The sequence below is a fragment of the Coregonus clupeaformis genome, chromosome 6, assembly GCF_020615455.1.
Source record: "Coregonus clupeaformis isolate EN_2021a chromosome 6, ASM2061545v1, whole genome shotgun sequence".
NCBI lineage: Eukaryota > Metazoa > Chordata > Actinopteri > Salmoniformes > Salmonidae > Coregonus > Coregonus clupeaformis.
In genome coordinates, this window is record NC_059197.1 from 37497448 (window position 1) to 37602445 (window position 104998).

General features: G+C 42.8%; 4 protein-coding genes across 11 annotated transcripts; 1 reads left to right on the forward strand and 3 right to left on the reverse strand.

Moving 5' to 3' along the window:
- The first annotated feature begins 2006 nt into the window (after nucleotides 1-2006).
- LOC121567886 (complement C4) lies at nucleotides 2007-36672 on the forward strand. 2 transcript variants are annotated; one of them, XM_045220367.1, is made up of 40 exons: nucleotides 2007-2244; nucleotides 2430-2625; nucleotides 2719-2908; nucleotides 4567-4637; nucleotides 6342-6427; nucleotides 6507-6589; nucleotides 6676-6763; nucleotides 6941-7046; nucleotides 7204-7330; nucleotides 7475-7590; nucleotides 7804-7983; nucleotides 8169-8366; nucleotides 8826-9020; nucleotides 9220-9366; nucleotides 9688-9820; nucleotides 9982-10053; nucleotides 12305-12511; nucleotides 13057-13177; nucleotides 13442-13512; nucleotides 13707-13846; nucleotides 14026-14229; nucleotides 16249-16300; nucleotides 16399-16482; nucleotides 16717-16920; nucleotides 17019-17251; nucleotides 17626-17730; nucleotides 17995-18163; nucleotides 18535-18749; nucleotides 20159-20314; nucleotides 20414-20473; nucleotides 20584-20677; nucleotides 20783-20963; nucleotides 21083-21170; nucleotides 25773-25847; nucleotides 25978-26080; nucleotides 26252-26341; nucleotides 26459-26551; nucleotides 26640-26723; nucleotides 26913-27054; nucleotides 36432-36672. In XM_045220367.1, exons 1-40 carry the CDS (start codon nucleotides 2183-2185, stop codon nucleotides 36571-36573), a joined length of 5163 nt encoding a protein of 1720 aa, XP_045076302.1. In that variant the 5' UTR covers nucleotides 2007-2182; the 3' UTR covers nucleotides 36574-36672. The 2 variants fall into 2 exon arrangements, with proteins under 2 accessions (XP_045076302.1, XP_045076303.1); XM_045220368.1 differs by lacking the exons at nucleotides 25978-26080; nucleotides 26252-26341; nucleotides 26459-26551; ... (1 more) ...; nucleotides 26913-27054; nucleotides 36432-36672 and having other exon boundaries at nucleotides 21106-21170.
- A 1814-nt stretch (nucleotides 36673-38486) lies between these two features.
- On the reverse strand, nucleotides 38487-66640 carry LOC123481318 (tripartite motif-containing protein 3-like). Of its 4 annotated transcripts, none has more exons than XM_045220372.1 (16): nucleotides 66469-66640; nucleotides 56684-57109; nucleotides 53126-53304; nucleotides 49770-50010; nucleotides 49068-49219; nucleotides 46536-46716; nucleotides 45628-45798; nucleotides 45148-45444; nucleotides 44686-44950; nucleotides 43892-43995; nucleotides 42923-43090; nucleotides 42520-42688; nucleotides 42022-42081; nucleotides 41710-41780; nucleotides 41068-41208; nucleotides 38487-40926 (listed from the first exon to the last, which is right to left on the reverse strand). In XM_045220372.1, exons 3-16 carry the CDS (start codon nucleotides 53269-53271, stop codon nucleotides 40774-40776), a joined length of 2319 nt encoding a protein of 772 aa, XP_045076307.1. In that variant the 5' UTR covers nucleotides 53272-53304; nucleotides 56684-57109; nucleotides 66469-66640; the 3' UTR covers nucleotides 38487-40773. The 4 variants fall into 4 exon arrangements, with proteins under 4 accessions (XP_045076307.1, XP_045076308.1, XP_045076306.1 ...); XM_045220373.1 differs by having other exon boundaries at nucleotides 56661-57109; XM_045220371.1 differs by lacking the exon at nucleotides 56684-57109.
- Nucleotides 66641-68854: 2214 nt separating this feature from the next.
- Nucleotides 68855-78062, reverse strand: LOC123490339 (inverted formin-2-like). Its single transcript, XM_045220375.1, has 12 exons — nucleotides 77795-78062; nucleotides 75770-75831; nucleotides 74548-74650; nucleotides 74190-74275; nucleotides 73916-74016; nucleotides 73633-73703; nucleotides 73371-73478; nucleotides 73210-73280; nucleotides 72949-73066; nucleotides 72465-72629; nucleotides 72043-72194; nucleotides 68855-71904 (listed from the first exon to the last, which is right to left on the reverse strand). The coding sequence occupies exons 1-12, from the start codon at nucleotides 78050-78052 to the stop codon at nucleotides 70452-70454; spliced, it is 2748 nt and encodes a 915-aa protein (XP_045076310.1). The 5' UTR covers nucleotides 78053-78062; the 3' UTR covers nucleotides 68855-70451.
- Nucleotides 78063-86571: 8509 nt separating this feature from the next.
- LOC121568162 (arfaptin-2-like) lies at nucleotides 86572-100219 on the reverse strand. 4 transcript variants are annotated; one of them, XM_045220378.1, is made up of 11 exons: nucleotides 100009-100219; nucleotides 99421-99522; nucleotides 96006-96038; nucleotides 95224-95332; nucleotides 94668-94763; nucleotides 93363-93464; nucleotides 92534-92649; nucleotides 92028-92249; nucleotides 89665-89822; nucleotides 88251-88425; nucleotides 86572-88089 (listed from the first exon to the last, which is right to left on the reverse strand). In XM_045220378.1, exons 2-11 carry the CDS (start codon nucleotides 99511-99513, stop codon nucleotides 87934-87936), a joined length of 1260 nt encoding a protein of 419 aa, XP_045076313.1. In that variant the 5' UTR covers nucleotides 99514-99522; nucleotides 100009-100219; the 3' UTR covers nucleotides 86572-87933. The 4 variants fall into 4 exon arrangements, with proteins under 4 accessions (XP_045076313.1, XP_045076320.1, XP_045076324.1 ...); XM_045220385.1 differs by lacking the exon at nucleotides 96006-96038; XM_045220389.1 differs by lacking the exon at nucleotides 94668-94763.
- Nucleotides 100220-104998: the final 4779 nt, after the last annotated feature.

Consider the following 104998-nt stretch of genomic DNA (forward strand, 5'->3'; position numbering starts at 1 on the left):
TTACCATCACCTTTATGATTTCAGGATTTTGTTGAATGCATCTAATGCCTGTGTGAGTTTATACACATGTATGTAATGTATATATACAGTATCTCACAAAAGTGAGTACACCCCTCACATTTTTGTAAATATTTGAGTATATCTTTTCATGTGACAACACTGAAGAAATGACACTTTGCTACAATGTAAAGTAGTGAGTGTACAGCTTGTATAACAGTGTAAATTTGCTGTCCCCTCAAAATAACTCAACACACAGCCATTAATGTCTAAACCGCTGGCAACAAATTGAGTACACCCCTAAGTGAAAATGTCCAAATTGGGCCCAATTAGCCATTTTCCCTCCCCGGTGTCATGTGACTCGTTAGTGTTACAAGGTCTCAGGTGTGAATGGGGAGTTAAATTTGGTGTCATCGCTCTCACACTCCCTCATACTGGTCACTGGAAGTTCAACATGGCACCTCATGGCAAAGAACTCTCTGAGGATCTGAAAAAAGAATTGTTGCTCTACATAAAGATGGCCTGGGCTATAAAAATGCACAAGAAAGCCCGCAAACAGTTTGCTGAAGACAAGCAGACTAAGGACATGGATTACTGGAACCATGTCCTGTGGTCTGATGAGACCAAGATAAACTTATTTGGTTCAGATGGTGTCAAGCGTGTGTGGCGGCAACCAGGTGAGGAGTACAAAGACAAGTGTGTCTTGCCTACAGTCAAGCATGGTGGTGGGAGTGTCATGGTCTGGGGCTGCATGAGTGCTGCCGGCACTGGGGAGCTACAGTTCATTGAGGGAACCATGAATGCCAACATGTACTGTGACATACTGAAGCAGAGCATGATCCCCTCCCTTCGGAGACTGGGCCGCAGGGCAGTATTCCAACATGATAACGACCCCAAACACACCTCCAAGATGACCACTGCCTTGCTAAAGAAGCTGAGGGTAAAGGTGATGGACTGGCCAAGCATGTCTCCAGACCTAAACCCTATTGAGCATCTGTGGGGCATCCTCAAACGGAAGGTGAAGGAGTGCAAGGTCTCTAACATCCACCAGCTCCGTGATGTCGTCATGGAGGAGTGGAAGAGGACTACAGTGGCAACCTGTGAAGCTCTGCTGAACTCCATGCCCAAGAGGGTTAAGGCAGTGCTGGAAAATGATGGTGGCCACACAACATATTGACACTTTGGGCCCAATTTGGACATTTTCACTTAGGGGTGTACTCACTTTTGTTGCCAGCGGTTTAGACATTAATGGCTGTGTGTTGAGTTATTTTGAGGGGACAGCAAATTTACACTGTTATACAAGCTGTACACTCACTACTTTACATTGTAGCAAAGTGTCATTTCTTCAGTGTTGTCACATGAAAAGATATACTCAAATATTTACAAAAATGTGAGGGGTGTACTCACTTTTGTGAGATACTGTATATACATATGTATTGCAAATAAATATACCGTTTGGATGTTTTGGGAATTGTCAATGTTAAATGCATATGTGCTGTAAGTATTTGTAACATAGACCTAAAGCACAAAGTGGTCTGCAAATAAAGTATTTTCAACAAAATCAGACTGCTGACTTTTGAAAACCAGATGTTGTGTTTGTATTTGGTCTGTTTGGGAAAGGCTACATCCCAAATGGCACCTTATTCCCTACATAGTGCAGTACTTTTGAGCAGAGCCCCTATATATTGCACTACTTCAGACCAGGGCCCATAGGGCTCTGGTCAAAAGTAGTGCACTATGTAGGGAATAGGAATCCATTTGGGACACATCAAAATCTTGTTTCTGGGAAAACACGTGACTTATTTCATAATGTTCCTTCTCCAATGCCAAGACTGGAGTCAGAGAAGCTGAGGGGAGGAGAGGTAAGTGGGCTAGAGGGGGTGTTGATGCTGAGACTGCATCCCAAATGGCGCCCTATTCCCTATGGACTATGGTTAAAAGTAGTGCACTATGTAAGGAATAGGGTGCCATTTGAGATCCGGCAACCTATTCTCTGGGAGCTGCAGAGCCCAAAGGGAGAACCTCCCACTCACAGACTGGAACAACATTACAGACATAGCTGCTTTACAGATAGATAACTTCTACAGTATTTTGTTTTATTTTCCAGTGCAAGTTTGGGGTTGAGACAAGAAAAGAAGACTCTTGTTCCAGTGGCATGATACAGATCAGACGGTAAAGCAGAAAGATGAGGAACACACTGCTTTTGATCATGGCTGCACTGACTGCAGTTAGTGGGCAGAGGCCAATGTGAGTTATGTTCTATCCATGCTAATTATTTCTAGAGACAGTATATTTTACTTGTATCATTGCTCATTGTTAATGCTCATTTTCTGTCATGTTGCAGTCCTAAAAAATTACCACAATTTGTGTGTGAGCGCGCGAGTGCTTGTACGTGCATGTTTGTTTGTGTTCATGTGTGCGTGTGTTTGCAGATGTCTCATCACTGCTCCGAACATAGTCCACTTGGGAGTGGAGGAGACAGTGACAGTACAGCTCCAGGGAGCTACCAAACCTACACAGATCACTCTGTACTTCTTGTACCAAACCGCCAATAATAAAGTTCTGTCTGAAAAAAAGCATGTAACTCTCAATGAAGTCAATGGCTATCAGGATGTTGTGAAAATGAGGGTAAGTATGCAGAAGGCTAACCTCTTTTCATACCCTATGGAATTACTCGAACATGCATTTATATTATTTTGCCTCTATTCTCATGTTTTATAGGTCATTCCTAGCCTGTACGAAGAGGTAATCAAAAGCATAAGACAAAGAAAGAAGGTTGTTCCATTTATCCAACTGGCTGCAGAGACCAAGGATGCTTTTCTTACAAAAAAAACAACAATCCTTTTGTCAACAAAAAAGGGTTATGTCTTCATTCAGACAGACAAACCAATCTACAATCCAGGAGAGAATGGTAAAGTGTAAAATTACATTATATACAGTGCCTTCGGAAAGTATTCAGACACCTTGACTTTTTCCAAATGTTACGTTATAGCCTTATTCTAAAAAGGATTACATTTTTAAAAATCCTCAGCAATCTACACATAATACCCCATAATGACAAAGCAAAAACAGGTTATTAGAAATTTTAGCAAATGTATTACAAATAAAAAACAGAAATACCTTATTTACATAAGTATTCTGACCCTTTGCTATGAGACTCGAAATTGAGCTCAGGTGCATCCTGTTTCCATTGATCATCCTTGAGATGTTCCTGCAACTTGATTGGAGTCCACCTGTGGTAAATTCAATTGATTGGACATGATCCCACAGTTGACAATGCATGTCACAGCAAAAACCAAGCCATGAGGTTGAAGGAATTGTACGTAGAGCTCCGAGACAGGATTGTGTCGAGGCACAGATCTGGGGAAGGGTACCAAAAAATGTCTGCAGCATTGAAGGTCCCCAAGAATACAGTGGCCTCCATCATTCTTAAATGGAAGAAGTTTGGAACCACCAAGACTCTTCCTAGAGCTGGCCGCCCGGCCAAACTGAGTAATCTGGGGAGAAGGGCCTTGGTCAGGGAGGTGACCAAGAACCCGATGGTCACTCTGACAGAGCTCTAGAGTTCCTCTGCGGACATGGGAGAACCTTTCAGAAGGACAACCATCTCTGCAGCACTCCACCAATCAGGCCTTTATGGTAGAGTGGCCAGACGGAAGCCACTCCTCAGTAAAAGGCACATGATGGCCTGGTTGGAGTTTGGCTAAAAAAGGAACCTAAAGACTCTCAGACCATGAGAAACAAGATTCTCTGGTCTGATGAAACCAAGATTGAACTCTTTGGCCTGAATGCCAAGCGTCACATCTGGAGGAAACCTGGCACCATCCCTACAATGAAGCGTGGTGGTGGCAGCATCATGCTGTGAGGATGTTTTTTCAGCGGCAGGGACTGGGAGACTAGTCAGGATCGAGGGAAAGATGAACGGAGCAAAGTACAAAGAGATCCTTGATGAAAAACTGCTCCATAGCGCTCAGGACCTCAGACTGGGGCGAAGGTTCACCTTCCAACAGGACAACAACCCTAAGCACACAGCCAAGACAACGCAGGAGTGGCTTCGGGACAAGTCTCTGAATGTCCATGAGTGGCCCAGCCAGAGCCCAGACTTGAACCTGATCGAACATCTCTGGAGAGACCTGAAAATAGCTGTGCAGCAACGCTCCCCATCCAACCTGACAGAGCTTGAGAGGATCTGCAGAAAATAATGGGAGAAACTCCGCAAATACAGGTGTGCCAAGCTTGTAGCGTCATGCCCAAGAAGACTCGAGACTGTAGTCACTGGCAAAGGCGCTTCAACAAAGTACTGAGTAAAGGGTCTGAATACTTATGTAAATGTGATATTTCAGTTTTCTATTTTTAATACATTTGCAAAAATTTCTATAAACCTGTTTTTGCTTTGTCATTATGGGGTATTGTGTGTAGATTGATGAGGGGGAAAACAATTTAATCAAGTTTAGAATAAGTCTGTAACGTAACAAAATGTAGAAAAAGTGAAGGGGTCTGAATACTTCCCGAAGGCACAGTATGGTTTTAGTTATACATTTAGCCTAATACCCATTTTTCCTTTCCCAGTCAATTTCAGGGTCTTCACGTTAGACAACTATCTGCTGCCTGTCGAAGAAAGCATCAATGTCAAGATATTTGTACGTTTGTAAAACATTGAAAAAGTTATCCTTTTTAGATAAAACTATAATAAATATATTCACGTCACCAAATAATCGATTAAAACACACTGTTTTGCAATGAAGGTCTACAGTAGCCTCAACAGCACTCTGTAGGGTAGCACCATGGTGTAGCTTCCGTTCTCCTCTTGGGACATTGACTTCAATACAAAACCTAGGAGGCTCTTGGTTCTTGGTTCTCACCCCTTTCCATAGACTTACATAGGGGACGTCCTCCAACCTCTTGCAGGATGAACTGACATGTTGTCCACCCAATCAAAGGATCATATAATAATAATATGCCATTTAGCAGACCTTTTATCCAAAGCGACTTACAGTCATGCGTAAATATATTTTTAGATATGGGTGGTCCCGGGGATCGAACCCACTACCCTGGCGTTATAAACGCCATGCTCTACCAATTGAGCTACAGAGGACCATAATGAATCTATTACTGAAAGCATTAGCTACAGCTAGCTAGCACTGCAGTGCATAAAATGTGGTGAGTAGTTGACTCAAAGAGAAAGACAATAGTTGAACAGTTTTCAACAAATGAATTTCTTCAAAAATGAAGGAGAAGCAAGAGAGAGAGAGAGAGAGAGAGAGAGGGAGAGAGAGAGAGAGAGAGATTTATTCTTCTTTTTTTTGTCACTTTCAGTTTCACTTAACTTTACTTAGCTAGCAAATGCAGCTGACTAGTTTAGTTAATCAAACGCCCGGCTCAAACAGAGGGATGCTATGTTAGCTAGCTGGCTATGACTATCCAACACAACACTGGAACTCTTCCAAGTCAAGGTAAGCTTTTGGTTTTATTAATGTATTGCTACGGGGCCCGCTGGTCTAACTGCTTACTGACTGACTATACACTGTAACGTTACTGCATGATTGTAGCGGGTTTACTAACCCATTAGTTATATTAGCTATGTTGACTAGGACGTTACTTTAGCTAAAATGGTGACAACGATGTAACGTTAGGCTGTGTGTAGCGGTTATGACATGTTTTGGCTTGGAAAGGTTTTTTCGCCTGGTCACATACAGCTGATGTGTTGTTCATTGAAGTCCACAAACGAAGGTGAGAGGAGGAGAGTGCATAGAGGCTAGAATGAATACAACGTGGCTGCAATTAAAGTGAACTCTGTTTATGAGATCAGGGGTATATTCAGTCTGCCGATTCTGTTGAAAAACGTTTCTTAAACGGAAGCAAACGAAACGGGGATAAAAAAATACCTGAATTTGTCCAATAGAAACTCTCGTTTGCAACTGTTGGACTAATGATTACACCCTAAATAAGCTAGATGCAGGCAAGAGTGTGCAAGGCGGTATTGAATGTGTCACTGTCTGTCCATGTGTCACTGTCTGTCATCTCAAATGTTTCTCTCGACCTGTGTGCACCTACGTTGTAAACTTTCATTAATAGGTTGTAGCAACCTCATGATGGGTAGGTATAGGGAAAATTCGGGTATCATGTAGTAGCCTAAACCTATGTATGTTACATTGAACTGGGTGAATGGAATATGAATGACAGTCATCCAACATGCTGTAATATAAATAAGACCATGCTCATGAAAAATAAAAATGGTCCTCCCTCATCATAAACGGCACTGACTGCCACTGATCTGTATGTTAAAGTTGTCTTATTGTGTTATATTAATTCTCTGTTCTCTAACGTTCACTGTCTGTCTACAGAACTCCAAAGGCCTGCTGGTGTACAACCAGGCTCTACACTCCAGTAAACTCATTCAGAGGAACATTGTGATCCCTGACGTTGAGACGTAAGTAGTATGTTGACATAAAGTCTATGGAAGACAGGACATCCGTAGCACTGACCACTACTCTGTCCATATAATTCAGGGCTGGCCATTGGAAGATTGTTGCCACTTTTACCAACCATCCCATGTCCAACTCTTCAGTGGAGTTTGAGGTCAAAGAATATGGTGAGTATCTAAAGTAGGTTGTCTGACTGTATGATACGGCCCAACAACAAAAACATAAAGTGAAGCTTCCCCTCTATTTCTTTCAGTTCTTCCTGTGTTTGAGGTGAAGATAGCAGCTTTGAAACCATATTATTTGCTGACAGAGGATTCCTTTCAATTCAGCGTCTCTGCAAGGTGAGATTGTTGAAGCAGATTGCATTTATGGACTGTTTTGTGAATTGTTCATACATTTAACATTTACATTTTAGTAATTTAGCAGACTCTCTTATCCAAAGCGACTTACAGTAGTGAGTGCATACATTTTTCATACTTTTTTTCATAGTATGCCAAATACATGTGTGTTGATTGCAGGTACACCTATGGCAGAGGTGTCAATGGCATAGCTTATATTAGATTTGGACTAATCGATGGAGAAGGCAACAGAACACATCTACCTGGCCTAGAAAACAAGACTTCTGTGAGTTCACTTTATCATCTCAAAGCTTTACATAAAAAAACATAACATTAAAGTCATTGTTTCTAATTGTAGAGTTATTGTTTTGTATCCAGGCCAGTTCCATTGACTTTTATTTTTCTGATGAGTCATTTGTGAAATTTTTTCTGGTGTATTGTAGATTCAAGATGGCATCACCAGCATTACCCTGCCAACTGAAGACCTACGTGGGAAAGCAGGAAAGCAAGGCATCCCACACATGGAGGGATACAATCTGTACATAGCTGTTACAGCTTTAGAAACAGCAAGTAAGTCCTTCATACAGTTAGATAAAACATGACCATACCAGCGGATTCAGGTATTTTCTCTAGGGCATACAATAACTGTTTGTGCTGTATGACAGTGACTGTCTCTCTCGGTCTGTATTTTGTCTCTCTCTCTCTCTCTCTCAGGTGGAGATCTAGAAGAAGCTGAGAGCACTTCAGTAAAGATAGTGACGTCTCCATACATCATTGACATGTCAAAGACTAAGGAATACTTCACACCTGGAGGAAAGTTCTCTATCCTGGTACTGTGTGGTCGTTTCTGCACTCAAAGACAAACGTTAACACCACAGAATAAAATATAATTGTATTCATTCAGTACATCATATTGAGATTAGCAAATTCCTTTTCCAAATGAGACGTACAATAGTTATCAGTGTTATCAATTGTATTTGCCTTACTATGACTGTATCTACAGACATAGTCAACTGGGTATATGCTGCATGTTTCATTCTCAGGCCACCACCACCCACCCAGATGGATCCCCAGCCCCTGACCTCCGTATAAGGGCTTCAGTTTCAGTGACCTCTGTAGGAGGCACACAGGAGTCTGTTAAGATGGAGGGATCCGGTAACTCTAAGGGTGAGGCTGTTCTCGCCTTCGAAGTGCCCAAACTGGCCACGTCTATCGACATCAAGGTATAGGACAGACAGATAACTTTCAATCAACACTCTATTTCCCATGTAGTTTGACAAGCATATTATGTGTCTCTAAGCTCTGTGGTTAGCAGAAATGTAGTGCACTAAATAGGGAATATGGTGTCATTTGAGACACAGCCACTATTTGATGTGAGGTCATATTGACTATCTGTTCCTGTCTCCAGTTGTTTGCTGCGGGAGAGGAGGAGGAGGTGGTAGTGAGTGATGCCAAAATGACATTGTCAGCAGTCCAGTCTGAGGGGAACAGCTACCTGAGTGTAGAGATAGAACACGTCACCCTGGAGCCAGGAGGAACCATGACGGTCACTCTCAGAGACATCACCCCACCAGGCACCCCACGACCATCCTACATCTACTACATGGTAACATACTGGAGTATCAGTCCATTCTAATAATGGATGGAGATGACCATTTACCACTTCTGCAACATACTTTATCTGTGCATAGCTTCACGTTTCCATACACTACAGTCGATTTTTGTTATTTTTCTTTGTTTAACCTTTATTTAACTAGGCAAGTCAGTTAAGAACAAATTCTTATTTACAATGACGGCCTACTCCAGCCAAACCCGGACGACGCTGGGCCAATTGTGCGCCGCCCTATGGGACTCCCAATCACGTCCAGATTGTGATTGTGACGCCTTTAGCACTGAGATGCAGTGCCTTAGACCGCTGCGCCACTTGGGAGCAAGGATTAGGATTGTCATAGCTGTGGTTTGTCTGCAACCAACATGAATATAAGCACGTTGGGAGTTGAACCATTTCAATATCTGTAGTGAAGAGTAATAATGTGTTATTCCCTTTCTTTACATGCTCTGTCAGGTCCTGAGTAAGGGCAGAGTGGTCCAGATGAACAGGGTGCAGAGGACTGAGCTGACCACCTTCAATCTGGCCTACAGTCTTGACCTGGTCCCCTCCTTTAGACTGGTGGCCTACTACTTCACACAGGGCCCAGAGAAGACTACCATAGTGGCTGACTCTGTATGGGCCGATGTCAAAGATTTCTGCAAAGGACAGGTTCTGTAGTTACCACTTGTTTCTCTACTTCTACTCTTACTAAACTTAGCCAGTTATGTATTTTTAATTCTTTTTAATCAGAGCTGTGCATCAAGAAGGCAAATTGTATGTTTTCATCTTTACTAATAAGGATCAATCAAAGTGATATAGTTTTGCATGGAGGCAGATTGTGATATTATCTTTGTTGTTGTGTTTTCAGATCGAGATCCTTCCATTTAAAGAGCATAAACCAGCTGAGTTGGTGAATGTGGTGGTCCGTACAGACCAGGGAGACAAGGTAGCTCTGGCTGCTGTAGATACAGCTGTTTACATCCTCAACAAGAACAACAAACTCACTCCTCAGAAGGTACAGAGCCTCCGTCTATCACACACTTACCAGGTTTAATGAATAGATACATACAGTATGTCAATCTCAATGTGACAATAACATTACATTATTAGTTTGGATTTTGCCTCAGTTTTAGATGTATGTTGACAGCTTCACAAGGCTATGACCTGGTATCAGCTAATAGAGCGTTTCCTAAGCTAAGTCCTGGAGATGATGAGTTGATTATTTGAATCAGCTGTGTAGTGCTGCTGTCTACCAGGGAGAATGGGATATGCAAAAGACAAATCTCTGTTGTTCATGTAGTAAATGGACCAATAAAGTAATCTTCTTTTTCTTTAGATGTTTGCCTACATGAACTCCTATGACCTGGCGTGTTCTATGGGAGGAGGCAGAAACTACCAGTCTGTGTTACAGGACGCTGGGCTCGCCTTTATAACCAACTGTGGAGGTACAGAGGTTCACGTGAGAAAGGGTACGATTTACATTTAGACATTTAACTAATTATAATATTGAATGAATAGCACATGAAAGGATCCTGACTGGCAAAAGCACACCACTGCAGCTGTTTTTGTTGATGGAGTTTATTCCACACAATATTGTAAAATGATTTTTATTTTGTCCTCTGATAATCAGATTACTCCTGTAACAGCAGAAGAAGAAGACAGAAGAGAGCCCTGAACCATCACCAGGCTTTCTCTGATATCAGTAGGTGTAGCAGTAACTTCTCCTATTCTCCCTCCATCTTCTGAGCATGCTGGTTTTACTCTTATGGTGAGCGTATCAAGTATTATTAGTTATAGAAATGACAGTGCTTTCAATAATCCTTTAATTTACAAATGTTCAGATATGTTTCAGCAAAAGTCTTCCTTAGCATATTACATGTACCCAAACCAGAAACCGTGGATAGATTGCAGCATTCGCGCAAAACTGAAAGCATTTAACCATGGCAAGGTGACTGGGAAAATGGTTGAATACAAACAGTGTAGTTATTCCCTCTGTAAGGCAATCAAACAGGCAAAACGTCAGTACAGAGACAAAGTGGAGTCGCAATTCAACGGCTCAGACACGTGGCAGGGTCTACAGACAATCACGGATTACAAAGGGAAAACCAGCCACGTCGCGGACACCGACGTCTTGCTCCCAGACAAGCTAAACACCTTCTTCGCCCACTTTGAGGATAACAGTGCCACCAACGCGGCCCGCTCCCAAGGACGCTGGGCTCTCGTTCTCCGTGGCCGACGTGAGTAAGACATTTAGCGTGTTAACCCTTGCAAGGCTGCCGGCCCAGACGAGATCCCTAGCCGTGTCCTCAGAGCGTGCGCAGACCAGCTGGATGGAGTGTTTACGGACATATTCAATCTCTTCCTATCCCAGTCTGCTGTCCCCACTTGCTTCAAGATGACCACCATTGTTCCTGTACCCCAGAAAGCAAAGGTAACTGAACTAAATGACTCACCCCGTAGCACTCACTTCTGTCATCATGAAGTGCTTTGAGAGGCTAGTTAAGGATCATATCACCTCTACCTTACCTGACACCCTAGACCCACTTCAATTTGCTTACCGCCCCAATAAATCCATAGATGATGCAATCGCCATTGCACTGCACACTGCCCTATCCCATCTGGACAGGAGGAATACCTACGTCAGAATGCTGTTCATTGACTATAGCTCAGCCTTCAACACCATAGTACCCTCCAAGCTCATCATTAAGCTCGGGGCCCTGGGTCTGAACCCCACCCTGTGCAACTGGGTCCTGGACTTCCTGACGGGCCGCCTTTAGGTGGTGAAGGTAGGAAACAACATCTCCACTTCGCTGATCCTCAACACAGGGGCCCCACAAGGGTGCGTGCTCAGCCCCCTCCTGTACTCCCTGTTCACCCATGACTGCGTGGCCACGCACGCCTCCAACTCAATCATCAAGTTTGCAGACGACACAACAGTAGTAGGCCTGATTACCAACAATGACGAGACAGCCTACAGGGAGGAGGTGAGGGCCCTGGCAGAGTGGGGCCAGGAAAATAACCTCTCTCTCAACGTCAACAAAAAAAAAAAAGGAGCTGATCGTGCACTTCAGGAAACAGCAGAGGGAGCACGCCCCTATCCACATCGACGGGACTGACAATCTGAAATGGTCCACCCACACAGACAGTGTGGTGAAGAAGGCTCAACAGCGCCTCTTCAACCTCAGGAGGCTGAATAAATTTGGCTTGGCCCCTAAGACCCTAAGACCCTCAGAAACTTTTACAGATGCACAATTGAGAGCATCCTGTCTGGCTGTATCAACGCCTGGTACGGCAGCTGCTCTGCCCGCAACCGCAGGGCTCTCCAGAGGGTGGTACGGTCTGCCCAACGCATCACCGGGGGCACACTGCCTGCCCTCCAGGACACCTACAGCACCCGATGTCACAGGAAGGCCAAAAAGGACATCAACCACCCGAGCCATGGCCTGTTCACCCCGCTATCATCCAGAAGGTGAGGTCAGTACAGGTGTATCAAAGCTGGGACCGAGAGACTGAAAAACAGCTTCTATCTCAAGGCCATCAGACTGTTAAATAGCCATCAACCCTGCACCTTAGAGGCTGCTGCCCTATATACATAGACATGGAATCACTGGCCACTTTAAATAATGGAACACTAATCACTTTAATAATGTTTACATACTGCTTTACTCATCTCAAATGTGTATATACTGTATTCTATTCTACTGTATTTAGTCAATGCCACTCCGACATTGCTCGTCCTAATATTTATATTTGTATATATTTCTCAATTCCATTCTTTTACTTTTAGATTTGTGTATTGTTGTGAATTGTTAGATACTACTGCACTGTTGGAGCTAGGAACACAAGCATTTCGCTACACCCGCAATAGCATCTGCTAAATATGTGTATGTGACCAATAAAATTTGATTTGATTTATATAATTTATTAGCTAGACACATAGTTCTTATCTGCAGTCAACAGGTACCAGAAGCCAGTGGAGAAGAGGTGTTGTCACGATGGAGCCAGGTTTAACAGCCTGGGTCTGACCTGTGAGAGTCGTCATGCTAAAACCACCCACAAGTCTGTTCCGTGTCGCGCTGCCTTCCTCAAGTGCTGCAGAGATGCCACCACGCTGAGGAGCAACATCAAGAAGAGCAGGAAGACGTACAGCCTGGCTAAAAGTACAGTACAGTATTGTATTATATTATTACATTAGTAGTTGGACTGTTAATAGCGTCTCAGAATATCTCACAATCTACAGATTCTTGTGGTGCATTTAAGCAATAAGGCCTGAGGGTGTGTGGTATATGGCCAATATACCATGGCTAAGGGCTGTTCTTATGCACGATGCAACGCGGAGTGCTTGGATACAGCCCTTAGCCGTGGTATATTGGCCATATACCATAAACCTACGAGGTGCCTTATTGCTATTATAAACTGGTTACCAACGTAATTGGAACAATACAAATAAATGTTTTGTCATACCCGGTGTATATAGACTGATATACCACGGCTTTCAGCCAATCAGCATTCAGGTCTCGGAACACCCAGTTTATAATCAGTAATATAGAACTTCTTAGATAAATCAATACTTTTGTCTTTTTGCAGATTAGTTGTACTACAGTATATGCACATATTTTGTATTGATTGAGCTGAAATTTGTTAGAATGATGTCTGAGGATATGCATCTCTCTCTCCCTGTCCTCTTCCCTGTCTTCCTGTTTAGCGGCTGACGATATGGGTGAGGAAGAGGAGGCCATAGATGAGGTGTCTGTCCACCTCCGCTCCTATTTCCCTCAGACCTGGATGTGGGGCATTGTTGATGTGGGCCCCTCTGGTCTCGTAAGGTAACATGGTAACCTGCAACATCATGGACGGTAGGGCAGCGTCACAAATGATACCCTATTCCCTATAAAGTGCACTACCAGCCCTGGTCTAAACTAGTACACTATATAGGGAATAGGGTGCCATTTGGGACACAGGCCAGGACAGTCATGACTGGGACCAGGAGTTTTCCCTGACCGTGTGAACTGACTGGGTAAAACTTGGGGACCAATATAGTGTAACAAGTATATTAGGAATTAAATAATGTTCTACTTTATTATTTTCAGACACAGTGTTGCTGTCCCTGACTCCATCACTACCTGGGAGGTTCAAGCAGTGGGGATCTCTAAAACAAAAGGCAGGTCACCTCTTCCTTCTAACCTAAGACCATTACACTAGCCTGGTCCTAAATCTGTGCTCTTACAAACTCAGTTTAGCTGTCATTGTCAAGCCAACCATGACAACGAGTGACAAAAGTTGGCATGCTAGCACAAACAGACTTTCAGAGGACAGTCATCAAGTTGTTAATGTTAGTGTTGATTCTCCCTTCAGGGTTTTGTATAGCAGAGCCCAAGCCTCTGGTGGTGTTCCAGGACTTCTTTGTCTCTCTCAGACTTCCCTATTCTGTGAAGAGAAACGAACAGCTACAGGTGAAAGCTGTGGTGTACAACTACAGAACCGACAGTATGGAGGTAACTAGTGTTGTAAAAACAATATATGTCAAAACAATATATTCAAGTCCAAAATGCCCCCAACAGCCATTTATACAAATAAACCACAGTTGCAGACATTTTCATCTGTAGATTCCTTTGATAGACATTTTTACTATACTTACATCTACTACCATGTCTATGTGTTTCTCTATGTGAAGGTGACAGTGGAGCTGGCATGGGTGGAGGGTCTTTGCAGTGCAGGGGGAGACCGAGGGGACAAGCAGGTGGTCACAGTACCTGGTAACTCTGCTCTCCCTGTCTACTTCACCGTGGTTCCTCTGGTCATAGGAAACATCCCTATCCATGTAGAAGCTTACACTCTGACGGCCCGCGACCAGATCAAGAAGGACCTCAAAGTCACAGTATGAACACAACACTGGCAAATATTTATAACTTGTATCACCTCCCTCCCTCCAATATACAGTAGTGCTTCAGTATGTCTCTATGATACATACAGTGGGAAAAAAGTATTTAGTCAGCCACCAATTGTGCAAGTTCTCCCACTTAAAAAGATGAGAGGCCTGTAATTTTCATCATAGGTACACGTCAACTATGACAGACAAAATGAGAAAAAAAATCCTGAAAATCACATTGTAGGATTTTTTATGAATTTATTTGCAAATTATGGTGGAAAATAAGTATTTGGTCAATAACAAAAGTTTCTCAATACTTTGTTATATACCCTTTGTTGGCAATGACACAGGTCAAACGTTTTCTGTAAGTCTTCACAAGGTTTTCACACACTGTTGCTGGTATTTTGGCCCATTCCTCCATGCAGATCTCCTCTAGAGCAGTGATGTTTTGGGGCTGTCGCTGGGCAACACAGACTTTCAACTCCCTCCAAAGATTTTCTATGGGGTTGAGATCTGGAGACTGGCTAGGCCACTCCAGGACCTTGAAATGCTTCTTACGAAGCCACTCCTTCGTTGCCCGGGCGGTGTGTTTGGGATCATTGTCATGCTGAAAGACCCAGCCACGTTTCATCTTCAATGCCCTTGCTGATGGAAGGAGGTTTTCACTCAAAATCTCACGATACATGGCCCCATTCATTCTTTCCTTTACACGGATCAGTCGTCCTGGTCCCTTTGCAGAAAAACAGCCCCAAAGCATGATGTTTCCACCCCCATGCTTCACAGTAGGTATGGTGTTCTTTGGATGCAACTCAGCATTCTTTGTCCTCCAAACACAACGAGTTGAGTTTTTCCAAAAAGTTCTATTTTGGTTTCATCTGACCATATGACATTCTCCCAATCCTCTTCTGGATCATCCAAATGCACTCTAGCAAACTTCAGACGGGCCTGGACATGTACTGGCTTAAGCAGGGGGACACGTCTGGCACTGCAGGATTTGAATCCCTGGCGGCATAGTGTGTTACTGATGGTAGGCTTTGTTACTTTGGTCCCAGCTCTCTGCAGGTCATTCACTAGGTCCCCCCGTGTGGTTCTGGGATTTTTGCTCACCGTTCTTGTGATCATTTTGACCCCACAGGGTGAGATCTTGCGTGGAGCCCCAGATCGAGGGAGATTATCAGTGGTCTTGTTTGTCTTCCATTTCCTAATAATTGCTCCCACAGTTGATTTCTTCAAACCAAGCTGCTTACCTATTGCAGATTCAGTCTTCCCAGCCTGGTGCAGGTCTACAATTTTGTTTCTGGTGTCCTTTGACAGCTCTTTGGTCTTGGCCATAGTGGAGTTTGGAGTGTGACTGTTTGAGATTGTGGACAGGTGTCTTTTATACTGATAACAAGTTCAAACAGGTGCCATTAATACAGGTAACGAGTGGAGGACAGAGGAGCCTCTTAAAGAAGAAGTTACAGGTCTGTGAGAGCCAGAAATCTTGCTTGTTTGTAGGTGACCAAATACTTATTTTCCACCATAATTTGCAAATAAATTCATAAAAAATCCTACAATGTGATTTTCTGGATTTTTTTCCCTCAATTTGTCTGTCATAGTTGACGTGTACCTATGATGAAAATTACAGGCCTCTCATCTTTTTCAGTGGGAGAACTTGCACAATTGGTGGCTGACTAAATACTTTTTTTCCCCACTGTATGTACATTAGGCTACATGTGGTTCTCACGTCTTTATTCTGCTGAACACAACTGGCAACGTGGATTTGAATCCCACTTTTTACTATTTTTCTCCCATTATTATACAAAAGTTACAGTACAGATGTAGGATCTTAATTTGATCACCCTGTTGCAGGAGAATGTTGTAATATATTTGAAGTTTAAAAAGGCTTTCCACATAATAATTCACATTTTCTGTTGCTGCAGGATAATTTTCCTGCTGTAGCAATCTGGCTCAAATTAAGATCCTACATCTGTATATGTGCGTATAACCAATCTGAATGAGACTCTCACCTTTTGTTCTGTTTTACAGGGGGAAGGGGAACTGGTCTCAATACAACATGAATACAACATTGATGGGAAAGGTAATGTTGTCTTTCAATAAAAGTGACATTTATGCAAACAAGCCTCATCAGACCATTGAGTTAAAACAGTCTCTCCATTTCTTATCTATGTCACACAGCTGCCAAGTCAATCGAGCTTGAAATCCCACCTCCTCCTAATGCTGTCCCTGGACTGGAATCTGACACCTACATCAGTGTCAAAGGTAAGGAGGGTCCACAGACTCACTCTACCCACACCTCGATAAATGCTTTAGTCAGACTTTCTGCTAGTGTGGAGCATAGACTGTGTGGGGTCTGTAGTACTGTATGTATTTACATTTAAATGTTTTACATTTTGGTCCATGAAATATTATTTCAGACTACGAGTTTTCCCTGACCAATCCCCAGGCCTAGTTTACTACTATAACAGGGAAACCTCTCCCATCACACCCATGTAGGTGGCGTGATGGGAGAGTCAGTGGAGAACTGTCTGAACCTGGGTGGAGTGGACCAGCTCATCTCCCTTCCCAAGGGGTGTGCGGAGCAGACCATGGTCACCATGTCTCCAGCCATCCACGCCATGAGATACCTGGACGCTACGGGACAGTGGATCGACCTAAAGGCTGAACGCAGAGACGAAGCCCAAGCCATGATACAGGCTGGTGAGGGGACACTGGGAGAACTTAAGTTAATCCCTTTGAGACATCTACCCTTGTGGGAATCAAACGGTTGAAATTAATTGATTCTTTGTCTTTCCAAGGATACGGCAGAATCCTGACCTTCAAGAAGCCAGACGGATCCTATGGAGCTTTCCTGTCAACCCCAAGCAGTGTTTGGTTGACAGCCTTTATAGCCAAGGAGTTGTCCCAGTGCAGGGACGTGATACCAGTGGAGGACTCCTACATCCAACAGTCTATTTCCTACCTGGTGTCTAAACAGCTAGCCAGTGGAGCCTTCACTGACCCTAACCCTCTCTATGACCGCACCATGCAGGTAAGAATACTTTATTAATCCATACAAGACGGAAATATGTCTTCTGCTGTACCCAACCCCTCAGAAATACACATTAGGTTGGAGAGGCTGGAGCAGTGGGCAGCCATACAGTTGAGCAGTTTAGGGGTTAAGTGCCTTGCTCAAGGGCACAACGGCAGGAGTTATTGTCTTTCTAGGATTTGTCATTAACAACCATCTAGTAGTCGACTCAAATATCGTCAGATTCTTTCCGCCTGTGCTGGGTAACAATCCCACCCCTATAACCTTTAAGTACGACCCAAACGTTCTTTATGTACGGACCATGCAGGTACCATACCATGCAATACAATATTATGTCTTTACCTGTATGCTATCTCTCCATTCCCTCATCGCAGGGTGGAGTGGGAGGGTTTGAGGGAGATGTGTCCCTGACAGCATTCGTTCTGATAGCCATGAACCACGCTGTGCCACTGTACCCTGAAGGACAAGGCTCAGAAATGGTAATACATAATTCAACTAAGTCATGGACTTAACCTTTACATCACCTAACTTATCATCACTAACTTAACCTGACTTACTAAAAGTTGTGGAATTATTATCCCAAAGGGGCAAGTTGGTTTTGCAGCAATATCATCCAGAATAAAGCAACATGCCTTTTTGTGTCTGTCATGATAAAGCACATTTTTGTGTCTATTGTGATCATGTTTAACTAATGCATATTGCTATTTCTAATGCTAAATCTATCCACCATTCCCATGTGTTAGAGGCAGGCTATGGAGAAGGCTAAGGCCTACCTGGAGTCGACGCTGGACTCGCTTCAGAGGCCCTTCTCTGTAGCCATCACCTCCTACGCCCTCTCTCTAACCTCCCCTGGCAGAGACGCTGCCTCCATGGCTCAGACCAAACTCAGGGCCTTGGCACACAGTGACAATGGTCAGTACCTTGTTACTTTACTAGTCATCTAGATCAGAAGGGCTATGGGTTGCCTAGTTGTCTATTTAAGAAGGGCTATATTCATCTAGCACAAGTGTGTTTATACTGTTTTAACTAATTCCTTTGGACTTCAACCTGCTTTGATTAATAGCGCCTGTAAATTATTACCGGTAGTGGCTGGAGAAAAAGTCAGGATAAGGTCTTCTGGGTAGTTATTGATTCCCTGGTCTGTATGAACATTGAGGGAAGGTAGACATACACAATGACAACATTTAAACAGCAGAGGGTGTCAGATTACTAATTATGTCTCCTATGCAATGTTATATGGCTAAGGACGTAGCTGCTAAACATACTGTATATCTCCCCTGCAGAAGCAGATACATGTCACTGGGAGGCCAGTGATGCTCTGAGGCTGAGCGGGGAGACGAGGGCCAATCAGGTGCCCCAGGCCCAGGCCATCTCCGTGGAAACCACGGCTTACGCCCTGCTCCAGACCGTGGCGGAGGGAGACATGCCGTACGCGACGTGCATCGCCCGCTGGCTCACTGAGCAGAGACAGTACGGAGGAGGGTTCCGCTCTACACAGGTAGTTACTGTAGGACAAGCCACCAGTAGACAGACAGGTAGTTACTGTAGGACAAGCCACCAGTAGACAGACAGGTAGGTGCTGTAGGACAAGCCACCAGTAGACAGACAGGTAGGTACTGTAGGACAAGCCACCAGTAGACAGACCGGTAGGTACTATAGGACAAGCCACCAGTAGACAGACAGGTAGGTACTATAGGACAAGCCACCAGTAGACAGACAGGTAGTTACTGTAGGACAAGCCACCAGTAGACAGACAGGTAGTTACTGTAGGACAAGCCACCAGTAGACAGACAGGTAGGTACTATAGGACAAGCCACCAGTAGACAGACAGGTAGGTACTATAGGACAAGCCACCAGTAGACAGACAGGTAGTTACTGTAGGACAAGCCACCAGTAGACAGACAGGTAGTTACTGTAGGACAAGCCACCAGTAGACAGACAGGTAGGTACTGTAGGACAAGCCACCAGTAGACAGATAGGTAGGTGCTGTAGGACAAGCCACCAGTAGACAGACAGGTAGTTACTGTAGGACAAGCCACCAGTAGACAGACAGGTAGGTGCTGTAGGACAAGCCACCAGTAGACAGACCGGTAGGTACTATAGGACAAGCCACCAGTAGACAGACCGGTAGGTACTATAGGACAAGCCACCAGTAGACAGACAGGTAGTTACTGTAGGACAAGCCACCAGTAGACAGACCGGTAGGTACTATAGGACAAGCCACCAGTAGACAGACCGGTAGGTACTATAGGACAAGCCACCAGTAGACAGACCGGTAGGTACTATAGGACAAGCCACCAGTAGACAGACAGGTAGTTACTGTAGGACAAGCCACCAGTAGACAGACAGGTAGTTACTGTAGGACAAGCCACCAGTAGACAGACAGGTAGGTACTGTAGGACAAGCCACCAGTAGACAGACAGGTAGTTACTGTAGGACAAGCCACCAGTAGACAGACAGGTAGTTACTATAGGACAAGCCACCAGTAGACAGACAGGTAGGTACTGTAGGACAAGCCACCAGTAGACAGACAGGTAGTTACTGTAGGACAAGCCACCAGTAGACAGACAGGTAGGTACTGTAGCATTATGATTGGGAGCTCGGAGTTATCACTGACCACCTGACCTGACCTGGAAAAACTCCTGGCCCTAGTTATATGATTATTTTCTTTTTCTTGTCTTTCTCTGCCCCCTCCTCTCACTCTTCCCTTCTCTCTTTCTTTCTCTGTTCCCTCTTCTTTCTCTCACTCTTCCCTTCTCTCTTTCTTTCTCTGTTCCCTCTCCTTTCTCTCTCTCTCTCTCTCTCTCTCTCTCTCTCTCTCTCTCTCTCTCTCTCTCTCTCTCTCTCTTCCTCACTCCCTCTCTCTCTCTCTCCCTCTCTCCAACTCTCTCTCCCTCTCTCCAACAGGATACAGTTGTAGCTCTTGAGGCTCTAGCTAAGTACAGTATCAAGGACAATGATGTTCAGGACTTGGACCTTAATGTTGAGATGTGTTACCAAAACGGCCGCAAGCAGAGAGTTCATCTTACGAAGCGTAATGCCCTGACCCTATCTGCCTTCCAGGTGAGATTGAGTTTAGAATTCAAGCAGTGGTCTGATTTACCTCTCTCAAATGCTGTTTTACATCTACTAATCTCTGTGTCGTCTGGTTTGTCTGGGCAGGTGGACCCAGGAAGCCAGATCACTATTAACACAGAGGGGAAGGGAAACGGGACCTTATCAGTAAGTAAATTCAGTAAATACATTTTAAAAGTAAATGATGATGATTCTAACATTGTAAGACTGTCTGAATCTCAACGGATGTGTCCACAGTGCTTGTTTTATGTCATCAGGTGGTCCAGACCTACAGGACTCTGGAGAGGATGGACTTGTTTTGTGATTTATACAGTCTCAATGTCTCGGTGGAGGGAGAGGTCAAGTACAGAAGTAAGTTTGTCAGAATGCATCTATAAACACTAAACACATTTGCTGGAGTGCTGCTTGAAAACATAAAACACTATTCATTGTCAGTATAAATGTGTAATGTTACAGAGAAAGCGGATGATGGTCCTGAGCTGGACGACTATTATAACTATGAGTCTGAGGGGGACGGGAACCCTAGTGATGAGCCAATGAGCAGGGTGGAATGGTTTGACCTGCGCACACGCAGGAAGAGACACGCCCCACAGGAGGAGGAGAGGGAGAACTCCCTAGTCTACACTGTGTGTGTGGGGTGAGTACAGGTGTGTGTGCATGTGTGTACATTGTGTGTGTGTGTGTGTGTGTGTGTGTGTGTGCATGCATGGGGTGGGATGAGCGGAGAGACATGGTTCTATCTCTCCTCTCCTACAGACTGACCAGTGGTAATTCTACAGGCATGGTCATTGTGGACATCTCCCTTCTCAGTGGACTCAAACCTAACATGCAGGATCTGGAGGAGGTACAGTAGGCCTACATTTAATGTTGATTTAAATTTTTTACATTTACCAGACACTCTTATACACAGTCAGTGCATTCAACTATGGGCTCGATTCAATCCGTAGCGCTGAAGTTCCGCCATACAGCGCAATTGAAATTTGAAGGCAATGATTCCGCGTTCGTGGAGACTGCATTCATGGTAAATGCTGCATGTGCAGGAAAACTGAAATCCGTTTTACCTAATTTCTACCAGCATATCACCTGTGCAACTAGAGGCAAAAGAAAACTCTAGTTCACCTTTACTCCACACACAGAGACGCATACAAAGCTCTCCCTCGCCCTGCATTTGTCATATTTGACCATAACTCTATCCTCCCTGATTTTTGCTTACAAGCAAAAACTCAAACAGGAAGTACCAGTGATGCGCTCAATACAAGTGGTCCGATGAAACGGATGCTAAGATACAGGACTGTTTCGCTAGCACAGACTGGAATATGTTCCGGGATTCATCCGATGGCATTGAGGAGTTTACCACATCAGTCACCGGCTTCATTAATAAGTGCATCGACAATGTCGTCCCAACAGTGACCGTATGTACATATCCCAACCATGCATTACAGGCAACATCCGCACTGAGCTAAAGAGCTGCCGCTTTCAAGGAGCGGGACACTAATCCGGACGCTTATAAGAAATCTGGCTACGCCCTTAGACAAACCATCAAACAGGCAAAGCGTCAATACAGGACCAAGATCTAATCGTACTTCATCGGCTCTGATGGTCGTCGGATGTAGCAGGGCTTGCAAACTATCACGGATTGCAAAGGGAAACCCAGCCGCAAGCTTTCCAGTGACGCGAGCCTACCAGACGAGCTAAACACATTCTATGCTCGCTTCGAGGCTAGCAACACTGAACCATGCATGAGAGCACCAGCTGTTCCAGACGACCATGTGATCACACTCTCCGTAGCCAATGTGAGTAAGACCTTTTTAAACAGGTTAACATTCAAAAGGCCGCAGGTCCAGATGGATTACAAGGACGCGTACTCAGAGCATGCACTGACCAGCTGGCAAGTGTCTTCACTGAAATGTTCAACCTCTCCCTGACCCAGTCTGTAACACCTACATGTTTCAAGCAGACCACCATAGTCCCTGTGCCCAAGAATGCCTAGGTAACCTGTCTAAATGACTTTCACTCCGTAGCACTCACATCTGTAGCCATTCAATTCTTAGAAAGGCTGGTCATGGCTCACAACAACACCATCATCCCAGACACCCTGGACCCACTCCAATTCACATACTGCCCCAACAGATCCACAGATTACGCAATCTGTATTGCACTCCACATTGCCCTTTCCCACCTGGACGAAGGAACACCTACGTGAGAATGCTGTTCATTCACTACAGCTCAGCGTTCAACACCATAGTGCCCTCCAAACTCATCACTAAGCTAAGGACCCTGTGACTGAACACCTCCCTCTGCAACTGAATCCTGGACTTCCTGACGGGCCGCCCCCAGGTGGTGAAGGTAGGCAACAAGACATCCGCCACGCTGACCCTCAACACGGGGGGCCCTCAGAGGTGCGTGCTTAGTCCCCTCCTGTAGTCCCTGTTCACCCACGACTGCGTAGCCGTGTACGACTACAACACCATCATTAAGTTTGGTGACGACACGACGGTGGTAGGACTGATCACTGACGAGGCAGCCTATAGGGAGGAGGTCTGAGACCTGGCAGTATGGTGCCAGGACAACAACCTCTCCCTCAACGTGAGCAAGACAAAGGAGCTGATCGTGGACTACAGGAAAAGGAGGGGCGAGCACGCCCCCATCCACATCGATGGGGCTGTAGTGGAGCAGGTTGAGAGCTTCAAGTTCCTTGGTGTCCACATCACTAAGGAATTATCATGGTCCACACACACCAACACAGTCGTGAAGAGGGCACGACAACGCCTCTTCCCCCTCGAGGCTGAAAAGATTTAGCATGGGCCCTCAGATCCTCAAAATGTTCTACAGCTGCACCATTGAGAGCATCTTGACTGGCGGCATCACTGCTTGGAATGGCAACTGCTTGGCATCCGACCGCAAGGCGCTACAGAGGGTAGTGCGTATGGCCCAGAACATCACTGGGATCGAGCTCCCTGCCATCCAGGACCTCTATACCAGGCGGTGTCAGAGGAAGGCCCTAAAAATTGTCAGACTCCAGCCACTCAAGTCATAGACTGTTCTCTCTGATACCGCACGGCAAACGGTACCGATGCACCAAGTCTGGAACCAACAGGATCCTGAACATCTTCTAACCCCAAACCATAAGACTGCTAAATAGTTAGTCTGGGTAGCGATTGGCAAACTATTTAACTATCTACATTGGCCCTTTTTGGACTAACTCTTTTGACTCATCACATACGCTGCTGTTTATTATCTATCCTGTTGCCTAGTGACTTTATTCCTACCTACAGTGCATTCGGAAAGTATTCAGGCCCCTTTACTTTTTCCACATTTTGTTACGTTACAGCCTTATTCTAAAATTTATTAAATTGTTTTTTCCCCTCATTAATCTACACACAATACCCCATAATGACAAATCAAAAACAGGTTTTTATACATTTTTGCAAATGTATAAATAATAAAAGACGGAAATATCACATTTACATACGTATTCAGACCCATTATTGAAACACCTTTGCTGTGATTACAGCCTTGAGTCTTCTTGGGTGTGACTCTTGGCAGACCTGTATTTGGGGAGTTTCTCCCATTTTTCTCTGCAGATCCTCTCAAGCTCTGTCAGGTTGGATGGGGAGCGTCGCTGCACAACTATTTTCAAGTCTCTCCAGAGATGTTCGATCGGGTTCAAGTCTGGGCTCTGGCTGGGCCACTCATGGACATTCAGAGACTTGTCCCGAAGCCACTTCTGCGTTGTTTTGGCTGTGTGCTTAGGGTCGTTGTCCTGTTGGAAGGTGAACGTTCGCCCCAGTCTGAGGTCCTGAGCGCTCTGGAGCAGGTTTTCATCAAGGCTCTCTCTGAACTTTGCTCCGTTCATCTTTCCCTCAATCCTGACTAGTCTCCCAGTCCCTACCGCTGAAAAACATCCCCACAGCATGATGCTGCCACCACCATGCTTCACTGTAGGGATGGTGCCAGGTTTCCTCCAGACGTGACGCTTGGCATTCAGGCCAAAGAGTTCAATCTTGGTTTCATCAGACCAGATAATCTTTTTTCTCATGGTCTGAGAGTCTTTAGGTGCCTTTTGGCAAACTCCAAGCGGGCTGTCATGTGCCTTTTACTGAGGAGTGGCTTCCGTCTGGCCACTCTACCATAAAGGCCTGATTGGTGGAGTGCTGCAGAGATGGTTGTCCTTCTGGAAGGTTCTCCCATCTCCACAGTAGAACTCTGGAGCTCTGTCAGAGTGACCATCGGGTTCTTGGTCACCTCCCTGACCAAGGCCCTTCTCCCCCGATTGCTCAGTTTGGCTGGGCGGCCAGCTCTAGGAAGAGTCTTAGTGGTTCCAAACTTCTTCCATTTAAGAATGATGGAGGCCACTCTTCTTGGGGACCTTCAATGCTGCAGAAATGTTTTGGTACCCATCCCCAGTTCTGTGCTTCGACACAATCCTGTCTCTGAGCTCTACGGACAATTCCTTGGCCCCCCTGGCTTGGTATTTGCTCTGACATGTACTGTCAACTGTGGGACCTTTATATAGACAGGTGTGTCCCTTCCAAATCATGTCCAATCAATTGAATTTACCACAGGTGGACTCCAATCAAGTTGTAGAAACATCTCAAGGATGATCCATGAAACCCGGATGCTCCTGAGCTCAATATCGACTCTCATAGCAAAGGGTCTGAATACTTATGTTAATAAGGTATTTCTGTTTTTTATTTTTAATAAACCTGTTTTTGCTTTGTCGTTATGGTGTATTGTGTGTAGATTGATGAGGAAAATGTTTTATTTAATCAATTTTAGGAATAAGGCTGTAACGTAACAAAATGTGTAAAAAGTCATGGGGTCTGAATACTTTCCGAATGCACTGTATATGTACATATCTACCTCATACCCCTGCACATCGACTCTGTACTGGTACCTCATGTATATAGCCAAGTTATCGTTACTCATTGTGTATTTATTCCTCATGTTATTATTTTTCTATTATATATTTTTTTACATTGTTGGGAAGGGCCCGTAAGTTAGCAGTTCACTGTTAGTCTACACTTGTTGTTTACGAACCATGTGACAAATACGATTTGATTTGATATTTCGGCTCAATTGAAAATTACCTTTAAATTTCAATCGCGCTGTAGTGCAGATCTTTAGCACAACAGATTTAATTGAGCCCTATGTTTAGTAGGATAAATACAGGTCCCGTGTAGCTCAGTTGGTAGAGCATGGCGTTTGCAACGCCAGGGTTGTGGGTTCGATTCCCACGGGGGTCCAGTATGAAAATATATGCACTCACTAACTGTAAGTCGCTCTGGATAAGAGCGTCTGCTAAATGACTAAAATGTAAAATAAAACAACCACTTATCACAGTTATTACAAGTAGACCCTTCTTTGAAATATCTGCTATTAGCAGAAGAAAACAAATGTTGTCAAACTATAGAATTTCATGTATTTTTATTTTTCTCTCCTCTAGAATGTAAAGGGTACTGAGAAATACATTGACCATTATGACATCGCCCCAAATAAAGTGTTCCTCTACTTCGCTGAGGTAAGACCTCTTGTATCCAAAGCCATGACATCAATGAGCATCAGCTATGACTACTGTACAACTCATATAGAATGATTCGCAAAAGAGTCCTCTCGTCCCTCTGACATTATATTGTCGCTATGTATTCCAGATCACAGAGGAACCACAGTGTGTAGAGTTCCGGGCCAAACAGATCAGTCCCATGGGCCTGGTGCAGCCTGCTGCTGCTGTGGTCTATGACTACTACAATCCAGGTATACCACCATCTTTAGTTTAGGGTATGTTATGTCTATGGTTGTAAGGTATCTGGGAGGTCCATGGGGCTGGTGCAGCCTGGTCAAATGTAGCTCACAGTAAAGGGAATAGGGTGCCATATGGGACTCAGCCATTGTCTGAGTGACTAATGCTGAACTATGTCCCTACAGAGAGGAGATGCACTGTGTTCTACAGCTCACCCCAGAAGAGCAACATGATCTCCAAGATCTGTCAGGACAATATGTGCTCCTGTGCAGAGGGTATGTGCACTCCTTACAGCTTGTATTTTCAGGACAGAATATATATTTGTATAGCGTCTGAACTATTTTGTACTATTGTGAACTATTCTGTATCTATTTTTATTTGCATTGTCTCAGGTGGCTGCCCGAAGAAGAAAGTAACTTACAGTAAAGACATGAAGAAAGAGACTCGCAGGAGCTTTGCTTGTTTCTCTCCTACTGTAAATTATGGTGAGTTTATACCTCTAAGCCAAATATTATCTTCTTTCTAATGTGCTGTAGTCGGTACTAACACCACTTCATGTTGTCCTTCTGACAGTGTACATCATCAAGGTTGTCAACTCATCCGATGACGGAGTCTTTAAACATTATACCACATTAGTGACCAAAATCCTACAGACAGGTGAGTGTTCTACAATATTACAGTCTGCATCCCAAATGGTAGACTATTTCTTATAGTGTACTACTTTGGATGGGCCCTGGTCAAAAGTAGTACACTATATAGGGAAAAGAGTGCCATTTGGTAAGTAAACATTCTCTTGAAGTATAATTTCCTTTCCATTCTTGTTGTGCTGGTTCTCTGCTACGCCAGGTAAAGATGTGATGCAGACTGGAGCAGTGAGAGACATGATCAAACGTAAAGCCTGTGATGAGTTTGACATGAAGACTGAAAGTAACTACCTGATCATGGGGAGAGATGGGACGATCTCTGACACCACTGACCACAGTGGGAAGTAAGTGATGGGATGCGTCCCAAATGGCACCCTATTCCCTATATAGTGCACTACTTTTAACCAGGGTTCATAGGGCTCTGGTCAAAAGTAGTGCACCATGTTATAAAAAAATAAATAATTAGGTGGGTGTTATTATATGTCCTGTTTCACATGTACAAGTGTGTACTATACGCATGTGTGAATCGTACATTTGTTTTTTGCATATCTCAACTCCCCCTGAGACACCTTCGGAGGGTGGTGTCACGGCCAGGGTCAAAAGTAGTGCACCATGTATGGAATAGGGTGCCATTTGGGACATAACAGTCTTCCTTTTCAATTAACTATACAGTATGTGTAAATATATTGTAAGACAACATTTATATAATACATGGAATCATCAGGTAAAAAATACAGCATAGAGGATATTTATTACAATATTGTTGAATTGAGATATTGTAAAAGTCTATCACTACTTGGGCCCTAGATTGTGATTTCTCTATTGGGAAATGTACAGTATACAGTTGAAGTCGGTAGTTTACATACACTTAGGTTGGAGTCATTAAAACTTGTTTTTCAACCACTCCACAAATGTCTTGTTAACAAACGATAGTTTTGGCAAGTCGGTTAGGCTTTAGAAGCTTCTGACAGGCTAATTGAAATCAATTGAGTCAATTGGAGGTGTATCTGTGGATGTATTTCAAGGCCTACCTTCAAACTCAGTGCCTCTTTGCTTGACATCATGGGAAAATCAAAAGAAACCAGCCAAGACCTCAGAAATTTTTTTGTAGACCTCCACAAGTCTGGTTCATCCTTGGGAGCAATTTCCAAACGCCTGAAGGTACCACGTTCATCTGTACAAACAATAGTATGCAAGTATAAACAGAACCATAGGAGTGGGCGTAGACACAGGGAGTGGGCGTAGACAAGATGGCGTATTGAATAGAAATCGGTACGAAACACCTCAAGATAAAAACATAATATTCAAAATCAATAAGTTAGACTAAATATTAGCATTTCATATATTCGCAGTTAATATAATTCAATCTGGATAATAACATAAAACAGATCATAAGGCTAGAGAAATATATCGACAAATATTACATCAACACGCAACACCCAAACATGGCGGAAGATAAGCGAGGAGAGCCGATCCCCAAAAGAAAACGCGACTCTTCAACTGATACGGATGACATATGCTTTTCACCACTAGGTATGGTAAGTGTGGAAAGCGACCTGTTGAAGTCGATAAATGACAAATTGGGCATACTAGAACTGGTCAGTAAAGACGTAAAAGAGTTGAAAGCGAGTCTTCAAATGAGTGACGAAAAAGCTTTGGTAATGGAGAAAGAAACCAAAGAATTAAAAGTGACAGTCTCTAAAATAGAAACGAACGTTAGGGAACTAAAAAAGGAGAACAATCTTCTGAAAGCAGCCTTACTAGACATCCAAACTAGATCGATGAGGGAAAATCTAGTACTTACCGGTATTCAGGAAAAGGAGGGAGAAATAACAGAGAATGTTATGAAGGACTTCCTGCATACAGCGCTACAAATCCCACTCGAGGCTGTCGATAAAATCCAACTCGAACGTGTACATCGTTTAGGAAAAAGAGGACAGAATTATGAGCGCCCAATCGTTGCCAAATTTGCGTTTTTTAAGGAGAAAGCTATGGTGAAGAGCCTGGGAAAAAGACTTGCTGGCACAAAAATAGGCATGAATGATCAGTTCCCGAGGGAGATTGTAGAAAGGCGCAAAGTTCTGTATCCAATCTTCAAGGAAAACAGATTAAAAGGGAAACGTGTTGCATTAGTGGTGGATAAATTATATATTGACAACCAAATGTTCAGAGACACAAAGACTACTCCATGGCTATTCTAAGTGGTAATAGAGGAGTCAAATATTGGAGCACCTGATAGGGATTGTAATATTAAATGACATTTATAGTAAGTATAGTATTGTATAAAACGATATAACAAGCAGAATAATACATATTTAAATACAAATAATTAGAACATGGCTTTTTTTGGCGGGAGGTTGTTGTTTTGGCGGATGGTTGTTGTGGTTGGTCCTGTGTTCTCTCTGGCGTCCTTTCCCCCTTGCGGCAGATGTGGATGCGGGTGCGTTTGCACGCTCGGCCCATTTCTTCCCCAGTCAACCATGTGGTATGCATTTTTGTGTTTGAAAAGGTGCGGCGTTAAATGAGTGAGAGGGGAAATGGTTGCATATCCCGGAGCCGACCGGGGGTCTGGGAGCAGGGGTACAAGAGAGAGAGCTGTCAATTTTGTGTGGATGAGGGATATACATTTTTAAATATAGTATACATCTAATCTAATTTTCCATTGTCCTATCATGATGGAAAGATCCCTAACTCTATAACCTTGACACCCACCTGAGCGACCTATACACCAAAGAGAAGTTCCCATCTCTTTTTGGACCTGCTGTGAATATGCAGCCTAAACAGAGAAATAAATACGGTCAGAGACCTACTTGAGCAGCACCGCCCCCTCAAGATTCTGAGCCTGCCTGGCAGGGTTGGTCATACAAAGCCAGAGCCCCCTGATGGGAGAGCATAATAAACAAGGAAATTCTCAAAGCTGCTAATGAGAACCTTGACGACCTTTTACCTAGCCGGTGGGGATTCCGGTGGGGTACGCCCACCCAGGTAGTGGCAGTGCTGGCAACACTGGCTGCAGTAACCCATGGGGGAGGGGTCACACTCGGACAATCAGAGAGGGGGTTTATCATTGTAGCCCAGGTGGCACAAAATAATCAAAGGTCTGATCGCATGGAGATGCTTGGGAAAATGGTTAAAACAGGGGATCAGAGTGTTTGTGTCTCAGGTGAAGAGGGTGATCTGATCTCCATCACCTAGGACTGGACATAGATTAAGTAGATTAATCAAATCTCACATTGTTATCAATTTCTACTCAATCTGCATGCTTTCTCAGTCAGCTTTAACTGTATCTGCACTCGTAGATCAAGTTATTTCTCGAGTTGGGCTCTGGGATATAACAGCTGTTGAGTATCTGTTTTTATGGTGGACTGTGGAGGGGAGGGGTTGAGTGTGTTGGAGTATGTGAGTATGTGCGTGTGTGCTTGTCTGACGTCTGTTGTGGGGGGGTGGGGATGTTGGGGGGAGGGTATGGGATGGACCGCGGGAATTATTTGCTGGGATAATAATTACTTGTCAATGAATTAAATGTAATACAATGGCAATCCGGGTTATATGTTAGAATCCTACGCGTGAACTGCCGACATTATTACGCATATTAATTGATAATGATGAAAAATAGGATATGCATAATTAAAAAATAAATAAATAGATATATATATATATAGAGGTGAAAGCATTGGAAATGCTTTTGGCGGTTGACCTGCTTTTGTTTTGTGGGTGGCACTATGTGCTGTTTTCGATGGATGGGTCCTGGCCTCTCGGGGCCTTAGGGATACGGAGGGACGTGGGTGGGATGCTGATCACGGCGATGACGGCTCAACTTGGGATGGGAAGGGGCTTTAGCGGGGAATTAGTGGAGAACAATTGAAGGGCTACTCCGTAGCAATGCAAATATCACGGTACAGCTATATGGACACTCAATCATTACGCTATTTTTTATTGGTAAATTTACAAACATATATAATGATAAATAGACTTGAAACTTGTATCTCATTATGGTGTATGGTGAAATAAGTATAGCCAGTTATAATTGTAATGGCTTAGCTGATAATAACAAAAGAAGAACAATATTTACATGGCTCAAAGAGAAGGAATATAATATCTATTGTATACAGGAAACTCATTCAACAATTCGAGATGAAGTAGCGTGGAAAAAAGAATGGGGGAAATATACTTCTCCCATGGGCAAAGAAATTCAAAAGGGGGTGATGATATTAATTAATAGTAATTTCGATCCAAATGTGCAAATTGTACAAATAGATACACAAGGTAGATGGATTATTTTAAATATGTTATTGGACCATAAACAGATATGGCTCATTAACCTTTACGGACCAAATAATGATGATCCACAATTCTTTGACAATATATATAATAAATTATCAAGCCTGCAAGCAACTCAAGACAATATTATTATGGTGGGGGATTATAATACTGTTTTAAATAGCTCAATGGACCGTAAAGGAAATCACACCACAAACAATCACCCACATGCTCTTAAGGAAATTGTGAATGTCATGGATACATTAGAACTAGTAGATATATGGAGGCTTAAATATACTGATCTAGTGAGATATACATGGCGGAGACTGAATCAAGCTAGTCGTCTTGACTTCTTTCTTATCTCATTCTCGTTGGCACCAAAAGTAAAAAAAAGTGTTGATAGGGGACAGAATGCGGTCAGACCATCATGTAATAGGCATATATATTACTCTTACTGAATTTCCACGTGGCGAGGATATTGGAAATTTAATCAAAGCCTATTGGATGATAATTTATTTATAATTAGAACAAAGGAATTTATAACTGATTTTTTCCAACATAACATAGGTACAGCGAATCCCCTTATTGTATGGGACACCTTTAAATGTGCCTTTAGAGGCCATGCAATTCAGTACTCATCTCGAAAACAAAAGCAATTTAGGTCAAAAGAGTTTATACTAAGAAAGGAAATAGAAAGTCTAACAGAACAGATAGATGGCAATAAAAACTGTAACATAGAGGCTCAGAATAAATTAGAGGAAAAACAAAAAGAAATGGAGAAACTTATTCAAGAAAGATCAAGTGTAACATATTATAAAAATAAAGCAAACTGGATGGAATATGGGGAAAAATGCACAAAATTCTTTTTTAATCTTCAACATAGGAATGCTACCAAAAAGAACTTAATGAAACTGGTTACAATTGACGGAGTCACCCATGATTCACCAAATGACATTTTGAAGGAAGAAACAAAGTACTTTAAGCATATGTTTTCTTTTCAGTCGCCTCCATCTCCTCTAACTGAAGCTAATTGTAGAGATTTTTTTTCTATTGATAATGTCAAATTAACAGCCACACAGAAAGACTCATGTGAAGGTGAAATTACAGAGGAGGAACTTCTGGATGCAATTAAAGACTTTAAGTCTGGGAAAACTCCAGGGTTGGATGGCATACCAGTCGAGGTATACCAAACCTTTTTTGATATACTAAGAGGACCGTTATTAGCATGTTTTAACCACTCCTATGTAAATGGTAGATTATCTGACACTCAAGAAGAAGGACTGATCTCATTATTACTGAAACAGGATACAAGTGGAAAATATAAAGATCCAGTCCATTTACAAAATTGGAGGCCCTTTACACTTCAGTGTTGTGATGCAAAAATCCTAGCAAAATGTATAGCGCATAGAATTAAAAAGGTATTGCCGGATATTATTCATTCTAATCAGACAGGTTTTTTACATGGAAGATACATTGGAGATAATATAAGGCAAGTATTGGAAACATTAGAACACTATGGAAAATATGGGAAACCAGGCCTGCTATTCATAGCAGACTTTGAAAAGGCATTTGATAAAGTTCGACTGGGGTTTATATATAAATGCCTGGAGCATTTCAATTTTGGAGAATCTCTTATAAAATGGGTCAAAATCATGTATAGTAACCCTAGGTGTAAAATAGTAAATAATGGCTATTTCTCTGAAAGTTTTAAACTGTCAAGAGGAGTGAAACAAGGTTGTCCACTATCGGCATATCTATTTATTGTGGCCATCGAGATGTTAGCGATTAAAATCAGATCTAATAATAATATCAGAGGATTAGAAATAAAGACCTTAAAAACAAAGGTGTCATTGTACGCTGATGATTCATGTTTTTTTTTAAATCCACAACTAGAATCCCTCCACAGCCTCATAGAGGATCTAGATACATTTTCTAACCTCTCTGGATTACAACCAAATTATGACAAATGTACTATATTACGTATTGGATCACTAAAAAATACAATTTTTACATTACCATGTAGTTTACCAATAAAATGGTCTGATGGTGATGTGGATATACTCGAATACATATCCCAAAGGAAATAAATGATCTCACTTCAATAAATTTTAATAGAAAATTAGCAAAAATAGATAAGATCTTACTACCATGGAAAGGAAAATACCTGTCAATTTGTGGAAAAATCACCCTGATTAACTCATTAGTATTATCACAGTTTACCTATTTGCTTATGGTCTTGCCTACGCCTAGCGAACAGTTTTTTAAATTATATGAGAAAAAAATATTCAATTTTATTTGGAACGGCAAGCCAGACAAAATTAAAAGAGCATATTTATATAATGAATATGAATTCGGAGGACAGAAATTATTAAATATTAAAGCATTAGACCTATCACTAAAAGCTTCAGTCTTACAAAAGTTATACTTAAATCCGAACTGGTTCTCAAGCAAATTAGTAAGATTGTCTCACCCAATGTTCAAGAAAGGCCTTTTTCCCTTTATTCAGATTACAACCTCACACTTTCAGTTATTTGAAAAGGAAATAATCTCCCAAATGTCACTATTTCTAAAACAAGCCATAGAAAGTTGGTTGCAATTTCAATTTAATCCTCCAGAAACGACAGAACAAATAATGCAACAAATATTGTGGTTAAATTCAAATATACTAATTGACAAAAAAACCTTTATTTTTTGACAGAATGTTTAAAAAAGGTATAATCTTTGTAAATGATATCATCGGTAGGACTGGTGGAGTTATGACGCACATGCAGCTAACAAAAACATATGGAAATGTCTGCTCTACCCAAAATTACAACCAAATAATGGCAGCTTTACCGCAAAAATGGAAGAGGAAAGTGGAAGGGGGGAGAAAGTAAGGAACTTGTCTGTCGGCCTTGCATTAAAAAACATAATTGGTTAAGGAAAACTGTGATAAATAAAAAAATATATCAGTTTCACTTAAGGACCAAAGGATTGACAGCCGTCCCATATAGATTGCAAAATAGTTGGGAAGAGATCTTTGATGTACCGATCCCATGGCATAGTGTTTATGAACTGACACGCAAAACGACACCGGATTCAAAAATTAGAATCTTTCAATTTAAATTATTATATAAAATCCTTGCTACCAATAGAATGTTATTTATATGGGGATACAATCTTCCCAGCTCTGCAGATTTTGCTGTGAAGAGACGGAATCATTGGACCATTTGTTTTGGTTCTGTCCATTTGTAGCTTGTTTTTGGACACTGGTCCAGGAATGGCTAAAGGATTGCAATATTTACCTGGAACTAACCTTGCAGATAGCATTACTGGGTGATCTGAAAAGCCATAGTCAATCAATCAATAATATAATAATACTTTTAGCAAAGCTGTTTATTTTTAACTCTCAATCTGTAGAAGCAATGAGAATAGAAAGGTTCAGAAATTTTGTAAAACATCACAGTACGGTTGAAATATATATGGCAAATAGAAATCCGATATGGATGGTGTTAAGAGATAGATGGGAGGTATTGAATAGAGTTGAAGGATGGGACTAATAACAAATAACAACAAATAATAACAAAGATAGCTAATAATGTAAAGCATACTGTGTCCATAATAAGTATATAGGCTGTATGTTGGGAGCTTTTGGGAAAGAGCACAGTTAGAAAGATATGGCATATAGAAGCAAACCGGATGGACATCATGAAAACGATCGGAGAGGTTGAGAGTAGAAGTAGTTCAGGAGCAAAAAAATAAATAAATAATAATAATAATAATAATAATGATATGTATGTATGTATGTATGTATGTATGTATATGTATATATATATGTATATATATAATAGAATTATTGTAAAATTAACTGTGTCCATAAGGTGTAGATAGTAAGTATAGACCGGAAGTAGAGGCCTGGGAATTGTTGTTCACTAATTTACTCCAAGTAGGGAAAGGATGGTGGGGTTGAAAAGTAATAAAGGGGAGTATATATATAAAAAAAATATATATATATATAAAAAAAAAAAAAAAAACATGGGGGATTGGAAGTGATGCAGACAATTACATTGATAGAAGATACAATCTATCTGCAATATTAAGCTGATCCATTCCCCCAAAAAAAAAAAAAAAAAAAAAAAAACAATAGTACGCAAGTATAAACACCATTGGACCACGCAGCCGTCATACCGCTCAGGAAGGAGATGCGTTCTGTCTCCTAGAGATGAACGTACTTTGGTGCGAAAAGTGCAAATCAATCCCAAAACAACAGCAAAGGACCTTGTGAAGATGCTGGAGGAAACCGGTACAAAAGTATCTATATCCACAGCAAAACAAGTCCTATATCGACATAACCTGAAAGGCCGCTCAGCAAGGAAGAAGCCACTGCTCCAAAACCGCCATATAAAAGCCAGACTGCGGTTTGCAACTGCAAAGATCGTACTTTTTTGAGAAATGTCCTCTGGTCTGATGAAACAAAAATAGAACTGTTTGGCCATAATGACCATCGTTATGTTTGGATGAAAAAGGGGGTACCTTGCAAGCCAAAGAACACCATCCCAACCGTGAAGCACGGGGGTGGCAGCATCATGCTGTGGGGGTGCTTTGCTGCAGGAGGGACTGGTGCACTTCACAAAATAGATGGCATCATGAGGAAGGAAAATTATGTGGATATATTGAAGCAACATCTCAAGACATCAGTCAGGAAGTTAAAGCTTGGTCGCAAATGGGTCTTCCAACTGGACAATGACCCCAAGCATACTTCCAAAGTTGTGGCAAAATGGCTTATGAACAACAAAGTCAAGGTATTGGAGTGGCCATCACAAAGCCCTGACCTCAATCCTATAGAAAATGTGTGGGCAGAACTGAAAAAGTGTGTGCGAGCAAGGAGGCCTACAAACATGACTCCGTTACACCAGCTCTGTCCGGAGTAATGGGCCAAAATTCACCCAACTTATTGTGGGAAGCTTGTGGAAGGCTACCCGAAACGTTTGACCCAAGTTAAACAATTTAAAGGCAATGCTACCAAATACTAATTGAGTGTATGTAAACGTATGACCCACTGGGAATGTGATGAAAGAAATAAAAGCTGAAATAAATCATTCTCTCTACTATTATTCTGGCATTTCACATTCTTAAAATAAAGTGGTGATCCTAACTGACCTAAGACAGGGAATTTCTACTAGGATTAAATGTCAGGAATTGTGAAAAACTGAGTTTAAATGTATTTGGCTAAGGTGTATGTAAACTTCTGACTTCAACTGTATGTACAGTGTAGAATGGGAGACTATTCCAGTGCAGTTTGAGTAAGATACTCCAATGCTGTCCACCCTAGGCCTGTATAACTAAATGTTATCCTACCCACACCTGTATAATTAAATGTTATCCTACCCACACCTGTATAACTAAATGTTATCCTACCCACACCTGTATAACTAAATGTTGTGTACCCCAGGACTGTATTACTAAATGCTGTCTTCTGTAGGCCTGTCTATGTCCTGGATAATGAGATGTGGATGGAGAAGATTCCAGAGGAGAGGAAGTGTAAAGCTACTAAGAACCGTAAAGCCTGTAACATGCTCAAGGACTTCATGAAACAGTACGAGATCAACCAGTGTTCAATATAGCCCTTGGTTGCCTTCGGTGAACATCCAGATATACAGTTGAAGTCAGAAGTTTACATACACTTAGGTTGGAGTCATTAAAACTCGTTTTTCAACCACTCCACAAATGTCTTGTTAACAAACGATAGTTTTGGCAAGTCGGTTAGGACATCTACTTTGTGCATGACACAAGTAATTTTTCCAACAATTGTTTACAGACAGATTATTTCACTTATAATTCACTGTATCACAATTCCAGTGGGTCAGAAGTTTACATACACTAAGTTGACTGTGCTTTTAAACAGCTTGGAAAATTCCAGACAATGATGTCATGGCTTTAGATGCTTCTAATAGGCTAATTGACATAATATGAGTCAATTGGAGGTGTACCTGTGGATGTATTTCAAGGCCTACCTTCAAACTCAGTTCCTCTTTGCTTGACATCATGGGACAATCAAAAGAAATCAGCCAAGACCTCAGAAAAAAAATTGTAGACCTCCACAAGTCTGGTTCATCATTGGGAGCAATTTCCAAATGCCTAAAGGTTCCACGTTCATCTGTGCAAACAATAGTACGCAAGTATAAACACCATGGGACCACGCAGCCGTCATACCGCTCTCCTAGAGATGAACGTACTTTGTTGCGAAAAGTGCAAATCAATCCCAGAACAACAGCAAAGGAACGTGTGAAGATGCTGGAGGAAACGGGTACAAAAGTATCTATATCCAAAGTATAACAAGTCCTATATCGACATAACCTGAAAGGCCGCTCAGCAAGGAAGAAGCCACTGCTCCAAAACCGCAATAAAAAAGCAAGACTACGGTTTGCAACTGCACATGGGGACAAAGATCGTACTTTTTGGAGAAATGTCCTCTGGTCTGATTAAACAAAAATAGAACTGTTTGGCCATAATGACCATTGTTATGTTTGGAGGAAAAAGGGGGTTGCTTGCAAGCCGAAGAACATCATCCCAACTGTGAAGCACGGGGGTGGCAGCATCATGCTGTGGGGGTGCTTTGCTGCAGGAGGGACTGATGCACTTCTCAAAATAGATGGCATCATGAGGAAGGAAAATTATGTGGATATATTGAAGCAACATCTCAAGACATCAGTCAGGAAGTTAAAGCTTGGTCGCAAATGGGTCTTTCAAATGGACAATGACCCCAAGCATACTTCCAAAGTTGTGGGAAAATGGCTTAAGGACAACAAAGTCAAGGTATTGGAGTCACCATCACAAAGCCCTGACCTCAATCCTATAGAAAATGTGTGGGCAGAACTGAAAAAGCGTGTGCGAGCAAGGAGGCCTACAAACCTGACTCCGTTACACCAGCTCTGTCAGGAGGAAAGGGCCAAAATTCACCCAACTTATTGTGGGAAGCTTGTGGAAGGCTACCCGAAACGTTTGACCCAAGTTAAACAATTTAAAGGCCAAGCTACCAAATACTAATTGAGTGTATGTACATTTCTGACCCACTGGGAATGTGATGAAAGAAATAAAAGCTGAAATAAATCATTCCCTCTACTATTATTCTGACATTTCCTCTAGAAAAAAATCTTTTAAAAAATCTGACATTTCACATTCTTAAAATAAAGTGATGATCCTAACTGACCTAAGACAGGGAATTTTTACTAGGATTAAATGTCAGGAATTGTGAAAAACTGAGTTTGAATGTATTTGGCTAAGGTGTATGTAAACTTCAGACTTCAACTGTAAATATATTATATAGAACAGACATGTTTGTCTGTCATTGAGAATAGGGAAATATGTCGGCTCTATGCAACACATTTCTATCCGAAACGTTCCAGAAAGTTGTGCCTCCTGAACATCACGTGACCCAGGATGACTGTCATGGACATCAACAGAGCGAGAGACTGTGATACAGAGAAGGATATATTTTTAGTATGAATAGAGGAAAGCAGAAAGCACACTCAGTATCTCCATAAACCATGTGCTTTTATTACCAGTGCATATTCACAGAGAAAATAGAAACAAGATTGAGTGACATATTGTTGAAATACAAAGGTTACAGATAGTGATGATGTGTCTAATACTCCTTAATCAAACAAACTGTGATTGGCTACACAGTCTGTCTGGCTGCTGTTTGGCATAATGACGTCAGAGAGGTTATAGAGACTCTGTTGTGGCACCAAGGGTGCTTTGTTACAGCGGTGAACACCAGGGGGAGTGAGAGCACTATAGCTCATCTAATGCTAATGTTTCCCTCAGGACAATATTGATATAAATTGGTAATGAAATGCCATAACCTGGTAATGAACTGTTATAACCCAGCAATTAAATGATAACCTTGTAATGAACTGTTATAACCTGGTAATGAACTGTGATAACCAGGCAATGAAACGTTATAACTCTAGTCCTTTAACACACGCTGAAGCTGTTGATACATTCCCACTGTGGCTTCAGCTTCTGAAGACAAACTATATAAATGGTAATTCTACTGTTGACAGTGTTTATTTAAGACTGAAAACCACAAGTTAGTAAAAATATCTAATGTAGTTTTGCATGTTCAATAACACTAAGTAATATAATCATGGGTATTGGTTTTCAATATGTACTCCAACTTTTGTCACATTTCACAACCCACTTGTATTTATTTTTTGGCAAATCAAATCTTACAAATTCTAAATCTGCACTGTTCTACTCTAACAAATCCCCTCAAAATGACTAGGGGTTTTTACTGTATATGGAGACATGACAAAAGCGTGAATTTCTAAAAAATAAAACAAAAACACATCAAATTAGAAAAATAATTTGTAAATGCTGAGCTAGTGTATAAAATAAATTAGCAATTCCATTTTTCATTTTTGTACTTTTTAAAAAGAACAGATATTAACAAAGTTCATAATAATTGTGCTGCTCACATCTGCAATAATCATGACACATATCTATTCTCCAGCTGAACTCCTGTTTTAAAAAGCACACTTTAGGACAGCTGCCATACTTAGTTAGAAATGCTGGAATGCTAGACTGCTGTTCTCGGAATAATCAAAAGATATGCGTTTTAAAATCAAAGCACAGATAAAGATGCATAATGATCCATTATATACAGTATACAGTTATGCATATACAGTACATACAGCAAATCAATGCACAGATGGTGATGACGTTTTATATGTGAGATGGCTTTAGGTTAAGTCAGTTTGTTCTTCGATACAACGGAAAGAGATTTTATGTTTCAAAAGCTTTTGCTTTGCGTGGTTGGTTGGTTTCACTGTAAGCACATTGTTCGTTGCACTTAGATCATGGAGAAGAAACAACTTATGAGTTCATAAACTCCACTGTTATGTTGTCCTGTCTGAGCTGACAAGGTAAAGATAATACTTCATGCATTGGGACCAGCTCCTTCACAACATGGCTCAATTATTATACATGTACTTCAATCTATCACTGATCTGGTCTCATAATATCAGTCACAGTATATACACACTTCATACCTCCTCGTAGTTTTACATCGATGACTGAACAAAGAGGTAAATACACTCTACACACTTAGGATGTATCCCAAATGGCACCCTATTCCCTACATAGTGCACTACTTTTGACCAGAGCCCAATTGGCCCTGGTCAAAAGTAGTGCACTACACAAGGAATAGGGTGCTATTTTGGACACACAACTCCATAACACACACCACAGGGAGGAGTCAACTGGGGTTATATTGTTACTTCATGATGTTTGGGGGGTTCAGAGAACACTAACCGGATGACGTGGATCTGATCAGATGTGCAAATCAAAGGGACAGCTATGGGAAATCTCATTGCACCTGTATATTATGTATAGTACATTGGTTTGTGTCGTTGCTCAGTGCTAGCACGTGCTCTGACCTGGGGGCAAAAATACATACATTAGATCAAATGCTTTCCAATACTTCAAGTGCTGCACTTGATTTGGTTTGCCTGAACCAATGGAGCAGTCCCAAAAGTGCAAACTCAAATAAATAGGTAAATCAAGCACATCTCAAACACTTTTCAAATACTTTCAAGTATTTGACCACTTTTTCTTTCTTTTTTTACCCAGGTCAGGCTGTGGTTGGTTTGTCTGTCCGGCCCAGATCTGGGGTTTATCCCAAATAGCAATATATTCCCTATATAGTGCACTACTTTTGACCAAACCCTATATAGTGCACTATGAAGGGAATAGGGGGCCATTTGGGATGTACCTGGTAGTGGTAGGCCTGCAACAGACCGTCCCTAAAGCAATGGTTCTACCTACTGCAGGTAGCGGTAAACCTTGAAGCAGTGGTTGCCAGAGTCAGCCACAGCCACGTGTCCATCAGAGGTGAGAGACAGGCCCTGTGGACCATAGAGAGGGTCTGCTGTGGTGTTGATGTAGGACAGGAACGACCCGGAACTATCAAACACCTGCAGGACAAAATCAAGGTCAGGGTCAGCTGTACTCATAATAAGTTACATTACTTATGATCATATTATTTTTGATCTAACTCAAAAGAGTAAATACAAAATAATGACTAATGCTGCTTCTTAAGTTCATCATTAACTGACCTGTATTCTGCTGTTCCCCCAGTCGGCAACGATGATGTTCCCGTTGGCGTCCACGGCAACGCCCGTTGGGGCGTTGAATTGTCCGTTCCCCTCGCCATGGGAACCAAACTTAAACAGGAACTCTCCGTCTGCACTGTACACCTATTAGGGAATGGATTCAAACGGTTCAGAAGTAGTGTGCCCAAACCCTAGCTTCATTTCCACATCTTGGTTCAACCCTAACTCTAACCTCAACCACAACCACAACCCTAGCTTCAGGTCCACATCCAGGTTCAATCCTAACCCTAGCCTCAAGCACAACCTTAAACCACAACCCTAACCTAAACTGTTCAGAGGTGGTCTACTATGCACATCCAACAGTTACCATAATATAGTTTGGGGATTTCTATTCCTTTCATTTGGAATGATTCAAACTGACATCAGACACCCAACAGTGGGAGTGGGACGTTTTCCTGTGGCACAGTGACATACAGTAACTACAGGATGGCAGTGAGGGAGTGACATAAAGCTGCAACAACAGAACGCTGAAGGCCTGAAGTCAAAGCATTTTAAACCAACCTGATTTGACTACAGTAACGATAGCACACACACACACACACACACACACACACACACACACACACAGAGAATAGTGAGACGTACCTTCACTGAATGGTTGTGGAAGTCTGTTACCACAATCTCATTTTTGTTGTTGATCGCCACAAAGTGGGGACCTAGGGTAGGGTAGGGAAGGGGAGGGAGAGATAGAGAGGGAGAAGAGAGAGGGAGGAGAGAGGATGAGTCATCAACATAACAGTGCAGTAGAGGAAGTTCCAGACCATTTTAGGACTTTGTACACAACAAGACTATGGAAACACTAGTCACAAAGGGAAACACCAAGCAATGTACAATGTGAGACACGGCAATGGGCAGTTGTATCATGAAGAGACTGCTATACCATACATCAATACTTACTGAATGCAGGGCCAGATTTACTCAGCTTGGGTTCCAGTGAAATGTTTGTACCACTTTTTTCTAAAACAATCAGAGATAAGATTGAAATGAGTTAAAGGTTTCTCCATGTAGCAGGGGGAGCCATATCATTGGAGGATTATAGAAATGGAAGAGAATCACATTGACCAAAGAGTGAAAAGCAGAAAGGAGAAGACACGGTTTTTCCCCCAGTCCCTGCAAACTGTCTGAAAATCAAAGGGACAGCTATGGGAAAGCTCATTACATATATTATGTATAGTACATTGGTTTGTGTCTTGCTCAGTGCTAGCTGTGCCCAGACCTGGTGCAAATCGCAAATACAGTATACTGTATATGTCAAATACTTTCACTTGCACAGTGCTTGTCTTGGTTTGCCTGGTACAATAGAACAGGAATTGTTCCAAAAATAGTGACAAACAGTGGAATAAGTCCCAAAACTGCAAAACCACAGATAGATCAAGCAATGAGTGTCTCCCCTACCTGTGAACTGTCTGTCTGAAGTCCCCCTGGCTCCAAACTTGGTGACCAGCTTCCCGTTGGCCTGGAAGATGAACACGCAGCAGGCCTTGTTATCCACAGTGATGATGTGTCCGTTCCTGTCCACCGCCACACCCTTAGGGCCCATTAGACGACCCGCCCCGATCTTACTCTGTCACGGAGAGAATGGAGGGTCAGAGGGATGGAGAGGGAGAGATGTGAATTGTGATGTGATGAGTCTTATCTGACGTGCAAATCAAAGGGGCAGCTATGGGAAAGCTCAGTGCACCCTGTATGTATAGAACATACAAGGAGAGGGGATATAGTAGAGACTGTTTAATGTTGACGTTTCAGCTCGATGTCTTTCTCAAGACCAGTCTCCTAGAGTGACCTCATGACCTCTCACCTTGAACTTCCCGTCGGAGGAGAAGATGCTGACCCAGCGGTTGTCGTAGTCGGCCACGATGATGTCACCGTTCATATCCACGGTGACCCCCGTTGGGCGCTGCAGTTGACCCGGCGACCGACCCCTGACCCCAAACCTCAGCTTGAATGCCCCATCGTTGGAGAACACCTGGAGAAGAATACCACAACAACAACACTCAGAAACAGATTTGAAATTACCTTTTTCTTCAGGGACAATAAGGAATAGCGTGGCATTTAAGATTTGCCCTGAAATATGTGCTTGACCTGTGATACTTTGATTGAAACTATAGCCTTAACCTAATACCTTTTCTGCTTTGCATCCATTAATTTAGTACACTCATCCCACTCTGCACGATGTCACTTCCACACATGGTTACCTTTCTCTCAATGGTTGTATGCTGTGGTGTAAAGTACTTAAGTAAAAATACTTTAAAGTACTACTTAAGTCGTTTTTACTTCACTACATTCCTAAAGAAAAGTATGTACTTTTTACTCCATACTTTTTCCCTGACACCGAAAAGTACTCGTTTATTTTGAATGCTTAGCAGGACAGGAAAATGGTCCAATTAACACAAGAAAATCAAGAGAACATCCCTGGCCTTCCCTACTGCCTCTGATCTGGCGGACTCACAAAACACAAATGCTTCATTTGTAAATGATGTCTGATTGTTGGTGTGCCCCTGGCTTTCCGTTAAAAAAAGGGGAAAAAAGACATTTGTGCTGTCTGGTTTCTTAATATAAGGAATTTGAAATGATTTATACCTTTACTTTTACTTTTGATACTTAAGAATATTTCAAACCAAATACTTTTAGACTTTTACTCAAGTAGTATTTTACTGGGTGACTTTCACTTTTACTTGAGTCATTTTCTATTAAGGTATCTTGACTTTTACTCAAGTATGACAATTGGGTACTTTTTCCACCACTGGTTGTATGGTTGTAGTCTCACCTGTATACACTGGTTGTTGCTGTCAGCCACTACGATGCGTCCGTTGCTGGAGGTGGAGATTCCCTGGAGGTTTGTAAACTCTGCTTTATCTCTCCCTCTGGTTCCTGTCAAATACACACATCCAGTAAGAACACTGAGTCAAACCATCACACATACAGTAAGAACACTGAGTCAAACCATCACACATACAGTAAGAACACTGAGTCTCAGTGTCCATGGACCAAAGGGCTAAATAGCAGAGTCACAAGTTATCACAGAGAGACCTCAAAAGCAGTGAAACAAAGTGTGAGTATTTTCCTTCTTTTCCCACAGCATTGTCTGTACCCTGCAGCCTGCACTGAGAAAACAAAGAGAGCTATTATCCAACTTGATCGTTATATGTAGTTGTCTTACTTTAGTCTTACTGTACCTACTTCAGTTGCATACACTGCCTCTGGATACGAGCGTAAAATAACAAGTCAAATGTGAATGTCTTCATCAGTAACATTGCTTAAATAAACTATGGGAGCATTGAACCAATGTATTAGTATTGCCTTCTTTTCAGCCATGGCCTGTTTTGTACCATGCAGGCTTTTGAACTGATTATCAAAGAGTAGCAAAGAAAGTTGTTTTTGAAAATGTTTTTACTAGCAATTTGCAATCGTGACTGTCTTACCTACTTTAGTTAAATCCACTTATTTCAAGTCATAGGATAAGATAATCTCCTAAATGACTCAAATATAAATATGAGTAGCTGTACGACAGAGTTAGACTAATATTAGTAGGTATTACATGTCTCTATGATCTGCACCCACCGACTCTGTAGATGAGTTCATCCTCGATGGGGTTCTCCTTCTTCTTGGTGGTGCTGTACATACTGGAGGGTCTCCTCACAGCCTTCTGTCTGATGTGGCCCCCTGTCCCACTAGGACTCTTCACCCTCCTCTTCACATCGTCTGGAGACTGCAGGACGTCCGAGGGTTTGACCGCACGCAGCCGGAATGGACTGCCCCTGACCGGCTGGTCGTACAGGAGGAGAGAGAAGGAGAACTCCCCCTCAGAGCGCATAGTGTAGCCCACCTGCAGAATATTTTGGAACAGACCCTTATCAGGCACGTCGAGGGGAATATAGTCTTAGACAGACTGTACTGCTGTATACAAAATAAACACTGTACATTAAACACTTGACACAATACATAAATTGCATAGATTACATACATTACACAATACATATATTGCAAGTTATGATGTCATATACAAAGTACAATTATCCTCACCTCATACGTCCCATTCTTATTATCTACCACCTCTGTCTCCATGGTTACCGCCCCGTCCACCGACACAATCTCGGCCTGCAGTGCCGCGTTGCCCGTCTTCACCAGCTCGCTGTCCTTGTCCTTGGTCGTCACGGTGACGGTGGTGTGCTGGCCAACCAGGGTGTGGCGTAGTCCCTCTCCCGTGGCGACAGAGGTGTGGCCTACGGCTCCCGTGGTGATGAGCACGCCCAGGTTCTGGATGGAACGACGAAGACCCTCCGTCTCCACCTGGCAGTCAAGATGACCGTTCTCATGGGGCTGGGAGGGGGCAAGGGCAGGTTTGTTACGTATAACCAGCATCCTTATGGCTTTGTCCCGAATGGCAACCTATTCCGTATATAGTGCACTACTTTTGACCGGGGCCCATTTGGGACGTAACCTATATATACGTACATAATTTATGTGAAACAAACAAACAAATCAATGAATGTGTCCACAGACCTGTTCTGGGTAGGTGTGTCGGGCCAGGGCGCTGACCCTCTCTCCCATCTGTTTCTGGACCAGCAGAACCTCTGTAGCACTGCCATGGCTAAGAGCCTGCTCCGTAAAACTACTGCAGCTCTGGATGTTGTCCTTACCCTGCAGGAGAGAGGACAGCTGGGCCTGGAGCACCTACAGACAGAGAGAAGAGGAGAGATGCTAAGAGAGGGAGGAGAGGAGGGAGTTGGAGATAGTTGGAGACAGGGAGGAGAGGAGGGAGTTGGAGACAGGGAGATAGTTGGAGACAGGGAGGAGAGGAGGGAGTTGGAGACAGGGAGATAGTTGGAGACAGGGAGGAGAGGAGGGAGTTGGAGACAGGGAGATAGTTGGAGACAGGGAGGAGAGGAGGGAGTTGGAGACAGGGAGATAGTTGGAGACAGGGAGGAGAGGAGGGAGTTGGAGACAAGGGGATAGTTGGAGACAGGGAGGAGAGGAGGGAGTTGGAGACAGGGAGATAGTTGGAGACAGGGAGGAGAGGAGGGAGTTGCAGACAGGGAGATAGTTGGAGACAGGGAGGAGAGGAGGGAGTTGGAGACAGGGAGATAGTTGGAGACAGGGAGGAGAGAGATAGTAAGAGACAGGGAGGAGAGGAGAGAGATAATGGTAGGTAGGTAGTCAGAAACAGAGTGAAGAGAGAGGGAGAAAAAGAGGTAAGACCGAGAGAGAAAGAGAGTGGAGAGAGAGATAGTCATCCATAGAAGTAAGAGAGCAATAGTTCTTCATAGACCATCATTGTCCCAAATGACCCCCTATTCCCTATATAGTGCCCTACTTTTGACCAGAGCCTTATGGGCCCTGGTCAAAAATAGTGCATTAAATATGAAATGGGGTGCCATTTGGGACAGCAGACCTAATCCTGTTGCAGGTACCTTCTGCTTGGTGCAGCAGATGTTCTCCAGGTCACTGATGAGGTCGGTCTTTCTGAGGTGTAGCGCCCTCTCTAGCTCCTCAAAGGTACTGCTGATCTCTGTCACTGCCTCGTTCTTCCTGTCAGTCAGCTGCTTGGAGATCTCCCCTACCAGCTCTATAGCAGCCCTCAGCTGGGGCAGCCTGGGACAGGAAGAGGAAACAGTATACTGTCACTACCTCACACAGTCCAATCAACTGAAGACCATGAACAGAGGAACTGACTAAATGTGTGTGCAATTTCTATCGACCTTCAGTCCTCCATGAGAAGCTGAAACCCACAGACTGGAAAACTGTACTTTATCATTGCACTTACCAAGACTTATCCAGTGTGTACACAGTGGTCAATGTATTCAGAATAGGGCTTTAACGACCCTAAAACCGTCCCTCATTACAGACAGAGCAGTATAGACAAACTGCAAACATCTCTGAAGCTGGAGACTCTTATCTCCCTCACTAACTTTAAGCATCAGTTGTCAGAGCAGCTTACCGATCACTGCACATGTACACAGCCCATCTGTAATTAGCCCACCGAACTACCTCATCCCCATATTGTTATTTATTTTGCTCATTTGCACCCCAGTATCTCTATTTGCACATCATCTCTTGCACATCTATCATTCCAGTGTTAATACTAATTGTAATTATGTTGCACTATGGCCTATTTATTGCCTTACCTCCATAACTTGCTACATTTGCACACACTGTATATACACTGCTCAAAAAAATGAAGGGAACACTTAAACAACACAATGTAACTCCAAGTCAATCACACTTCTGTGAAATCAAACTGTCCACTTAGGAAGCAACACTGATTGACAATACATTTCACATGCTGTTGTGCAAATGGAATAGACAACAGGTGGAAATTATAGGCAATTAGCAAGACAACCCCAATAAAGGACTGGTTTTGCAGGTGGTGACCACAGACCACTTCTCAGTTCCTATGCTTCCTGGCTGATGTTTTGGTCACTTTTGAATGCTGGCGGTGCTTTCACTCTAGTGGTAGCATGAGACGGAGTCTACAACCCACACAAGTGGCTCAGGAAGTGCAGCTCATCCAGGATGGCACATCAATGCGAGCTGTGGCAAGAAGGTTTGCTGTGTCTGTCAGCGTAGTGTCCAGAGCATGGAGGCGCTACCAGGAGACAGGCCAGTACATCAGGAGACGTGGAGGAGGCCGTAGAAGGGCAACAACCCAGCAGCAGGACTGCTACCTTCCGCCTTTGTGCAAGGAGGAGCAGGAGGAGCACTGCCAGAGCCCTGCAAAATGACCTCCAGCAGGCCACAAATGTGCATGTGTCTGCTCAAACAGTCAGAAACAGACTCCATGAGGGTGGTATGAGGGCCCGACGTCCACAGGTGGGGGTTGTGCTTACAGCCCAACACCGTGCAGGACGTTTGGCATTTGCCAGAGAACACCAAGATTGGCAAATTCGCCACTGGCGCCCTGTGCTCTTCACAGATGAAAGCAGGTTCACACTGAGCACATGTGACAGACGTGACAGAGTCTGGAGACGCCGTGGAGAACGTTCTGCTGCCTGCAACATCCTCCAGCATGACCGGTTTGGCGGTGGGTCAGTCATGGTGTGGGGTGGCATTTCTTTGGGGGGCCGCACAGCCCTCCATGTGCTCGCCAGAGGTAGCCTGACTGCCATTAGGTACCGAGATGAGATCCTCAGACCCCTTGTGAGACCATATGCTGGTGCGGTTGGCCCTGGGTTCCTCCTAATGCAAGACAATGCTAGACCTCATGTGGCTGGAGTGTGTCAGCAATTCCTGCAAGAGGAAGGCATTGACGCTATGGACTGGCCCGTCTGTTCCCCAGACCTGAATCCAATTGAGCACATCTGGGACATCATGTCTCGCTCCATCCACCAACACCACGTTGCACCACAGACTGTCCAGGAGTTGGCGGATGCTTTAGTCCAGGTCTGGGAGGAGATCCCACAGGAGACCATCCTCCACCTCATCAGGAGCATGCCCAGGCGTTGTAGGGAGGTCATACAGGCACGTGGAGGCCACACACACTACTGAGCCTCATTTTGATTTGTTTTAAGGACATTACATCAAAGTTGGATCAGCCTGTAGTGTGGTTTTCCACTTTAATTTTGAGGGTGACTCCAAATCCAGACCTCCATGGGTTGATACATTTGATTTCCATTGATAATTTTTGTGTGATTTTGTTGTCAGCACATTCAACTATGTAAAGAAAAAAGTATTTAATAAGATTATTTCATTCATTCAGATCTAGGATGTGTTATTTTAGTGTTATCTTAATTTTTTTGAACAGTGTATATTTTCTGTTGTATTTTTGACTATGTTTTGTTTTACCCCATATGTAACTCTGTGTTGTTGTTTTTATCGCACTGCTTTGCTTTATCTTGGCCAGGTCGCAGTTGTAAATGAGAACTTGTTCTCAACTGGCTTACCTGGTTAAATAAAGGTGAAATAAAATTTAAAAAAAAATAATAGACAGGTTTACCATCCAGTACCTGTTGCGTATGGCATCCAGCTGGGTCTTAAGGGCTGCTTTCTGTTGCTCCAAGACATCTCTCAGAGGGACAGTCACATGTTCCCTGTGCTCTCCCTCAGTACACTCCAGACACATGGCTGTTTCACACGATTCGCAGTAGAACTCCATCACCTACAGGGGGCGCATGGGAGCAACACACAGCACAGCTCAACACACGATGACTCACCATAGACCAGGCATGTTCATTCATACAGTGACAAGGTCAACATGAATACGTTTACTCCATTTTTAGGGGCTTGTAATTGGTGTGAATCCACACCCCTGAACAATACTCTCACTTCAATAGAAAACTGGCAATTTCGTCCCTCAGTCCTTTTTCCTTCAAGTCAGATTCGTACTGATTTAGCTAGTCCATGCCCATATCCACAAAGAGACTCAGAGTAGGAGGGATGATCTAGGATCAGTTTGGCCTTTTAGATCATAATGAATAAGATTATATGGATAGGCAGGACTTGATCCTAGATCAGCACTCTTACTCTGAGTCGCTTTGTGGATACGGGCCCGGATCTAAAATCAGTTGTGTGCACTAAATCAGTCAGTGACACCAATGTATCATCAATTAGACTGAAGCCTACCTTTCCCGCTTTGTTGGGGCAGGAGAGTTGCAGCAGAGGGGCAGTAGAGGGGTAGATGGGGCAGTAGAGGGGTAATAGAAGCCTACCTTGCCCTCGTGGTTGGGGCAGGAGAGCGGCTGGCAGGCGGCAGCAGCACTGACTGACTCCAGCACACTGCAGGCCTCTGGGGGGGAACACTCTGGGTCCCTCTGCAGCACTTCCATCAGGTTGGTTATGAAGAAGTTGTTCTGCAGTGCGGCCACGCCCTTCTCTGGCAGGATGGACGTCTGACGACACACTGGACACGATAACGTCAGAGACTGAGGGGGGATGTAGTTCTGTAGGCATCTGGAAAAGACAGGAGAGAAGAACAGGGATGGCTTGTTATAAACTATGTCAAGTTGATGGTTATGGTTCATTACATTTAGACAAATGTCAACCCTTTCAATAATTGGCACCAATACTAAGGGTCAAGTCAAGGCTCTTACAACATTGCAGCCTACTACAGCCAGTACATATATACGTATATTTCCTGAAGATTATGTGAACAGAACAGACAGGGCAGAGGACAGGGCAGACATCAGTGAGCTGTATCAGGCAATACGGAGAGCGGAGAGCTCGCTCAGGCAGATGAGAGCATTCCTGTCAAGTGAGGGTAGCAGGGGTGGAAAGAGCTGCTAGCTGGCAGCATCACTGTAGACTGTGCCACCTCCTCTGTGTTCTCCCTTCTCTCTCCTTCTCTCTTCCTCCATCTCTCTCTGTCTCTCCAGGTGAAGAGGTGTGTGTGCCCCGTCCTCCCCCTGTGAATGTCTGTTGAGATGGATGAGATGGATGAAGCAGCAGTACTGTGGCACCATCAGGAGAATGCACCCTGCTCTCCCTCCACCAGGCCTGGAGAGGCTGCCTGTCACCTTAAGTCACAGGGAAGCCAAGCTGCTAAGGAAATCCCTGGCATACAGTACCAGTATCCTCTCTGACTTTATGCCATAACACATATTTGACTCTCTCATGACTTTATGCTGTAAGAATTCTCTCTCTCTCAAACCATTACCTCATGCCCTGACCTAATTCAACAACTCATTATTGCAGGGCAGGAATTACATTTTTCTTCTTAGATTAAAATAAGTGAGAAATACTGTACATCTGGTAAAGTAGTTTTGCAAAGACCAAATATAGTTAATTTTCTCCTACACACAGTAGACTATGATGCACAAAAATATATCAGAACCCAGCAGGACCTTGGGGTTGTGCCAGTAGTTAGAGTTAGGGAGAGGTAGGGGAAGAGATAGGAAGGGTTCAAATTACTTCTCACTAGGGCTGACCCCATTTAGTCGACTGGACGATTGTTTGGACGATTGTTTGGTCGATAGGCTTTTTTTCGACCGATATTTCTTTAGTCGAGCAGTAGCAAATAAATAAATGAATAATTATTATTATTATTATTAATAATAAATAAATGTATATAAAAGTCAAACGTTTGGACACACCTACTCATTCAAGGGTTTTTCTTTATTTTTACTATTTTTTACGTTGTAGAATAATAGTGAAGACATCAAAACTATGAAATAACACATGGAATCATGTAGTAACCAAAAAAATGTTAAACAAATCAAAATATTTTATATTTGAGATTCTTCAAATAGCCACCTGTTGCCTTGATGACAGCTTTGCACAGACGTTTCTTGTAGTTGGCCACCAGGTTTGCACACATCTCAGGAGAGATTTTGTCCCACTCTCAGGAGAGATTTTGTCCCAGATCTTTGCAGATCTTCTCCAAGTCATTAAGGTTTCGAGGCTGACGTTTGGCAACTCGAACCTTCAGCTCCCTCCACAGATTTTCTATGGGATTAAGGTCTGGAGACTGGCTAGGCCACGCCACTCTACTTATTTTCCACCATAATTTGCAAATAAATTCATAAAAAATCCTACAATGTGATTTTCTGGATTTTTTTTCCTCATTTTGTCTGTCCTAGTTGACTTGTACCTATGATGAAAATTACAGGCCTCTCTCATCTTTTTAAGTGGGAGAACTTGCACAATTGGTGGCTGACTAAATACTTTTTTTCCCCACTGTATAACATTTTTGACATGCGTTTTTCTGGATTTTTTTGTTGTTATTCTGTCTCTCACTGTTCAAATAAACCGACCATTAAAATTATAGACTGATCATTTCTTTGTCAGTGGGCAAACGTACAAAATCAGCAGGGGATCAAATACTTTTTTCCCTCACTGTATTTGGGCTGCAATTTCTGAGGCTGGTAACTCTAATGAACGTATCCTCTGCAGCAGAGGTAACTCTGGGTCTTCCTTTCCTGTGGTTGTCTTCATGAGAGCCAGTTTCATCATAGCGCTTGACGGTTTTTGCGACTGCACTTGAAGAAACCTTCAAAGTTCTTGACATTTTCCGTATTGACTGACCTTCATGTCTTAAAGTAATGATGGACTGTTGTTTCTCTTTGCTTATTTGAGCTGTTCTTGCCATAATATGGACTTGGTATTTTACGAAATACGTCTATCTTCTGTATACCCCCCCACCTTGTCACAACACAACTGATTGGCTCAAATGCATTAAGAAGGAATGAAATTCCACTAATTAACGTTTAAGAAGGCACACCTGTTAATTGAAATGCATTCCAGGTGACTACCTCATGAAGCTGGTTGAGAGAATGCCAAGTGTGTGCAAAGCTGTCATCAAAGCAAAGGGTGGCTATTTGAAGAATCTCAAATATAAAATATATTTTGATTTGTTTAATACTTTTTCGGTTACTACATGATTCCATATGTGTTATTTCATAGTTTCGATGTCTTCACTATTATTCAACAATGTAGAAAATAGTAAAAATAAAGAAAAACCCTTGAATGAGTAGGTGTTCTAAAACTTTTGACCGATAGTGTATATGGAAAAATACATGTTTTAGAATTTCAGAACAGACGACTCTGATTTGTTTTAGTCGGGCACAGCCTTAGTTCTCACAGAAGGTGTGTAGGCAGAGCAGGATTTTAGTATTGTTGTAGTGGTTAGGGTGTAGGGCAGGGTTCCCCAACTGGTAGTGATTTTATTTGGCCCCCCAGGTTTTCTGAGAAAAAAATAAGAGTTTTATTTAATTTTATTGTTAGACATAAAATACAAATGTAAGCAAGTTTTGAAATGATTATGTTTTAGTCAAATATTATATCTGTATGGGCTTCTTTCGGTCAATTTGCAGTCTACAAATTATTTGTCATTATATTCCGGTCCCTTAACCATCCGCTCAAGAACAAATCGGCCCGCGGCTGAATTTAGTTGATGATCCCTGTAGCTCAGTTGGTAGAGCATGGGGCTTGCAACGCCAGGGTTGTGGGTTCGTTTCCCACGGGGGGCCAGTATGAAAATGTATGCACTCACTAACTGTAAGTCGCTCTGGATAAGAGCGTCTGCTAAATGACTAAAATGTAAAATGTAGGGTGTATGGTAGGGACTTACTTCTCACAGAAGGTGTGTAGGCAGGGCAGGACTTTAGGGTTGTGGTAGTGGTCCAGACAGATGCTGCAGACCAGGAACTGTTTGTCTATCTGCCGGACCACTGGGCTGGTGCTGCCGGTCTCACGCTTCGCCATGGCGACAGACATTCACAGAAAGAGGGAGCACAAACACCTCTTCACCTGGAGAGAGAGAGATGAGCGGGTGAGAGCACTGAGACACATAAACTGCGTTACGAATTCAGACTCTTTTCCCTGGAGTGTATCCTTGCTTAATTTTCTTCATAGATTGTCGAAGCATTGGATTGGTGAAAGCATTGGCTAGAGGGAGTTTACACCATTTTTCTTACACAAGTACATTCCCTTTAAATCCATGACAGAGTGAGTGAATTAATAGAGAATCAGAGTGCAACTATGGAGAAAGAGGAGGCCCCACCTGACCAGGAAGGGAGAACAGGATCACTATCAGTTCATGGCTTCACAGCAGGAAGAGGGCGTCATGTCATTGTATAGAATAATGAATTGATGTCCAGAAACAATGACATCATCATCAAGAGACAAAGTAAAGGGTGCTCTCCTAGTTTACCCAACCATATCCCTATAAGCACAGATTATCCATTATATTGACCAGCTACTCTAGTGGCCGCTCTAACAATGAAAATACATTTGCAATATTAAGCTGATCTACCCCCCCCAAAAAACAATATATAGAAAAATATATATATTTTTTTTTTTAAAGACCAAAAATGAGGCAAGATCAGGTGGGACTATTCTAGCCAATGAGAGGGCATATAGGCGTGTGAACAACGGACACAACGGTTTCCACTAGTTACCACAGCCACAAAGTCAGAATTGGCTCTATCGTAAAAATAAAACATTTGCTTTTTGGTTTTAATTTAAGGGTAGGGTTATGCATAATGTTAGCAGTGTGGTTGGGGTTAGGTTTAAAATCACATTTGAAGAAGATACATTTAGGGTGGGGTTTATTACTTTGTGGCTGTGGTAACTAGTGACGACCAGGCACAACTCCGATATAACACTTTATACTTGATACTGAGTTGCCAAAATGTCACGCGTCCTACTTATATCCGTACACTCGTAACAACCTAATCATTACGAAACGTCTATTCGATCAAATAAGCCACACATAGCAAATAAGCCATTCAATATTTTCGACACCATCTCATTGACCTCCATACAAAAACTCCTCGCTTGGTGAGCGGAAGACCTTTTAAAAAGCCACCTGCTGGAGAAGACAGATTTGGGGCCCAGTTATGCCTCTTCCGTCCAAAATGGTACCCTATTCCCTTCATAGTGCACTACTTTTGATCAGGTCCTATTGCACTATGTAGGGAATATGGTGCCATTTCGGATTCAACCCATTCACTTAATGTTTTGTATTTGTTTCTCTGATTTATATATTACATTTTTACGGTATAGTAAAATTAAAAATCTGTGGTTTTAGTGGGCCTACAGACAGTAATGACGTTGATAGGATATCTGCACATAAAGCCAGAGCTGGCATTACAATGATTTGTATCAGTGGGTCAACTACAGATTAACAGTGTAGAGATGACATGATGATGACATGCTGTACATCTGTCATATAGAACACAGATTAACCACTACATCCCCAACAACATACTGCCATGAAGTGGTAACTATTAGTGACAACTGTACAAAGATATACTGCTCTAACATGGTCAATGCACATTCACTAATCAAGCAGCTGTTTTCTCACAATCTGTAGATACACCATATTATATAACATGTTTTGGGGTGGGCTACTTGATATATGCTGTATGGTCTTTGTCTTCTGAGCGCTCCTGAGACCCAGGCCATAGAGATTTATTATTCTAATTATGAGAGCCACTGAGCCAAGCTAGAGGCCTATTCTGTATTCAGGCAGCCAGGCTGTATTCTCAGAGCAGGGCAGAGCAGGGCAGAGCAGGGCAGAGCAGGGCAGAGCAGAGCCTGAGCCACAGCCACAGCATGGCCTGGAGCAGATCATTGTGACACCAGCCACATGCCACTCTGAGGCCCTGATATAGACAGGCTTTATTATAGATGCTGCAGAGAGGAGAGAGGAAGGCCTGCTACTATCAGACCAGTGCTACAACACACTGCTACTACTACCCACAGCCCAACCCACATCCCTACCCACAGCTTCTTCAGACCCAGTGCTACAGTACTACTATAACACATATCAGCCCGGTGTTACAGCCCAGTGTTACCACTAGCCACACTCCCACCCCAAGCCCCACACATCCACTCACTAGCTGCAACCTTTCCATAACCTTGACACTTAATTTTAGCGTCATATGTAAAAGCTTGTCTTATTCTTCTAGATTTGTTATATTATTATTCTATATTAGGTTTGGTAATCAATATGTCTTTATGCAGTAGCACTCATAAGCTCTTTGTTAAAGTTCTGTCATCCACAGTTAGGCCCTACTCTCAGACAGCTTTGCACAAAAATATTTGTTCTATTCTACTGTAACATGAAATAGCAAATCTTTTTATGATTCACTACGCTCTTAGATGATATAACCTGTTATGCAGTGTTGATTGTCTGCTCTGCACACTATGAACACAAATACATTTTTGTCAGTAACACCTAGGATTATGTATAGATCATGTTTAAAACAAGCAGGTTGAAATGTCTTTTGAAATGATGTTACAACACTGATATTTGTGTTGCCTACACAAAGAGCCCATAGCAGGTATTCATAACCTGCGTCTCAAATGACACCTTATTCCATATACAGTGCACTACATTTGACCAGGCACCATAGAGTGCCCTTTGGGACTCAGCAGGACTGTGTGATACAACTTGGCAGGTTCCCAGAGCTAGAAAGCAGTATGCCACAAAAGAACACACTGGCCTTAAATCTGTGGGAATTTATCAGGATCAGGCCTGATAAGAGAACAATGTCCACACTGTCTAAAATAACGTATTCACGGAGGGCAGGAAATACTGTCACAACTCTATCCTCTTAACCTTTTACACTCTTAGAAAAAATTGTTATTCAAAGGGTTATCCTATTGGCATAGCCAAATAACCCTTTTAGGTTCTAGATAGAACCTATTTATCTAAGAATGTAACCACAAACAGCCAATTCTGGAGAAAATGTGATGCGTTAGAAAAGGACATATGGTAGCATGTGGTAATATCATGCTACACAGTTTCAGGCCATGCCTGTGAGTGACTTAGATAAAAACTAATCCAGGGAATGGAATACAGAATACAGAGACCGGGGGAAACTCCCTGATATGTGAGAAACATCAACCCATAGATATCCTGAATTCAGTAGAGTGGATGATGTCATAGACCTGCATTTTTAGTCATGTTGCTAGGAAGCCAATGTCCACTCTAATGAATTATAGGATCTCTATTCGCTATGCTTCAACCTTGTTTCTCCAGAAATGTCCAGTGACTCACCCTTCACGTCTTCACCACCACAGCCCTGATACAACTAACCCAGAGAATGAATGTGAATACAAGACTGTGTTAGTCCGCTGAGCTAATGAAGTCTTACCTTAGAGAGAAACGTCCACTCACCTTTCACATCTTCACCACCACCACAGCCTGTAGTGTAGGACTGTAGGCTATCTGTCCCTCAGTCTGGACTCATCTTTCATGTGCTGGGCTCGGCTGAGGCTCGGTCAGTAATCACTCCTCAGAGACGCTTCATTTCAACTGATCTCTCAATCTCCTCTGCTCTGTTCTGTGATGGAGCAGCACACCAGCAGACCGCTCTGCTCACAAACAGACCACAATGGACGCTGGGATTCCCTCCTTCTTTCCCTCCTCTTTCTGTTCTCCCTCTTGGCTGTTGTTTTCTCTCTCCTCTGGTGGTAATTTATTTACCCACCAGACTGTGAGATCAATCACTTGACACAGTAGACACCGTAGACATAGCATAGAGCTCTATTCCCTGTAGCTCTCCAGCCAGTTAGCTCCTCTCTCTGTTGTGTTGTTCTGGTGCTGAAAGAGGAAGGAGAAAAGAGAGGAAGCCTTAAAATGGCACTCCCCAAATTCCTCCCTGGTTCCTTCCCCTCTACTGCCTCCTGCCTTACTCCCAGCTGGCCCAGAGGAGAGCTGAATAACAGTAGCTCTGAGAGGACCACCTGTCTGTCTCTCTCTCTCTGCCTGCCGTTCTATCTGTCTGTCTCGCTCTGCTTCTATACAGAGAGAGAGATAAGAGTAGGGTGAGCTAACCTGCTGTAGCCGCCCTCAGACCAACATGCAGAGCAACCAGAGGCAGCTGTCTTTGCTGCTGAGAGCAGCTCTAACAATGACATTCCTTCTGCTTTCAGTGCTCTCATTCTATCTCTCTCTTTCCCTCTCTTTTCTAAACCACCCCAGCAGCCGAAGCAGTAGCAGTCGGATCTCAGCATCGAGCCTAGCGTAAGACATACTTATTTTGCCTCCCAAATGGCACCCTATTCCATACATAGTGCACTAATGTTGCACTACTTTGTCAAAAGTAGTGCACTATGTAGGGAATAGGGTGCCTTACATTTGGAGCTGTTCTCAGCCAGCAGCAGCAGCAGAAGCAGCAGACTAGGCTATAGGGCCCATTGTTCTTTCCTGCCCAGTGATTACAAGACTCAGTGACTAAGAATCTCAGCAGATCCCCTTCACTCTCCCCCCACACCCCCAGCGCCTCTCTCCCTTCCTCCCTCCTGCTCTCCCTGCCTCCCTCGCACCATAGCCCCCTCCCTCTCTCCCCCTGTAGCCCCTCCCTCTCCCTCTCTTCTCAGCGGCTGAATGGTAGCAGCTGAACAGTGCCATCAGAGGGGTGCAAGCCAAACCTTTCAGGCTCCTCCCCTCTCTCCCTCTCTGTGCTCTCTGTGTGTGTGCTGGCTAGTTGCTACACTAGGCCTGCAGCAGCCTTCCCTCCTCTATCTCTCTGTATGTTCACTAGTCGCAACGCTAGGCCTGCGGCAGTCTACCTCCCCTCCCCTGCCCTCCCTCCACATACACTCCCCCGGCAGCCCCATCCCAGTTCCTCCCACTCGCTTCGCCACAGAGAGAGGACATGTCTTTAAAAGCAGTGTTCCCCAGACAGCAGCTTTGTCCAATAATGCACTCTGACAAGTCCGTGGAGAAAGGTTGAATGGCAGATATAACGGTGGGTGTGAAAAGGAGATTCTTAAGCCAAGGTTTACACAGAATTGTAACCTCACACGGAAAGGTGAATTCGTTTCAGAGAGCCCAAAAGGGTTTTTTCAAACACTGTATGTAACCCTCACTCATATAATAAAATACCAAAATGTGATTGACAGTTGCTACATGGAGAGAAAAGCCATGGGCTTGTTTAATTTCTATCCCTGCATCCACCTCAGCCCTAACATAAGAACACCACCACTGCCCTGTAAGGGGAGGGGCCACAGGGTTAGGAAGATCTACCCTGATTTCTTGATGTATCTTTCTCCCTATCCGAGTGACTCACCACTGTGTGTGAGAGAGAGTCTCTTACTGTAAGAATGTCAGGATGAAGAAGTGGATATAGGCCTACTGATGTTTGCATGACTAATGCATAGCAAGTAATGTTATCTGTTGTAGACAGACATTGTCACAGAGCAGAAGACTCCACTTAGAATCACATAAATAGTTGAGCCTGAATATTAATAATAATACTCTCTCTCTCTGCTAAGCGTAGCATTGCATAAGTGAAACCCCACAGAGCAGAGAGGGCCTCTAGAGGAGTCAGTGAGTGGTTCTGATGATGACTCATCATAATACACAACTCCTGGGGTGGGGCTCAAATAACATCACATTCGCTATCTTGTGCACTACATTTGACCAGAGCCCCAGTGCACTACATAGGGAATAGGGTGTCTTATCAGACACAGCCTTGGTCCCAGTGTCTCGAACATTGACAGCCATACAGTAAAGCTACTGTATAGTTTCTATACTGTCTGTACATCATAGGTCTGGCAGAGCAGTCAGCTGGGAGGTGGGCAGCAGAAGACAGTCTGAGTGACCTAATGTGGGATGCGTTAGCCCTTGGTGATGTATTGTGCTGTACTGTAGGACTACAGTGCTGTCTACGTGTGTTTAAATATAGACACTGGTTTATGTTTCCAGCTACATCTGTTGCTGTGGGCATGTCATCATACAGTAATCATCTAAATAAGATTCCATTTTCACAACACTGTGAAAGAGGGAAAGGCTGTCTGTTTCTCCTATTTGTCACTGGTAGTGATATGTCTGTGTCATCAAAGGGAAGCGTGACAGCAGAGAGACTGGACTTGAGCAACAGTAAGTAGGCTACATTTGCTAAAGAGTAGGGCTCCAGATAGCTAACAATGTATGAGTTATGGTAGAAATGAGGACACCCCCATTTGTCAAACAAACAAGAATGCATAAATTGTCAAGACAAGGATATTTCACCTTAACCATAATCTTTTAAACTATATGTGTCTGTTTCCTGAAAAGCTATATACTGTATACTGTAAAAAGCCAAAACAACTGGCCATCCATTTTGACTCTCCGCTCCACACCTAGTGCCTTGGGGTCGTACCCTGACCCAGGTCAAGGTAGTGGAATGGGGAGACATAGGGAGCACATCAAGCATACAGAATATCCAACATATGGTCATCATTCACATTAGTAGACATAACTGATGTATTGTACAGGCTATAGGACACACATAGGGAACACATTATACGCAAGACTGTAGTCTACAGTACTTGGGTCATGCATGGCTGAACAGTAATTGAGTATTTGGATTCCTGCATTATTTAAATCGCCCCTAGTTTACGGAGCTGGAGGACTGTTCTGTAGTCCTATTTAGAGGGGGAGAGAGAGGCTGAAAATACGTGAAGTCAACGCAGCTGACCCCAAGTTTAAAGTACAGTTGAAGTCGGAAGTTTACATACACCTTAGCCAAATACATTTAAACTCAGTTTTTCACAATTCCTGACATTTAATCCTAGTAAAAATTCCCTGTCTTAGGTCAGTTAGGATCACCACTTTATTTTAAGAATGTGAAATGTCAGAATAATAGTAGAGAGAATGATTTATTTCAGCTTTTATTTATTTCATCACATTCCCAGTGGGTCAGAAGTTTACATACACTCAATTAATATTTGGTAGCATTGCCTTTAAATTGTTTAACTTGGGTCAAATGTTTTGGGTAGCCTTCCACAAGCTTCCCACAATAAGTTGGGTGAATTTTGGCCCATTCCTCCTGACAGAGCTGGTGTAACTGAGTCAGGTTTGTAGGCCTCCTTGCTCGCACACGCTTTTTCAGTTCTGCCCACAAATGTTCTATAGGATTGAGGTCAGGGCTTTGTGATGGCCACTCCAATACCTTGACTTTGTTGTCCTTAAGCCATTTTACCACAACTTTGGAAGTATGCTTGGGGTCATTGTCCATTTGGAAGACCCATTTGCGACCAAGCTTTAACTTCCTGACTGATGTCTTGAGATGTTGCTTCAATATATCCACATAATTTTCCTTCCTCATGATGCCATCTATTTTGTGAAGTGCACCAGTCCCTCCTGCAGCAAAGCACCCCCACAGCATGATGCTGACACCCCCGTGCTTCACGGTTGGGATGGTGTTCTTCGGCTTGCAAGCACCCCCTTTTTCCTCCAAACATAACGATGGTCATTATGGCCAAACAGTTATATTTTTGTTTCATCAGACCAGAGGACATTTCTCCAAAAAGTACGATCTTTGTCCCCATGTGCAGTTGCAAACCGGAGTCTGGCTTTTTTATGACGGTTTTGGAGCAGTGGCTTCTTCCTTGCTGAGCGGCCTTTCAGGTTATGTTGATATAGGACTCGTTTTACTGTGGATATAGATACTTTTGTACCTGTTTCCTCCAGCATCTTCACAAGGTCCTTTGCTGTTGTTCTGGGATTGATTTGCACTTTTCGCACCAAAGTACGTTCATCTCTAGGAGACAGAACGCGTCTCCTTCCTGAGCGGTATGATGGCTGCGTGGTCCCATGGTGTTTATACTTGCGTACTATTGTTTGTACAGATGAACGTGGTACCTTCATGCGTTTGAAATTGCTCCCAAGGATGAACCAGACTTGTGGAGGTCTACAATAATTTTTCTGAGGTCTTGGCTGATTTCTTTTGATTTTCCCATGATGTCAAGCAAAGAGGCACTGAGTTTGAAGGTAGGCCTTGAAATACATCCACAGGTACACCTCCAATTGACTCAAATGATGTCAATTAGCCTATCAGAAGCTTCTAAAGCCATGACATCATTTTCTGGAATTTTCAAAGCTGTTTAAAGGCACAGTCAATTTAGTGTATGTAAACTTCTGACCCACTGGAATTGTGATACAGTGAATTATAAGTGAAACAATCTGTCTGTAAACAATTGTTGGAAAAATGACTTGTGTCATGCACAAAGTAGATGTCCTAACCGACTTGCCAAAACTATAGTTTGTTAAAAATATATTTGTGGAGTGGTTGAAAAACGAGTTTTAATGTCTCCAACCTAAGTGTATGTAAACTTCCGACTTCAACTGTATATGGATGCTCAGAGAAGCAACAAACCTTGTTAATGAGTAATTGGAAGGTACAGCTGATAGTCAAGAGTAACTCAAACATGCTGTGGCCATCCATATTTCACCTTGAGAAAAGGCCTTGGCTCTCAGTCCACCCATCGATCATCATTCATACAGCAGACATACTGTAGCACACCGGCATAGCACCAAGGCTGAGTCTCCAATGGCACCATATTCCCTATATAATGCACTACTTTGACCAGAGAGCCCAAGAGCCCTGGTCAAAAGTAGTGCACTGTATAAGGAATAGGGTGCCATTGGGGATATGGTGCCATTTAGGACTCATACCAGTGTCTTTACTCTTTACATGTCAGGGTACTGCATGAGGACATCTGTCTGTCTCCATCCATTACCTCCTGACGGAATGTAACTGAAGGAGCCATGAGGCTGGATGGCATCCCAGCAGAACCTTTCATTGATGTGACATTTACTGTGGAACGGACACAGACCTGGAATAAGAGCTTTACCAAAACCATCTGGGATTTTTAATTTTGCACTTCAAAAATATGTGTATGACTACAGTATCTTACTGAACTACTTTTTAGGGATAAATAGAAGTGAGTCTGTTTTCTACTAAATGTATATCGCAACTCCAAAAGCCAGTGTCCTCTCTCCAGTTTTGGTTAAGAAACAACAATAAAAGAGGAATTGAGTCTTAAAGCTAAGAGAGACACGGGCACACCAGCCATTCCTGTTTAGTGAGACAGCTTGATATAATTAAGAGAGATTGGATGGTCTCTTTAAGTACTTGAATACACACACCCTTCATTCAGAACAAGTCAATAATTGATCAGAGAAGAGTAAAGTTCTATTATGCTCTGTCTTGTTTTATCTTTCTATTGTGTAAGATGAGTCCAATTCCAATATGTGGTTTCTGGAGGCACATGGATAAGAAAAAAGAGACTCTGAGTGCATCCCAAATGGCCCTGGTCAAAGGTAGTGCACTACATAGGGAATAGGGTGCCATTTAGGACACAGTAGAGAGCTTATCACTACAGGACTGTTGATGACTAATGTCACAGAGGAAAAGACAGAGGGCATGTACACATCAGGAGACGCCTGTCTCTATCACAGTACTCAGCACAATACATTTTTTTGACATTTTAGTCATTTAGCAGACGCTCTTATCCAGAGCGACTTACAGTTAGTGAGTGCATACATTTTCATACTGGCCCCCCGTGGGAAACGAACCCACAACCTTGGCGTTGCAAGCACCTTGCTCTACCAACTGAGCTACACGGGGCTCATTAGGATACACACACCCATGTATGCGGCATGTTTCAGAGGCTACCGCCTGCACACACACACACGCACAAACACACACACACTGCATGCATCCATGAACACACACACCATGCACTGCAGATCTCCAAAAGGTCGACACACACACACACTCAGCCGTGGGCCACTGCCCAGACTCCTGTCAAGCCAGGCTGCAATCTGCTGATAACTACTGTCACTCACATAGGCTCTGTCTGCATCCCAAATGCCACCCTATTCCCTATATAGTGCACTACTTTTGACCAGGGCCCATAGGAGGCCCACTTTGTCTCAAATGTATAGCTCTGGCCACAGGTAGTTCAATACATAGTGAATAGGGTGCCATTTGAAATAGCCCATACTGTAGTCATGACTTGAGTTTATTGATTCAGGTGGGATAAATGAGGCTAGACGCAATCAGCCTCAACACATTCAAATGGAAATGAGAGCTCATCTCTCCACTCCATACACAAAGAAACATACTGGTGGTATACAATACTGTATACAGCACAGGCACATACCAGTCATAGACAGATAGATTATTATTATTATTATTATTATTATAGATAGTGAACCTGGTGCTCAGTGTGTCTGTGTATCTGAATTCAGAAGGCTAATAGAATCCATGGCCATGTCCCAAATGGCATCCTATTCCATAGTGCACTACTATTGACCAGGGCTCAAAGGGCTCTGGTCAAATGTATTGCACTATATAGGGGATTTGGTGCCTTTTGGTATGCGGACATAGTCCATGATCTCAGAGCCAGGGGTCAGGAGGAGCACAAAGCACCTCACTATAACCAGCCAGCTATGATGCTATTGGAGATTAAAATCACTCTCTCGGAAACAGCATATTAAATGCTGCTTTTCACCTAGACTCACCCAATCAGACCAATGCTAGTTTCCCTAGGCAGACGGGTTGCCTCCCACATTAACAATGTTCCGACATACATAATACTGTTGCCCTAGGTCTGGGATTTCTAACACTAGACCAATGCTGAATGCATGGCCAGTATAGGCGCAGAATCGCTCCAAGGTGGTCAGCTGACGAGGTTAAATGCTGCTTTTCACTTAGACTCACCCAACCAGACCAATGCTGAACCACTGTAGATACTGACTGAGAACTGCCATTAATACTCTTATGCATTACCGGACTATTCTATTGTGGATGATCACGACCCTACATCTGAAATCTATTATTAGATCTCATTAATAGGAACGTTATGCCTGTCCCTTCCTGATTGGAGACTGGAGAAAGAGGACTTTGATGTGATGTGATGTGTGGAGAAAGATGACTGTGATGTGTTGTGTGGAGAAAGAGGACTGTGATGTTGATACTAATAGTGGTAAGGGTCAAATACAGTTAAGAAGAATGAATCTCATGCTGGCTGCCCTGAGTCTTAAACACAGTCACTCTATCTAATCTAATAACATTCCAACAAATCACATCAAGTCAAATGTTTTAGTGTATTTCAAACCAATCAATTTATTTCACAGTAAAATGAACATAGACTATCGATAACTTCCATATTCCAGGAGGAGACTGACTCACTCAGTGAAAGTGAAGTATAGGTCTCTTAACCCAGCTGTTCCTGTGGCTAAAAGACTGATAGGAGACAAGGTGAAGAATGCTATACTTCCCAGTTCCAACCATCTGTAGTGGTAAAATTACATCAGTGACAGCTGAGACATCTCTGATGACAACTGGTTGCTGGTGACCCCAAGGAAGCACATAGATTTTCACTGACTAATCAGCACTGTCTTTCATGAACTCAACTCTGCTGCAGGTGGTCAGTTGCACTGAATTTACAAACAGAGCTAGATGTTGAAATACTCTCTCTCTCTCTCTCTCTCTCTCTCTCTCTCTCTCTCTCTCTCTCTCTCTCTCTCTCTCTCTCTCTCTCTCTCTCTCTCTCTCTCTCTCTCTCTCTCTCTCTCTCTCTCTCTCTCTCTCTCTCTCTCTCTCTCTCTCTCTCTCTCTCTCTCTCTCTCTCTCTCTCTCTCTCTCTCTCTCTCTCAGCGTTCACAGTCACAATGCACCATTGTCTATTAATCTCCCCTAAAGCAGCATGGAATTACAGCAAAGACTCATATTATGACATTATTAATACAGCACAGCACAATACTGTATTAGTACACAGTATTACATTATAACACTATAGTAATAGTGTAATATTAATAGTGTAGTAGTAGTGACAGCATCCTGTAACCAGTCAGACCATACCTAGGTTCAGACCATCCTCTGGTAGACTGCCTGTGTCATCACTGCTGATGTCTGATCTCATGCATGCAGGGCTGCCTGCTCTGAGCAAGACCAGGGCTGTGGCCAGCTCCCCTACACACTGACCTGAGATCAGCTGTTAGCTTTGTTCAGCTCCCCTAATAGTGCACACTGCAATATACTAGCAGATCTGGGAACAGCTGTTAGCTGTAGTCAGCTCCCACCGTTAATAAGACCTGACTGCAACCCTCAGTCAGACATGCAACCCTTAGGCAGTAGGAACAGCATCAAACACAGTCTACCCAGTAGAGTCAAACATGCACAGCATTCAGAGTGGTCTTCTAGAACCCAACATAACCCAGCACTGCAACAGACTAAAGCACTCCTGGACATCTATAATGTTTGATGCAGGATATGGGGAGGTAGCTAGACAACCCACCCAGTGACATTACCTAACATAACACTGAAACATAACATAATATTATTACCTTACCTTACATAACACTAAAACATAACATAACTTCATTATCTAACATAACACTGAAACACAACATAACATCATTACATTACATAACACTGAAACATAACATAACATAACATAACATAATTTCCTAACATACACTCTTAGAAAAAAATGGTTCCAAAAGGGTTCTTCAGCTGTCCCCATAGGAGAACCCTTCTTGGTTTCAGGTAATGGGTTCTACCTGGAACCAAAAGGGTTCTACCTGGAACCAAAAAGGCTTCTTCAAAGGGTTCTCCTATGCGGACAGTTGAAGAAACATTTTAGTACCTTTCTTTTCTAAGAGCTTAACATTGAAACATAACATAATTTCCTAACATAACACATTGAAACATAACATAAACATAGATAGACATATATGATAAATTCTCCAAAATACAGTAACCTCCTCCAGGTATGAGCCCTGCCCATAGACTGCAGTATTGATGCCCACCTGCCACTGAGCAGAGCAAGCAGCCAGGAGCCAAAATGGAGAGGTGTGTGTGCGTGCATGTGCCATTTCGCACTCACATACAATGCCATTTCCCCCTCTTATGAATAGAAAAGCTACAGCAGCAGCTCAGAGCCGTAGAAGCCAAGTAGTCAATAATCACTGCTGTACCTGTTCTGAGATTCACTGAACTGAGGCACAGATTCCAGACGAGATACTGTAATCAATTATTCAAACACTTCCTTGCATCCATTTGTTGCGATAAATCCTGGACATAGCACTGCACTGCACTACGGCTGGCTGAGGAGAAAGCACAGAGAATACAGAGACAGACAGACAGAGAGAGAGAGGCTGAATGGGAGGATTGTACTCACATGAATTTCCAGGCAGCCTTAGAGAGAAGTGTCAGCATCCAAGTCCACACAGAGAGCTGTCCATTGTTAGAGTCCTACTGTGTTATAACAGAATCCACAGAGAGGACGGCGATTCAGGAATAAAATCGCAAGGTCTGCAGTGTTTGGGAAGAGAAGGAGAGAGAGAGACCGGGAGGGGAAAATAGAAAGGAAGGGAAGGAGGGGCGCGACCCATACAAAGACTGTTGGAGGATTGGCTAGAGAGCAGTGGGAGGAGTTTGGCTGTCCAATGGGATATACTGTATGTAAATTAGATGTAAATGATGTAGAGCATCCTCAGAATGTGATGGAAGGATAAAGACTGTCTGCTGCAATAGGGTGTGACCTGTTTTAAAGCCCGCCCCCTGCCCATAAAAGGACAAAGGATGCTTTTCACTGCTTCCTCTGGTTCCCCTACTGTCTGAATCAGGGTGCTATTTAAGACATAAGGAACACATAGAGAAGCTGTAGAGAAGACAATGGCCAAGCCCTAATGACTGTATTTACCATGAATAAGTATAGTTTCATGGGTAGCCTAATGGTCTAGACAACTAGGATAAAAAGGGGGGGTGAACCAGGATTCCAAACAAGATTCCAAATAATGGATCTAGGGGTTGGAGAAACCCACAGTAGAAATGGCTTATCTTTATGCACAGTCAGTACAGGATGAGAAGTGGAGGGGGTGATGGAGGGAAGAGGGAGGAGATGGAGCGATGTGAAAACAGTAGAGCAGACCAGCTGGGACTTCTATATCCTAAAGGGTGAAAGACAAGAGGGTGGGGTGGTGCTAGGGGTTTGGGGGGTATGGATGGGGGGTACTTGTGGGGTGCAGTGGAGCATGCAAGGCGATGCTTTCAGAAGTGGTGTCTAAAAATACCCCAATCCACACCCAATAAGGCCATCCCTTGTCCCTTTATGGTGCACTACTTTTGACCGGGCCCATCGGGAAATTAGTGCACTATATAGTGATGCCCTATTTAGGGAAAGAGTGCCATTTGGAACGCAATCCAGGAGCGTCTCTAGTGTTTCAACAACAAAGGCTTTGTGATCCTCACGATTCTTTTGTTCTCTTCCACAGCCATAAAGTACTTCATTAAGGGGTTTAGAAAACTGGTGCATCTAGGTGGAGGAGATAGAAAGAGAGAGAGGGAGTCAAAGGAGAGAGAGAGGAGGGAGATAGGAGGTGATGTGTTTATGCTGACACAGGTGTGGCGGGGGTAAAGAGGGGGAGGAAGGGGTGGAGGAGGGGCGGGGGCGGGCATAGGCGGCCGTCTCAGGGTTGCATTGTAGGAGATGGGGTTGCTATGGAGACTGCATCCAGCCCAGATGGCAGCCAGGCAGACAAGCAGACTCAGCAGCAGCCACAGAAACCAGACTGTACAGTAGATAGCAGAAACCAGACTGTACAGTAGATAGCAGAGACAGACTAGCTGCTCCTCCTCTACACATACATGTACTTAACATCTGTGTCCCAAATGGCACCCTATTTCCTATATAGAGTACTACCTCTGGTTGAAAGTGGTACACTATATAGGAAATAGGATCCCATTTGGGACACAAGCATATAATGTTCAAGCAATAACTGTCCTCAGTCATAATGGTAACTCTTATCCACACATCTGTCTGTTTGTTTGCATGCTTATCAAGCGCTTGATTTAGAGCAGGAGGACAGCATTCAATATATACAGTGGCTTGCGAAAGTATTCACCCCCCTTGGCATTTTTCCTATTTTGTTGCCTTACAACCTGGAATTAAAATGGATTTTTGGGGGGTTTGTATAATTTGATTTACACAACATGCCTACCACTTTGAAGATGCAAAATATTTTTTATTGTGAAACAAACAAGAAATAAGACAAAAAAACAGAAAACTTGAGCGTGCATAACTATTCACCCCCCCAAAGTATATACTTTGTAGAGCCACCTTTTGCAGCAATTACAGCTGCAAGTCTCTTGGGGTATGTCTCTATAAGCTTGGCACATCTAGCCACTGGGATTTTTGCCCATTCTTCAAGGCAAAACTGCTCCAGCTCCTTCAAGTTTTTAATGTAGTGTTTTTTAGTGTCTTTTGGTGTTTTTTCATGAGGATCATCACAAAGGTTTATCCAAATAATACATCACGACTCAAGTCACAAACAGTGCCACACTGATGTCCGTTGCCTGGAGAGCCCAGAAGTTCAATAGGTTTAACCCACATTCACTCCTCTCTCCCAGAGATCTCTGCAACACAACAAATTAATCCATTACCCACCCCCTGGGGTCTGCCTGCCTGGCCTAGCTAGGGGTAGGCTGGGGGAGGCAGGGGGTCCCTACGCCTGGTAGAATGGCAGACTGGGGAGCATGAGTACGTGCTGGAGGAGGCAGGGGGGGGTACATTCTGGGGCTTCATGCTGAGGCAGGGGGTCCTTGGTCCTGGTAGAGCGGCAGGCTAGCTGGGGTAAAGGTGGGTACATCCTTGGGGAGGCAGGTGGAGGCTTGGGTGCCGGGGGCCACATACTGAAGCAGTTTGGGGAGTACTTGTTGGGTCCCTGGCTCTCTCCCTCCATTGTGCTATGCCACCAGGTGCTGGTAGCTTGGGCTGCATCCCAAATGGCACTACTTTTGACAAGGGCCCATAGCCTGGCTCTCTCCAATTCTGAGACTGAGACCTTAATAACTTGGTTTGGGATTAGTGCCGTCCTCCCCTCCATGTAGCTGCCTGCCATTCAGCTGGCTGTGCCTGGCTAAGAGACTGGCTGTCTTTGTAACACTGACCCCAATAAGAGCAATACAATAGTGTTTGGTTGTTTGTATAAGACTACTAAGAGCATACGGGAAATATTCACCATGCTTGTTTTCTTTTCAAAACAGCAAGAGAAGAGGAACACCTTCATAAAAATAAGAAATTACGTGATAAATGTAATACAAAGCACTTCTATTCTTTAACAGTCTGTCCATTAAATTATTTTATCTTAATACTGTGTACTTCTCTTTACAGGCCCTCGTCGCTCTAAATTAATTGAATGTAATTTCTACAGCTCTGTAAATATATCCTCTTGCAATATAATTTAATAGTACTGTATATGGTAAAGATAGTTCCAGTATTTTCCAAGACAAAGATCACATTGGCTCCTCCTACTCAACAGTGGTTTTATTTTGCTATGCATATTCAGTCAGAAGAATACTGATGTAAATATATTACTATTATTAAAGACATTGGTAAACATATTACAGTAAGTGCCATGCTCTTCTCTGGGGGAATATGAGGTGGTAGAATAAATAAACAGTGATTTGTTGGTGGCCTACAGCAGTGGCTCTCAACCCTTTGCGGTTACTGTACCACCAATTTAATTTTACTCTGCCCGGAGTACCCCTGAAGTACCCCCTCATGTGCATTTTACCAGTAGTCCTATGGTCTTTTGAGTTTTCTTAAGTACCCCCTGTGGATAGGCCAAGTACCCCTAGGGGTCCTAGTACCCCTGGTTGGGAACCACTGGCCTACAAGCACACTTCATGTGGCGTTGTTATCTCACTCTGCCACCTAGTGGAATAAAGTTCACACTGCTCTTTTGGACAAATTCTCCCAGTCCCAACAGATCATTATTTTCCACTTCAAATCCACTTCAACAATCCCCTTGAATTAAACCTTTATAAAATCAATGGATGGATGGATATACATATATTTAATAGTCCATAGGGCCAGGTCCATAGAACAATGTAACATCTGTCTGAGTAGTCTGAATCTGTATTAATAGATGAATCAGGAGTCTATAGCACATCTAGGGTCTATATCCTTGTTGTTAGCAAGGCTTGCTCTTCTTTCCCAGGCATTCAAAGAAGGACATGAATCCATAGCAGTCTGGTTTGGGTTTCGGGCTCAGGGCTTGTCCAGGACATACTCCTTTGTCCGATTCTCCTGGTTCAGCTCTATGTGTGTAGGTCTCTCTGCTGACACTCTTGGACACAAGGTCTTGGACACAAGATTCCTCACTTTGGCCTGCTCCTCTCTCCCAGGCGTTTAAAGAAAGACATGAATCCATTGCCCTCTGAAGATTTGGGCTTTGGGCTCTTAGAGGGGTTAGCCATATTGTGTTTGGGGCTCTGAGGAGGGTCAGCCTGTTTGGGTTTCTGGGAGACGAGTGTCTGGAGAGGGGTGGGAGAAAACTCCTTTATCTCCTCATCCTGGTTGTGGTTCAGTTCTAGGTGTAAGGGGGGAGGTTTTGTCTTGACTATAGAGGAGCTCTTATCTTGGTTCAGCTCTCCTAGCTCCATGTGTGTAGGTCTCTCTGCTGCTGACAAGCTGTTGGACACCTTGTCCTGCTGGGCACCAGATGTCTCAGAGTGGTGAGGGATGGTGACTCCCGCCAAGCCTCTGTTTTCAGAGTCCCTGGGAATGTTGAGACTTGCTGTCAAGACTTTGTGTTTTGACATGGGGCTCTTAGACTCCAGGTCTTGGACACAAGACTTCTCAGAGTGGCCAGGGAGGTTGGTGAGGTTGGGTCCTCCAGAGGCTCTGTGTTTCGAGGACATCATACCAGTGTCTACTGACTTCATCCTCCCTGTGACCCCCAGAGTAGGAGTAGGAGTAGTAGGAAAAGTGAACAGATCATCTTCCTCCTCTTCCTCAGTAGGAGGGGCTTTAGGGGGGAGGGTGAGGGTGTGTCTTCGGGAGAGTATTCCCTTGGGGGAGAGGTGAGGGTTGAGGAGGTATCTAGCCAGGCTCTCGCTGCCTCTACATGCATCCCCCAGCAGCCGCTGTCTGTCTTCTTGGAAGGTCCTCTGGTGAGGGGAGGTGGAGGAGGAGGTGATGGTGGTGATGGTGGAGGATGTAGCATTAGTGGTCGTAGCGTTGGGTGATCTTGTGAAGGTGGAGGTGTTAGTATTATTGGTGGCATTAGGAGACTTCTGCTGCTCCGGGACATACTCTCCAGATGAAAGACTACCACGGCTGCTCTGATACCTCAGAACCTTCCTGGACACTTCACGCAACTTCTGGGCTTCTTCCTCATTTCCCTCCTCCTCCTCTTCCTCCTTGTCCTTCATCGTCACTGAGATGGGTCTACCTGTGGAGGGGCAGGAGGAGGAGCTGCTGCTACCGGTTCTCCTGGTTGGCTGTGTAGAACCAGAACTAGAACCTCTGTGGTTCTGTTCTGGTTTCTTAGGGTTCTGCTGTGTCTCCTCAGGATGTGGAACCATGTTCTCCTTCCGGTTCCTTTTGCTGTGGGACTGGTCCTTCTGGTCGCTCTGAGAGGTCCCAGTCAGGTCTCTGGCTGAGTTCCACTCATTTTCCTTACACACCTCCGTGGCCTTGACAGAACCTTGGTTTCTCATTTCTGCCGAGGGGATGTTTGCTTGAATGGGGACCTCTGATAGGCTGCTACTGGTGGGGGAGGGCGTGCCCAAGCCTCTTTTCCTTTGGGACACACGACTGGTCAGGAGCCTAAATCAAATCAAATCAAACTTTACTCAAAGTACACATGAATGTCATAACATACTTTTACAGAAAAAAATTAAAACGCAATACAAAAATAAAAACACTAAATAACAGATTATATTTCAAAAGAGAAGTATGACTAACTTCCGTAGTACGGACTCCAGGGCCACACCCTCCATGTCCTTGTCCCGTATGGAGCAGGTGGCAGTGGAACGGCGTTTAGCAGCATTAGCATCACTCAGAAGTCTGTCTCTGGTTCTCCTCTTCACCTCTGCCACCTCACGATCACAGTTCTCCTACACACAGATACATACAATAACACACGTTAGGGAGCCAGAGACAGTGAACACTGGACTCTACCAAGAAAGCAGGGAAGGCTAAAGAGAAAACAGTAACTACAGAGACACTCAATGAAGACAAAAGCCAGCCAAAAGTCCTCACACAGAAAAGAGTGAGATGGAGATCAATGCTCCCAAGCGGGCCAAGATGTCAGTCAGTAAATCAGAGAGCATAAAATAATAGTATGCAAAAGGAGTATATACACTACTTTCTAAACCGTTTTTTACCTGGATGGCCCTCAGGAACTTCGCACAGAAAGAGTTGAAGACGGAGCAGCATTCATCCAGTCTGAACTTGCTGGGGTCTTCACAGAAGTACTCAGCCACTGAGTCACTGACTGAACCCAGCGACAGCAGAGAGAGCTCAGTCTCAGCCAGACGACACTCTGCTTCCTTCAGGGGACCACACACAGAACAGAAATAACTAAGTCTGTGTCCCAAATGGCACCCTATTCCCCAATAGGGTCGCAGACTACATTTCTGAACATACAGGGGACCACACACATCAATAACCTCATCACTGGTCCTAGAGTTGTAGATTCACCACCAGAGGTTATTAAGGCTATAACAAGGGCCCAGAGTTGTTCCTGGTCAGGTTTTGTGGTCAGGCGAAACTTGTGGCCCTGGAAACATTACATAGGTATACAGTATAGGGGAAGGTAGCGATACAAGATCTGAAAGGCATGGAGAATACACAGGCAGGCTACCTCACCTTCAGAAAGTCCTCCATCTGAGCCTGTAGCTCCTCCTGTTTCTGCGCCTCCTCCTTCGCCTCCTTTACTTTCTTCACCTCTCTCTGAAACTCACTCTCTATGTCCTCCTTATGGATCCTACAGGGGGGCAGAACACAAATATCAATCATTCAATACAGAAAAACAGAAAAGCACAATCATTACAATAGAATACCTTATTGTGGGGCAAACAGCAATATTACAGATATTGTTGAAGTGCGTAAGACACTGTGTATCTGTACCTTGCTGCATCGGCGATGTGTGTGAGTTTGTCTGGGAATTTCAGCAGGGCCACATCAACTTTCTGAGCTTGCTATAATCGACATAAACATGAACAACTATTGCATCAGAGAAAAACAAGATTCTAGATAAAGGATAAGCTTTAAATAAGGGTTCTCCTTACCATAACTACATAGTGCATGAGGTTCATGCCTGGTTTGTTGGCCCTTGTGTCCACTAGTTTCAGTAGCGATGCCATCCTGAAGCCGATGGCACTGCCAGCATAGCCACCCTGTGGACAAGAGAGAGACAGTCAGTCAGGCTGACAAATTAACCTATTTTTGTTGGGCTTACTCAAAGCTTCAGATGCTAACAATTTAGTTTACACCATAGATAAAGGTATACAGTATATAATATCATCTATGATATCATTGTTCTCCACTCACAGCGTTCATGTAGTTTCCGGTCTTCAGCACCAGGCGGATCACAGAGTGTAGGTCGTCACTCTCTAACAGCTCTGGAGGGACAGACAGACAGACAGACAGACAGACAGACAGACAGACAGACAGACAGACAGACAGACAGACAGACAGACAGACAGACAGACAGACAGACAGACAGACAGACAGACAGACAGACAGACAGACAGACCGATGAGACAGTTGAGCTTTAGTACAGATACACATTGGCCTTATTAAGATCCAGATCACATGCAGATGCAAACTTTACCTTTTCCAGCTGTGATCATGGTAGCGATGGATTGTTTCATTTCATCCATGAGTGGGAAAAACTCTTCTTTGAGAACTAAACTGTTGAGGCGCTCCTCATAACTAACAGAAAGGGCAAGAATAATTATTCATATTCTATAACACAACTGGCATTCAAGACTTAGAAAACACAAAACTGTACAAAACGGTGAATTAGATGTTTGTAGACGGTTCAAACACACACACACACACACACACACACACACACACACACACACACACACACACACACTCACCTGGGAACCTTGATAAGTAGCAACATAAACAGGTCTGCTTCAGGAAGAGCTGACTGGTCCCCTTTAAACCCAACTAGTTGCTTCACCTGCACACACACAACAGGTAACAATCTTAGTAAGACACAGCATTACGGTAAGGGTTGTAACTTGGGAGAACGCTGTTATAACTGTCTCTCAAGCTAAATATGATCAGTTCACTGTGGTAGTTAGCATCAACAATGGCGGCAAGCTGGCGGCAATCCTCAGCTCACCCAATGGTGGTCGAACTGGAGTTTGCCCTATGCGGAACACGGGTGTCAAAGCGACAGTGGCCTGATCTATGCTTGCCTACTGGGAAAGGCTGTGTGAAGTACTGTACCTCTTCTTTCTCTGGCAGCAGCTTACACAGCTCCTTCAGTTTACCTGTCCCAAATTTCAGGCCGTTTCCTGAACTGATGTCCTTGATCATGTCCCCTACAGGCCTGGGGAGAGACACAGACACTGATCAGTTACTGTATCATAACCAACATAACTTTGGAAACTTCATCGACTGATTCATCCACTAGGTTCTCATAGGGGACTAGTCAAGGAGAAGAGCTGTGATTCATTCATCTCCAACTAAACAAAGTGGTTATTTTTCTGAATTACTCATGCTCTAGGGTTGGGTCTCTAAATGTGTTACTCATTTCCTCTGTGCCATGTTTCTTTAAGCCTGGTAAGCAAGGCTCCTTCTTTCCCCATTGGTTGAACACCCTCTTACTGCATTTTTCCACATAGCCAACCATAGACAAGCCCTTACCTGCTACACATATACACCTACTACAGCTGAACTGGAACAATGTTCTCTTTCCTCAGAAGCACAATAACAAAAACGCTGACACAAAAATACATTTAACAGAAAACAGAAAAGTGCATCCATAAATGGATGTTAAAAATAAATGTAATAACAAAACATTGAGATGATAAGGCTTTTATGTCTTACAGCTGTATGCCTTATTGCTTTTTGATTTTTCTGTCAGCGAGAACAGTACAATCTTCAGGAAATTAGGCACTGTAGCCAATGGCATGTAGTAATATTGTAATATATAACACAGTCATACTGTGGGCCTACAGAGAAAATCGTTTAGCAACACATTAATGCAATTTTTCAATAGTTAATCTGTGGAATGACCTGGTTGCACTGTTCCTGCATTAGTGTTATCATGTGGAGCCGACCTGTTGGGACAAGCTGTTGTACCTCAGACACACAGAGCTGGGAATGTCAAGCAGCCTAGCCTCAGGACTATCTGGCCTTGCTGTCCCAAATTACACCCTATTCCCTATATAATGGACTACTTTTGAGCAGAGCCTTATGGGGTCAAAAGTAGTGCACTATAGGGAATAGGGTATCATTTGAGATGCAACCACTGTGTGTTCTTTAACCTGAAACACGTGGCTCTGACAAACCCTCCACACCTTCAGTTTACGAGCGAGTCCCAAATGGCACCCTTTTCCCTATATAGTGTACTAATTTTGTTCAGACTCTGGTCAAAAGTAGTGCACTATATAGGGAATAGGGTGCCATTTGGAATGTAGACTATCTTTGCCTCTCTCTGACACACCTCTTGAACTGTTTCAGGAAGATCCCAACGTTCATGCTCCTCTTTGAGTTTAGTATGGAGACCTGTTGGTGGTGGGACACATAGGCATGAAGACATCAGTTAGTCAATAAATAATAGAACACACAAACGCACAAACATCAGTTGGTCATAACAGAACACACATACGCACACAGACACACACACATGAAGACATCAGTAGGTCAATAACAGGCGTTGAGTTTATCAGGAGCTTAGCATTTAGCTTAAACACTGCCTTCTTCTTTATAACAAATACATCCTCATTCCCAAACAACTGATTCCGAAGGTTAAGGTTTTACCGGTTTGATTGACTTGTTTTTGAGAGCCCATGATAAGCCATTCCTAAGTATTGCTCCTCTATCCTGAGTTAGAAACAGGGACAGGTAAGAGACTAAAGGCCAGTTTCAATAGCTCCACATTTGACCTTTATTGAACTGCCAAGGTAGTCTAAATGTGACAGCAGGGTGGTTTCACTAGCAAACAACAAGACACAAAAGTAGAGGATCAAAAATAGGTTTGTTAATATGACAATAGCATTGTATACCAGGACAATGATTCACAACAGTTCTGTAAAATCCCGACCGACACCTACAGAAAGGGAAGTACTGTATCTTAACTGAACCCACAGCCCAGTTCATTGTTATAGAGGTAGCAGTGAATACTGGTATACAATACATAAAAGTATCAACTGTATGGCAACAATTTGCAAATATTCGTGGTTAATTTACTCTCCCTGGGTAAACTGATGAAGAATAGTTAGGGTATATTGACTCCACCCACCCTTCAGTTCATACATCAAAGGATTCCAGGATGAAACACCACTGCATAAACATCCAATGTTTGTTAAGCAGAGGAACATTAAGAGGAGCATGTCATAGTTCCAATAAGCCATAAAATATCACACATGAAAAAGGGAAATGGATACATAGTAAAATGATGGTCATTAATTTAGTCGAATTGTGTTGCTTAGTCTAAATTTTTTAGTGTGTGGAACTAGTGCTTTATCTAGAAATCAGATTAGATAACCTCTGCTGGTGAACTCATGTTGCTTGCACAGTGCAAATATTTATAATCAATCTATTTTCTGAGAGTTTAGTCAAATCAAGCACCCTAGCAGTTGGCATTCAAATTATGTTATAGACTTGATAGGTATGTGGACAGAAAGGGAAGACAACCTTCCAGTTACAACATGTTAATGAATCATATAAAAAGAGATTAGGGTAGAATTGTCTCCAAGCTTCGCTCACGCTAATTGGTTTGTTTTGAACACAACATTTTCACTAATACATCGTTGCTTCCTGATGTACTTGAGTTTAATCCAAGTGAGGTGCACCGAGAATCTTGCTAGAGCCACACCAAGAGAGAGGCTGCTTCCCAATTGGCACCATATTCCCTTTATAGTGTACTACCTTTAACCAGGGCCTAGACCAAAAAAAGTACCATCATGGAGACAAACAGGAACCATGGGCTGATGGAATTGATCTATTTCCCAACCTCCATCTAGCTACCTTAACCGTAACCCTAACCCTGGCCCCTATGACTACATGACTGAGCCTGTTACAACAGAAAGGCTGTAGGAAAACAACACATACACCCCAACTCCACAACACACACTCCCTGAGAAAATCAATCAGGGTCTAAAGAACACATGTCAAAATATCCAATATCTTAGGTGGTAAACAGAACAAATATTCCTATTCAATACGCTGTGTCGGTCACTCGTCTACTCCCAGAAAGTATAGCTGCTCCAAACAAACTCTCAGGTGAGAAATCATGAGCAAGAGAAGAATGACAGGATTTTGCCATTGGAGAGGCCTTGGCTGGGACCAGATAGGATATGTATGCTTCGCACACTTATCTGATCAAGGAGCAAAATAGCTGATGTGGTTCCAGCTGATGTGGTACCTCTTGAACTCTCCTACTCAACTCCAACTGACACACTTCTCTCCAGCTGCAAGTATCAAGCTAGAGAAGTGCTTCCTGGTACAGAAGGTTAGGTCAACTCACCACTTCTGTGCCCTGGCTGTTGGTTGGCTTGCCTCTGAGACTCTGTCTGTTCATAGCCTTTTGTCCCTGTCCCTGCTGCTGGCTGTGACTGAACAGCTCCTCAATCCTCTGAGTGTCCAGCTCATACCCTCCCAGGGTCTTCTCTTCCGTCCAGATGTTGTGTTTGCCCACCACCACGTGTTTGGGGATTGCATCCCAGTTGAAGTTACGCATCTTGGAGCCGCTGCACTGGTGGCCTCTGGATAGCCCGAAGCCCATGCCAGGGGGAGGAGGGGGGCCTGGGGGAGGGGGGCCTGGGGGAGGGGGGCCTGGGGGAGGGGGGCCGGGGGGAGGAGGTGGGGGGGCAAGGGGAGGTGGTGGAGGAGGCGGAGGAGGGGGAGGAGGAGGAGGAGGAGGAGGAGGAGGTGGTGGAGCGATTGCCGATTCCATCTTTAGTTTAAAGGAATTAGATGGACCAAGGATCAGGAACAGATCATGGTCTCATTATGGCTTCATAATCACCTCCATTTCGTACACATAAGGCGTGTTCTTCGATTAGTGTTGAATATCAGTTATTGAAGAGGGTGATATAATCCTTCTCCTTGATTGATTCCTCCTGTAAAGAAACAATGGTACCGGTAGACTTTTAACACAGAATGGTAGGCATGCAACATAAATGACTTCCCTATACTGTATTGCCCAGAACAGAACAAGCCTCGTGACAATTGTGGCTAAAGTGCTCAAATGAGACACCATATCAAATGCTACATTCAAAAGACATTGAAAGCAGCCTAATGATAAAATACGTGTATGAATTTACAAATCAAAAGAATACATCCACCAGAAAAACTGAATACAGTAGGCTACCTATTTTTATCAGGTTTTCTCTTTATGCTACTAATGTGTTATAAGTAAGGGAAGAGGACTCTGTAGCCTACCTTATCTGCTCGATATGCAACGTTCCACCAAGAGTAAAAACAATTTCGAAACACCAAAAACTACCATGAGTTAGTCCGCTGTCTTCCTCTTCAAACTTCAACATCAGAGGTGTGAATTGAGTTTGCTACTACCACTGGTCCGCTCTTGGCGCTGTAACGTTTACACTAGATAACACAGCCACAAAGTCAGGTTCAACAGCCACATAGTCAAAATTGACAACAAAAAATTGTGTTAATTTAAGGTTAGGGTTAGGCATAATGGTAGCAGTGGGGTTAAGGTTAGGGATAAGGTTAGGTTTAAAATCAGATTTTAAGAAGATCAATTGTAGAAATGGGCGGGGTTTTCCATAATTATGACTTTGTGACTGTGTTAACTAGTGACGACCGCAGTGTCAGAGGAGAAGGAAAAGCATGTCGCAACTTTACCTGCCTCCGGTCTGAGTCCAACGATGTATATAAGCCCTGGATTGCAATTGAGAGGCTTTGAAGCATCCAGTCGGCCATATTGCCACTCCCCTGTAGATCAGTCCTCCATAGGAACGAATTAAATTCTATAGTATTTCAATTACAATTTTCAAGGACAGAATGACATGTATTTAGAATGTTGTTGTTCTAGTGGGGACAGTGACATTAGTCATCTAAAAAAAATGTACTTTAAGGAAACATTTTATATATCTATATAAAGTACCAGTCAAAAGTTTGGACACACCAACTCATTCAAGGGTTTTTCTTTATTTTTACAATTTTTTACATTGTAGAATAATAGTGAAGACATCAAAACTATGAAATAACACATATGGAATCATGTAGTAACCATAAAAGTGTTAAACAAATCAAAATATATTTTATATTTGAGATTCTTCAAATAGCCACCCTTTGCCTTGATGACAGCTTTGCACACTCTTGGCATTCTCTCAACCAGCTTCACCTGGAATGCTTTTTCCAACAGTCTTGAAGGAGTTCCCACATATGCTGAGCACTTGTTGGCTGCTTTTCCTTCACTCTGCCGTCCGACTCATCCCAAACCATCTCAACTGGGTTGAGGTCGGGGGATTGTGGAGGCCAGGTCATCTGATGCAGCACTCCATCACTCTCCTTCTTGGTAAAATAGCCGTTACACAGCCTGGAGGTGTGTTGGGTCATTGTCCTGTTGAAAAACAAATGACAGTCCCACTAAGCCCAAACCAGATGGGATGGCGTATCACTGCAGAATGCTGTGGTAGCCATTCTGGTTAAGTATGCCTTGAATTCTAAATAAATCACAGACAGCATCACCAGCAAAGCACCCCCAAACCATAGCACCTCCTCCTCCATGCTTTACGGTGGGAAATACACATGCGGAGATCATCCGTTCACCCACACCACAAAATCTCAAATTTGGACTCCAGATCAAAGGACACATTTCCACCTGGTCTAATGTCCATTGCTCATGTTTCTTGTCCCAAGCTGGTCTCTTCTTATTATTGGTGTCCTTTAGTAGTGGTTTCTTTGCAGCGATTCGACCATGAAGGCCTGATTCACACAGTCCCCTCTGAACAGTTGATGTTGAGATGTGTCTGTTACTTGAACTCTGTGAAGCATTTATTTGGGCTGCAATTTCTGAGGCTGGTAACTTGAATGAACGTATCCTCTGCAGCAGAGGTAACTCTGGGTGTTCCATTCCTGTGGCGGTCCTCATGAGAGCCAGTTTCATCATAGCGCTTGATGGTTTTTGCGACTGCACTTGAAGGAACTTTCAAAGACATTTTCCGTATTGACTGACCTTCATGTCTTAAAGTAATGGACTGTCATTTCTCTTTGCTTATTTGAGCTGTTCTTGACATAATATGGACTTGGTCTTTTACCAAATAGTGCTATCTTCTGTATACCCCCCTACAACTGATTGGCACAACACAACTGATTGGCTCAAACGCATTAAGAAGGAAAGAAATTCCACAAATAAACTTTTAAGAAGGCACACCTGTTAATTTAAATGCATTCCAGGTGATTACCTCATGAAGCTGGTTGATAGAATGCCAAGAGTGTGCTAAGCTGTCATCAAGGCAAAGGGTGACTATTTGAAGAATCTCAAATATAAAATATATTTTGATTTGTTTAACACTTCTTTGGTTACTACATGATTCCATATGTGTTATTTCATAGTTTTGATGTCTTCACTATTATTCTACAATGTAGAAAATAGTACAAATAAAGAAAAACCCTTGAATGAGTAGGTGTGTCCAAACTTTTGACTGGTAGTGTATATATATATTTTTATGTTTAGCTCAGATAATATAATTTAAAAGTATGCATTAAGGTGTCTGTAATATAATACATGTGGCAAAACGAATGTAGATATTAATAAATGCATTTCTATACCTTCCAAAATATTGGAGTGCCAAGATGGAGGTACGGTGGTTTCAACACAGTGCCCCCTATCAGTCTTCTAGTGTATATATACATTATTGACTGAGCTAGACACCCCTTAACTGCCATATTCCATTCTGATGGCAGTACTGTAAAATCTGTGCTGTGTCTGGCCTCCCAAATGTGTCAGTTTACAGTAGGCCTAGTGTTCTTACTGAATTATTACAAAGTTTTACTTGATATAATCCAGTAAAATGTAAACAGTGTGAAACTGGTCATATGCGATGTACAAGTAGGCAGTGGTGGAAAAAGTATCCAATTGTCATACTTGAGTAAAAGTAATGATACCTTAATAGAAAATGACTCAAGTGAAAATGAAAGTCACCCAGTAAAATACTACTTGAGTAAAAGTCTAAAAGTATTTGGTTTTAAATATAGTTAAGTATCAAAAGTAAATGTAGATGCTAAAATATACTTAAGTATCAAATGTAAAAGTATGAATCATTTAAAATTCCTTATATTAAGCAAACCAGATGGCATAATATACAGTACCAGTCAAAAGTTTGGACACACCTACTCACTCAAGGGTTTTTCTTCATTTTTACTATTTTCTACATTGTAGAATAATCGTGAAGACATCAAAACTATGATATAACACATATGGAATCGTGTAGTAACCAAAAAAGTGTTAAACAAATCAAAATATATTTTATATTTGAGATTCTTCAAATAGCCACCCTTTGCCTTGACGACAGCTTTGCACACTCTTGGCATTCTCTCAACCAGCTTCACCTGGAATGCTTTTTCCAACAGTCTTGAAGGAGTTCCCATATATGCTGAGCACTTGTTGGCTGCTTGTCCTTCACTCTGCCGTCCGACTCATCCCAAACCATCTCAATTGGGTTGAGGTCGGGGGATTGTGGAGGCCAGGTCATCTGACGCAGCACTCCATCACTCTCCTTCTTGGTAAAATAGCCGTTACACAGCCTGGAGGTATGGTGGGTCATTGTCCTATTGAAAAACAAATGACAGTCCCACTAAGCCCAAACCAGATGGGATGGCGTATTGCTGCAGAATGCTGTGGTAGCCATGCTGGTTAAGTGTGCCTTGAATTCTAAATAAATCACAGACAGTGTCACCAGCAAAGCACCCCCACACCATAACACCTCCTCCTCCATGCTTTACGGTGGGAAATACACATGCAGAGATCATCCGTTCACCCACACCGCGTCTCACAAAGACACAGCGGTTGGAACCAAAAATCTCAAATTTGGACTCCAGACCAAAGGACAAATTTCCACCACGTCTAATGTCCATTGCTCGTGTTTCTTGTCTCAAGCAGGTCTCTTCTTATTATTGGTGTCTTCTTTAGTAGTGGTTTCTTTGCAGCGATTCGACCATGAAGGCCTGATTCACACAGTCCCCTCTGAACAGTTGATGTTGAGATGTGTCTGTGACTTGAACTCTGTAAAGCATTTATTTGGGCTGCAATTTCTGAGGCTGGTAACTTGAATGAACTTATCCTCTGCAGCAGAGGTAACTCTGTGTCTTCCATTCCTGTGGCGGTCCTCATGAGAGCCAGTTTCATCATAGCGCTTGATGGTTGTTGCAACTGCACTTGAAGGAACTTTCAAAGTTCTAGACATTTTCCGTATTGACTGACCTTCATGTCTTAAAGTAATGGACTGTCATTTCTCTTTGCTTATTTGAGCTGTTCTTGACATAATATGGACTTGGTCTTTTACCAAATAGTGCTATCTTCTGTATACCCCCCTACAACTGATTGGCACAACACAACTGATTGGCTCAAACGCATTAAGAAGGAAAGAAATTCCACAAATAAACTTTTAAGAAGGCACACCCGTTAATTGAAATGCATTCCAGGTGATTACCTCATGAAGCTGGTTGAGATAATGCCAAGAGTGTGCAAAGCTGTCATCAAGGCAAGGGGTGGCTATTTGAATAATCTCAAATATAAAATATATTTTGATTTGTTTAACACTTTTTTGGTTACTACATGATTCCATATGTGTTATTTCATAGTTTTGATGTCTTCACTATTATTCTACAATGTAAAAAATAGTAAAAATATAGAAAAACCCTTGAATGAGTAGGTGTGTCCAAACTTTTGACTGGTAGTGTATATATATTTATTTAACAAATAGCCAGGGTCACACTCCAACACTCAGACATAATTTACAAACAAAGCATTTGTGTTTAGTGAGCCTGCCAGATCAGAGGCATTAGGGATGACCAGGGATGTTCTCTTGATGTGTGTGAATTGGACCATTTTCTGTCCTGCTTAGCATTCAAAATGTAACAAGTACTTTTGGGTTTCAGGGAAAATATATGCAGTAAAAAGTACATAATTTTCTTTAGGAATGTAGTGAAGTAAAAGTAAAAATTGTCAAAAATATAAATAGCAAAGTCAAGTACAGATACCCAAAAAAACGACTTAAGTAGTACTTTAAAGTATTTTTACTTAAGTACTTTACACCACTGCAAGTAGGCTATAATGGAGTTGAGTGAAGACCAGTGTGGGCAGACTGCACCTCCGACTACATCGAGTCACTGTTGTTAATGCTTTCCTTGTACCTATGTTTGTCCTGTGTAAATATACTTTTTTCTTTGGGTTCTGAAAACCGTAGTTTTTGATAAATGTATAATTTCATGTGACGTCTGTCAAACTAGTAATGTGTCTCGTAATCCACTGTTTTCCAATGGAGTAGGAAGTTCAAATAAAATAAAATTGTATTTGTCACATGCGCCGAGTACAACGGCGAAGACATTGAAATGGTCGCTTTCGAGCACTTCCCAACAATGCAGAGTTAAAAATATAATATAAATAGTAACACAAGAGGAATAAAATACACAATAATTAAGCTACTGAGTGTACAAAACATTAGGAACACCTGCTCTTTCCATGACATAAACTGACGAGGTGAATCCAGGTGAAAGCTATGATCCCTTATTGATGCCACCTGTTAAATCCACTTCAATCAGTGTAGATGAAGGGGAGGAGACAGGTTAAAGAAGGATTTTTAAGCCTTGAGATAAATGAGACATGGATTGTGTATGTGTGCCATTCAAAGGATGATGCAGCCCCGTCGATGTGGATGGGGGCGTGCTCTCCCCTCTTTCTACCATAGTCCACAATCAGCTCCTTGGTCTTACTGACGTTGAGGGAGAGGTTTCTGTCCTGGCACCACACTGCCAAGTCTCGGACCTTCTCCCTGTAGGCTGTCTCATCACCGTTGTTCAGCAAACTTGACGATGGTGTTAGAGAGTCGTGTGTGTCCACGCAGTCGTGGGTGAACAGGGAGTAGAGGGGACTAAGCACGGACCCCTGAGGGGCCCCTGTGTTAAGGGTCAGCATGGCGGAGGTGTTGTTGCCTACCCTCACCACCTAGGGCCGGCCCGTCAGGAAGTCCAGGATCCAGTTTCAGAGGGAGGTGTTCAGTCCCAGGGTCCCGAGCTTGGAGGGGACTATGGTGTTGAACACTGAGCTGTAGTCTATGAACAGCATTCTCACATAGTTATTTCCCATCTTGTCCAGGTGGGAGTTACGATTTAAAGCATGTACTACCACTTGATACTTTTATAAATATCCATTCTTTAACGCTTACTGTGTACCTGTGCTTGTCCTGGTTGTTATAGAGTTGTCAGTTGGATTTGGAATCAATCGTTTTTTTATCAAAAATGTCATTCTATGCGTCCTCTGCCGAAACAAATAAATATGGTGTGCAATGACAGGCTGCTCCTTCTCCGTTAACAAATAATGACTCCCTTGGCAGAGGTTGCATAAAATGCTACATTTATCAAAAACTACAGATTTCAGCACCCTTATAAAAGCTCGCATTTAGACAGGACAAACATAGATACAAGGAAAGCATTAAAGAATGGACATTTTTACAAGTATCGATTGACAGCGACTCGATGAAGTCGGAGGTGCAGTCATCCCACACTCATCGCCACTCAACTCCATTGAAACTCAGCTAATGCGATCTCCATACCTGGCCTAGAGTGTGTCATTGCCTGGAGCTGTGAAACTGGTAATGCAAATAGAAACATTTGTTTTTGTCCATAAAATCTACCCGAGCTGCTCAACCGGTCTTCACCGTATCCACCTAAGCATCATAGTGTTGCATTTTTTTACTACCTCCAAAGTTTCAAACCCTAGCAAAGCTTTGTATTCCTGCTAACAGACCCCAAACCACCACCACAAATTCCCATACAGTCATTCAACCTTCGATGTTGGATCCACCACTGCTCTTGAACCGTTTATGCTACAAACACCAAACCAACATTGATGTGCAGTCTGACTCAACTTAGATTGCTTCAACACAGCTTCTTGCTACCATTCATAGGCTATTTTATCAATGGTGGAACAACTGCCACAGAACTTTCAGAATGTTCAAAATAAATATTGAGAGCTTAAAAACACATTTTATGGCTTATGCAAAAAAATATTTTTTATGGCTTATGCTACATTACTCTATCGTCGCTGTCTAATGAAAATCTCAATTTTTGCAGATGAATTTTTTTGGTTTAAATTCTTGTTTGTTAGAACTTTGTTTTTATATGACATTTTCTGTATCATTAACTAAACACATTCAGCAGTTCAGGGCCTGACCACCACCTTTTGGGATATTACATTTCAGGTGCCCTAGACTTTTTAGATGAAACATTTAAACATCAGGACAGTGGAATTCATCACATCACTGATCACGGTGTTGACATGTATGACATGATTAAATAGCAATATTCTGTGATTAAACATGGCACACATCCCAAATTCCTGTAGGGAATAGGGCGCCATTCGGGATGAACGATTGAGTCCCTGTACCGTTTGCTAATCAGACCCCTCTATCCACTGTCAAACGGATAATACGTCCGAGAGTTAAATAACAAGATACAGCACGGTTCAAGCAGACAAAGAATGTCACATACTCCAAACTTCTGTTCTCTAAAGAAAACATTCCTGATCACATTGAGCATGAATATAATGAACAACTACGTATTTTTTGAGAAATGGACCATTATATATGTAGGATGGTGTGATCCTAGCTACTAAAAGTAATTTACATTTTGAATCTTGATTTTTCGTAAGAAAAATGGTCCGTTTTAATCAGACACAGATTTTTTTTGTTTTTATGTGTCAAATATTGCCTACTGTCCTCATCTACCTGGTGGAATAGATAGTGGATTTGTCCACAGACTGATGAAAGACATCCTATAACTTCACAAGCTGTTTAATAGACCAGACAATCAGCTCTCACTCTGACTTCACCAGATACAAATCAGCTGGATCTTAACCCTGGTAGCAGGGTTGCATCACAAACTGCCTATTCCCTATATAGTGCACTAGCAGGGTTGCGTCACAAACTGCCTATTCCCTATATAGTGCACTAGTCTAACAGTGTGCTACATAGGTAATACGGTGCCATTTGGGACACAGTGAAGGACAGTTGCCTGATTAACAGTCAAGATGTCAATCACAGATGGAAGTACCAGTCATTTTTCAGCCATGTTTTGGATTGTATTGCCATGTAATGTATGAACACAATATGGTACAGTACTTATACAGATGATGACTACAATATACTCAGTGGACAGCAGATGGACAGTGTTATTACTGTACAGCTTCTGTGGGGAAACATCAAGTCTGTATGGAAACATCAAACCATATACTATAAATCACCATCATTTCATATCCTGTACACCAGGTCCATATCCGTTTTAAAACGAGATAACATTGATGTAGAAATGGGAGAGGAAACAAAAGAAAAACATAAGAACATATACATCTGAATGGAATTAGTCGAGGTATTTCTATGAACATATGTTAACTCTGTGATTATTGGGATATTGGATATGTCATAAAGATATAATAACATAATAAACATGTGTAATAACACGTGTAATAACATTATCTGTAGGATTAATCAGAGGGAGATTATCTATTGTAAATGCAAAAGTCGTACTTCCTGTCTTCAAAATCATTGATAGCCAAAGGGGCAATCTGGGATCGGTACACATTTCTTGACTTTTAAATTCATGATATATAGCCATTGATTCTTGACTGCTTTGTTTTACAAATCCAGGATTGCCCCTTTAGCCCATAATTTATGTCATTAATAGTATACCACAAACTGTAGGTTTCTCCCTTTGCTCATTCATAAATCTACCTCTAATCTTCACCTGGTGCAAACAATGTAACTGGTCCAGATACATAGCCTATTCCTAATATCCTCTACACATGTAAAGAGTTTACTGACCTTTCAAATGATGACCTCTGGAATGCTTTACATAACGCTTTACAAAAGAGCGAAAATAGTTTGAAAATAATGATTACGTTTATGTGCAAAGTATAAGCTTAGAATAACTTCTCAAAGTATGATCAATTAAAAGTCACGCTACATAGCAACAATATAATGAGGCTCTGTTGTGAAATCAAATCAACATAAAATAAACATTCTATAAACAAATGAGCAACGTATTGGCCAAACTAAATGAAACTAGATAAGCGTTCTTTTCCCCTTAGTATCATCATCACTAGTCTCTACTTGTCCCATCTCTGGTTTTTATATACAGTTCGTGTAGATTTCATATATCTGTTCATCCGTCTATCAATCCATTCCTCTGGTTTCTTCCAACCCCAGTGTGTCTCTCCGTCTGTGTGTCCCATATATACCAGAGACCTGACTGAGACCTGGTGCTGTATGTATCAAGCATCTCAGAGTAAGAGTGCTGATCTAGGATCTGTCCATATAATCTTATTCATTATGATCTAAAAGGCTAAACTGATCCTAGATCATCACTCGTACTCTGAGATGCTTGATACATACGGGCCCAGAGGACTGGGAGCTGATCACTCTAGCTCTCCTCCAGCCAGGAGGGCTTGTCTGACCCTGGGGGCTTTAACTTGACGTTGAACTGTCTCAGTGTCTGTTCCAACTGCTGCTGGTTCCCAGCGAAGTAGGCTGAGATAGCATTATGGAAGAGGAGCAGCTGCTTGTGCATCACCTTCACCTACACACACACACACACAGAGAGAGAGAGAGAGCGACACAGAGAGAGAGAGACACAGAGAGAGAGAGACACAGAGAGAGAGATGTAGCATTATTGTAAAGTAACTAACCACCTAACTAACCAATGAACTAACAAACTAACCAAATAACTAACAAGCCCACCTTGTTCTCCTCCAGGAACTTGAGTTTGATGGTGACGTCTGAGCGCAGTCGTTCGTACTTGTCTCTCTGCACCTGGTACTGCTGCTGGGACACCTCTATACGCACCATGGTGGCAGCATCACGAGGACCCAGACTCAACTCCTCCAGGTCGGCCCTGTACGCATCAAACTCTAGCCTGGGAGAGGGGAGGAGAGGCAGAGTAAAACTAGGCTTGGGCGGTATCCAGATTTTCATACCATTCGTTCTTCTGCCATCCCGGGATTTACGGTATTACCGGCATAGCACACAAGGCGGCGCAAAAAAAGCCCATTGGGCGTCTAGTACCAGAATGCTAACAGAATTAGCACACTTAATAGAGAAGTCACATAGACACTGTTAGCTAAATGCTAACGAGCGAAAACGAACATAAACCAATTGCAAAGACAGGCAAATCCAGCTCATAAAGTTATACAAGCATAGCTAGTAGCTACCAAATGTCATTTCCGGTGAGTGTGGACATTTCCAAGCGAAAGTGAATGAGAGAAACTGTGCAAATGAACAAAGTTGTGATGCATGCTTTTCTCAAGGAAGAGCAGCATGTGTACACGGAGCAGAGGGGAGGAGAATGAGGAGGTATAAACCGCTAATAGGAAGCACAGGGAACAAATGACAGCTGTACAGATAACTCATCCAGAGCTCTTTGACTTCTCAAACATGGCAGAAAGCCGTTATAAGATATCTGATGGCAAACATTTAGTAGTGAATTGCATACAAGTGTAACTTCTTCACCTCATGTGCGCTGCACAACAGAGACTCGCCGATAGATATAGAACGCTGTCTCCCGTTGTGCTATTTACAAACAAACACGTGACTAGCTTAACTGTTCTGGGGAACTACAGTAAGCTTCATAATGTAAAATAATTTGACAGGTGAAATGAAGAACACAATCTGCTTTATCTCCTAAAGTACTGCACAAGTTGACTGCAGGTATTAACTTAAAAAGTAGCTAGAAATATTCAGATTTATTGATAATCTTCAAATAAATAGTTTTGAGAGTATTGAAAAACCATCCTGTGGCTTTTTCCAAATACCCCGGTATACGGTATATACGGTATACCACCCAAGCCTATAAAACACCCACATAACACCCTATAACAACGTATAACCATCAAACATGGTACACATCAAACTCCAGCCTGACACACAAAACTATGATGTCATGTAGACAAACATACTCTATATAATGTCTCTGGCAATCATAGATATAGAGCCACATTTTTGTGGCGTAAAGGAGCACAGATCTGTGTAAAAAAAGACTGTAAACCTCATTATAATTTGGCAGTATGATCATTTGAAACTTTTGCGTTATAAGGAGGCAACTACTACAGTATCTCCAGGCCCTGCACCTTTCTAACCCTCCCATCTTTATTATTACCTTGCAGCCTCGTACAGTTTGATTGTCATCAGTGTGTCCTCCATGGTCTTGTTGACCAGTGTATTGATGCTGGACACAAAGAAGTTGATGGCTCCAAGCAGAGCCTCCCCGTTCCTACACAACAACTTCTGGGTCTCTGCATTGTAGCCAAACTCATCCTGTGGACACAAACACTTGCGTTTACATGTATTTATTTTTATTTACATTTACATTTATATTTTAGTCATTTAGCAGACTCTCTTATACAGAGCGACTTACAGTTAGTGAATACATATTTTTTTTATACTGGCCCTCCGTGGGAATCGAACCCACAACCCTGGCGTTGCAAACGCCATGCTCTATCAACTGAGCTACAGTGGGGAAAAAAGTATTTAGTCAGCCACCAATTGTGCAAGTTCTCCCACTTAAAAAGATGAGAGAGGCCTGTAATTTTCATCATAGGTACACGTCAACTATGACAGACAAAATGAGAAATAAAATTCAATTTATTTGCAAATTATGGTGGAAAATAAGTATTTGGTCAATAACAAAAGTTTCTCAATACTTTGTTATATACCCTTTGTTGGCAATGACACAGGTCAAACGTTTTCTGTAAGTCTTCACAAGGTTTTCACACACTGTTGCTGGTATTTTGGCTCATTCCTCCATGCAGATCTCCTCTAGAGCAGTGATGTTTTGGGGCTGTCGCTGGGCAACACGGACTTTCAACTCCCTCCAAAGATTTTCTATGGGGTTGAGATCTGGAGACTGGCTAGGCCACTCCAGGACCTTGAAATGCTTCTTACAAAGCCACTCCTTCGTTGCCCGGGCGGTGTGTTTGGGATCATTCTCATGCTGAAAGTCCCAGCCACGTTTCATCTTCAATGCCCTTGCTGATGGAAGGAGGTTTTCACTCCAAATCTCACGATACATGGCCCCATTCATTCTTTCCTTTACACGGATCAGTCGTCCTGGTCCCTTTGCAGAAAAACAGCCCCAAAGCATGATGTTTCCACCCCCATGCTTCACAGTAGGTATGGTGCAACTCAGCATTCTTTGTCCTCCAAACACGACGAGTTGAGTGTTTACCTAAAAGTTCTATTTTGGTTTCATCTGACCATATGACATTCTCCCAATCCTCTTCTGGATCATCCAAATGCACTCTAGCAAACTTCAGACAGGCCTGGACATGTACTGGCTTAAGCAGGGGGACACGTCTTTCACTGCAGGATTTGAGTCCCTGGCGGCGTAGTGTGTTACTGATGGTAGGCTTTGTTACTTTGGTCCCAGCTCTCTGCAGGTCATTCACTAGGTCCCCCCGTGTGGTTCTGGGATTTTTGCTCACCATTCTTGTGATCATTTTGACCCCACGGGGTGAGAACTTGCGTGGAGCCCCAGATCGAGGGAGATTATCAGTGGTCTTGTATGTCTTCCATTTCCTAATAATTGCTCCCACAGTTGATTTCTTCAAACCAAGCTACTTACCTATTGCAGATTCAGTCTTCCCAGCCTGGTGCAGGTCTACAATTTTGTTTCTGGTGTCCTTTGACAGCTCTTTGGTCTTGGTCATAGTGGAGTTTGGAGTGTGACTGTTTGAGGTTGTGGACAGGTGTCTTTATACTGATAACAAGTTCAAACAGGTGCCATTAATACAGGTAACGAGTGGAGGACAGAGGAGCCTCTTAAAGAAGAAGTTACAGGTCTGTGAGAGCCAGAAATCTTGCTTGTTTGTAGGTGACCAAATACTTATTTTCCACCATCATTTGCAAATAAATTCATTAAAAATCCTACTATGTGATTTTCTGGATTTTTTTTCCTCAATTTGTCTGTCATAGTTGACGTGTACCTATGATGAAAACTACAGGCCTCTCTCATCTTTTTAAGTGGGAGAACTTGCACAATTGGTGGCTGACTAAATACTTTTTTTCCCCACTGTACATCCCTGCCGGCCATTCCCTCCCCTACCCTGGACGACGCTGGGCCAATTGTGTGCCGCCCATGAGACTCCCGGTCGCGGCCGGCTCCGACAGAGCCTGGATTCGAACCAGGATCTCTAGTGGCACAGTTAGCACTGCGATGCAGTGCCTTAGACCACTGCGCCACTCAGGAGACATATTTAACTAGGCAAGTCAGTTAAGAACAAATTCTTATTTACAATGACGCCCTACCCCATACTGACTTTTCCTCTACATTAGGTATTTATGGATTGATTACAATTCAGGAAGGTAGCCTGGATTCCAACCCAAAATTACATCCTGGATTTTCAGACAGTGTGCCAATTTCAGACAGCGTGCCATCTGCAGCTGATTTCTATCTGGGCTGAGGTCTACGGGTTAAGGTTAGGGGTCAGGTGTTAAAATTCAGGGGTTAGAAGTCTTTCTTACCCGTAGTTCAGGTGATTTCTGGCTGAGGTCCGCGAAGGTGTCTCCCAGGGACTGCTGGGTCTGGACCATGTTGTAGAAGTGGCTGGTCAGGGCGCTGGTCAGTCTCAGGACAGACTCGTACTTCCTCTTGGTGTCCCTGAGCACATCTATCTGGGCCTCCAGCTCCAGGTCCACCGTCCGAGAACCACGGCCGAACCTCTCCGAGAACATCTGCTTGGTACACTGGGGTAGAGATGGAGAGACGTGATTAGGATAAAGGAGAGAACAGAAGAGGAGACGAGAATATATGCTTGACACACTGGGATAAAGACGATATGGAGAGATGTGTTCAGAATAGAACCGAATAGAATAGTTACTCGTTTTCCAAGGAGGAAATTATTCCCAGTCTTGTATGAAGACAAATGATCATACCAGTGCAGTCGCAATCACACCCATAGAACACAGTGAAGATTCTGTGAAGTATGGCTTCAACAAATGTTCCCCAGGAGACAGGTTCTGTTCTGTACCTTGTAGGTGTTGATACCCCACTTCTTAACGCTGTCTAGTTTCTCCACAGCCACACCCCGGTTAGCCTCCTCCGCTGACATGTTCTGGTTGCTGTTACTGTGGTGCATCCCCAACCCTGACACAAAGGATAATAAATAACATGCTCACTCTCAGAGGATTCCTTAAGGTGGTTGGTTGCTGAGACCTATAGTAAAGAAGATGGACTGTCCATCTCATTTACTATGAACGCTGTCACAAAACCAGCTTCAGTCAGTAGCGCTACGATACACAGATTACACACAGTGGTAGATCAGTGCTTAGTTGGGCACTCTCCTCATCACTACTCCTCAAAGCAAACACCTGAAATATTCCTTTCATGTACCAAGTATGTCTTTGAGACAAATAGTATGACAGTGATTGATTGATCAGTTGAGAGGACTGAATGAAATGAATGAGTGAACAGAGTGAAGTGGAGTAAAGGAGGGTGGTGCTGTATGGGTCCAATGTAAAGAAAGACTGTAAACCTCATCATTTGGCAGTATGATCATTTCAAACTGTTGCGTTATAAGGAGGCAACTACTACAGTATCTCCAGGCCAGTGAATGAGTGAACAGAGTGAAGTGGAGTAAAGGAGGGTGGTGCTGTATGGGTCCAGTGTAGGGCTGCAACGTTCCAGTATCATTCCCAGGTCAAATGTCCACGTTTTCCAGAAACCCTGGTTTCAGAATTCTGGATTTACCGCTTATAGTAATTCTGGAATTACCTTCCAATTCCGGAAATCTTCCGACCAGGATTTCTAGAAAACCTGGGAATTTTGGGAAACCTGGAATTTTGCATCTCCAGTGGTACCTGTGAATGGCTGGTCGGTCTGGTTTTGGTTGGCTATCATGCTGGCTGCTGACTGGCTGGAGACCAGACCTACACCCTGTCCCCTGGACTTCATTCGCAGGTCTGGAATGGACATGGGGGGAGGATGGGCAGAGGAGATGTGAGGATATGTGATCAATGACATTGGAGAAAATAGATGAAGGTGGTGAACGTGTTACAGGGGTGAGAGGATGGTGATAGTGAGTCATGCAGGTTTTCCATGTCGAAAAACAACAGAATGAAAACGCAACATAAGTAATATATGAAATGATGCACATGTCATGTGGTGAGTTAATGAACCTCAACATTCCATTAGTTAACTGCTTCATGGCACATTTGCATACATAGGATGCGTCCAAAATGGCACCATATTGCCTATGGGGGAGCCATAAGGCTCTGGTGAAAAGTAGTGCACTATGTGGTGAATAGGGTGCCATTTGGGATGAAGTTGTCATCATTAGAAACATTCACACAAACATAACACAGTAAATCAAACAGCTCTGCAATGAAGTCAGTCAGGTTAGTAAACATAGCTAGTTTTTTTGTTAACATCCGACAGTACAGCAGCATTCCCTTCTTTCCCATGACATCTGTAGAGGTACACAGTGTTGTTGAAAAGAGGGACTTCAACTGTGTCTGGGGTTAAACAGCAACCCAAGCTACAGGCAAGGCTCATTCTCCCACAGAATTAAAGAGTAACTAATGAATACACCATTGAAAGTGTAAACAGGTGAAGAAAATAAAAGAGGGGGAAAACTGTTAAAGGTAGACTCAGCAATATGATGTAGATGCAGAGAGTAAACAGCAGAGTGGGTTAATTTCCACAACAACTAAGAGTGTTGAAGCGCGAGGCTCAACTTCTCAGGTGTTTTGGTTCCCAGGCTACCACACTGTGAACAGAGTGAAACGAACCTGTGCACATGCGCAGATAGTGTGTGAGACTGTTTTTTTTACCAAAGAAAACAAGTGATAGACAACAATACAGATAAAACAAATAATTTGTGGTGTGGTTGGAAGCCCAGTGGCTTATATGAAAACCAAACCACCAAAAAACAATATCCAATACATAAGTACAAAAATAAAAAGGTTTGTTAAAACAGAACAAAACCTACTAACTATAAATGTATAAATGAATTGATCAGTAATCACTGTGTGAGAGCATAGTCTTGCATCTCGCTCATCTCAATATCTGCGGTGCTGTTTGTGGCAACATAATTTTCGCTGAGTCTACCTTTAAAGAGGGAAGTATACAGTTTTGTGGAAGGTGGCTGAGAGGTGCAAAGCCACCTGTGGGCTGAGGTTCGGCTCCAGGCACAAGGGCACAGTTAGGGGCAGGGGGGCGTCTCCTGTCCACATACTGAGGGTTGAAGCGGATAGCAGGGCCTGGAGGACAGGGTTGGTTAAGATAGTCAGTAAGAGAGAGTAGGAAGTAGATCTCAAAATCAAAATAGCCAATACAGTAGAGAGACTGTTTGTTACTCAGAGACTCCTGAAAGAACAGAAAGAAGGTTAGGTCAAAATAAAGAGTAACTGATGCAGAACAGCATGCCTCTGGCAAGGTCCTGAAAGAAAAACAAAATTAATTGAATTCCATCAGGACAAATGACATTGGGGCAGTTGAAAATGTAGTCTTCACCACTCTTAATGCTAACAAACCAAGCTAGCAGCACAGACCTTGCTAAAGGGACTAGGCTATTCATTGATTCAATAAGTCCTAAGTGGACATAATTAAGCGGACATTCCAATAATGCACTGCAGTGACAGCAGTAGGGAGCACTAGAGAGAGCTGTCTGTACCTTTAATGGAGCTAGTGAACTAGTGAGAGCAGTAGAGCTGTGTGTACCTTTGATGGAGGAGGTGGGTATGATGCCCCCTGCAGGACCTCCGTAGCCTCCAGAGACGATGCTGGTCTCATTCAGGTTGGGACCAGACACCATCACCTGCTGCAGGTCCTAAGGTGAAGCCACAACACATCAATGGAATAGATATAGCCTAACTCTAAATCAGTCCCTCACCGATTTCGCAGAGATTATTTGTGGCCAAAAACGCTTGATTTTGCCGTGCCAATTCTGACATTTTGCATGGCAACATGCAATGATTTTGTCCAATTTGTTGCGCAAATGCATTTGGCGAGGAAAACATTTGTTGTTGTGTGGCTTGATTGAACCATATTATGTGGTAAATACGCAGTAATTGGTTGAAATTGCGAGCCCTCTTTTTGTACTGCGGTGATGGGTCAGTTTTATACGATAATATTTCGATGATTTTACTGTTTAATGCAGAAATAGTGCAGTGATTGATCAACTTTGCAAGCCCTGCATAATATGCGGGAATTTATGATTTCGCAACAAAATAAGGCTCAATCCTGGACGGACTAATGCGTAATGGTCCTGTAGAGTCTATTGTCAACCTGACGAAGACCTTCCATATAGGCCTAATCTTTGTTGTACACAGACACTCACACACATGAAAATGGTTCAGTAGATTAGGTGAAAAACAATTGATAAAGGTTTATTGTGGTTAGTCAGAAAGTCTTCTATGTTAACATGTACACTACATCTAAATCTAGAGTTCTCCTACCACGACGTGACACACTCTCTCATCCCTTCTACTGTATATCCCTACCTTCTCATCTAAGGTCCACTGACTCTTTGCAGCCTGCACAGAAGTGAGACATAATACAGTACAATAAAATACACAAACAAATAGTTGATGTAATGAGAGGTCACCACACACAGTATACATATACAGTTGAAGTCGGAAGTTTCCATACACCTTAGCCAAATACATTTAAACTCAGTTTTTCACAATTCCTGACTTTTAATCCTAGTAAAAATTCCCTGTCTTAGGTCAGTTAGGATCACCACTTTATTTTAAGAATGTGAAATGTCAGAATAATTGTAGAGAGAATGATTTATTTCAGCTTTTATTTCTTTCATCACATTCCCAGTGGGTCAGAAGTTTACATACACTCAATTAGTATTTGGTAGCATTGCCTTTAAATTGTTTAACTTGGGTCAAACAATTCGGGTAGCTTTCCACAAGCTTCCCACAATAAGTTGGGTGAATTTTGACCCATTCCTCCTGACAGAGCTGGTGTAACTGAGTCAGGTTTGTAGGCCTCCTTGCTCGCACACGCTTTTTCAGTTCTGGCCACCAACTTTCAACAGGATTGAGGTCAGGGCTTTGTGATGGCCACTCCAATACATTGACTTTGTTGTCCTTAAGCCATTTTGCCACAACTTTGGAAGTATGCTTGGGGTCATTGTCCATTTGGAAGACCCATTTGCGACCAAGCTTTAACTTCCTGACTGATGTCTTGAGATGTTGCTTCAATATACAGTGGGGGAAAAAAGTATTTAGTCAGCCACCAATTGTGCAAGTTCTCCCACTTAAAAAGATGAGAGAGGCCTGTAATTTTCATCATAGGTACACGTCAACTATGACAGACAAAATGAGGGAAAAAAATCCAGAAAATCACATTGTAGGATTTTTAATGAATTTATTTGCAAATTATGGTGGAAAATAAGTATTTGGTCAATAACAAAAGTTTCTCAATACTTTGTTATATACCCTTTGTTGGCAATGACACAGGTCAAACGTTTTCTGTAAGTCTTCACAAGGTTTTCACACACTGTTGCTGGTATTTTGGCCCATTCCTCCATGCAGATCTCCTCTAGAGCAGTGATGTTTTGGGACAGACTTTCAACTCCCTCCAAAGATTTTCTATGGGGTTGAGATCTGGAGACTGGCTAGGCCACTCCAGGACCTTGAAATGCTTCTTACGAAGCCACTCCTTCGTTGCCCGGGCGGTGTGTTTGGGATCATTGTCATGCTGAAAGACCCAGCCACGTTTCATCTTCAATGCCCTTGCTGATGGAAGGAGGTTTTCACTCAAAATCTCACGATACATGGCCCCATTCATTCTTTCCTTTACACGGATCAGTCGTCCTGGTCCCTTTGCAGAAAAACAGCCCCAAAGCATGATGTTTCCACCCCCATGCTTCACAGTAGGTATGGTGTTATTTGGATGCAACTCAGCATTCTTTGTCCTCCAAACACGACGAGTTGAGTTTTTACCAAAAAGTTCTATTTTGGTTTCATCTGACCATATGACATTCTCCCAATCCTCTTCTGGATCATCCAAATGCACTCTAGCAAACTTCGGACGGGCCTGGACATGTACTAGCTTAAGCAGGGGGACACGTCTGGCACTGCAGGATTTGAGTCCCTGGCGGCGTAGTGTGTTACTGATGGTAGGCTTTGTTACTTTGGTCCCAGCTCTCTGCAGGTCATTCACTAGGTCCCCCCGTGTGGTTCTGGGATTTTTGCTCACCGTTCTTGTGATCATTTTGACCCCACGGGGTGAGATCTTGCGTGGAGCCCCAGATCGAGGGAGATTATCAGTGGTCTTGTATGTCTTCCATTTCCTAATAATTGCTCCCACAGTTGATTTCTTCAAACCAAGCTGCTTACCTATTGCAGATTCAGTCTTCCCAGCCTGGTGCAGGTCTACAATTTTGTTTCTGGTGTCCTTTGACAGCTCTTTGGTCTTGGCCATAGTGGAGTTTGAAGTGTGACTGTTTGAGGTTGCTGACAGGTGTCTTTTATACTGATAACAAGTTCAAACAGGTGCCATTAATACAGGTAACGAGTGGAGGACAGAGGAGCCTCTTAAAGAAGAAGTTACAGGTCTGTGAGAGCCAGAAATCTTGCTTGTTTGTAGGTGACCAAATACTTATTTTCCACCATAATTTGCAAATAAATTCATAAAAAATCCTAAAATGTGATTTTCTGGATTTTCTTTTCTCAATTTGTCTGTCATAGTTGACGTGTACCTATGATGAAAATTACAGGCCTCTCTCATCTTTTTAAGTGGGAGAACTTGCACAATTGGTGGCTGACTAAATACTTTTTTCCCCCACTGTATCCACATAATTTTCTTCCTCATGATGCCATCTATTTTGTGAAGTGCACCAGTCCCTCCTGCAGCAAAGCACCCCCACAGCATGATGCTGCCACCCCCGTGCTGCACGGTTGGGATGGTGTTCTTCGGCTTGCAAGCAACCCCCTTTTTCCTCCAAACATAACGATGGTCTTCATGGCCAAACAGTTTTATTTTTGTTGCATCAGACCAGAGGACATTTCTCCAAAAAGTACGATCTTTGTCCCCATGTGCAGTTGCAAACCGTAGTCTGTCTTTTTTATGGCGGTTTTGGAGCAGTGGCTTCTTCCTTGCTGAGCGGCCTTTCAGGTTATGTCAATATAGGACTCATTTTACTGTGGATATAGATACTTTTGTACCTGTTTGCTCCAGCATCTTCACAAGGTCCTTTGCTGTTGTTCTGGGATTGATTTGCACTTTTCACACCAAAGTACGTTCATCTCTAGGAGACAGAACGCGTCTCCTTCCTGAGCGGTATGAAGGCTGCGTGGTCCCATGGTGTTTATACTTGCGTACTATTGTTTGTACAGATGAACGTGGTACCTTCAGGCATTTGGAAATTGCTCCAAGGATGAACCAGACTTGTGGAGGTCTACAATTTTTTTTTCTGAGGTCTTGGCTGATTTCTTTTGATTTTCCCATGATGTCAAGCAAAGCGGCACTGAGTTTGAAGGTAGGCCTTGAAATACATCCACAGGTACACCTCCATTTGACTCAAATGATGTCAATTAGCCTATCAGAAGCTTCCAAGCTGAATTTTCCAAGCTGTTTAAAGGCACTGTCAACTTAGTGTATGTAAACTTCTGACCCACTGGAATTGTGATACAGTGAATTATAAGTGAAATAATCTGTCTGTAAGCAATTGTTGGAAAATGTACTTGTGTCATGCACAAAGAAGATGTCCTAACCGACTTGCCAAAACTTTAGTTTGTTAACAAGACTTCAACTGTGAATACTGTACGCAGTGACTGTATCCCAAATGGCACCATATTCCCATAGTGCCCTACTTTTGACCAGAGCCCTATGGGCCCTGGTCAAAAGAAGTGCATTATATAGAGAATATGGTGCCATTTGGGACACAATCAAATGACCCACCTGCTCCAAACTGTCATCCTCGGCCAGGGTCTCTCCATTGCTGTTGATAGGAATCTCCATGGTAGCCGCCTTGCCCATAAAACTGTCTGCCATGGTGGTAGTCTGCAGGAGAGAGAGCGTTGGGTGAGAGACAGAGATGGAGGATGGAGAGAGAGAGGAGGGGGGGGAGAACGATCATCACATACACTGAGCTTTTCACATTAATGATAGGAATGGTTTCAACGTAAATATGGGTAGAATATGCCTAATTCAGCATAATATCCAGCATAGCCAGCTGTGATATGTAAAAATGCAGTGTCCACATTCCTTAGCTAGATGGCTGAGCTGTCCACCAGTAACGTTTCAGAGCTGAATGAAGCGATAACCTGCTCTCTCAACAAGCCATCATATTTCACAATACAACACATTACAAAAGCCATAGCTAGCTATTCGTGATCATTATTCGTGTTGTATCTAGTTATCTTGCTAGCAACACGACACCTAGCTAGCTAGCTCCAAACCTAGCCAGCTGGCTAAACTGGTGGTGCTGCAGAAAATGATGATGATCTCAGTTAGCGTGATCTGCTAACGTTAGCTAGCTAACGTTACCTGACGTGTGGGTGCAGTAGTCCAGTCTCCCAAAATGTCAAATGTTGCTGCTTATTCTGCACGATATTTCATAAAATATTACTATTATGAACGGATTAACACCGTTGCAATGTTTATTTTTCGTCTGTTGATGAACGCATGACTGTAGTCGTGATTCCGTTAGCATCCCCGGGTAGAACCGAGCACAGTATGCAGATATAATCCCTGAAGCAGTCCCTCCCTCCCTCATCTGGCCCTATACGTAACGTTACGTGAAGTCGCCACGTCGAACAGCTGACGACATGAACCTCCTCCTCCCCTCCACCGTTTAGTGATATGGATTGTTTGGTTTGTGTGGAAAAACAAACATCACCACCTTAAAAATGAAGTTCACTCTGCAACTATGGCAGAAGGAGGTTTTGAGCACAGGAGGTTGGTGGCACCTTAATTGGGGAGGACGGGCTCGTGGTAATGTCTGGAGAGGAATCAGTGGAATGGTATCAAACACATGGTTTCTATGTGTTTGATGCCATTCCATTTGCCCAGTTCCAGTCATTATTATGAGCCATCCTCCCTTCAGCAGCCTCCACTGGTTTTGAGTTATTGGATTTTGTGGATATAAATAGTACCTTTAAGATTAAGTATTTGAAAAAATGCATAGAATCTCCAGAATCTTTATGGTTCTTTATTTTTTAAGAAAATTGGGGGTTTACTATTTTTGTTTTGTATTTACAACATAACTAAACTGCCACTTAAATTGTCAAAATGTTATCACCAAGCCCTTGGCATGGAAATTATGTTTTGTGCATTACTTTTTGCCTCATAAAGCTATTCTGTGGAATAATGGTAATATCACTATTAAAAACAACATTGGATAGAGAACAATATCATCTTTGTAGGTGGCATGTTTGATAGTGGTGGCCAAATGTTAAGTTATGAGGTATTTTTAAGAGTCAAAGCCTTTCCTGTTACACACAAAGACTATCACTCTGTGATTAATGCTATTCCCGCGGGTATTTCCCAGCTAATGAAAAGTCATCTGTGTTTTCAAGATACACTTAGAATAGAACCTAGTCTATTTATGATATTTTTGATATTGATATCAAAAGTCTCAAGTGTACAAATAAACACATAAGATGATATGTTTAATAGTGAAAGAAAGATCACACCAAGAGGGAAATCCTTTTGGAATCCACAACTATCAATGGAGAAAGCCTTGGCTCTGTCCCTTTAAATGTTGTATTTCTAATAAGATAAGAGAGGTGCTCCTAAAGATTTTTTCCCAATATGTACCCCTCCAACACAATGGTGTCAAGGTTTACAGACATTGACGACAAGTGTACCTTCTGCAATGATGGACCTGGAACGATGACACATTTGTTTTACAGTTGTTTGTACACTATTCAATTTAGGAGAGATATGAAGGAGTGTATACTGAGTAAAACTGGTGACACTATTGATATTGAATGATGTTATAACCTTGTTTGACAGTACTCTGAACTCTTTGAAATGTATAACTAATGTCTTGATTTTGGTTGGTTGGTAAGTCTTATATCCACAAAACCAACTTTTTTAAATCAACCCCCTGCTTTAAAGTGTTTTTTATAGACTTTGTTTTTCATTGAGTCTCTGAAATTACTAAATAATAAGAAAAGCTTGTCTACAGTCCAATATTATAACAAATTATTTTCAGAATAAGTGTCATTGTCACATTATCATATGCTGTCATAACTAATGTTTCGAAAACATTTTTCTGGTCTTTTATGTTCTTGTCAATTCTTGAACTCAATGATGTCTCATTGTCTGTTATCTATATCTATATATAGGCCCCGTGTAGCTCAGTTGATAGAGCATGGCGTTTGCAACGCCAGGGTTGTGGGTTCGATTCCCACAGGGGGCCAGTATAAAAAATGTATGCACTCACTAACTGTAAGTCGCTCTGGATAAGAGTGTCTGCTAATTACTAAAGTGTAATGTAAATGTATATATATTAAAATTATGTAGTGATTTGGACACCGTACCAAGCTTTGCCAGAGGGTGTCACTGTAAGCACGGGGAATACAGTAAAAATGTGTATTTGTAAATCTTACAGTCACAGATGTGAGGTTTACATGACTGGAGCATAGCCACAGAACCATCTTTGGCATAGCCTACTGTTGAAGGTTCTAGGTCATGTTTACAGATGTGAACAGAAGAAGCAGAGAGGTTTGAAGAACCTGGCTACTGTTAGGCGACCTGGAAAGGTACATGGAGGTGACATTAAAATGAATAACCAAGTTTGCAACTGTGTAAGAATCTGAATGATATAATATATGCTATTTAGCAGACGCTTTTATCCAATGAAAATTACAGTTTTACTAGCATTTATTTTCTTAAGTGTGTCCCCAGCGAGAATCGAACTCAATAATCCGGGCATTGGCATTGTAAGTGCCATGTTCTACCAACTACAGTAAGTCACACTGGACAGGTCAGTAGCTTTGTAACACTGCAGGCCCTACACTACAGGCAAGACTGAGGGTTAGCCAACCTAATTATATTCCTGTAGAAAGTCAAGAACTTCCCATAACAGGAAAAATGTGTATGGCTGCTCGTGTTAAGACTGAATAGTCTGTCTTCTAGTAGTCTCTAAGACTACCTTTTAGTCAGGTGAGAAGCTGTTGAAAATATGTCAAAACCTTGACACACTACCTTCATCACAGAGAAGAGAGCAAGGTTGCATCCCAAATGGCACCCTATTCCGTATATAGTGCACTTATTTTGACCATAGCTCATAGGACTCTTGTCAAAAGGGAACAGGGTGCCATTTGGGATACAGGGTGCCATTTGGGATACAGACCAAGTAGAAGGGAGTTTATGCTGGAAGTAAAAACTGGCAGTGTAGTCAGAGAAAGATAGTAGAAAAAGTGCCTAGTTGCTGACAAGGGACAGATCCACTTGTCTTTGCCCCTCAACAGTATGATGCCCTGAGGATACTGAATAACACACTCATCTATTTCAGATATATATATACACTACCGTTCAAAAGTTTGGGGTCACTTAGAAATTTCCTTGTTTTCCATGAAAACATACATGAAATGAGTTTGAATAGGAAATATAGCAAAATGAATAGGAAATGTAGTCATTAACAAGGTTAGAAATAATGATTTTTAATTGAAATAATAATTGTGTCCTTCAAACTTTGCTTTCGTCAAAGAATTCTCCATTTGCAGCAATTGCAGCCTTGCTGACCTTTGGCATTCTAGTTGTCAATTTGTTGAGGTAATCTGAAGAGATTTCACCCCATGCTTCCTGAAGCACCTCCCACAAGTTGGATTGGCTTGATGGGCACTTTTTACGTACCATACGGTCAAGCTGCTCCCACAACAGCTCAATAGTGTTGAGATGTGCTGGCCACTCCATTATAGACAGAATACCAGCTGACTGCTTCTTCCCTAAATAGTTATTGCATAGTTTGGAGCTGTGCTTTGGGTCATTGTCCTGTTGTAGGAGGAAATTGGCTCCAATCAAGCGCCGTCCACAGGGTATGGCTTGGCATTGCAAAATTGAGTGATAGCCTTCCTTCTTCAAGATCCCTTTTACCCTGTACAAATCTCCCACTTTACCACCACCAAAGCACCCCCAGACCATCACATTGCCTCCACCATGCTTGACGGGTGGCATCAAGCACTGCTCCAGCATCTTTTAATTTGGTCTGCGTCTCACAAATGTTCTTCTTTGTGATCCGAACACCTCAAACTTCGATTTGTCTGTTTTTCCAATCTTCCTCTGTCCAGTGTCTGTGTTCTTTTGCCCATCTTATCTCAGACTGGCCAATAAAAATAAAATATTAAGATGGGCAGTCTGAGATATGCCTTTTTCTTTGCAACTCTGCCTAGAAGGTCAGCATCCCGGAGTCGCCTCTTCACTGTTGACGTTGAGACTGGTGTTTTGTGGGTACTATTTAATGAAGCTGCCAGTTGAGGACCTGTGAGGCGTCTGTTTCTCAAACTAGACACTCTAATGTATTTGTCCTCTTGCTCAGTTGTGCACCAGGGACTCCCACTCCTCTTTCTATTCTGGTTAGAGCCAGTTTGCGCTGTTCTGTGAAGGGAGTAGTCAAATCAAATCAAATCAAATTTTATTGGCCACATGCGCCGAATACAACAGGTGCAGACATTACAGTGAAATGCTTACTTACAGCCCTTAACCAACAGTGCATTTATTTTAAATAAAAAAAGTAGAATAAAACAAAAAAAGTGTTGAGAACAAAAGAGCAGAAGTAAAATAAAATAACAGTAGGGAGGCTATATATACAGGGGGGTACCGGTGCAGAGTCAATGTGCGGGGGCACCGGCTAGTTGAGGTAGTTGAAGTAATATGTACACAGCGTTGTACGAGATCTTCAGTTTATTGGCAATTTCTCGCATGGAATAGCCTTCATTACTCAGAACAAGAATAGACTGACAAGTTTCAGAAGAAAGTTATTTGTTTCTGGCCATTTTGAGCCTGTAATCGAACCCACAATTGCTGATGCTCCAGATTCTCAACTAGTCTCAAGAAGGCCAGTTTTATTGCTTCTTTAATCAGAACAACAGTTTTCAGCTGTGCTAACATAATTGCAAAAGGGTTTTCTAATGATCAAATAGCCTTTTAAAATGATAAACTTGGATTAGCAAACACAACGTGCCATTGGAACACAGGACTGATGGTTGCTGATAATGGGCCTCTGTAGATATTCCATAAAAAAATGAGCCGTTTCCAGCTACAATAGCCATTTACAACATTAACAATGTCTACACTGTATTTCTGATTAATTTGATGTTATTTTAATGGACAAAAAAAAAGCTTTTCTTTCAAAAACAAGGACATTTCTAAGTGACCCCAAACTTTTGAATGGTAGTGTACAGTCGTGTCAAAAGTTTTGAGAATGACACAAATACTAATTTTCACAAAGTCTGCTGCCTCAGTTTTGATGATGGCAATTTGCATATACTCCAGAATGTCATGAAGAGTGATCAGATGAATTGCAATT

Excerpts from the sequence above, each read along its gene's own strand:
- LOC121567886 (XM_045220367.1), top strand. The coding sequence starts at position 2,183 with ATGAGGAACACACTGCTTTTGATCATGGCTGCACTGACTGCAGTTAGT. Across the intron at positions 13,513-13,706 it reads GGGGATCTCTAAAACAAAAG|GGTTTTGTATAGCAGAGCCC; the intron begins GCAGGTCACCTC and ends TTCTCCCTTCAG. Across the intron at positions 25,848-25,977 it reads TGTTCCTCTACTTCGCTGAG|ATCACAGAGGAACCACAGTG; the intron begins GTAAGACCTCTT and ends TATGTATTCCAG.
- LOC123481318 (XM_045220371.1), bottom strand. The coding sequence starts at position 53,271 with ATGTCTGTCGCCATGGCGAAGCGTGAGACCGGCAGCACCAGCCCAGTG. Across the intron at positions 43,091-43,891 it reads GCAACAACCAGTGTATACAG|GTGTTCTCCAACGATGGGGC; the intron begins GTGAGACTACAA and ends ATTCTTCTCCAG. Across the intron at positions 42,689-42,922 it reads CCTCCGACGGGAAGTTCAAG|AGTAAGATCGGGGCGGGTCG; the intron begins GTGAGAGGTCAT and ends TCTCCGTGACAG.
- LOC123490339 (XM_045220375.1), bottom strand. The coding sequence starts at position 78,052 with ATGGGCTTCGGGCTATCCAGAGGCCACCAGTGCAGCGGCTCCAAGATG. Across the intron at positions 74,017-74,189 it reads CTACTTATCAAGGTTCCCAG|TTATGAGGAGCGCCTCAACA; the intron begins GTGAGTGTGTGT and ends CCTTTCTGTTAG. Across the intron at positions 73,479-73,632 it reads CCGGAAACTACATGAACGCT|GGTGGCTATGCTGGCAGTGC; the intron begins GTGAGTGGAGAA and ends TCTTGTCCACAG.
- LOC121568162 (XM_045220378.1), bottom strand. The coding sequence starts at position 99,513 with ATGGCAGACAGTTTTATGGGCAAGGCGGCTACCATGGAGATTCCTATC. Across the intron at positions 92,250-92,533 it reads GGGGTATCAACACCTACAAG|TGTACCAAGCAGATGTTCTC; the intron begins GTACAGAACAGA and ends TCTCTACCCCAG. Across the intron at positions 88,090-88,250 it reads AGTTCCTGGAGGAGAACAAG|GTGAAGGTGATGCACAAGCA; the intron begins GTGGGCTTGTTA and ends GTGTGTGTGTAG.